Source organism: Sorghum bicolor, chromosome 2 (assembly GCF_000003195.3).
Source record: "Sorghum bicolor cultivar BTx623 chromosome 2, Sorghum_bicolor_NCBIv3, whole genome shotgun sequence".
NCBI lineage: Eukaryota > Viridiplantae > Streptophyta > Magnoliopsida > Poales > Poaceae > Sorghum > Sorghum bicolor.
Genome location: NC_012871.2, coordinates 73,750,116 through 73,881,997, shown reverse-complemented (window position 1 = coordinate 73,881,997; position 131,882 = coordinate 73,750,116). Strand labels below are relative to the sequence as shown.

At 42.1% G+C, this 131,882-nt stretch overlaps 12 protein-coding genes and 1 pseudogene across 26 annotated transcripts; 5 read left to right on the top strand and 8 right to left on the bottom strand.

Moving 5' to 3' along the window:
* LOC110432498 lies at positions 2,008-4,325 on the bottom strand. The gene is made up of 5 exons (XM_021453024.1): positions 3,855-4,325; positions 3,268-3,659; positions 2,773-3,182; positions 2,405-2,482; positions 2,008-2,320 (listed from the first exon to the last, which is right to left on the bottom strand). Exons 2-5 carry the CDS (start codon positions 3,319-3,321, stop codon positions 2,296-2,298), a joined length of 567 nt encoding a protein of 188 aa, XP_021308699.1. The 5' UTR covers positions 3,322-3,659; positions 3,855-4,325; the 3' UTR covers positions 2,008-2,295.
* LOC8079349 lies at positions 20,788-23,300 on the bottom strand. Of its 2 annotated transcripts, none has more exons than XM_002461012.2 (4): positions 23,184-23,300; positions 23,050-23,095; positions 22,558-22,881; positions 20,788-22,437 (listed from the first exon to the last, which is right to left on the bottom strand). In XM_002461012.2, exons 2-4 carry the CDS (start codon positions 23,077-23,079, stop codon positions 21,193-21,195), a joined length of 1,599 nt encoding a protein of 532 aa, XP_002461057.2. In that variant the 5' UTR covers positions 23,080-23,095; positions 23,184-23,300; the 3' UTR covers positions 20,788-21,192. The 2 variants fall into 2 exon arrangements, with proteins under 2 accessions (XP_002461057.2, XP_021308466.1); XM_021452791.1 differs by having other exon boundaries at positions 23,050-23,103; positions 23,184-23,289.
* On the bottom strand, positions 24,533-27,851 carry LOC8079348 (uncharacterized J domain-containing protein C4H3.01). 2 transcript variants are annotated; one of them, XM_021452794.1, is made up of 6 exons: positions 27,506-27,850; positions 27,092-27,166; positions 26,258-26,397; positions 25,591-25,728; positions 25,184-25,401; positions 24,533-24,788 (listed from the first exon to the last, which is right to left on the bottom strand). In XM_021452794.1, exons 1-6 carry the CDS (start codon positions 27,747-27,749, stop codon positions 24,785-24,787), a joined length of 819 nt encoding a protein of 272 aa, XP_021308469.1. In that variant the 5' UTR covers positions 27,750-27,850; the 3' UTR covers positions 24,533-24,784. The 2 variants fall into 2 exon arrangements, with proteins under 2 accessions (XP_021308469.1, XP_021308468.1); XM_021452793.1 differs by lacking the exon at positions 24,533-24,788 and adding an exon at positions 24,815-25,098 and having other exon boundaries at positions 27,506-27,851.
* LOC8063498 lies at positions 27,997-32,312 on the bottom strand. Of its 2 annotated transcripts, none has more exons than XM_002461010.2 (12): positions 32,031-32,310; positions 31,833-31,920; positions 31,477-31,576; positions 31,243-31,316; positions 31,092-31,160; positions 30,887-30,964; positions 30,161-30,285; positions 29,678-29,750; positions 29,281-29,339; positions 28,814-29,191; positions 28,613-28,715; positions 27,997-28,539 (listed from the first exon to the last, which is right to left on the bottom strand). In XM_002461010.2, exons 1-12 carry the CDS (start codon positions 32,114-32,116, stop codon positions 28,336-28,338), a joined length of 1,437 nt encoding a protein of 478 aa, XP_002461055.1. In that variant the 5' UTR covers positions 32,117-32,310; the 3' UTR covers positions 27,997-28,335. The 2 variants fall into 2 exon arrangements, with proteins under 2 accessions (XP_002461055.1, XP_021308467.1); XM_021452792.1 differs by having other exon boundaries at positions 28,037-28,534; positions 32,031-32,312.
* LOC8079347 (heavy metal-associated isoprenylated plant protein 23) lies at positions 35,602-37,570 on the top strand. Its single transcript, XM_002463170.2, has 2 exons — positions 35,602-36,282; positions 36,958-37,570. The coding sequence occupies exons 1-2, from the start codon at positions 36,108-36,110 to the stop codon at positions 37,287-37,289; spliced, it is 507 nt and encodes a 168-aa protein (XP_002463215.1). The 5' UTR covers positions 35,602-36,107; the 3' UTR covers positions 37,290-37,570.
* On the bottom strand, positions 38,514-44,257 carry LOC8079345 (annotated as a pseudogene).
* Positions 48,693-50,963, top strand: LOC8079343 (non-specific lipid transfer protein-like 1). The gene is made up of 3 exons (XM_002463169.2): positions 48,693-49,132; positions 49,318-49,344; positions 50,679-50,963. Exons 1-3 carry the CDS (start codon positions 48,796-48,798, stop codon positions 50,816-50,818), a joined length of 504 nt encoding a protein of 167 aa, XP_002463214.1. The 5' UTR covers positions 48,693-48,795; the 3' UTR covers positions 50,819-50,963.
* Positions 54,774-56,471, top strand: LOC110432261. Its single transcript, XM_021452310.1, has 3 exons — positions 54,774-55,646; positions 55,971-56,052; positions 56,183-56,471. Exons 1-3 carry the CDS (start codon positions 55,123-55,125, stop codon positions 56,231-56,233), a joined length of 657 nt encoding a protein of 218 aa, XP_021307985.1. The 5' UTR covers positions 54,774-55,122; the 3' UTR covers positions 56,234-56,471.
* On the bottom strand, positions 56,726-59,374 carry LOC8079342 (uncharacterized protein At5g43822). Of its 3 annotated transcripts, none has more exons than XR_002449679.1 (7): positions 59,045-59,368; positions 58,550-58,668; positions 58,263-58,439; positions 57,867-57,914; positions 57,655-57,719; positions 57,436-57,540; positions 56,726-57,277 (listed from the first exon to the last, which is right to left on the bottom strand). XR_002449679.1 is itself a non-coding variant. In XM_002461005.2 (6 exons), the coding sequence occupies exons 1-6, from the start codon at positions 59,174-59,176 to the stop codon at positions 57,497-57,499; spliced, it is 585 nt and encodes a 194-aa protein (XP_002461050.2). In that variant the 5' UTR covers positions 59,177-59,367; the 3' UTR covers positions 56,726-57,496. The 3 variants fall into 3 exon arrangements, 1 of the variants encoding a protein (XP_002461050.2); XR_002449680.1 differs by lacking the exon at positions 56,726-57,277 and adding an exon at positions 57,992-58,056 and having other exon boundaries at positions 57,522-57,540; positions 59,045-59,374; XM_002461005.2 differs by having other exon boundaries at positions 56,726-57,540; positions 59,045-59,367.
* On the bottom strand, positions 64,921-65,970 carry LOC8063496. The gene has a single exon (XM_002461004.1). It carries the CDS (start codon positions 65,968-65,970, stop codon positions 64,921-64,923), a length of 1,050 nt encoding a protein of 349 aa, XP_002461049.1.
* On the top strand, positions 68,491-73,852 carry LOC8063495 (uncharacterized WD repeat-containing protein C2A9.03). Of its 9 annotated transcripts, XM_021454104.1 has the most exons (11): positions 68,546-68,798; positions 68,911-69,011; positions 69,663-69,830; positions 70,368-70,454; positions 71,108-71,201; positions 72,239-72,373; positions 72,449-72,553; positions 72,629-72,720; positions 72,812-72,917; positions 73,004-73,090; positions 73,205-73,852. In XM_021454104.1, the coding sequence occupies exons 5-11, from the start codon at positions 71,187-71,189 to the stop codon at positions 73,616-73,618; spliced, it is 954 nt and encodes a 317-aa protein (XP_021309779.1). In that variant the 5' UTR covers positions 68,546-68,798; positions 68,911-69,011; positions 69,663-69,830; positions 70,368-70,454; positions 71,108-71,186; the 3' UTR covers positions 73,619-73,852. The 9 variants fall into 9 exon arrangements, with proteins under 9 accessions (XP_021309778.1, XP_021309779.1, XP_021309783.1 ...); XM_021454103.1 differs by lacking the exon at positions 71,108-71,201 and having other exon boundaries at positions 68,491-68,798; XM_021454109.1 differs by lacking the exons at positions 68,546-68,798; positions 68,911-69,011 and adding an exon at positions 70,914-70,958 and having other exon boundaries at positions 69,814-69,830.
* On the top strand, positions 79,405-83,375 carry LOC8079341 (probable trehalose-phosphate phosphatase 3). Of its 2 annotated transcripts, none has more exons than XM_002463167.2 (11): positions 79,405-79,769; positions 79,876-80,016; positions 80,164-80,235; positions 80,645-80,737; positions 80,809-80,862; positions 81,064-81,165; positions 81,429-81,506; positions 81,930-81,999; positions 82,137-82,207; positions 82,492-82,584; positions 82,965-83,375. In XM_002463167.2, exons 1-11 carry the CDS (start codon positions 79,527-79,529, stop codon positions 83,040-83,042), a joined length of 1,095 nt encoding a protein of 364 aa, XP_002463212.2. In that variant the 5' UTR covers positions 79,405-79,526; the 3' UTR covers positions 83,043-83,375. The 2 variants fall into 2 exon arrangements, with proteins under 2 accessions (XP_002463212.2, XP_021310154.1); XM_021454479.1 differs by having other exon boundaries at positions 79,425-79,769; positions 81,064-81,111.
* On the bottom strand, positions 91,716-95,369 carry LOC8063494 (probable trehalose-phosphate phosphatase 3). The gene is made up of 10 exons (XM_002461003.2): positions 94,999-95,369; positions 94,717-94,857; positions 94,471-94,542; positions 94,053-94,151; positions 93,827-93,880; positions 93,535-93,636; positions 93,301-93,448; positions 93,113-93,186; positions 92,704-92,796; positions 91,716-92,361 (listed from the first exon to the last, which is right to left on the bottom strand). The coding sequence occupies exons 1-10, from the start codon at positions 95,230-95,232 to the stop codon at positions 92,314-92,316; spliced, it is 1,065 nt and encodes a 354-aa protein (XP_002461048.1). The 5' UTR covers positions 95,233-95,369; the 3' UTR covers positions 91,716-92,313.

Genomic DNA, 131,882 nt, shown 5'->3' with positions numbered 1-131,882 from the left:
ATGACATGCCCATCAGGCGAGGTGACGTGCCCACGGCAGCAGCAGGTGACAGGCCGGTGCCTTTCAAACAGCGACGTGCATTCAGGTGGCGCGCGCGAAGGCAGCGGGCGGCGCGCGAACCCGCGATGCCAAGTGTGTACGCACGCGTATATCTAGGCCTTGTTTACTTCCAAAAAAATTTATAAAATTTTTCAGATTTCCCGTCACATCGAATCTTTAGACGCATGCATGGTGTATTAAATATAAACGAAAATAAAAACTAATTGCATAGTTTGGTCGGAATTGATGAGATGAATCTTTTGAGTCCAATTAATCTATGATTCGACAATATTTGTCACAAACAAACGAAAGTGCTACGGTACCTGTTTTGCAAAACTTTTTAGAACTAAACAAGGCCTTAGGCGTTGCTAAAGAAAATATGCCAACTTTCTACTTTTGTCAAGTTAGGATGTCAAATTATTGGAAGATGTTTTTTCATGTTTTGCTAAAAATTTATAGTTGCCAAGTTGAGATAGCAAACTCTTGGAGATACTCTTAGAGTTCTTTTTGGCTTGTATTGGCATTGGAGTCTTACATCTCAGTGTGTTCAATTTTTTTTTTTTTGTGGTCTTAAGAGATATCTTAATCGAGGAGAAGTCTTTATATATTACATGTAAGACCACGGATGTGAATATAACATGACATCTATATTGAATGATTATTATAGAGAAAGAGCTCTTTAAAAACTCACTCTCTTATAGTGTGATAATGACTAGCAAATGTGCTCGTGTGTTACAACACAATAAACTAAGCTATTAAATATATATATGAAAATGAAAACGTAAATGCTATATTTGTTTGTTTTTATATTTTTATGAAATTTATAAAAGTCACAATTTTATTTTACGATTACAATGACACCTATAATTTAAGTTAATGTTGGCAATAGTAGAAAAATCTCTTATGTTTATATCAAATTAAATACAACTTTGATAGATTCTTTATCACATGCAAAACACACAAAAATTACTCGTCAATGTATTATAGCTGGTTTGTAGTCCCCAAACACAAGGGTCATGTAGTTCAACGAAACTAACTCTGTACTCACGAAGACATTTAAAATACTTCCTCCATCGTGAAATATATAAGGTGTCATTTAAAATATGTTTAAAATTAGAATATCTCCAACAGTTGGGAAAACGCATTACCAATCTTGATGTTTTGGCTACAGGTACTCTCCCCAACAGCTTCCTATCTCAACTCCCATGCCTTTCGAATTGGGAAAAATCAATCCTTTTTGAGAAATATATGTAAGCATATCAATCGACCAATCTAAAAGCAGAAGGGTACAAGGAAGCATAAGAATTAAGGACAAGAGAGAAAAAAATATAAAAGTCGTTATGTTGATTTGAAAATAGTTTAAGATTTCTGGTGTAAAATAGTCTTTTATCTTTTCAAAACGAGATTTAAAAATGGTTGGAGGAACCGAACAAATATGCTTCCACTTTTTTTAGCTATTTAAAAAACTGAGGTAACCTACGTGAATGAACTCCCATAAAGTACCAAGCTCGTATACAAGCAGATTAGAATTAGGATATCTTATAACTTTTCCTTAGAAGGTTATCACAATATGCATATATCTCGTTAAAAACTCCATCAGAAAACCCATTAAAAAACATATTGTTCTTGGGGAAAAGGTGCACCATTTTCGTCAATTGCATTGCATACCTTTATTAAAAATCTTGTGAGAAATCTTTATGCAAAAACTCACATAGAAAAGTATGTTATCTAATCTTCTTGATCATGTATTGTTCAGGATATTATATTCATGATCTAAGCACGGTTCAAACGTAGAGTGTTCATTGGCTTTAAAGCACTCAAAAGTATCTTGAGTAGATAGACAAGTTCTAAAAGAAACTAATCTAAACTTCCAATGGCTAACAAAATTAGAAATTTTACGCGGCGCGGCTCATTAGATAGACGACGAGTCGACGACTACTCTTGCAAAATTCCAAGTGCCTCGATCAATCGATTTGTCAACACGTACTATACTATAGCTATATGGGGATCATCCACCACCACCTTCTCAGCTTCACAACGACTCAAAAGTCGAGTGTCCAATGGATTTAAAACACTCGATCTCTGAGTAAACAAATTCTAAAAGAAACTATTTTCAGCTGCCAATTTCTAACAAAAGAAGAAATTTAACACATGGTCGACTAGCTATATACACGATGACTACGACTCTTGCAAAGTTCCAAGTGGATCAATGGATTTGTCAACACTACACCATAGCTCTAGGGGGATAACCAACCACTACCATCTCAGCGTTAGATGGGCCCTGAAATAATGTAACATAAGTTAGACCGATTGAATCACGGATCAAATCAACTAAATGTAAGCAGCATAAAGTGAAATGGTTTACACTGAGAGCACAGTGACGACAAGGATGACAATAGAGGTGATTGCTGCAAAGTACCACTCCAAGTCATGAGCACCATACCTACAAAGAGTTAAAAGACACACCAAACAATTTTGCAATAAATAAAGAGTAAAATAATAACAAGCAGAAGAAACTTAAAATAATAATTCCTTTTTTAAAAATCTACAAAAGTTTAACATAAGTTGCAAAAGAAAGAAAAAGTAGAACTTTGCAACAAACCTATATATGACTGGCTATTTTGACCATGGTTCTCTCTGTTTTTTAAGACACGTAATAATAAACATAATTGTATTTCTACGATAGGCCTTAACATTTGTAAATTCGTCTACAATCTGTTAGTTTGCTCGTACCTGGCCATGCTAGTGTACGTCAACAAGAAACATGTGGTAGTGAACCAGAAAGCTATCATGGCAACGACAGCCCAAACACGTCCATTCCGATGAGTCTTCAGGAAGAAAACACCGTGAGGGCCTAGCACGAGGTAGCAGGCGAGAAAGAGATGGACGAAGGCAATGGAGGTGAAGGCAAATCCTGTGCGAACCAGAGCACCCGCACCTGCCGTCTCCCAGAGGTCGGCGGCGCCGTGGAGCTTCCCTGCGTCGGAGTCGGACGACAGAGGTGCGCCCGCGACGGCGCCGGGGACGGTAGGTGTAGGGATGATGAGAGCAAACGTGGCCAGTCGTGCGACGAAGACGAAGCCGAGCAAAGTTGGGTAAATCAGCATCATGAGGATCAATAGCGGACTAATAGTCTCCTTTAACTGAAAAAAAGGCAAAAAAGAAATTACAGCCGACGGATTTAATTTTTATTATGAAGATGTAATCTGTTAGTTTTGTTGTATGTACCTTGGTATTGGAAGGTACTCGATTCGTGCGGCTGTCTTCTCCGGCAAACTCCATGTTGAGGCGAGAGAGGGGAAGAGTAAAAGATCGGAGACGCTGCAGGCGAACGGAGGAAGGGAGGCCGGCTCGCTGTCTGGCCGCGTCGTCGGCAAGGCGCGGTTTGTAAAGGCGGTGAAAGGAAGAGTTGGTGGTATTTAGAGAGGGAGAAGAGGTTGGATCTCAACGGACAACCGCGCGCTGTAAACGTCTCGGACTCTATTACGGTGGGTTTTTTTTTTTTAATATCCCTCTTCCGTAACACAAGGGTATGCCTCTTCAGAGTTGTTCTGTAGAATTCCATAGATATCTTCTTTTCCTTGGCAAATATATAGCTTCCTTTCTTCCTCAGGATCAACCTGGATCCAGTATTTTAAAAGTCAGATTCATTCAGAGAAAAGTAGAAAGCATGAGGATATAACTGATATAGCAAGATGGTTGGACGACATTGAGGATCAGCGTAATGGTCTTTTGTTTAGGAAAGTGTCAGGATCTCTGCATGCCTTTCAGATACAAGAAACGGAACAGACGAACAGTGTAATTTTTGGCATCACCTTTGACTTGAGCGTGAGGGACGCCGTGAGGGTGCAACCATATATACTGTTCGCGGACTGGAAAAGGAAAATAGAAACACGAAGATTAGAGACCACATGCAAAATTAATTAATAAACAAGAATGAACAGACTAAGACGAAACGACAGAAAAGAAATCAAAAGTTGGCAGATTAGACACCATAAGAAGAAATAAAACAGAAAGAAGACACCAAGAAACGATGGTGCAACCTGGGCAACATGTTAAAGGCATAAACTAGACCAACTGTAAGCAGTTGGAGGGAGTAAATTGAATCAAGTATTAGTTTAGGGGGCCGGTTATGTGAACATAGGCTAAACTTGGCAGGAGCAACTTGAACTTTTTCTATTCAATTAATACGGTAATATCTAAAACCTCTTGATGAATGTGTTGGGTTTCTCACATGAAGTCCTTTATTTTCTAACTTACTCATGGATCCAATTTATTACTTCGATCTCTTGAGAAAAACATAGAAAATATTTGGTAAACTTTTATTTTTTTTAATAAGCTCTTTTACCAAACCAATGAAGAAGAATTTTCCTTTTCGCTAAAAAAATAGAATAGAGAGTTATTTTACAAAACTCCTGCAAATGCTCTTATATATATATAAGTAAATAAGGTAAAAAAATCATAATTGGACTCCAAAACCGGAGTCAAAATACAGAGTCCCAAAGCATAAATAAAGACCTAAAATGAATGGATATGAGAGCGCAATCACCGACGGTCATATCAAGTGTATTTGCAGCAGACCAAGGGTATGTCCCCGAACATGTTACTGACGTCCACATCAGCTTGTGGCTGCTCTATGTCGTTCTGGTACGGCGCGTACGCCATCGGGCACCTGTTCTTCATGTCCACCGTCATGGTCCAATGCATCGTATCAGTAAAGGACTCTCGCACCACAAAGTGAAGGACATCAGCCTCCTGCATATCCACGATAGGAAACCTTGGCACACAGCAGCGTGGCAGCGGTGACCGTCGATACTTCCAGGGAATTTTCTTTAGCAATTAAATTCAAATTTTAGGGTAATGAACAAATTTATCGGGTGCATTGGTCAATCAACGAGTTTGTAGAGCTGCTGCCTACCAAGCAAATATGGACTGTGATACACAGCACAATTAAATGTGAAAATATCCTAGCATTCCCCAAGAAATCAAATATTTCCTAGCACAATACAAAAGGCTGGTAGCCCTTTGTCCAGGAAACTAAAAGTATATGATTAGCACTCTAGCATGCATGTGTTGATGTGAAAATGCTGACAATGTTTGATTAGCACACAGCGTTATTTCACTAGGGCTAGTTTAGTTCGTGAATTTTTTGAATTTAACTACCGTAACATTTTATAACTAGGTTTAAAGATTTGTCTCACAAATTATAGATATCTATATTTAATGCTCAATACGTGCATCAAAAATTCAATGTGATAAGAAATTTAAAAATTTTAGAAATTAAACAAAACCTTAGTGTATATATAGAGATGCGAACTGGGCGACTACAGGAAGCAAATGGATCCTTTAGCTTCACAATCACAGAGAGTTGACCACTAATATCACCGTTTTGATTGGAAACTAAATTGTGTGAGTTCTTTTTAGCGAAGTGATATGGCTAAGTCATGGCATAACCCTAACCGCTTGAGAGAGAGGCAGAGGGAGTAGCGGCGAGGCATGAGAGAAGTACCCATGAAGGAGAAGCGGGAGAGATAGAAATTTTGTTTTTTTCTAATCCGTATTTAAATTTGCTATCTTTTAGGCCAAAACTATTCTTCATCCTTCCTTTCTAGTAGCTATGATGCTCTATATCTCAACTATCGTCATGAGTTTTCAGGCACGTAGCAACAGGTTCAATCTGCTCATCCCTACACCCGCTGTGCCTGATACCCCTCCTGATCAAATGGCACTGATTGGGCCAAATGTGATGTGTCTCCATGCATACATCCTGGAGCATCTTCGCATCAGGTCCTCCTATTGCAATGAAGATGGTTGCGTCTCTTGCTTGGCTGCACACCATATCTTTTTGGGACGCGACAACCACTTATTTCATTGCATACATGTCAGAGATTGTATTGTTTGAGATTGTGTTCACTTCTATTTGCTTCGTTCTTTTTTTAGTATCGACGCTAGCGTTAGCACTAGGAGGAGAAGAAGCAAATAGAAGTGAATACAATCTCAAACAGTACAATCTCTGACATGTATGCAATGAAATAAGTGGTGGTCGCGCCCAAAAAAGACATGGTGGTTAGCAAAGTAAGAGACGTAACCATCTTTATTACACCAGGAAGACCCATGATGCAAAGATGCACCAGGATGTATGCATAAAGGCACATCACAGTGACAAATAAGAAGATAGTAAGAGATAAGGAACTGTTATTAAAGGTCCGTCACTGGTTGTTTGGCTGAGTCAGTGTCATCTGATCAGAAGGATAACAGGCACAACGAGTGTACGGATGAGCAGATCGAAACTGTTGCTACATGCGTGAAGGCTCAAGGCGATAGTTGAAGAATAGAGCATCATAATTACTAGAAAAGAAGGAAGAAGAACAGTTTTGACCTAAAAGATATCACACAAAGTTTCTATCTCGTCATCTTGGTCAGGGTGTAGCCATACGCCTCGCGGACTGAGAAAAAAGAAAAACAGAGAAGTATATTAGACACCACACCATAGGGAGAGCAAACAAACAAAGAAGCAGATTAGACACTACACCACAGGGGGAAACCAACAAGGAGCACCAAGAAACAGCAGAATAACCATAGATAAGGGGGCCAAGACAAAACCTACCGCGCTGTTCGGCTGCAACCTCGGCAGCCTGGGCAGCCTGTGCAGCCAGGGAAGTGGCGATCTGCTGAAGTGTATCGGCGACCACCTGATCCATTGTTTACGGTAGAGAAGAGGCAGGGGAAGGGGCTAGGGTAGTAGTAGGCAAGGGGGAGGAGGGTACTAGTTATCGAGGAGGAGCTGGGGTTTATATAGAGGAGGAGCACGGCGTATTCGGTGCACAAGAATGCGGACAAGTTTGAATTTTTTTAATGTTTCGTACTTCACGTTTCCTTTCATGTCTCATCAGGCTTGGTGGACCGGGTCCACTCGATCGGCTGTCACGGGCCGAACAGCATACAGCGGCGGGGTTCTCAGCGAGGACTGTCAGGGCGCCAGTCCTCTATGGCCCGCCACCACCTACGCCGATGCCGATGGCCATGAAGGAGCCGTTGGAGCTGGAACTCCTGCGGCCCGTGATTCACAGCAAACTATGGTTGGCCCATGCTTCTGGGTGGCAATTTTTTTTGTCAGAGGATCAATCATAGAAGCGGAATGCCAACAGGTCCTCTTTTTCGGGTCAGGAAACGGGGCCGGGCCGCTCTGACCAAATCCACTCCACTGTTACGCTGCAGCCTGGGAAGCGGCGATCTCCTGCAGTCTAGCGGCGATCTGATGGATTTTTTTATTTCATTTTACAACATATCACATTAATTATTGGTGACTCGGTCGCGCATGTGTGTTACGGTAGAGAGGAGGGCGGATAACAGAAGGATACACAGGCCTTGTTTAGTTGACATAAAACCAAAAACTTTTCGAGATTTTCTATTTTATTAAATTTTATGGCACATATATAAAGCACTAAGGCCGTGTTTAGTTTCTAAAAAAATTCAAAATTCATCGTCACATCAAATCTTGCGGCATATGCATGAAGCATTAAATATAGATAAAAAAGATAGCTAATTGCACACTTTACCTATAATTTACAAGACGAATCTTTTGATCCTAGTTAGTGTATAATTAAATAATAATTGCCAAATAAAGCCGAAAGTGCTACACTAGCGAAAACCAAAATTATTCGCGAATAAAAACTAATTACACAGTTTATTTGTAAATCACAAGATGCTCCATGCATGTGCCGCAAGATTTGATGTGCCGAAAAATCTAAAACTTTTTGGAACTAAACAAGGCCATATATAAAGAATAATAACTTTTATGATACCAAGTATTGTTAAGTTCTTCATTAATTATATTTTTATAGTATATCTATTTGATGTCATAAATCTTTGTATTTTTTCTATAATTTTGATCAAATTTGAGATATTTAAATTCTTTAAAATTCTTGGAATAACTTATTTAGGACGGAGGGAGTATCAAACATAGGTCTCAAAATAAATTTATTAGAAAAAAGTAGTCCACAATCTTGAAAAGTGTTTTGGTTTTGGAGTAACCTAAACGAGGCCTTTGTTGAGGAAAAAAGAACGAATCTATAGCCTCGTTGTTTCTCTCCCTGCTTTGCTCTACAGTAACTCCTGTACCGAAAAGAATCTTTCAAACTTTGGCCTTATTTAGTTCGCGAAATTTTTTGAATTATAGGTAAGTTGTGCAATTAATTATTATTTTTCTTTATATTTAATGCTTCATGTATGTGCCGTAAAATTTGATGTGATAGAGAATCTTAAATTTTTTTGAAAACTAAAGGCCTTTATAGAAAAGAAGAAGTACAGCAACTCCTGTCCCGAAAAAAATCTTTTAGACTTTATCGGAAAGAAGAAGAAGAAAAAAAAACTTTTAAACATCTTTTTCTAAATTTTTTCAAAATTTCTCATCACATCAAATTATACGATACATATATAGAATATTAAATATAAATTAAAAATAGCTAATTACACATTTTTCTGTAATTTACAAGACGAATCTTTTAAACCTAATTAATCTATAGTTGAATAACAATTGCTAAGTAAAAACGAAATTCTACAGTAAACAAGACCTTAGAGTTAAACCAGATTTGTCGTCTGAGGCCTTAAAAATCCAGACCAATGAGACAAGTTTAAGCCTTCAAAATGTCTTTTTCTGCAGCAGCACTGGCCAGACAAGGAAGCCTGGAAGCCATGCCAGGACGGTTAGCAGCACGTACAGTACTACGGGCAACACAAACCGGCTGCTGGGATGGGCATAGGCGCACATCCCTCTGTTACATTTCCATGGTTGATCGGCAGTTAGGATTTGTTTTAGTTGGTGAAAATAAAAAATCTTGAGGTGTCAGAAAGATATTGAAAGAAGTTTTTTATATTAATAAAAGACAAATTAATTACACTTCTCTGAAAACTACGACACGAACTTATTAAATCTAATTAATCCACTATTAGTACCTATAGATTACTGTAGCAATTATGGTTAATTATGAACTAATTAAGCTTAAAAGATTTGTCTCGTGATTTACAACCAAATTGTGCAATTAGTTTTTTTTTCTATATTCAATGCTTAGGCTTTGTTTAGGCCTTGTTTAGATGCACCCAAAAACCCAAAACTTTACAAGATTTCCTATCACATCGAATCTTGCGGCACATGCATGGAGTATTAAATATAGATAAAAATAAAAAGTAATTACACAGTTTGTTTGTAAATCGCGAGACGAATCTTTTAAGCCTAGTTACTCCATGATTGGACAATGTTTGTCAAATAAAAACGAAAGTGCTACAGTGTCAAAATCCAAAATATTTTTGCATCTAAACAAACTCTAGTTCGCAAAAAAATTTAAAGATTCCACATCACATCGAATCTTTAGTCGTATGCATGGAGCATTAAATATAGATAAAAATAAAAACTAATTACACAGTTTATCTGTAATTTGTGAGATGAATCTTTTAAGCCTAGTTACTCCATGATTGGACAATGTTTATCAAATAAAAACGAAAGTGATACAGTAGCCAAAAACTGAAATTTTTGCGAACTAAACAAGGCCTTAATGTATGTGTCCAAAGATTAGATGGAATGTGTGGAAACATTTTGGGTGTGGAACTAAACAGGGCCTAAGAGTATCTCTAACCGTCCCTCAATACAACTTTTTAATAAGATAATATTAGAGTAGCCCAATATCACTTTCTAGATTTATTAGGGGAGATGTTGCAACACTACCCTAAGGGCGTGTTTGGCTAAAGGTGTTAAAGTTTAACAAGTACTGTAGCATTTTTGTTCTTTTAGCAATTAATGTCTAATCATAGACTAATTATGCTCAAAAGATTTGTCTCGTAAATTATTATCTGGCTATGTTTTTAGTTTCATAAATACTCTATATTTAATACTTCATACATGTGTCTAAAACCAGACGTGACCTAATATATCTCCCCCAATATCCATAATAAAAGGTGGATCCCATACGAGTGTAAGAGAAGATATGACTAAAAAGTGGTAGTTTGGATGGTTACCATGGTATTAGAGACGTTGTATCTCTCTCTTTCTTTGAAGGAGGATGAGAGAAATATTGGTGGCCACCAAGAGAGATATATAGGTATTGGAGACTGTTAGGGAAGAAAAAGTAGCACATCTCCTCTAATATGGTAGTTTTATTTTTTTAGTTCACCTCAAAACCTATTTTTTTAAGATTCTCCGTTACATCGAATATTATGACATATTCATGGAACATTAAATATAGATTAAAAATAACTAATTACCCAGTTTACCTGTAGTTTGCGAGACGAATCTTTTAAACCTAGTTAGTTAATGATTGGATAATAATTGTTAAATAAAAACGAAAGTGCTATAATATTTAAAAACTTTTCATCTCCTCAACTACAAGGCCTAGATAGAGTACTCCTACTCCATAGTAGATGCATATTACAGTACGTTAGTATGCTATGGCACAAGGGTGTCAAAGAAAAAATGAGATGAGAGGGAGAGGGTGACCGGCAGTACTACGGTAGACTAATTTTTCTTTAGCGAAGGCATACCTAAATTAATTCCACATTCAAAAGAACGAGTTTTCTTTATGTATTTGATTTGCTTATTAAACATATGAATTCAGTGCCTTGTCCTTTCTTAGCAGAAGGCCAATGACAAATAATTAATGACAAATAATTATTTCTCAAGAAGTGTTCTTGTTTTATGATAGGAGGTGAGAACTTGCAAACAAACAACATTGGTAGTAGCAGGTTGCCAGGTGATGGGGCAGTAACATTTTTGTTTGTTTGTGGTAATTATTGTCTAACTATGGACTAATTAGGCTCAAAAGATTCGTCTCGTCAATTCCGACCAAACTGTGTAATTAGTTTTAATTTTTATCTATATTTAATACCCTATGCATACGTTTAAAGATTCGATGAGACAAGAAATCTTGAAAAAAAATTTGGGTTTTTGAGTGGAAGTAAACAAGGCCTAAAGTAAATTTTAGTTATTTCCTGTTTGGTTTGAGTGACTAAATGAGACCTCTTTTAGGCCTTGTTTAGTTCTAAAATTTTTTAGGTTTGACTATTTTAGCATTTTTGTTTGTATTTGGTAATTATAGTCCAACTATAGAATAACTAGGTTTAAAAAGTTCGTCTCGTAAATTACAGATAAAATATGTAATTAGTTATGTTCAGAAACTCGATGTGATGAAGAATCTCGAAATTTTTTTAAACTAAACAAGGCCTTGGTTAGGATGTTTGGCTAAGGCCTCGTTTGGATGTATGCATATAGTATTCAATATAGATAAAATGTAAAATTAATTGCACATATTAATTTGATTTTGCGAGACAAATTTTTTAAACCTAATTAATCTATAATAAGATATTAATTGCTATAGTAACACATTTACTAATGATAGATTAATTAGACTTAATAAATTTATTTGGTGGTTTTCTGACGATTATGTAATTTATTTTTCTATTAATATTCAAATATCCCATGCAACACCCTTATATAGAGTATTCATTTTCTGTCTAGCCATTTAGAACCTTTCAACGAGGAAAGGTGCCAATAAAAACACATTATATTGTATTGGAGCAGACTCGGTCGAGACACTTATACAGACTTGGTCGAGGTAGGCCCAAGTGATACGGGTGGTAGAACAAAAAAATATCGTGACAAAAATTTTGACCCTTTAATAGATTGCAAATGTGCTTATGCGTTTGCAACAAAACATACACCTTGTTATGTGGTCACATGAACATCTTGCAGATTGAAGATTTATACAATGATCGCATTATCGGTTCTAATACATATTAGAATCATTTATATGATAAGATAATATTATTTACAATATCAATTTAGTATCATTACATTTTTCATTAATTATATTTTTATAATAATACCTATTTGATGTTATAAATCTTTACAATTCTCTTTATACTTTTGGTTAAAGTTGGGATGATTTGACTCTTAAACATTCTTGGAATGATTTATAATTTGGGATGGAGGAAATATAGTGATATAGGGATCATCCGCCACCACCTTCTCAGCCTCACAACGACTAAAAAGTTGAGTGTCTAGTGGCTTTAAAATACTCGATCTCTGAGTAAACAAATTCTAAAAGAAACTATTTCAACTGACAATGTCTAATAAAAGAAGAAATTTAACATGGTCAACTAGATACATGATGACTACTCTTGCAAAGTTCCAAGTGGATCAATGGATTTGTCAACACTACACCGGTACCATAGCTCTAGGGGATAACCAATCGCTACCCTTCTCAGCCTAAGATGGGCCCTGAAATAATGTAACATAACTTAGACCAAATCTTAGATCAAATCAATGTAAACAACATAAGTGAAATGATTTACACGTACAGAGAAGTGGCGCAGTGACAAGAAGGATGGCAGTAGAGATGAATGCTGCAGAGTACCACTCCAAGTCGTGAGCACCATACCTACAAAGAGTTAAAAGTCATGATCACCATACCTACAAAGAGTTAAAAGACACACACCAAACAATTTTGCAATAAATAAAGAGGAAAATGATAACAAGTAGAAGAAACTAAAAGCAATTCCTGTTTTTAAAAAATCTACAGCATTTTAATATATGTTGCAAAAGAAAAAAAAAATAGAACTTTACAAGTATTTTAAAGCATGTATATATTGCAACAAACCTATATATGATTGGCTATTTTGATCATGACGTTCTCTCAATTTTAAAACATATAATAATAAACATAATTATATTTCTGCAATAGGCCGTAACATAATTCGTATACAATCTGTTAAATAATCGATGATTTTAAATTTTACTTTATTTTATTCAGTACCTTGCCATGCTAGTGTACGTCAACAAGAAACATGTGGTGGTGAACCAGAAAGCCAGCCCAAACAAGTCCATTCCGATGAGAGTCTTCATGAAGAAAACACCATGAGGGCCTAGCGCGAGGTAGCAGGCGAGGAAGAGATGGACGAAGGCAATGGAGGTGAAGGCAAATACTGTGCGAACCAGAGCACCCGCACCCGCCGTCTCCCAGAGCTCGGCGGCGCCATGGAGCTGCCCTGCGTCGGAGTCGGACGACAGAGGTGCGCCCCGCGACGGCGCCGGGGACGGTAGGTGTAGGGATGACTCTCCCTGCAGACTTTTTGTTCTTCTGTCCTCTGGAGCACGCAATTTTTTCACTGTATGGCAAATTTCTATTTTCATCTCGAGTAGCAGCTGGTGTGGGACAGTCGAGTTTACAGAAGGCAAAATCCGATTCGCGCTCAGCTCGCTCGGCTGAACGCGTGCACGGCGTGCCCGCCTCGTCCGCTCACCACGGACCACATCCTGCGCTCGCTGTGGTGCTGTGCTGTGCGCTGCTTAGATGTAGGACCAAACATGCATCTCCATGTTGTACTTGTGTATAAACTAGTAAATATGTCCGTGCATTGCAACAGGAGAAAAACATCAAATGGCCATAGAAAGTGATGACATAATATTATATATTTTATAAAATTTAAGTTTATATTTTATTTTATTGATAACCACGACATCTATGGTATTATATAGTTAATATTTACAATAATATGTAGCTTGGAGACATATTCATCTCCTACAACTAAAAAGACTAAAAGATAGACAAACTTTTGTTGCGACATTCTCCCCTCTCGCTTTCGTCCTGCCTCCTGCGAAGGTCGTCCCGCCCGGCTCTCCGCTCAGGCCACGCGGCACCAAGCCAGGTCGCGCGGAGCCACGCTCGCCAACCCGCCCCGCTCCCCGTGCTCGCACCCCCGACCCAGGCCGCGCGGCACCAACCCTCGCCAGGTCGCGCGGAGCCGGCGCCTTCTCCAGAGCCGCACCCGCTGCCACCTGCGGGCGCACCCGCCGCGCTCCACGTCCGGCTTCCTGGGCAGCGCAGGCCGCCCCGGCCACGCTCCACACGCGCAGGACTTCGTCGCGCTTTCACCCTCACGCGACCTTCGCCGCAGCGGCAGCGGCGCCGGCTCCTAGCTACCCGATCTGTCACCGCCGTGTTTCCACTCGATGCGGTCAAGTGCAGTATTGGCTGTGCGCGCACACTGCCCAGGGTGCTCGCTGCGCGTGAACACCGACGAGGGTGGTGCAGCAGCGCCCTCACCTTCTCCGTGGCGCATGCTACGGCACCGGCGTTGGGGCCATGAAGAGCGGCGGCTGCTTGCTGTGTGTGCGTCGGGTGAGAATGAGGCTAGGGTTTGGGGATACGACCACAACGTTGTTTTTGTTCGTCCGGAGAAGAAGGCAGACCATAGGATCGGATCGGACGGCCACAAATTTCTGGTGGCTTCAGCTGGGCCAGCGGGGGAGGAGTGAACGGCCTACGACCTGGTTATGGCCCAGATGGCCTGCGTGACTAAGATTTGTACTCCCGCCGGCCAAAACTAGATGAGTCAAATATTTTTTTCTTTTGTGGTGCAAATACCAATCAATTTACGTTTTTAATTATTGCATTGTTTAAGACTAAGAATAAGCAAATAATAAAGCTAAGTCTAGATTAATTAAAAAATTATGTATGTGCATACGTAGCTTTTTATTTCATAAGAACATCAATAACAAGTTTTATTTTCACCATAAATTTCTATTTTAGGTCGCCATGGATAGTCCAGATGCGAAGGTTACAGAAAATATTGTACAATCCAAAGAATCCAGTAAGTCTACAGATGATTCTGAACGGTTGCAAGAAAGCATGGGTATAGAAGTTTCGCACAAAGTTCTACCAGATGACCAGGGATTAAGCATTGATACGGCACATGAAGAAAAAAACCCTATCCACTTCTCTTATAGATTCAATGGGAGAAAATGAATTTTTGAAAATCAAAATATTACAAAATAAACCCAAAGAGTCTATGTCCTCACCTATTGGACCACAAGGTATTGATATTATCTCTTTGATCGATTAACTTAGAGAAAGTAACTATTGTATACTTTTATTATATATAAGTATGTTGTCTTTTTCAGATTATGTTTGTACTGAAACCGAAAGACAAATAATTGAATCTGTTAGAAAAATTCCACTAAATCCTGGGAAGGAGGAGCTTGTGCTTATAGATTATATTCCGGTGTCGCGAAATCACATGGAATGTCTTTTTCAGCCACATGAATACTTGTCCGACGAGGTTTCTTTTTAAAGTCATAATTCCAAATCAAACATTGGCAACTTCAATGTCCTTTCTCTTAAATGCCTCAATGTATGCAGGTCATAGATGCTTATGTTAATTTGATGAAGGCCCAGGATGGTTTGAAAAAGAGACAAGGAGGTACGGTCTATCTTGAAACTGCATGTTTAACTGCATGTATGAAATGTGTGACAGGATGGTACGGAGATGCGGCGAAATTTATTTGTGGATTTACTAGCACACGAAAGAAATGGATATCGGAGATATCTTCCTGTCGATATTAAACATTATCTTAGCCGTATCACGGAAAGATCTATAAAATAGAGTTTGTGAGCCTATAACGTCGTGCTCTTCGTAATTATGTTTGATTTCACTATAAAGTTTCTTTAAGACAAATGTAACTTTATAGTTGGTATTTAAGTTTTATTATAATATTATTATCTTATTGTGCGATCCGTGAATTTTAAATAAAAAATGTTAGTTATCCCGTAGCAACGCACGGGCACGCTACCTAGTTTAATAATAAAAATAAAAATTAGTCAAACTTTATTTTACTCTAATATTACCTCTTAATATACCTTAGTATTATATTAAAACATGAGAAGTTTGTTGCTAACTTTATTTTTTTTTATTTATAGGTTCCTATGAAATATGATATATCAGTTAAATATATGTAGATTATGAATATATAGGCTTATGAAGTGTTTATATGACATAACAACACATCGTGCAAAGGTAGTGGAAGCATCTTTTTTTTTATTTTTTACATACTTAAATTGATTGTAAACTATTTAGCAAGCATAAATCTAGGTAAATTAGTAAATCAGTGAGATATGCAGGAATGGTGCTAAAACTTTTACCACAAATCAAGCATCACATTAAATAGGCTACCATAAAATTTCTATAATAATTGGAGCAAGATAACTACAATTTCAATTTTACACTAAAAAACATAGACAAGCATCTTCAGTAAAAAAATATACTAAAATTTATGATATTTTTTGTTTACTGCACGAATCTACATATGTGGAGCTGAACAAAATTTGTTTTGTAATTTTTAGATTTTTTCTATGAATTACTATATATTTATCAATTTTCAGCCAATTTAAAGAATAAAAGAAAAGTAAATAGGATAAACACTTTGCATCTAGGTCTCTGTATTTTTATTATTCTCAACATATTTTGATATGTATTGTTAATAATTAGAAGATTTTGCATTAGAAACCCTAAAAAACTTTATATTCCTTTTTTTCCTCTTACCTACGCTGACAGGCCAATTCGGAGCCGAGGCTGACCAGATTCCGGAACCTGGCGGACAGAAACAAGGTGGCAGACTAAAATTTCCACTCTTTATAAATAGTTATAGATATATCATATATCAATACGAAACAGGAGCGGATTTGGGCCTAGGGCTAGTAGGGCCATGGCCCTAGGCGTGGCCCAAAATCTCCTCTATAGTATATGCAGTTTTCTGGCCTGGCTCAAGATGTTGGGCTAAATCTTGTATACTTTGGCCTGACAAAGAGATAAGAAAGAGGCTCAGTCGCTGATGGAGGCCCAGTGGAGATAGCAGGAGAGGACCTTGACAGTTGGACCTACTGAGAACCTGCTGCGTTGTTACTTTATTTGTTGCGTTGTTACTTTATTTGTTGTTGTCTTGCAGATTACAATAGAAGAGGAGATTGGTAATTTTCGTATTCTCAAATCTAAGTTCTATTTTCGACAATAAACTTTTACCAATCTAGGAATTCCATGAATGAATAATTGATTATTATGTTAATTTTTGTAGCCTATATAGTTTGAAAGTATAGAGTTGTCAAATTTTTTAATCAGATATTTCTTTAACTACTTTTATATTTCCATCAATTATGTTGTGGATTTAAGTATCATCTAAACTTATGCATTTACTTGTAAAAAAACTTATGCATTTATGAGTTAGTTTTGTTGTTCACTTGTCTAAAAAGCCGTGGCTAAAAATACTGTTCGTTGATTTGTTGTGAGAGAAAAATATTATTTAATGACAGACAGATTCAACAGATAAGCTCAAGCGAGCAAGACCATCGGATGGTATTTTGACCTGATGCGTGAAGCATATACACTTTGATAGTGGCCCTAGGCATCAAAGTTGACGAGCTCCGCCACTGATACGAAGCGTAGTTGTGGATCAGTCATTGATTATTGTTTCATACTTCACATATACTAGGAGTGTATCAGCGTATATAATAAGTAGAGACGACACGATCGACGATGCCGCATGTCGCACATACATGCATATGGCCACTAGTATAACCTTAAGAAAAACAATGATAGATTTGAGAGGTACGTACCCTCATCTCAACGAGCTAGTAATAATAAGTAAACTCCTCCTAGCAATAGCAAACATAGGGCACGAACGTTGGGGGGCCGTCGGCGTAGGCATCCGGCCGATCTATCCGAACGACTCGTATCCACGCAGGATCCATACGACCCAGCCCCTTCCCGTTCCCGTTCCAGATGAGGTGGCCGTTCATCCAGAGGGTGCCATCCACTGCCACCGCCGGCCCGTACACCAACGAGTCTTTGCACGGCCAGAACTCCGTCGTGCCCGGTGCACCCGCGTAAGGACAATGCAGCACAGGTTGCCCCGGATAGTTCTGGAACCAGTGCAACGCCCGCAGCGGCCGCGGCGCTCGCAGCGCTGCACTCGCTGGAATCGGCGGGTTCAACAAGACCTGCGCACGGATCGATCGGATTGTTTATTTATTAGCGCCGAATTGCACGCAAAAGCTAGTTACCGGATCTGCTAATTAATTTCGAGATATACTACGATCGAGAGAGATTTCGCTTATAAGTCATGAATGACTGACAGATTGATAAATAAGATGAAGCGATACTGACCTTTATCATATCCAGTGGCATGCAACGGAGCGGGAGGGCCTTGTCGAGCGGCGGGACCGCGCTGTACAACCCCGTCGACGTCTCCGCCTGCCGACGGAGCGCGACCGCGACGCTTGATTCGTCCTTGAAGACGACCACCGCGTAGAACAAGGGCGCACAAACGGCGACGGCCTCTATGGCGCCGAACGGCGCCAGATCGGCGAGCACGTTGTCCGCCTCAAAGGCGCCGAACGTCGCCGGATCGGAGTGCAACTCGCCCGGCTTCCGGAAGCACCCCAGGGCATAACCCAGCACACAGCGGCGGTGGAGGTCGGACTGCCCGGAGAGCTGGCTAGCCACGGGGGCAAGGAGGCTACGCACTATGGTCGCCGTCTCAACGACATCGCCGTAAAGTAGGCGAAGGTTGCCAAGAGTGACCATTTTCTTTTCTTTTTCTTGTGTGTGGTTGGGTGGGGGATCAGATGTACTCCGGCGGCGGCGGCGCAGAGTCACGAGCTCCGGCGTGGATGTTCTATACTTTTGTTTGGCAACAACCGTCATGCATGCCTGTTTATAGGCTCAAGGGTTCCTGACTCTGTGGGCTCGGGCTGGGCCTCCGAGGAACCGTGAATTCGTTTTTTTAGCTTGTGAATTCGGGTTTTGAACGGGTTAGTTTGTTCTGTGTAGTGTATAAAACCAGTAAATAATGAATCAAAAAAATAAATAAAAATAAAACCAGTAAATAAATTACTAAATTGGACCGCCCTACGCTAGCGCACGCACGCTAAATAATATTCGATAGAAAAAGTCTACTTTTTCTCCCTTAATTTTTATAAAAATCCGTTTTTTTCACTTATCTATCCCTACTACTAAATTGTGAAAATTTCAGTTTGCTAAAATTTCTTCTGCCTCGCTGCCGACTCGGCCCGTCTGCCCTTCCGTCCGTTCGCATGATGGAATCTGTGGCTTCCGATAGGAGAGATGAAAAAAGAATAGGGTCCCAATATAAAATCTTCTTTATATATTACAGCACATTGAGATTAAAAAAATTATAGGGGCCTAAATACAAAATATTTATCCTATTAATTTACTTTTCTTTTATTATTTCAATCGGCTGAAAATTGATAAATATATAGTTATTCGTAGAAAAATTTAAAAATTACAAAACAAAATTTGTTCAGCTCCATATATGTAGATCCATACAGTAAACAAAAAATATCATAATTTTTATTTTATTTTTTTTTGCTGGAGATGCTTGCCTATGCTTTTTAGTGTAAAATTGATCGGCTGAAATTGATAAATGCGTAGTAATTCATAGAAAAATTTAAAAATTACAAAACAAATTTTGTTCAGCTCCACATATGTAGATCAATGCAGTAAATAAAAAATATAAAAAATTTTAATATATATATTTTTTAAGATGCTTGCCTATGTTTTTTAGTGTAAAATTGAAATTATAGTTATCTTGCTCCAATTATTTTGAAAATTTTATGGTAGTCTATTTAATGTGATGCTTGATTTGTGGTAAAAGTTTTAGCGTCATTTCTGCATATCTCACTAATTTACTAATTTACCTAAATTTATGCTTGAGGATGCTTACACTACCTTTGCACGATGTGTTGTTACGTCATATGAACACTTCATAAGCGCATGTATTCATAATCTACATACATTTAACTGATATATCATATTTCATAGAAATCTAATCTAAATAAAAAAAGTTAGCAACAAACTTCTCATATTTTAATATAATACTAAGCTATATTAAGAGATAATATTAGACTAAGATAAGGTTTGACTAATTTCTATTATTATTATTAAATAAATATGTCTTCAAGCTACATATTATTATAGATAATATTAGAGTAAGATAAGGTTTGACTAATTTCTATTTTTATATTAAATAAATATGTCTTCAAGCTACATATTATTGTAAATATTAACTATCTAATACCATAGATGTCATGGTTATTAATAAAATAGTAGACTTTAAATTTTATAAAAAGAATAAATATAAATAGATATGTAACATTATGTCATCACTTTCTATGGCCATTTAATATTTTTCTCCCGTTGCAACGCACGGGCATATTTGCTAGTAACTCTAAAATCGGACAAATTACATCCTTCAACTTTTTAATCCATGTATTTTATTTTTATCTCCCTAGAGGTTTGAAGGTGGTTTTGCCATAGTGATAGTGGTTTTATCTTTTTCTATTTTTATTTATTTCGGCAAAATTTTTGAAAAATTATAGTAAATCATAAAAAAAATTATAAATGAAAATCTATTTTTCTGTGATTTACTATGATTTTTGAAAGATTCAGCCAACTAAATAAAAAAAAAGATAAAGATAAAACCTTCATAGCAAAAACTTTGTACTAAAGCATACCATATTATAAGTTCACTCTATAGATCTACTCATGTGAAGTCCAACAAAATTAGATTTTTTATTTTATGATTTTTCTGTGATTTACTACGATTTTTAAGTATTGAGCCGAAATAATTAAAAAATAAAAAATAAAACCACCATTTATTGTAGCAAAACCGCCTCTATAACCGCTTCAGGGAGATAAAATGTACATTTTTAAAGTTAAGAGAGGTGGTTTGTCCGGTTTTGGATTTGAAGGAAAAAAACGGACTTTCCTCAATGTTGAGGAGGAAAAGTAGAATTTTTCATATTCAATATGCTTCTGTGTCCGGGCGTGTTCGCGCCGATCGGCCCAACTCGCCTCCTCGCTCACTCCCGCACCGCATCCACAGCGAGCGGCCATGGCACTCAAGTGTATTGCTCAGAGGTTTTCAGTTTTGTAAATGTACAGCATATACACTCAACTGACTATCTATCATGGAGAGCCACTCGACAATGGTTACGCAGCACGCTAACAGCCACGAACGACAGGCATGAGACAGAATGAAAAAGATGGGTTCCAATTCCACGTAGCTAAACTTTTTCCAAAAAATTCCACGTAGCAATCAGCAGTGGCCACAAGTGCAAGAAAGAATCAACCAGTCACAGTCAGTGATGCAGCATCAGACGAATCTCCAACCAACCAGTTCGTCCTAAACATAGTCTGAAGGAAAGAATACCTGCCCTACGCATCAAACGGATCACAAGCTAAGGAAGGCTGAATGATCACCAGTTTTTTTGACGGAACTGGAGGGATTTGCATCCCTACAGGAATGAATGATCACCAGTAAGCCGGTAGCCTGCTCTGTAAGGAGAGCAGATCCTGCAACACCGTGTTCGCAATGGAACTGGCAACGCCAGCATCTGGTGCTGCAGGTCGGCAGTCGCCAAAACCCCGGCGCCTCCGGGTCTCTGCTGGCTCCCGTAGCAGTCTGGTTGCCCCAGTCCAAGACGTGAAGATGATCAGGGCGATCCTCCTGGGTCTCAGATATACTAACTCGTCCAGTGAACCGTACCTGCTCAGCGCGGTCCTCAGATCCCATTCCTTCATGTAGATGCAAGTCCCTGTAAGCAACACTGCTCTGTCTGGGAAGTAGCTGCGCCGAAGTGCATGAGGCTGTGACAGGGCAGCGAGTCTCATCAGCCCGAGAGTCAGCTCCATGAAGTTGTGATCCGGGCACTCCGTCAATGCCACTCTGAACCCAAGCCTCATGATCTCAAATGCTTTGGGGTTCACCCACTGTCTCAGTCCAATGCTCAATCTGCTCAAATCAAACTGCTGCACTGGAGCCAACTGCTGCTGCTGCTGCTGCTGCATGGGCGTCGCCTGCAGGAGTTGAAGCTCCACCGGACTCTTGAATACTGCCAACCATTCTTCCTGGGGCACCTGTAGTAGCAACTCCGAGTCAGACTGCCTCTGGAGCACCACGAACACAGCCCCAAGAGCTCTATGCACTATGACTGCCTCCAATCCATGACGTAGCTCTGCTTGGAGTATGATGAACCTCGCGATATTTTCAGCGTCACAAGTCGTCGTGTTGATCTCCGTCAGTAGAATCACCCGTCCCAGGTAATCAGCGGCCGTGACGAAGGGTGGCAGCAGGCGCCGCACCAGTGAAGCCTCCTCGGCAGCTGCGCCGGCAGGGAGTGGAAATAGAGATGAGTCGTACATCCCCAGCTGCCTCTGGCGCAAATGTGGTTCCCTTCTGCCGATTCTCTCTGTACCCTGGGCGTCGTAGTAGACCAGGACGGCAACATCGTGATCCGGCCCAAGGATCACCGCGTTGACTGGTCCATTGGCAAGAAGAACCCTGGCACCAATATTGCATAGGTTGTACACTGCATGCTCGCTGGAGCAGTCTGGGCCTCTGAGGAACACACAGCTCAAGTGGAACGTCATGGCTGCATCCGCGAGAAGGTATTCTGGGGGTACAAGTGACCGGAAGAGCTCGGCTGTAGCCTGCCGTCTGACCCTGTCGTCAAGGGCCTCCAAGATCTGGAAGCGTGTGTAACTACTGTCGCTCGCCTGCACAACACAATGCATGCAGTAACCAGGATCAGGATCCATCGGTTGGTAACAATAACAAGCACGGCCCCCAGTATGCATTGTACAGTGATGAGAGGAATTTCAAGTTCTAGTTCTAACCTTGATACAGTCACAAAATACTCCTGGGCGTGGCCCTGCTGCCATGGCAACCTCCGTGTCATGAGCATGTGTCAGCACCAGCAGTCCAACAGAGTCGCCAAACTCAGCATCACGAACAACAACAGCTCCCTCAACCTGAAGGCCCAATGCCTCGTCAAGCAGATCACAAGGAGTAGCCCTCAGCGACACTCCCTCAATGAGAAGGGATCTGTGCAAGAAATTGGGGTCCTGGGTCGCCGCCGGAAAGACAGTATCCAGTACAGCAATGAGGCTTCTCAGGTGGCGGTAAGAACGCCTGTGGTTCCTCATGTCCAAAAAAGGGGCCTGCAGCAAATAGGTTTGCGTTGCAATCAGTGGAGCAAAAGACAAGACAGAGCCTAGAGAGCCAACAATGAAAGGCAAGACCAGGGAGATACAGCATAATAGTGAGATAATAAATAAAGAAATATGTGAGGCAAGCTCTAATATAGAAATAAAGCTTCTTTTAATTACCATGGGTAGGATGTCACAAATTAAACTCATGTTTCGAGCTGCAATACTGCAAAACTGAGACTGTATTTAGTATTATGTAACCGAACTGATTGACATAACAAATGATCAAAGTATCAAACCATAAACCATGATACCTGACAATGTGCTGAGTGCTGACAAATCATTATTGAGCAGAGATTTCGAATTCGATGGATACCAAAAAAAAAACCCAATTATAACTGTACCTCTGTTAGGATTGCAATGTAAGCAGCAAGTAACCTGAACAAATGTATTGATAATAAGGTGACAAAAGGGTAAGATGTGAGTATGTGACATGCTGACAAAAACAGTGAGATGTGAATATGTGACATGCTGACAAGAACAGTGAGGTTCTTCAGCTTGCAGTCTCTACAGCTAATACGTGAGGCAAAGATGTGAATATGTGACATGCTAATACGCTCCGCACAGCCAGCTGCATCAAGAAGGTGAATGAAACAGGGGATTTAGTTGGTCGGAGAACGAAAGCAGGTGAATGAAGCAGGGGATTTTGTTGGTCGGAGAAAGAAGCGATGTCCAGAGCAGGTGAACAAAGCAGCGAATGTATCAGACATGTACGCGTCGTCGGGGTCATCGACGGCTCGACGCAGCGTGGCGGCTACCTTGCTTGCGTGGGCGACATGGAGTCATGGACCCGACCCAGCCACTGATGTGCCCGGCGCCAGTGCCCATCTGCAGGTGCTTCTTGCGCACAGCAACATCCGGCGCGGCCCGCGGGTGCTGGAACAGCGGCATCGAGTTGGACGGCACAGCCTTGGGCAGAAGACAAGCAGCAACTACTAGCGACTCTGGCCAGCGACATCGTATTCGAGTATCGCGGTGGCGGTGGCACGCGGGGCGTGAGTCCGCATCAGCTTCGCGGCAATATGCGGGCCGTTGTGATAGCCGCAAGAATGCCGCGGCTGATGCGGACCGAAACGAAGAGAACAAGAAAAGAAACGAAGAGATTCAAGAACCAGAGGCGGAGCAGCGGAGGGAGGACGTACCGGGGTGGCTATCATGGCTCCATGGAAGGGTTCTGCCGCGGCGGCGGAGCAGCCGGCAACGGACTCGAAAACAAGAAGCCCAGCACGGTGGCCAATGTCATCACGAACAATCTCTGCCCGGAGCAAAATCCCAAAACTGGAGTACTCCGCGATCAGGTCATGTGAACTGCAATCGTCGGGAAGGGCTTCGACCACAAGGAGCTTCCGCAGGATCGTGATGTCGCCGGCAAGGTCCGGGAAGTCCGCGGACAGCACCTCCGCCAACTTCACCGATGTCAGCATCCTGACGAGCTTTGAACTCGTACGGGTAGAGAAAAGAAGGGGGAAATTGTACTGGTGTCAACTACTTGAGGATTGGGGGGATTGGCGGATTCTGGCGAGTTCTTGCAGTTACTTGACGCTTTTGATCGGAGCTGATGGCCGTTGGCCGGTTGAAGGAAGGAGGGGGAGGCGCGAGGAAGAAGAAGGAAGCTGAGTCTCTCTTTATAAATAAATAAAAAGGAAACACGGTGCGTTGCAGCCCGCGGCGGCAGCTGAAGCAAACGGCCCATTTTGATTATTCCTTGGTGATGTCTCCGCGGGCGGGCGGGAGACCACGAAATGGAACGGCCCATTTAGACTTGCAGGCAGGTGATCTCTTCGTGCTGCGTCACGATGCCCCTCAACGTCACCATACCGCCCAGCGGCCCAGGCAATCAAGGCTGAGTCCTCGCCTACCTGCATATAGAATATACGAGCATACGTCACAAATCTGTACAATTCATTTACATTCATAAACCATGTATCACTTTATCACTGTTACGTTCAAAAACAATGAAAAATACATATCTCAAGCGTATCTCTTGCTTGCAAGAAATTTTTCATTGAATCATATTACAACCCTACTACTACAGCCCTTACGCATCCATCATTTGCCTTTTCTTTCTGCTCTCCGGTAAAATGCTAAACTCTGCCCCGAGAGATTATACTTGGATCCTCGGCGCATATCTCCAGGCACCAGGGTTCCCGACGAGTTCAACTATTTCGCCTTGCAGACCCATTGTCACTGAATCTTCAGCTACTGTTGGAATGGAGGAAGAGAATAAACTAGGGGTAAGTATCAAAAGCGTTACCCCAAAAAAGTCTTGTTTTCATCTTCATCTGTATCCAGCTCAAGCCCTTCCGCCGCTAGAAGTCTACTGATCTCATTATCCCTCTCCTCCTCTGCCTTCTTGCGCATAATATCCCTCTTCCGTAACACAAGGGTATGTCTCTTCAGAGTTGTGCTGTAGAATTCCATAGATGCCTTCTTTTCCTTGGCAAATAGCTTCCTTTCTTCCTCAGGATCAACCTGGATCCAGTATTTTGGAAGTCAGATTCAGAGAAAAGTACAGAGCATGAGGTTATAACTGATATAGCAAGATGCTGGACAGCATTGAGGATCAGTGTAATGCTCTTTTGTTTCTGAAAGGAAAGTGTCAGGATCTCTGCCTTTCATTAGAGAAAGAAGAAACGGAACAATGTAATGTTTTGGCATCACCTTTGAGCGTGAGAGACGCCGTGCCCGTAGTGTCATTTCGCGTTGCTGCTGCTCAGCCCAAGCAGCCACAGCCATGTCACCACGTTGGTCAAAAGCTTTCCGCTTCTTCATTACCCACTCCATCCATGCTTGAGAAGCCTAGTTCAAAGAAAATAAGATTTTCAGAACAGCAACAATACAGCTTTTTAGCAGACATTGCTCTGGAAGTCACCACTATAGTCTCAACTAAAATTACCATAACACTCTAACAATTTGAATGTTGCCTCACATTCTAGTAGCTGCAGTTGCAGATAATAAAGTCGAGTGCTCAACAATTTCAAGACATACGAATGGTTGGACCCATATGTAATTGTTATTACCAGTTCTTAGTTGCTGATATATACCATCACTCCTAGTTCAGTTTTGCAGCAAGATAAACAAAGCAAGACACACAACTGCTTTGTAAGTTAGTAGCTCACATGGATGGAATGATGCTTCCCTTTTCTTGGTTTCAGAATCATAAAGCTAAATCAGGATTGAAAAACTAATATTGTGACTAAAATGGGTAATCCCCGAGTAAAAAAGGTGGCAACAGACAACAGTAATTAACAAACAAATACAAAGATGGAGTGGAGCAGCATCCTGCACATAATGAAATGATAACCTAAGTGGCCAAGAAAATTCAGACCTTCATCGGATTCACATGATGATCTCTATCATATGCCCTTCTCCTTTCATTATCAATCAACAGCTCATACGCTGCTTGGATCTTGATGAAACGAGCTTCAGCAGTTTCCCCTTCCTCAAGGGTTCCCTTACCATCATAAACTGTGAGATAACAGATAACACATAATCAGATGGAATAAAAGGAGAATGACAGCTGCACCTGTATAACTACGGCACCAATTTCTTCCTTAATTCATTTTTATCTATCAGTAAACTACAGGCAGCCACAGGCTTTACTTGCTCGATTCGTTTTGGTTAGTTTTGACTTTAGTTATTAGTGCATACTCCCCAGCCAAGAAGACTTAAAATGATACATAAAGATAATTACCTAAATTCAATAATTTTGAATGGAGGAATCTGCAAATTATTTCACCATAAAGTTAGAACTCTAATACCCTAGCAGCACAGCTCCAGATACAGAAACATCAACTGCAACGACACATATCTATAGACGGAGAAATATATTGATTTGTGGACCTGCCATTCTAAATGCATTTGATGTTTATCACTGAATCCATAGGAGGATGAGTAACATGAAAATGAGGATCAAATAGTCACCGCACACTAGTTTGTACCATTGACACTGATGCGCTGTCTTTAAATTGTGTTGTGGGCTTGCGGTAAATGAAAAACTCAGTGATAAGATAGACATGAAGCAACTAAGAAGTTATTAATCATGTTCACAGGAGCGTGCGAATTGTATGTCTGGAAACACAAGTAAAATCAGATAGTGCCTCGAACACAGTAGGGAGAATTGCTGAATATTAGGAAAATTCAGAAAGGTGAATAAACCAACCATCAGGGTGATAGAACTTGGCCAATCTTCTGTAGGCAGTCTTTATGGTCTCCTCGTCTGCATCCCTACCCAGCTCTTTGAAGCGCATGGGATACAAAGAACACACATTAGCTTCACCTTCAATTCCCAGTCCGGAACACACAGTACATCTGAAACTACAAAGTAGGGGCGCAAGATATTTACTATTACTAAGGTAGCCCAATTTAGAACTGAATCTTTTTTTTTTTTGGACGCTGAATCATAGAAGCAAGGCAACGGCAAATGATCAAAATCAGACAAAGCCACAACGGATCAAAGACTTTGATAAGTAAACTGATCAGCACCATACAAGTACGTTGATCATCAGTATTGACACCACAGATGCTTCCGAACCCCGTAGTTTCGCTCTCGCACACACAGAGAGCAGGATCGTACCAAGCGTCTCGTACGGCGACTTCTCCGAATCCCAACTCGCCGCGCGCGTGGACGCTCTCCTTCGAACCCCGCCGGCCGCCCTAGCGACCTCGTCGAGCACGAACGCGGGCGGACCGGAATTCGACGGTACCCGGAAGCTCCCGCCGAGCGCCGGTGCGAACCCCAGCCGCCCGGCGCCTCGTCTCACGGCGGCGGACGAGTAGTAGATATGGAGGAGAGAGGAGATGGCTCGAAGGCTGCTCATCGCCGGCAACGCGGGAAAGCTTTAGGGTTAGTGCGTGGTGGAGCCGTGGAGGAAGAGGCGGAGAGCGGAGGTTCGCTGGTTTGTGGTGGAATGGAAGGAACGCCTCCTGATGGTGACACGTCGTTTGCACGTCGGCTGCACACGTGGACCGCTTCTCTTCTCAAATAAGGCCCTCTTTTTCTGGCCGTCACAAAGGTGTTAATGAACCCACCTCTTTTCTGGTAAGTGCTGGTTGCTTTCTTGAATGTAAAAGAATTCCTTCTCAGTTGTATTGTACTCATAGGAAGGAATGTAAAAGTGTTCCACGGGTATTTTACATTCCGTTCTAAACGGTACAGAAGTTATATTTACAAATTTACAGCGCTGCACTACATGTACTGATGTACATATGGCAGCAAATCAACCCTACACTACAATTCCCCTCTCTGCATTCTTGCAGTGTAGATGACTCACAGGTCACAGCCAGGGTGAGGTTAACTCTGTACTGCTACTGTACATGAACCAGAACCAGAACCTGAACCTGATGATCAGGTACATATCTAAAGCTCTTGCAGTGTTCTAATGGTTGAGGACATGTAAATAGAGGTCATTTCTTTTTGGTGCCAGCATACATGGCTCTTTCCCACTGCGCGACGTCTTCAACCTGCGAGGGTGGTGGTGGTAGGACCTCACGCTCTACCAGGTCCCAGCCGTCGAGTATGCTATCTGGCACGCCACCATGCTTCACCAGCTTACCGGTGTACAAGAAGCTCTCGTTTGAGTTCTGGAGGAGGTTGTCCAGAGTGCTGGGCTGACAAGAACAGAGATTCCGTCAAAATGGAAATTGAAGTTTACATGCAATGTAAGAGCAAATAGGAATTTACCATGATGGCTGTGTGCATGCTGTCCATAAAACTGCTGTCCGATGATATGGCCGAACTTGCCTTCCAAACCGATCTGTTTAGCTGCTGCACTTGCTTTTCTGACCTGGAAGCAGCAGACAGGATCAGTTTTTCAAAACCCCTTTTGACAACCAAGAATATTGGATCACAGATATGCATGTTATACTATGAAACAGCAGGTACCTTGAGGCAATGTTCGATTCAAAAGCAGTTCGAAGGGCCTTTGATGACGATAACATATGGAGCAACTTTGCAAACGCCTCAAAAGTAGAAAGATTGGATGGCACATCCAAGCCCAGTGAGTTATAATAGTAGGTAGTAATGGCTGTAACACTTGTCTTTAATAGTGATATTCCTCTCTGCAAATATTGATGCCTCTCCATGGAGTGGGAAGATGCACCAGAAAAGCTAAAGCTATTGCTTCTATTGGAATCAAAAGAAGGTTTCTTGACAGAATCCACAGAGTCAACTCCAAAGTTACTCGAACCACTTTCTGTCAGTGAAGTTTCTTCACCACCTGTGCAAACATTTTTTCTAGGTATAAAAAGAGGGTAAACCTTGCTGAAAAAGAAGAAAAATAGAGTCATGTCAGTGTCTTATATGTCCATCTTCATATGATAGGGAGCTCTTGTTTTTCTTATATACAGTACCTCTGGGACTGTCGTGCGCTCCAGTAGGAACTCCGCTGCCATATATTTGAGCATGAACCCTAATCCATTTAAAATAAGTTAGCCAATGAATCAACCAGACAGCCAATTGAAAGTTCATGCTGCTACTCATGCGCATCACAAATCCAAACAAGTATAACTTGCAGAATACACTTGCACATCATTTGTGTATAAAGCATGTGGACGTGCCACAGACAGATCCCCATTAAACGAAGTGCTTAATGAGTCAAACAGATACCCTTGATCAATCAAAAGAACTAAATTCACAAGACAGACTATTATAATTTCAGGACTAACCAATCAAAGCTGAAAATTTGGCACTGCATTTATACATCTTATTACTCCAATGCATGATTCAAACAGTAAATTCTTATCTTACCTTAAAGCCTGATACATGAAGAGAAGGCGCGGATAGGATACGCACTGCAATATTGATGAAATGTAGCATGTACCTGTAACAAGAAGAAACTTAAGTTTCACCAATTCAGAACCAAATTGACAGAGTACTATTGCAATCTGTGCTAGAGAACAATTTACACAACCCAAGAACATAATATTTAAACTTCTCAGGTGGTTGTAGATAACAAGGAATGCTACTTGTCTTCATATAACATTTCTGTACGGTCTAGTCAGTGATTATTAATGTTTAGAAGCAAGCAACTCTATGAAATATTTTATTTTTTTTATAAATAATTTGACAGTGTGATTAGATTGATGTTCAGAAGATAGATAAGTCATAGACCATAGAGAAATGTTAAAAATATTGTAATTAAGACTACAATTCCAATTAAGCAAATAACTGAATGAGGGAACGGAACCATTCTTAGAACAATAATTCGTAATAGTTAGAGGAAAATATAACCCCAAAGATGCCGACAGTTCTTCTGATGGAATAGAATGTGGATCGAGACCACGAGGAAGACGAACCCCACATATCGAATCATATGGACCACTGTACTCGTTTTTCTTTTCTCCCTCTTTAATAACCTACATATTAAAAAGTGCATCATATAAATCCTTATGTTAGCATGAATGAACACTTGATGATCCATATAATATTATTACAGAATATCATAAATAATTAAAGACACACCGTCATTTTAGGTACTCCCACTGTTTGTATTTAGCAGGTGTATTAATATTAAGATTTGAGAAAGTCTTTAGACGGATACTTTGACCACTAAGCACTAAAATATCTTCAGTTGCCACAAAATCAATGTCATACTAACAGTGCGAAATACAAATCTATTCTATAACTTTTATACATTAAGAGCCCATATTTTTTTTCCTTTTGTGAACAAGCAGGAAACCTGCATATCATTTCATTTAAGAATAGGGGTGTTTGTATATATGCCCTAAGGCCTAATTTCATCAAAAATTATAAAGTTTGACCTTTTAAAATCCTGTTACACCTGCTAAAAACGACGAGAGGGGGTAGTGATATAACACAATTAACTTATGATGTTAACATGGAAAAATGTTGAGCAAACTATCCTAAACAACATTCTCCAAATATGATCAAAATCAAATCTTGATAGGTGTTTGCCAACCAAGGATCACAAGAGTATATATGCATATAGGAACTTACTCGTCGCATTGGAAACAATCTGCAAAGTTGCTTTACAGATTTTGATTGCATTTTCATACAATCTGAGGTGGTTGCCATCTGCCAACAAAGAACAAATATTTTCAATTGCAAAAGGATACGCACACAACTGATGGATGATTCAGGTTACACTACTATGTGTACTAAACAAGTAAGGAAGAGGGAGGGGGGGGGTATTAAGACTTACGAGATTCATCTGTGCAATTTTCATGGCATTGGTGTGCATGGCCACTGCATCAGCTCGCCTCTTTTTCAGCTGACAACAACAAACATGGCATATGCAGGGTTAGGAAGATATCCATTGACTTTGCTCTAGATGAACACTGAGATATGCATACCATGACAAAAGCCAAATTCAATGACGCAGTTTTTGCCTTGAGATCACTCGATGCCTGCTCAACCTTGGTCTTGTCTGCAAAAACAGCAATAAGCCGATATCAGCATCACTAACCCCACCAGCAACAGCTAACAAAATTTATCAGTGTCGAAGACGTTGACCTATGGCATCACCATGACACTAACCCACCAGCAACCACACACAAAATCTATCAGTGTGAAACTGAGTGACTTACCTATGGCAGTTTTTCTCTTCAATTCAGTGAGCCGATCCCTCAACTCCTTAATATCCTGTGCTTTGCTGGCTCTCCAGATCCTCTGCTCATCTGTTTTGTTCTGTCAGGAAAATACACGAGGGGGACAACTATATCATTTCAGCACGAATTCCCAACGACAAACATAAATGGCAATTCAAGGTATAGTAATAGTTATCCCCACCACCATCATGCCTGGTTCTGGTATATTCATCTTGTATTTGCCCCCATGCTAACCCCGTAATTATAACTAATTCCTAAATAATATAGGCTCAGTTGGCTGTCGAATTGGAATTGATAGAGGTGTGTCAGAGGGGGAGGGGGCGACGAAAACCAACCTTGGCTTCGAGGCGTGTGGCGATTCGGGCCTGGAGGGAGTCGCGGAGACTCCTCATCATGCGCAGCCTCGTGTGGTACTCGAGCAGCCTGCGGAAGACCCAACCCAAATCCAAACCGGCAGGCGCATGAGAAATTTCACCGGGAAGATTAAAACTTTAGCCGAATTTCGGGACGCGAGGGGTGGATGCTGCTCCTACCTCGCGTTGACGCACACGGCGCAACAGGACGGCAGGTTGGATCCCTCGCAGAGCGCGCAACTGCTGCTGCCCCGCCGGGACGCCATCCTCTCCCGCGCCGATTCGGCGGGAAGGGAGGGGCTGGGGATATCTGATTCCCGGACTCGAAGAGGCCAGATCACCGGCGAAGGCAGCGAGCGAGCCGCGGTGGATTGCAGTCGCCGTGCCGCGAGCGAGGGGGGCGTGTTTGCTGTGCTAGTCGTTTGCGTGCGACTGCGAGAGATAACAGCGTGGGGAAGAAAACTCGAGGGCAGAGGCACAGAGGAACCGACGACTCGTCGCCTCGTTACACGATTCGGATCGGGCCGAGGCAATAAACGAATACTTGGGCCGTGTACGAGCTCTTTTCAGAGCCCATAACAAGTCCGAACAGAATAATTAGGAGGTGTTTAGTTTTCCATCCATCCAACAAAAATTAGATTTTGATTCATATGATACCTGATGAATAACAATAATGTATATATATATAGGATAATTCCTTTTTACTTCCAGTAGTAGTTACTTCTATGTGTATATCTCTAGATTTAGGGCGTAATGGCCCGATGAAGTGTATATAGACAAAGTATATAATCATATTAAATCATCTAAGGTAGTATATATGTTAAGTATGCATGCATACATAGAGTATGTGGTTATACTTATTATATATATACTACAGTAGTGGTATTTTAGTAATATATTAAAAATATAAATTTCTTTGAAATTTTTTCGCAAGGTAAGATCTAGAGTATCTTAATATAAGTATGTGAATATACTCAAACCGATAAACAAGTATGAATACATACGTAATGTGGTTTATTGAAGATGGGAGTAATTACTCCCGGGAGTACGGAAAATGCAAGTGCGCACGCACGTGCGATCTGTGTATATATATTTGTGATCTGAGATCAAAGATCTGTGGGCTTAATAAGCTTAGACACGTCTATGGTAAGCAAACTAATACAGACTCGACTAGATTAAAGGGGTCTTTAATAAGCTTCTCATTACAAACACGTTACAACCACGTATGTGGTTGTATAATTCCTATAGACGCATGTCTTGTACGTACGTCGCTACTAAGATCATTAACGCATACGTATTTACGGAGGTCATCTGTAACAGTATCCTAAAGAACAGACGTGCGTAGACTGCGCGCATCTATAATATTGTTCTTCACATAGACGCTTTTACCATTCTCAACTGTAGTAGCATCATGACTACAGACGATTGTAAACATCACGCGTCTGTAATATAGTTCTTTTCACACAGATGTGTGTGCCATCAGTGTCTGTGGTAATATCGTAACTATAAACATTTATGTACAGCACGCGTCTGTAATATCACCCTTCGCACAGACGTTTGTACTGCTAGTGTTTGTAGTTAGATACTTAGCACAGACGTTTATAGACAGCACACATTTGTAATAGTGTTGTTCACATAGACGGTTGCTGAACACACAGCGTCTATAGTAAGAATCTAAGTATAGACGGTTATTGTTGAGCACAGGCATCTGTAATATCGTTGTTCACACATATGTTTGCACACTGCACGGGGCTATAGTAGTGTCATGCCTACAAACACGTGTCCGTTTTAATCACAGTCGCATGTAGTTACACACGTTTTTAATTATATTTATTACTACAGATGCTTGTTTTGCCTGTTTGTAATAAGTCTTATTACAAACGGCGTATTACCAACGCGCACTGACGTGTCTGTGATGTAGCTGAACGCTCGTTTATGAAGTGCTTTTTTGACATAGTGCCCCTGGAGCATAATGCGTGGCTACCGTGCGTGACAGCACAAGCACAAGAGTGGCGCTTAGTCGAGGCAAAAAAGAGAGAGAGTGGGTATAGATATAGGGTCAAGCTACCATCCATTGTTGGTTCGTCCCAAGAGCGTGATATGATGTTTTCAGTAGCGAAGTTAGAGCAAATTAGAGGAGGGTGCATTTAGCTTGTGGGTATATAGACATCTTGGTGCATATATGGTAAAAATTTGGACTTAATCACTATTTTTATAATTTTTGGGAGGTGCATTTGCACCCCCTAATTACACTATAGCTTTACCCCTTGATGTTCCGTTTTTCTGGGACCATTGCTAGCTGTTCAACTAAAAACCATAAAAAAGTATTATTCGTTGATTTATTGTAAAAGAAAATATTGCTAAATGATAAGTGATTTAGATGATACACTCAAGCGAATAGAATAGGGCGGCATGCATCTCTTCTCTTCGTGGGGCACGATGACCTTACTACCTTGTATTACCATATCATGCATGCATGTTTGGTTGGTGTTGTGTCGATTCTGAAATCTACACCCCCTCTATCTGGCTATGATGTACTCCACTTCAGTGTCCATGCCACTCACTTGCCGCAGAAGACCACAGAGTTCATCACAATGCAACGCGCGTTATTAGTCAGTATCCAGAGCAGACAACGTCAATTTCGACAGCCCCACAGACCACGGTTTGTTGCGTTTGATGATTGCATGCTCTCCCTCCACAGTCCACACCATGCACACCTGAATCTGAGCGGTGCTACAATGCAATCGCTCTCGATCGCGACAGCAGAGACCCCCCCCCCCCCCCCCCCCCCTATGGCTAAACCGGCGGCGGCGGCGTTTAAGTGGCAACCGAAAGCCACGCCGGAAAAGACTCTAGTGGGCAGGCCACGCGAGGAATTGCATTTCCTGCTCGCAGCGGCCACCTTTGGACGTTCCAGTTCCGCGACGGGATCGGTGTGCAGCGACGCCGACGCGATGCCGCCGGCGTTTGGGCCACTTGCGCTCGGCTGTTTCGAGCTGTCGCTGTCGTCCAAGATGAAATAGGAGGCTCCTGTGTGGTTGTGGAACCGGAACGAAACAAATACGCACTCCTGGCAAACGAACACGTCCTGCACTCTCTTGATCAATGTTTTAAATAGCGGGCTAAGACGTTTAGCGGTTCATGTCTAAAACAACTAATAGCGGAGCTAAATCGGACTATAGCGGAATATAGCAGCTAAATTGTACATGAACACAAATAGCGGCACTCTGCCTCAAAAGGCTATAGCGGGATATTTAAAAATCTCTTCTCTTACAACAAATATCTAGTCCACAGACTGTACAAGGTACAGCGTACAGTGTCACACCCCTTTTTGGGGTTTGTCTTGTTGCCCCCGTTTTTCCTCGCGAGACCTTTCTGCTCCTGCAATGCACAGCTGCAGCTGTGTTTCTGGTGTTTTAGCTTTCTGCAGCTCACAGCTTTGGCCCCGGCCATCTGGGCCTTGTTTAGTTCCGAAAAATGAAAAGATTTCGGTACTGTAGTACTTTCATTTGTTTGTAACAAATATTATCCAATCATAGACTAACTAGGATCAAAAGATTCGTCTCGTAATTTACAACTAAACTGTGTAATTAGTTTTTGTTTTTGTCTATATTTAATGTTTCATGCATGTGACACAAGATTCGATGTGATGGGGAATCTTGAAAACTTTTTGATTTTCAGGTGAACTAAACAAGGCCCTGCTTGCTTTTCCTAAAGCCCCATCCATGGACAGCAGGGCGCATGCACATTGCACACAGCTATAGTTGTAGTTGTAGGGTTGGCAACACAGGCACAGGGTCACTCACAAGGATACTTTCATGCAGGCCATGGACACTGTTTAGCTTTCCAAAGGCTCTCTCCGCTCTCCCTTTCAACGATACACCTCTCGCATCATTGATCTCATCTTTGTCCTCATCACATCAACACAAAACTGCTGTTAGGGAAAACAGAGAGGCTCCATGCCCAAAACTGTCCTCCTGTCACTGCCCTGCCCATGAGGGCTTTGTTCGTTTTGAAAGAACAAATGCCCAAGGCTTTGTTGCTAGTTAGCTCGACTGCTTGAGGCCGCAGAGCCTATATAAATGGCCAGCTACTAGATTGGCCTTTCTTCCTCAAGCAGCCTCTCGGTGCTCTGCGTAGTTCTTTTCGAAAAATTGCTGTGCATATCTGTTGAGAGCTTCTTGCCGGTGCTGGTGTGGTGGTGTTAATTGGGTTCCTTGTAGTGCGACTCGTCCATCGTCCTTGCCACCAGCTGCCATGGGGGGCACCTTGGAGTACCTGTCAGGGCTGCTGGGAGTGGGAGGGAGTGGAAGCCATGACCACGAGAACAAGAAGAAGAAGAGGAAGCAGCTGCAGACGGTGGAGCTCAAGGTCAGGATGGACTGTGAAGGGTGCGAGCTCAAGGTCAGGAGCACCCTCTCCTCCATGAAAGGTTCTCTCTCTGTTTCTCTCTCTCTATTGATGGATTTGATACATTTTGTCGCATAGGGTCTATTGATAATTTGATATCCTGTCTGCTTGCTTTAGTAGTTTAGTTTCATTCTCGTGTGACTGTGACGTTAGTCCACTGGATTTTTTTTTTCGTATGGTAGGAGTGAGACCTCGCTCGCAGGCTCTGCATCCGTAAACCTGAAGTAGTTTTTCATCCAAGAGCTGCGTCAATTTCTAAGCCGAAAATAGCGTACTTAAAATTCAGCTAGCAGGGGGTTTCGCCTGCAAACTGCAGCTTTGTCGGTTATTTTTGTTGAGTAAGTAAAAAGGAATTTAATCACAATAGTTAGGAGCCGAAACACACAGCCCCTGGGCTGCAACTTCGTCACCTCACCGGATTTTTACAGTAGAAGAAATACAAGCAGAACATTACCGTCCCTTTTGAACAGAGCAGAGAACTTTGCAACAAAAGCAGTGACTTCGGCGTTCTGAAACTGAAACACTGTAGCCTCGCTCAAACACATCCAGATAACACATGAATGTATAATAGAAGGAAGAAACGCCAATCGACATTGACGTTTGATGATGATTGATGAGTTGAGCACCCATCAATGGCATCAATCCATTGCGCATCGTTTATACAGTACTAGCTGCTAACTGTGTGACTGTCTTTCAGGGGTCGAGTCGGTGGAGATAAACAGGAAGCAGCAGAAGGTGACGGTGGTCGGGTACGTGGAGGCGACCAAGGTGCTGAAGAAGGCGCAGTCCACGGGGAAGAAGGCGGAGCTGTGGCCGTACGTGCCCTACAACCTGGTGGCGCAGCCCTACGTGGCCGGCACCTACGACAAGCGCGCCCCGCCCGGGTACGTCCGGAGCGTGGAGCCTGCTGCAGGCTACGTGGTGGCCGCCAGTAGCCAACTGCAGGCCGCCGCCGGCGGCAGGCCGCCGGGTGACCACCTCACCGACATGTTCAACGACGAGAACCCCAACTCCTGCTCGGTCATGTGAGGATCCGGAGAGAAACCGAGAGAAAAAGTGAGTGGATATTCGTTCGGGGTTTGCATTCTCCCCCTGTGAGTCGGACGATGGTTGTTGGTGTGATTGACATTTGGAAGTTCTTCCTGCTCAGTGTTAGACGTCTCTGCACCCATCGCTGATGTTGTTGCTTGTACTGTATCTCCCTGCCCTGTGCCCTGCTTTGTAGTTCATCCAGTGATATGTACTGCCCGGTAGGAGAATTTGGCGCTGAAACCCGTGGGAATTGTACTGGCCGGTTCTTATGTGATGTACAACTAGTGTCACTGACGTGTGGAGGTCGCCAACGCCACCTCAAGCTCGATGGGAGATTTTAGGCCCTAAAAACTAATATTTTTTTAAGATTTTTTACCACATCAAATCTTGCGGTACATGTATAGAGTATTAAATATAGATAAAAATAAAAAATAATTGCACAATTTACCTTTAAATTACGAGACAAATCTTTTAAGCCTAGTTACTCTATAATTGGACAATATTTGTCAAATAAAAACGAAAATACTACAGTATTAAAATTCAAAAACTTTTTAGATCTTAACGCCTTGTTCCACGTCGGGGAGCCCAAGGCGTACTTTCTCCGTTCAAAAAGCCTTGGAAATTCTTGTTTCTTTAGTTTTTTTTTAAAAGAAATATTTCTTGATCATTTTTTAATGTCACCTGTGCCCCCACCTAAATGTATATTAATATAGTCCCAAATCGGCTTGTTATATATTAATAGAATGTTGAGAAGGAACAATGTAGCACAATGGCACAAATGCATAGTATAATCTACGCACGATTACACATACAGATCAGGACAGGAAGCGCTAACATCCGTGCAATGCACACAGGCATCATTGAAAATAGAGAGGAGTATGTAACAGACAAGATAAAAGTATAAAGCAATCAGATGAAATACAAACCTTTATCATTTTTTTATCTGAACATTAGATAAACCTTACTGACTTGTCTTTTCAGTATTTTTTTTTTTCTGAATTACCAAGGACTTGGCCAACCGGGATTCAGCGAGCTAAATTAAGACCGACACGCATCATGCTAAAAGGATACAGCAGCCGCCGTCGGATTCAGACGTCCAGGTTAAGTAATCGTCAAGTGCACCGGTCAGTGTATCCAGAATTCTGGGATCTCAAGGCGAGATCGTCACTGAATGCCATGCTATAAATGGAGTTGCCGCTTGGTGGGAGCACTGCTGAAACATCACCTTCCTTGTCTGCACAGTTCGTCAGAAGGCATTTGTTTATCAAGTGATGGGTGCAAAGCAAACATGACTAGTAGTAGAATGGCATATGTCGTGTGCACAAAGCAATAGTCTGCAGTCCTTCAATCATCGAGAGTGAAATGAATTAGCACTAGTGAGCAGAAGGATAAGTACACGTACCTGGTTGAGCGCGTGGGCCGTCTAACTGGACCACTGTCTTCTGAGTCCTCTACAACGGGATCTCTGGTTTTCTTTGCCCTTGACCGTGACACGCCTGCATAATAAGATGAAAGATGAGTTCCTTAAGAAACTTGATGTGTTCGTGTTATGGATAACTGGATATCAAAGCTAGAATCATGAGCCACCTTTTGCGAACAGGTTGTGCTGATTGAATCTCTCCAGCGCCGTCTGATTCTGTAACTTGGGGTGATGTATGAAAATTCTCCGTACTAGTATGGTCACTACATTCTGGTGTGTTCTCCTTATGTTCGGTGCTGCTATCCACCGAAGGATCAACTACCTCGCTAGTTTCTTCTGCCACAGGCACATAAATAGACAGGCCAGACCATCTGTGCAAGAGAAACAGTGGTACTACCATCTACCTTCAAAGCGTGAAGCCATGCAGGTGTTGTTGTTCCCAGGCAGGAAGCAGCGGGCACTTGGTGCCGTTTGCGCCGCCTAAGTATCTACTATCCACTTCTAGTCGCAAAATTCTTATACCATGTAATCGATAGACACTAGATCCAGTAGTTAGTTAGGTTTCCTTCTGCGACGTTGATCAAGGCTACTCGCCTTGATCTTTGTCCTCGTGATCAGTTGTGTACATCTTATTTCTCTTCCTCTTAATGAAAAATGGGTGTACACCCGGTCGCGAAAAAAAAGAAGTGCACAGAACATAAACAGCTATATAGCATCACATAGTCGAGTTTAGCAGTTATATAGCATAGAGGATAAAGAGCATCAGGAGGAAATGAAAACTCTTCTACTTACCTTCAGCAGAAGTCCCACTGTTCTGACTTCTGACTTCCTTCCTTAGTAGCCAGAAATTCATCAGGTGAGCCAATTCTGTGTCTGTGTGCCTCAGCATTTTTGGTTGTTTCCTCCTGTTCTTTCTTTTCCTGATGAACCTTGCTAAATTTCTCCTCAAATTCCTCAATGCAAACTTTTAGCTCAGATTTTGCAAACTTCTTGCACTGATTGGTGGAATCACCATAGATAAGTGAAAAAAAAGGATTGTTCATAAAATTAGTTAAAACAAAACTGAAGCCTACACAAACATCAAGGCTATGCTACCAACCTTTGATATTACACTTCTGAAGTGGTTCATCACAGAATCTTCAGACAATGCATGCTCAAACATCTTTTTTTTTTTTAGGAAACAGGAGGGGTAGCCCCCTACTGGTTAATATATATTAATTAATAGAAGAAAAAGATGTGTCCAAGCAATAGAATTCAAGAAACGAAAAAGGACAGAAAAAAATTAAGAAGACCACAATTGGTGCTCTAGCCATTCTTCTATAAGAGGGAAATATTTTTTCTTCGCTCTATGGATATCCAGAGAGAACTCTTTTTTTGAAAAATGCCCTGCAATTTGATATAGATGGCTGAATTCCTTGGAATATATGGTCATTCCTTGAGATCCAAATGCTCCAGCTCATTAGTATGATGATTTCCATGTAGAAGTTGACTCCCAACTGGTGCTTGAAGTGTTCCAGAGTAATAAAGAGTTCAACATCGGTGTCAATGCTAAGATTAAGATTGAACCAGCAAGCTTGCGCGAAGTCACACTTGAAGAAAGGCAATAAGAGATATACTCCCACTGTCTGACATCTGAAACACATGCAAAGAAAGAGTCACACATGCAAAGAAAGAGTCAGGTGTCTGAGAAATGTTAAAATGCATGTCTTACAGCATAATTGTCTCGAGAAAACGAAAGAGTTAAATCAATGAAACAAAGAAATGAGGATATTAAAAAAACAAAGAAATGAGTGTTATAGAAAGCTAAAATGTAGACATCAATCACGGTTGCAAGAGTGTCGAAAAAGAGTTACATGTGCAATGTTCTCTCCTTTCTATTTTATATAATGCAGTAATGTTTCTCTCCTATGCTGTTGCAAATTCTTACTCTTACAACCTTTTTGTTCACAATAAATTGCCACTTCCTCAACACTGAGGCAGGCTCTTACCCTAAGTACCTTATTAACATTAAGTACAAGCACCCACTTAGCTAGGTATCAAACCACCTTTATGCAAATCATCACTTCCTTAGTATGCATGCTGGTCAAATGTGACAAGTACTAGCAAACAGATGGGGTACTATTTCCTATATTGAAGGCATAAGCATAGTACCATTTACTCCAGCAAACCTATTGCATACCTTATCCACAAGAGCTTCCATTTGTTTGTCCTGGGATCACAATTGCAACAGTATATAGTTACTAACAAGTAATGTGGAGTATGCTCACAGCATGCAAACGAGTGACGCATTAAACATTATACCTTCTTAATTGAATTAATTAAGAACTTCATAATATTGCAAAAGATTTCTTCTTTCAGGTGTTGATTGCACAGTCTACCCAAGATATCCGGAAGAAGATTATAAATTGGGCTGCTTCCTTCAGAGGCCACCAATAAAAAAGAAGTAAATTTGTTAGATAGAAGTGAAACTCTAGTATTCAAGTTAGTCAACCAAAGTTTCCGACACATGTTTCCATACCTTTTTTTGACAACTCATGAAAGAAGAGTTTGGCCAGGCTTAATATCCTCTCATCTTCATCTCCTATTCATACAGCCATTTCATTTATATACCCTTTACAAAAGATTTTCAAAGTGACTGAAAAGTACCATAATGGTGGAAAGGAGAGGAGCAGAGAGAGAGAGAGAGAGCTTCATCATATCATTCAATATACGATGAGAAATGACCAGCACAGCATTCTTCCTCACCGACACTGAAGGATCACGTAACCGGGCATATATATACTCTGTCCAAGGTTCTAAGAGGTTTGGGAAGCGAACTGCTAAATCACCAAGCGCTATAGTGCAATTGGATCGGACAATTTCAGCAACAGTAGTGGGAGGACGCTGTAACGAAAATCCCAAAGGAACAAAGAAGGCGCTTCAACGGCTTGGTCATCTATACTTGCTGGAATCTTTGGAAGGAGAGAAATCGTAGAATTTTCAACAATGCATATGAGACGGCGCTGCAGGTTGCTTCAAAGATTAAAGAGGACATAGCGCAAAGAGAAAGGGCTATTCAGAGAGCAGGCTAGCTTTTTTCTGGTTTTTGTTTCTTCTTCTCTGAGTGCTCTGCTTTTAGGCAGCTGTTTACTCAAGCTGTACATAAAACTTCCTCTTTTCTAACTTAATAGAGAGGCAGAGCTCCTGCCATTCCTTTCAAAAAAAAAACAGTAAACAAGATTTGAAGATTCGCTTCGCTGAAAGTTGAGTATTTAATGTGAGGGAGTGCTTTCATGAAATGCTCATCCGTCCACAATGATGAACAACTAGAGTCATGCGAAAGAAAAATACTTACCAGAACTCTGCATCAATGATCATTAGTCTGCAAAGAGCAAGCACAGAAGCTTGTAGGTCTGGGAACTAGATTCAAAAGAGAAGAAATTAGTAACTGTAGATGGTAACAAGAAAAAATGTTTAAATGAAATACAGGAAGCCCAGTAGACTATAAACCTTTTGCAGCAATGCAAGATTCCTGCAGAGTTTTGAGAGAAGTAACCCACAATGTCCTATGAGATTCTTTTCAGAAGAACAGCAAACATTTTCTTTTCTGCTCTTTCAGCAAGGGACTCGATTGCAATATCTATGGTTGCACAAAGTCCCAGTTTGGCATTTATGCCTTGTGCCTGTTACACAATAAAGCACAACCTGAACTTAACTGAAACAATGACAAGTGAAAAGTGACAAGTTCAGAAAGGACAGAGATTTAGCAGTCAAGCCAGAATTACCTCCGAACTTTTAGACACGTCAGACTGGAGATCCTCAGTGGTGGACTGAGATTTTTCATTCTTCCATATCTGTTTATGAATTTCCTAACAGAATTCTTAATGTACACCAAATGATTGTAGCCTTTGATGCTCCCAGACCTACAAGAGCAGCGAGGTCACCAATGCTACAATCAATGGCAAGGTCTAACAAACGTTTGGCCGTTTCTGTTGGGCTTTTCCTTGTGTCAATATATAAATTAATGAATGCACTCTCCACTGCTTCATATATTGACTTATCCTCAGAAAATACCTGAAAAATGCAAAGGATCAAGGAATATTAAAAAATACTAAAAGACACGTTTTCTACAAAATAACACTTGATTACCATTTCTGTTCTTTTATTTTCTATTCCTTATTAGCCATTCCACAAGATGACGAGCAGTCAGTTAATTCCAAATGTCATTGCACGGACAAAAGTAAAGGTCAGATGCAGTGAGTCGCTGATTACAACCTTAAAGAAATTTCCAACAAAATGGAATTTCAGTTTGTAATTTTGTATACATGTTACCAAATCCAAACTTGTAAGGAACAGTATAGTCGGCATAATAATCAATAAAAGATTTATGCACAAAGCACTTACTTTGTTGATGGAGCACTGGGTACTCAACCGTCCGAAAGCCAAGATGATTAACAAGATGGACTAATAACTGAGAATTAAAAGGTGCCAATAAAATTGATAGACTTGAAACAAATCAAACATACAGAAACAGAACAGCTTTTGGCAAAAACAGGTTCTGGTGTATTTAAAGACTATAGAGAGATTAGGAATCTCGAAGAGTGAGCAACAATTGTGATTCACTAGCACAGAAGACATCCATCAATTATTACCATACGATAGCAAAACTAGCATTAGCATAGCACGCAAGGTGCAGTAGCAAATAACAAGGTTCAAACGGATTACACCGAATTTATACATAACAACGAGTAGACACTTAGGGTAGATGGTTCACACAAAGGGACACGACAGAGCTCCGCCTAGACTTAGAGTAGGCTGCATCTTGCGATTAGCGCGCACAGGCAAAGCTGTTTGATTCCCGACTTCAGTAGTACTCCACCTCGTCCACCATATCGTCTCCTTCGTCGTTGGTGCCCCCCTCCTCCGATTCGTCCACTGCGTAGCCAAATTTTTCTTGCTGGTTGATGAGGCCAAAAAGGTAGGCAAACCTTGCGTTCCTGATAAGGATATCTTGGCGGTAGGTGTGCTGGTAACTCTTGGGTTCCTTGGCCAGCTGGTCTTCAGTGAGGTTCCTGGTCGGGCAGGGATGTGTGACCATTGCCTTGACAAAGTCGATCTGCGCCGTTGTCATCTTCACCAACCTCTTGACCACTACCTTCTCCTTCGTCTTCTTCCCGGACGGCTTGGCCTCCATCACCGTGGGAACCGTGGGAGGGAACAGTCCCGCCACGGCCGCTGCGTACTCCTTCTTGAGCTTCAGGATCTTTCCCTCCTCCGACTTGACTTTCATCAGGATCTTACGATCCTCTTCCGACTCCAGCTTCAGGATCCTACCGTGTTCCAACGACGCCACCTTAGCCTCAGACATAGTGCTGCGGGTACGGCGACGGGTCCCTTCCACTGACGAAGCCTTCTTAGCCTCCGCCGCCGCCGCCTCCGACTTCATGCGTCGGGTACGGGGGCGAAGGGACCCCTCCTCCGAGGAAGCCTTCTTAGCCTCCGCCGCCTCCGACTTCATGCTGCGGGTACGGGAGCGACGGGACCCCTCCTCCGACGATCGCCCCATTGCACGCGATCGAACTCTAACCGGCTGTTTGCTTTGAACACGGAAGATGAGAACGAGGAGAAGGGAACGCAAAACGGACCCCGCAGATATATGTGCCCCGCAGCCGGGCAATAATCCTGGGCGATGCGAATAGGCCAGGACTAACCGCAAGCCGTGTTGGGTTGTTCTTCTTTTTTCTGTGTGAAAAGGTTGGGTTGGGTTGGGCCTTTTTAGTTTGGAGTGGGTTTTTTTTTGTCCCTTCTTTTAATATCTCTTTGGCATTAATTTTTTTTCGAAAAACAATAACAAAGATAGATTGGAGTACCATAAAATATTTAGAGTATATGAAAATATCTCTAGATGTTTCATAAAAATATATTTAACTTAAAGAAAACAGAAAGTTTTCAGCTTTCCGAAGATTGTAGAGCTCATTCCCTTGCCATAGTTGATGGAATTCAAGGAGGTTCCCCCGAGAAGGTCACACACACAGGCAAAGAGGTCGTCTTCACCTGCACGGTCACTTGCATGGGCTCCCTAGACCTGCGAGATTCATAGCTACAAGACTAGGTGGCCATGTCACATATGATGCGCCGACATGGCCACCTTGCATGAGCGCGCTTTGCAGGCTCGTCGAAATTGCAACCATGTTGCGCTCTTGGACTTCTGAATCGCATGTGGAACAAGCCATGTTGGTGTCTGTTTTAGAGCAACCTAGGTTGGACAAAGATCACTTCGATGCAGAGGAGGATGTTATGGATCACATGTTGTCCGTTCAGGCAATGTCTAACAAAAACCCAATCATTTTGGTCCAACACTAATTAGACTCAAAAGATTCGTCTTGAAAAGTACTTGCAATCTATATAATTAATTATTTTTATTTATATTCAATGCTCTATGCATGTGTCCAATCATTCGATGGGTACGATGTATAGTTTTGGAATGGGAAGTAAACAAGCCATAAAGCACCATCATATTGATGGCAGCGATGGAAAAAATCCAGACAATCCAACATGCGATGTTGTCCATTGCCTCTCTTGGGCTACCTATGGATACGACTTTATTTATGAATATTCTCAAAGAAACCTCGCTCATAAATAAAGTCTTATTTACCGTCTTGTTGTCTGTGCCATTTAGTACAAAGATTCAAGCTATTTTTTGTAGGATAGAATATACCTTCATAGGCATATAAACTTGAATAGTTGACTTACAATGTGATATATGATATTTTTGTAATCAAAATTTGGAATTTATTCTCATGCATTGAGTTCCATAGTACATTTGTCATTTTTCTCGGCCATATATTGACTCTAAAGAGATATCAAGAAATATATTTTCTAAGTCTTTAAACTTTAATGATAAAAATGTATCCTATATAGATTTAATAATAATCATAACAAATAATTCTACCATTTGAGGTAATTTTAGGATATTTCTTCTTTTAAGGCATGCATATTAACATGAACTGCATCATGTGCATATTAGTTTACTACATGCAAAAACAAGTAGCAACTAGCAAGGTGCAAAAATAGGGGTAGGTTATTCGAAGAGTTTTTTTTAAATCCTAGCATTTTTAGGATATAATTTTGGTATATACAAATATTCATAACTAATACCATCATTCGGCCCAAAAGTTCATGAAAAGAATAATTATAAGCCTTTCGAGGGTGATAAGTCTAAGATATATAGAATCAGAGAGCTCATACACCTTATACCATGTTGAGTATAATCATTCAACATTTTACACTTACTATTACATTATATAATTCATTATGCGTTACAAATAAATGCGTTCAAGATAGAACAAAAAAAATCCACACACGGCATATACACATCCATAAAAAATTCGTAGCTTCCCAAAACATTCATTTGCTTAGGACAATGATGGTTCAGTTTTAATAATTCCTTCGACCCTTATTGCAGATAATTCAAGTCGTTGTATATCTGAATTTCTAATGGACGTTACATTGTTCCCCATAGTTCAGATATATTTTGCAAAATACATTTTCTATCTAGACCTTTTTCTAAATTCCAAGTTGTTTGTGTACCCCTAAAACATGAAACAAGAAGCACATATTATACAAGAGTGCTTGAATATTCATACATATTTAGTATTGTAATTAAAAGGAAATAATAATACATGCATCTAAACTATTCAATGTGAAGTACAATAATGTTGCTTAGTTTCATTTTCTCTTTGTCGTCTTCTTTTTCTTGAGCTCTTCTTTTCTCTTCTTCTTCTCTTTCTCATCCTTTTCACGCCTCTTTTGGGCTTCCTCCTCGCGCTTCTTCTTTTCCTTCTCCTTGAGCTTCCTTTTCTCAGCTTGCAGCCTCTTCATCACTTCTTCTTTTCTCATCTTCTCCCGCTCCTTCCTCACCTCCTCTTCCAACCTCTGCTTCTTCTCCTTCGTCTTCTCTGCTGCCTTAGCATCTCTCGTAGCCCTCTCATGTTGAGCGACTCTCGCCCTCCTTCCCTCCTCCATCTCATAGGCAGCCATATTCCTTTGAATACGGAAATAAAACGTCTTCCCTTCTACATCTTTCTTCCTCTTGAGCTCCTCCTCCCGACAACGCTCCCCAAGCTGCCGTTGCCGTGTAACCATAAAACACATCATGTTGTAGGAACCCTTCCCTTGAAATTTGCTACAACAAACTAACGATGAAGCTCTCGTATATATGCTTATCAAACATCTAGGAACGCACGCGCTTAGGTGTTGTTTAAATACCCGGTGTTTGGAGTTCAGAGCCATTGTGATTGTCGCGTTACTTGGTGGTTTTCACCTGTACGGCTGTACCATAGTGCATGGCAGATAGCTGATTAGCCGGCCGGCTGTTGACTAGGTAGCACGGACAATATAATCTACTCATTGTCTCATCGTATGATTATTGAACAATGACACACGCTTAACTAATTGATTTATCTTTGTAATTTCAGTATCATGCAGTTGATGAAGGAATAAACAAGCTTAGGGAAGTTGTCAGTAGTCATCATTATATACATCGATATATATATACCAAAATAATGTACGTTTTTTTCATATATCCAAGCATGATGTTGTTTTTTTCCTCCAAAATGATCTGAACCATCGATCTCACTGACAAGCCTCTCTGCCTTGGTCATGCATTCTGCATTTCACCAGTATTACAAAAATTGCTTGTATATATATACACACACCAAACAAAAGGTTAATATAGTACTTCTTATTTCTTTAATTTTTTCTTCATTTTACTTTTATTGTGTACCTTTTTCTGATTATTCTTTCTATGTTTTGTTTTACTTCCAGCTGCTGGCACCGCTTGTTTTTAATTTGTACATACAAAACAAAATGAATGGCAGACGTGTCTCCAGTGTATCCATTGTTGCTCGCTACATATATATTTCTTTTTTATTTAATTAAGCGTTTAATTGTGATATATATTGATCTCCGGTCCGTTGGCCAGCTGAGACACAACTGTTACCCAGCTCAAGCAAAGCTTCTCGATCGTATAAAATACACGGGTTGCATTGCATAGTTGACCGCTGCGCTGGACAAGACTAATTTTATGAATGGTCTTGGCAAGCTGGAGAGCTCTGACTGACACCCTCGCTCCTACTGTACAGGATGCATGATAAGGAACCGAAATACCAAATGGCAGCAACAGCAAGCAGTATGAACTAGGCCAGGAATGAACTGCGCAATAGTAATAATCAAAAGTGACTAATAATTATCGTCGCGCCCTCGAGCCAGGTACTCAAGCATGAGAATGCATGTGCAGCAGCGACCTCTTTTTTTTTTTTTTTTCTTTTGGCGATAATGTGCAGCAGCGACCTCGCGCAGCCAGGGAAGGTGGAAACTGACGACGGACACGGATCGATCACATGCCTGGCTGCACATCATGCATGCCGTTGCACGCGCGCGATCCACACCAGTTCGGAGCCGCGTGGTCGTGGCAGTTGCAAATGCCTAGCGAAAAATGGCGCTGCGGGCCGTTCCGCATGCGTACGTGATGCAACAACCACACAACACAGGCAGCAGCATACACGGTGCCGTTGCATGGTCACCATGCCGATCGAGGCGGCGGGGCGTACCGCGTACGCGTGGCTCCTCCTCCCCTTCGTCGGCGCCGCGTCGGCCAAGAGGAGGAGTGGTGCGGTGCCGTCGCGCGGATGCGGATCCATCTCCAGCGGATCCGGCGGCACAAGACGAAGACGTGGTCGCGGATTTCTCTCTCGTCTCTTCAGACTTAAGTTACCTGTTCGATCGAGCCCGGAAAAACACGAAACGACGCGCCGTTTCGCGGGTGGCGCCGCACCCGCACGCACAACTGCCCGCGGATACCGATCGATGGCGCGTCTAGGCAGGCAGACGCAGACGCGATCCATCGCAACCGCACAACACCCTAGAAGATCTCGTCGTCCGCGCTGGGCCACGGGACGACGACGACTTCGCCGCCTTTAAAAACACACGCGCCGCCACCGCCCACGCCCTCCCACCCCGCGCGCGCCAAGTGAGACACATCTCCACGCACGTGCCGCCGTTGCCTCCAAGTCCAAGCCCCTCCGTCCGTCCAACCAACCAACCATGTCGCGCCTCAGCCTCGCCGTCGCGGTGGCCGTCCTCGCGCTAGCGTCCGGCGCGGCGTCGCAGGCGCCGGGGCCGTCGTCGCCGCCGGTCGACTGCTCGTCGGCGGTGACCGGGCTCATCGGCTGCCTGCCGTACGTGCAGCAGGGGAGCACGCAGGGCAAGCCCACCAGTGGGTGCTGCACCGGCGTCAAGGCCGCCCTCAAGAGCCCCGCCACCGTCGCCTGCCTCTGCGCCGCCTTCGGCCAGAACTACGGCATTCAGGTCAACCTCACCCGCGCCGCCGGGCTTCCCGCGGCCTGCGGCGAAGATCCCGCCGCCTTGAGCAAATGCAACAGTCAGTACTGCCTCCCTGATCTCTCTATGCTTCACTGCTTCTCGTTCGTTTCTTTCTACTGTTGATTTGTCATGATTACTATAATCTATATACGACTTTTTTTTGTTGTTGTTGTTGTCGGTTCCCACTCCTATACAATACAGTAGAAGCCTCTTGGTTTAATTTATTATTTTCTTTTCTTGCAGTCAAAGTGCCCGGCGCCCCTGCTTCAGGTAACACAAGATGATCCTCTGTTCTTTTCTGTTTACAAATTTGCAACGACGATGCATCCATGCGAAATTAGTTTCATCAATTTTATAGAAAAGAATTTAAACATTAGTGAAGGCAATATATTTTATGGTGTACCTAATAATGATTTCTTATAATCATATAAATACCAATGATTTGAATTTTAACTTATGACAACTTTAGAAGTTGACTTATTTGGGGACGGTTGAAGTATTAGTTAGCCAATAAAAATTAGGGGCAGATTTAAACATGGTCGGTTTGCTACTACCTTTTAACCTATGATGAGGCATGAGCAAAGCCATGTTTGGATATATATTGCTACTAGATGTAGAAACGAAACATTCCTAAACCCGGATCCAAACAAACCTATACTAGGTGTGCTAGCTACTTAGAGATAATTAGCAGCAAGATAGATGTTGCCATCAAGTGCTAAGATTTAGCATTAAATGCTAATTTTAGTCGTAGTATCAAACAGGCCTAGCAAGTTGAAGGGTGGGCCTGTTAGCCTTCTAATCTTAGCAGGCTAATTCCTAGAACTTGCTCGCAACCCCCATCTTTGCTAATTCGTAGCATTAGTCACTTGCTAACTTTTTACAAGCTAAACTAAAACAGGATAGTTGAGTTTGACATAAAAATGATGATGGATGGTACAGTTTTTATCTGGATGTAGGACCGGGATGCTATACATTTTGTCACAATGAGATATGCAAGCTAAAGTTTTAATTATTATCATTAAGACAAGTAACAAGTGATCTGAATTACTAACAGAAGACGAAACCAAAATTCCATTAGTGCAATACTATACCAAGAGTTAGTTACTACTAAATTTCAATAGTGGGTAAGTCGGTGGAGTATTAGTTTTGTTAACAGTTTTTTTTTTTTGAGATTGGGGAACATAGCTTGTATTTCATTAAGTAGAGTGAATTACATGACAGCTACGAAAGAACCTCCGTAGCACATGTTGCAAATCACAGAGGTAATGGTGAGTGATCTTGAGTAAACGTTTTATTACATTCGCAACTAACTGATGCAAAATGCCAATTAATTGCAGCTATAAATTAGTAGGTGATTGATAGAATTACAGCTATAAATTAGTTGGTGATTGATAGAAGTGTCACACAGAATAGTTGATTTGCGTATGGATAAGTTGATCTACTTTGCCAAATTTCAGTCCATTCGATATCAGTACATTATTTGAGTCTAAAACACGCAAAACCATATCTGTTGATTCACTGAAAGCCCCATCTTCAGTTTTATATGCATCTGAAAACCCTTCAATTCGTTATCTCATTCGGCTATGCCGTTTACATGTTTGCAGCGCCTACAGCTTCTGGAGCCGCTCCGGTTCCAGCAGGCCCAAGCTCAGGCTTGCCAAAGTCAGCAGCGGTGATGCGATCGCCGGTCTCAGCGTTCGCCGCCGTGGCCGCCGCTACTCTGCTCTCGCACTGCCTCCTCTGAAGATGACGGGTGCTTCTTCGGTGATTGGTTTTAGTTCATGAGTTGTGTTGTCAAACTATGATATGTATCCGCACCGCACCATAATTCATTGAGTTTAACTGTTTGATTGGGATAAACTTTTGGTGCTTGTGCCTGGTGCTCTTCATTTTTCCATGCCAGCCAATCGGCCATGTTTATCGTGCAGCACTGAGACATTTTACAGATTGTGTTGTCGTGCAGCACCAACCGCCGTCCTCTCTTCTTGTTTTTTTTGACAAGAGTCCTCCCTTCTTGTTGACCGCCGGCCTCACTAGCATAGCAAGGTCTATACCGAGAGTAAGTTTAAAATCTTAGATTATCAGGCTATAGAAGAATCTTAGGGGCTATCGTAGAATATAGTTAATTGTGTTTATTACGTATCTCAAAAATCAGAGAACACCATGGTCAAAATAGTCATTGGTTTGTTGCAATATACACAGGCTCTGAAATACCTGTAAAGTTTTTTTTTGCAACCTATGTTAAAATGTTGTATTTTTTTTAAAAAAAGAACCTACTTCTTATTAGCTGAATCTGTCAGCTATTTAGCAGTGTTTTTCTCTCACAACAAATTAGCCAAGAGTATTTTCTATCATGGCTTATCAACGAAACAAATAAGGTAGTCAAGTCCAACATTTTGTGCGGAACTCTTGGAATCAGTCCACACATTGGCTAGCCACAATTCTTTCAGCAAATTTCAAGAACCTAAGACATGCTCTCAAGAATTGGAGCAAGGGTCTCTCTAATCTCATGTTGCAATCCTATACCTAGACTCTTTGGAAGAGGGATGAAGCTAGAAAAAAGAATTAGAGGAGGCTGAACAAAAGTGCTACATTGACTTAGACTCTTTGGAAGAGGGATGAAGCTAGAAAAAAGAATTAGAGGAGGCTGAACAAAAGTGCTACATTGACTTAGCTTTACTATAACCCTTCAAAATAGAAAAAAAATAATAACTTGAATTAGTTTTATATTGAAAACATCATACAAGATCAATCTAAGATCTGGCTTGCCTCGAGCTTCAAATATACCTAGACTCTTTGGAAGAGGGATGAAGCTAGAAAAAAGAATTAGAGGAGGCTGAACAAAAGTGCTACATCGACTTAGCTTTACTATAACCCTTCAAAATAGAAAAAATAATAATAACTTGAAGTAGTTTTATATTGAAAACATCAGACAAGATCAATCTAAGATCTGGCTTGCCTGGAGCTTCAAATACATACAACATTGTCATCAGTCTAAGCATAAGGCAGTCATACTTAAACTTGACTTTGAGAAGGTATTTGATATAGTAGACATGACACCATTAGAGCAACTCCAAAAGTTAGGCTAAAATTACTAGTCAAATTTCCTTTGTTTAGCTACTTTGTAAAGTAGAAAATTTTTTAAAAAAGAAAAAGTCCACAACAGTCTAGCTATTTTACAAAATCAGATCAGATAGCTAGTGTTAGTGGTTGGCTATATATGGCCACTAAAAATCAAAAAAGATAGCTAACTTTCTATTTTACAAAACCAGATAGCATATATGTTGGAGCCTACTTTTTACTATGTAAATTCTAAAATAGCCTTTACAATAAGAATAGTCAAGCTCTTGGAGTTGCTCTTAGGTCACGCAACACATGTGCTTCCCGAGCAGATGGGTGCAGTGGATTTCACATGACCCACTACACCTGCCATGATTTATAGGGGTGGCTCCCTAAGCGCCTCTACAAATCACCGATCGCTTTCTAAGTAGTGGCTGAAAAATGAGCTACCCCTACAAATATGTTTTCCAAAATTCTCAAATCTAGCAAAAAAAGTAACATTTTTTTTTAAAAAAAAAATCGTCCGAGGCCCCATCTAGCAAGCCTTTCTCAAATCTAGCACAAAAACAATTTTTTAAAAATCCTCAAAGGACCCATCCGGCAACCACAAGCTTCACACAAAAAACACATACTTTACAAGTACAATAATCGAACCCACTACCTTACCTTAGCCTCACAAAATTTACCCTCTAACCACCACACCCAACAATCACTTGTTTAATATACTAGATAATCTTTCTCCTTGTATTATACGGACCCAAATTTGAAATGAGTATTTGGGGGTCTAAATAAATTCAATAAAAAAGTTGTCAACTCTAAAGTTTTATAGATTTTCGAGATCTACAACTTTGATTTTGGTTATTTCTCCATCTAAAGTGATTTCAAATATATGAATTTAAATGTACCAACTTTAGACGTAATTATCCTTAGCTAGATGATTACAAAGTTGTATAACTTTTTTGAGATCTACACCTTTTGATTTTTGTGTTTCTCCATTCGAGGTCATTTGAAAATTTTACATTTCAGATTTGACAAATTCAAACGTAATTTTTCATGCATAGATGATTTTTTTTAAATAAAAAGGTTGTTAATTGGTTATTTCTTCATTCGAAATCGTTTAAAAAAATCAAATTTTAATATGTCTTTTTTGTGGGAATTGCTCTGGTACTCCTCTTTTAATTTCTGGCACAAATCTTAAAGCATCTGACTATTTAATTAATTATTTTTTGTAATTGTTTGTCGTCTGGGTTTCGAGTTGGCTCAGCCCTTTCCATGTCTAGCCCAAACCCGTCCCCATGATCCATCCGATCCACATTTGCTGCGCTGCTTGCCCCGTCCGCTTCATTCACGACCTTCTCTTGATCTGAGCCTCTTCCTTCGTCTTGCCCATATCCAGTGCCGTGTGAGGAGTTCCATGGAGCGTCAACTGGTGGCACTCGATCACCTTCACCGTGACGCTACTGTTGACCCCGAGCCCAAAGTAGTGCCGGGTTCAACGTCCGAGGCAGTACTACAAAGAAGGTCAACTCCAACATTACCATCCCGACACCAAAAAAAAAGAAACTTTCTTTGTTAGACTTACAGGTTGGAACTCCGGTGCAGGAAGATTTCATTTACCTTAGGGGAGGGGAGCTACCAAGCATGGAGGTACCAAGCATGGAGGTCGGCGAGGGGAGCTCTACTACTCCCATTGAGGTGGAATCTTTATACTATAACTAATCATGGATAGGTAGTGATTACCAGCCACATAACCTAGGCATTGTAGTGGCTTATAAAAATTTTGCACTTCCATTGGATCTGTTCTGTTGTATCTTCTCTTTGTTCAGTGCCGAGAGTGAGGAGACTTCAGCACTGATCAATCTCAGATGGCCTGGCTAGCAACATACACACCACTTAATTCTAGTGAACATAGGCGGTGAAGATCAGAGTCAACATTTGCGTACTAGTTTAGTTTCACTGTCAGTGATGGCCTGAGCCTGGTTGATCAAAATGATTAGATATGTCATAGTACAATTGTTTTTGTATGTGATCCAGCTATTGCTGCCACCAAAGGTGCACCTAAGTAGAATAGCAGTGGTCCTAAGAAACATCGTGGCCTCAGTGAGCAGTCTTTGAGTACCACTGCTCTTATCTCGGCGGAGCTCCTCACGCGGGCATTCCTCGCCGTCCTTGGTCAGCTCCATGGCTCCGACATCGCTGTCACCGTTGAGTGGCCGCCGCCGCTCTCAGCTCTATGCTGCGTTGAAGCTCATGCGACGCCGGAGACGAACGCGGAGGAGGGAGAAGGAAGGGGATGGATCATGGGGGCAGGTTTGGGCTGAACACAGGCTAGGCTGGGTCAACTTGAAACTCAGACGAGAAATAATTATAAAATTAATTAATTAATTAAAATGATAGACTGCTTTAAGATTTGTGGTATAAATTAAAAGAGGAGTAACGAAGCAGTTCCCAAATTCTAAATCGTTTTAGATTTTCTAGACATGAGTTATATATAAATACTACATGGTAAAAACTATGAACATAGAAGAAACAAAAATGACATAATTTAGAACTGAGCGAGTACATTATAATCTGCAAATGCCTTTCTAAACCCTTGTAAAAAAATGTCTTTATAATAATAGTCTTGATGAAGTTATCGCTTAGACCTCGTTCGGTTTTAAGGGAATGAGATTCCCAGCCACAGACTTCGTTAGCCATCTTCGTCTCTTCGATCATGAACACCACCGAAAGCCGCGCGGCCCCAACACGAGGTAGAGACCTGAAACCCATCGTAATAGAGCCCGATACGTTTTACAGTCCCCGGCTGTCGGTTGCGATCCAACCTCTTCGCTCTTTGCCCTTTAAATATATACTTCAACTCTTTCCTCTATCTAGCACTCCAGCCTGCCGCCTTTACCAACCGCGCCTTGCCGACGAGACACCGACCTCCCTTCCTCCGTTCGCCTGCACCTCTGATCTTTGTACGTTCTTTCCCTCGCACGCCTCAACATGGAGCACGCCGAAGAAGAAAGGCGAACGAATCTACCTTCAAATACCAAGGTACGTACAACAAAACTAACAGATTATTACCAACTTCATCATAAAATAAATCCGTTGACTGTAATTTCTTCTGCTTTTATTTCACAGGTAAAGGAGACCTTCAGTCCAATGTTGGTCCTCATGATGCTGATGTACCCAACTTTGCTCGGCTTCGTCCTCCTCGCACGACTGGCCACGTTTGCTCTCATCATCCCAACACCCACCGTCCCAGGTGGCACCGCCGACGCTGGGAAGCTCCACGGCACCAACGACCTCTGGGAGACGGCGGGTGCGGGTGCTATAGTTCGCACAGGATTTGCCTTCATCTCCATTGCCCTCCTCCATCTCTTTCTCATCTGCTATATCGTCCGAGGGCCTTCCGGGGCTTCCTTCATGGAGACTCATCGGAATGGAGGCTCTTGGGCTTTCACTGCCTCGATAGCTTTCTGGCTCGTCACCACAAGTTTCTTATTGACTTACACTAGCATGGCAAGGTATGCACCGAGTAAATTACAGAGAGTAAATTTTAAAATCTTTGATTATCTTAACAGATTGTAGAAGAATTTACAAATGTTAGAGCCTATCACATAGAAATATAATTATGTTTATTATTACGTGTCCCAAAAATCAGAGAACGCCATTTTCAGTCATAGATTTGTTGCAATGCGTATACAAGATCTAAAATACTTGTGAAGTTCTTTTTTTTTCTTATGCAACCTATGTTCCTTTTAGTTTCTTCTGCTTGTTATTAACTTTTCTCTTTATTTATTGTATATAAAATTGTTTGGTGTGTCTCTTTTAACTCTTCATTATAACAGGTATGGTGCTCATGGCATAGAGTGGGGCTTTGCAGTATTGATCTCTATTTGCATCCTTCTCGTCTCTGTGCCACCTCTCTGTGTATGTAAACCATATCACTTATGTTGTCTACCTTTAGTTGATTTGATATGTGATCACTTATGTTGTCTACCTTCAGGGCTTCAGTTGATTTGATATGTGATCCGGTCTAACTTATATTACATTATTTCAGGCCCCAATTGAGAAGGTAGTGGTTGGTTATCCCCCTAGAGCTATGGTGTAGTGTTGACAAATCCGTTGATCCACTTGGAACTTTGCAAGAGTAGTCATCGTGTATCTACTTGGCCTAGTTAAATTTCTTCTTTTGTTAGCCATTGGTAGTTGAAAATTAGTTTCTTTTAGAATTTGTCTACTCAGAGGTCGAGTTTGTGACTTTTGAATAGTTGGTCAGTTGGATCAAGCTCCATCTGTTTTTTCTACCTCTGATCTATTTCTTCATCCTCTGTTGTGTTTTCCCTCTACTTCTCATTCATGATGCGTGACATCCTCATCCCACTCATCAACCTCATATATCTCTGGTGGCTCCTCGCTATTCGATCTGCCACCGCTATCCACCCCAATGCTAACCCAGTTGTGGGGGGGTTGCTACTGTGACGTTTTTACCCTAGACAGTCCCGCTAGAACAATCTCTAGGTTGCCGTAGACATGTCTTGACGCACGGTCTGCGGTGTCCCAAGGATGGCCTGCTAGAACCAACCTTGACATAGTATGAAAGTGTCACGTAACCCTTCACCTTAGCCTCACTTAACAGGCCAAGGTTTACTTTAATCCAGAAAAATCATAGCAAATTTGTGATGACAAATATGTGCATTTGTAAAGTATTACTGCTATCAACAGCAGCAAAAACATACATGACAAACAAACTGACCATAGCAAATATTCTAATGAGTTTAACACTTTCAATAAGAGATGTATACCCAATGGAGGGGACCCATATGCTCAAGACACCGGTGCCTTCATGCACACTAGTTGAATAGTGCGTTGCTCGAAGTCGTGAACCGCCGGGAAGAACCGCAGTTGATGCATGTCGATGTTTGTAGTGTCCCTCGAACGTCCACCAGCAAGTAGTCGATGGAGAGACGTCACAGGTTCAGGAACACCAAGAAAAAGACGTAGATCGGCAGCAAGCAACCGTGTTAGACTATAGCTGGGGTCGAGATTTCTTCATTTCGAGACTTGAGCAAAACTCAGATTGGAGAAGAATATAGTCCCGGGGTTCTCTTTATTGGAACTTTCTTTGCCTTTTTTTTGTGAGGTGGTCCCATAACTTTTCACATGTAGGCATGGGAAAATCGAGGTTTAGGACTAGGCGTATTTCATAGTACAAAGCATGAGCTAGGGTAGAAAAACACTGTCTTGAAAATCGTCCACAATGCCTCAACAATTGGGTTAATCAAACATAAAATTTCCAGACTAAGTCATCACCTGAGCAGGCAGCTTGGTCAGAACATAGGGGGCAAGGCTTCAACAATCAAATATGAGCTGGTCAACAAATTTCATCCGCAAATATAATGTCGAATATGGATTGGACTGCAAAAATAAGGAAAGCAGAGTGTAACAGTCAATTATGTAATTAGACTGATGAAAAAAAATGGCATAATTGAAACGATAACCAGAGAAGGTTTTTTTCCCTTCATTCTGCACCTTCATCTCTTGGGATGTTTGGTTGGTCTAATAAGAGCTGACGCAGTACAGCAATGTCACTAGAACTGCAAATGAAAATATCATCATCTAGTTAATTAATTAACAATAAAGCATCGCTATCATCTACAAGAAAATCGACAGAGAATGAATTCCAGCGAGGACAAATCCATGAGTGATTAGCAAAAGCTGAAAGGCAAAGCCATAGAACTTACCTGCTCTTCCATGTCAGCAAGGAGAAAACTGATGACTTTAGTGTAAACCTGTCAAATGGCAACCAGGATAAGTTCACAGCAAAATAAAAAGGGGACATATTTTACTGCAGGAGAAATAAGATTACATGCACTTCAGCACATGTGCTGTGACTCCTGTGAGAGTAGTGCCAGGACATGGTTTCTGTGATGCCTTAAAATATCAACACAATGGAAGAATATAAATAATGTCTGAATAGGATTAGCTTGGATTGGATCGCTAGTCAGGTCCAGCAAAATGATTATTCAGAAACATAACTCAACATGCACGCAGCATATAGTAATATAAAAGACCAAATGCAAGCATTAAATGATTAACTTGGGCAATTGGAAGGGGCCTAAGCATAATTCCGTTCTTACTCAGCATGGTGCATCTCGCATAACGTTTGAAATCCATCCAAGCAATCTGCAATCGATGGCAAAATTCCCACTTGTAACTGCATCTGTTTTGCTGTGAGTGCTGATCCACCTCTCACCATCTGCTTGGTATCACGCAGAGCCTTATTTAAAGCTTTCACAACGCCATTGAACTTCTCCCTGAATAATTGGCACCATTCTTGTCAGACCAACTTGAATTAGAATTTTCCCTTTGTTTGTTCAGACAAAAATTGAAGGAAACTACAAATGTAAAAGCCAAAGTAGCTTACAGTGTGTCCCTAATTTTAACGAAAATGAACTCCAGAACCTCCATCTGGTTCCCAATGAGGTCCTCTCTGATGTTGGGCACACCATGCAAGGGGCCGTAGTTCTTGTCCTCTCCAAGGGCCTTTATGAAATGACACAAACAATCAAATTTTGGTTCCTCTACATAGTTGATGAGAAGCAAAAATGACAACAGTACAACACAACTGCATGCCACTACAAATTATACATTTACGGATTTACCACAGGATTCTCAAAGATAGAAGCAAGGAGCAACTTGCTGTCTTGTACGAATAGCAAAACTGCACGTCACCAATAGCTAACGAAATCACTAGGGGTTCAAGGAAGCCCTAAAATTTGTTGTTGCAATCTCAGAGAAATGCTCGGAACAATCACGAAAGAACAGTTTCAAACTGCATTATTATGGTTGTGAAACCTTGGGCTGCCAAACTGACTGTCCAAGTGTTGGGACTACGCGAGATGAAGAACCAAAAAGGTACCTGAAGGCGAGAGATGACAGCGGCAGCGTTGGAGAATTGGGAGAGGAGACGAGTGTTGAGGTCATCCCACTGGTCCATCTCTTCACGCGCCTTCCTCACCCGCTGCTGCACCTTCCGCACCAGCGCCTCCATCCACCGGCGGAGCCAAGGCCCGGCCACCCTGGGCAGCTGGCCGGGCTCCCACGGTACAGCAGAGGCGGGAGGGGAGAGGGAGGTGCGTACGCAGGGTCGCCGGCCGGTGCGCGGAGGACGGAGGCGAGGGCGCGAGGCGACTGGCGAGAGCCGGGAGGGAGAGCCGCCGCCGCCGCCGCCGCCGAGCCTGGGACTGCCCCTCCGTCGCTGGACTCCGCCGGGGGGGGGGGGGGGGGGGGCGCTCCGATCCCTGGGACCGGGCCTGAGCGCGAGTGGGGGAAGGAGCTGAAGATCTGCCGCTGAGGGACCGAGCTGAGCGGCGCTGCGAGGAAGATGGAGCGTCGGCGGCTCGCCGCTGCGCTGCAAGGAGCCGGCGGTGCGTGGGTTCGACGGGCCACTAAATAAAAGCCCATACAATTTTTTTCTTTTTTCTTTTTCATTTTTTTTAGTAACTTCTAATTTTTTTTCTATACCATCTTTTAACAAATTACCACATATATAATTAATATCTATATATTTAGAATAATATATGTTAAAGATAATACTAGTGTCTTCAAAAGCCCAATCACATAATATTGTGACATAATAATTTCTTTAAAAACATTTTTTTAAATACAAACCCTATTAGGGGAAATTATGAAATTTTTCCCTCCTACATTTCCTATAAAAAGGAAAGAGTGGAGATAGACAAGGACTTATGTATTGATTTGTTCTTTCTCAATTGTTCTCTACTCTCTTCTCTATTTATTTGGTTTAAGATCAAAATTATAATGTCTACTACATCACAATACTTAAGGATTAGAAATGCTTAAGCATGCTTAAACTTAGTCAGCAAGTCACTACTCGCTTAGCACTTAACTTCTCTTATAATCTTGTATTATGTTTATCTTATTAGTATTAGTATGTCATTACGCTCAGACTTCATAAAACTTTTGGCTCTGCCACTACCTCCATCTAGTTGTTCGCTCGCTCGTCCAGCTTCCACTATCTCCCCCAACGGCTTATTGAAATGGCTATAGATGGCTAGAGCTCAGTTCCTCTAATTCAGTTCCCTTGATTCCAAACTAACTCGTGGCAGAGTCCTTTCTCAGAGAATCGAAGTATAAACCAACGTCCAGTCCCAGCACGGCGTTGAGTACGGAGTAATGGCGTTGTGGACCGTGAGGAGTGAGGCGAGCACCCACAGGTCCAGGCGCGTGAGGAGTGAGGCGAGCACCCACAGGTCCAAACTAACTGCGGCGTTGCGGGGTACAACTGTATAAGGCAACCGGAGTCAAAGGTGGAGACGGCGGCGACACGGAAGGAGGATACGCAGAGGGAAACGGTGATATGCCCCGATGTCGCTTTGTGGTTGCGGAGGGATGTGGGCCCCGAGTACGGCTATAGACTTTTACGATGAAGCTGTAGCGGCATTTTGGGCTGTAACAGGGGCGGCCCAATGGTTTGTCCTCAAAATGACATGGGCTAATGTTACTTTAGAGCCGAAAAAATCTACTTTTTCTCCACCAACTTTCACAAAAATCTACTTTTTCTCCATCAACTCCAAAACCGGATAAATCATCTTCCTCAACTTTTTAAACCGTGCATTTTATCTCCCTAGAGAGGTTTCGAAGACGATTTTCCTGTGGTTTTGCTACAGTGCCGGTGGTTTTATCTTTTTTCCCTTTTAATTATTTTGTTTGAGTATATGAAAAATAATAGTAAATCATAGAAAAATCATAAAATGGATAATCTAATTTTTTTGGACTCCACATAAGTAGATCTACACATTAAACATATAATATAGTATGCTTTAGTATAAAGTTTTTGCTATAAAGGTTTTGTCCTTTTTTATTTATTTGGCTGAATCTTTGAAAAATCATATTAAATCGTAGAAAAATCATAAAATATAAAATTTAATTTTGTTGGACTCCACATGAGTATATATACACAATGAACAAACAATGGTTATGCTTTAGTCTGACAAAATATTTATAGAAGCTAAAACTATGAATTATTTCAATTAATTACATAAAAAAGAAATCTAAAGCCACAACAAAAAATATATGCTAAATCATATTATATTATATTATATATTTACTGTGTAGATATGCTCATGTGGAGTCTAAAAAATTTGGATTTTCTATTTTATGATTTTTCTGTAATTTACTATGATTTTTTCAAATATGTAGCCGAATTAATAAAAAAGATAAAGATAAAATATTTATAGCAAAAACTTTGTACTAAAGCATACCATATTGTATGTTTATTGTGTAGATCTACTTATATGGAGTCCAACAAAGTTAGCTTTTGTATTTTATGATTTTTCTGTGATTTACTATGATTTTTCAAAGATTCATCCGAAATAATTAAAAAAAGAAAAATACAAAATCACCATCACTGTAGCAAAACCATCATTCACTGTAGCAAAACCGCATTTGAAACCGCTCCAGGGAGGTAAAATGCATAGTTTGAAAAGTTGAGGGAGGTAATTTATCTGGTTTTGGAGTTAAGGGAGGAAAAGCGGAATTTCGTGAAAGTTGGAGGAGAAAAAACATACATTTTCCTTTTAGAGCATTCAAGTTCAAAATATAAGGATTAGAAGGAGCCCAAAAATAACTTGTAGGTAGATGAAAGCTTACTAGAAGCTAGAAGAAGGACCTCACGACACGAGGTCCCCTTATCGGCAACTACAACTGTGAGTCAAGAGTACATTTGCGACAATTCAGCTGTTACAGGGACAACATATCAAGCAGCTACTCCGCGTCCCAAATGCTCGCCTGCATATCCTGTTTTCCTCACTCGCTGCCGTCTGCCCATTGTCTGCCCATTCCACTCGGTGACTGAGAATCTTAAAAACTTCACAAAATTTTTAAGAAACTAGTCCTAGCTCATTCCAACAGGACCTATAGCTCCAGTGTGTTGTGCACTCTTATCTTTTAATTATGTAGCAGTACTTTCTTTGTATTATTTCTTCTCCTGATATGATAAGATAGAGCTCCTGCGATTTTTTTTTTAAAAAAACTCCATTTTTGCGGGCCAATTTTGGGTTCTTGTAGGTGCATAGCAGGCCCAATAGCCACCATTTTTGTGGGCCAGACTAGATTGTCTTGGCCCAGTCGTATATCAAGAGTATTATGTTCTCTTAAGGCTGCAGCTATCCCTCAAAATCATGGAAAAAAATAGCCCGCTATTTTTGCCGCTATAGCCCAAAATAGTTTGAAAAAAATTCTGCCGCTATTTGCGTTCATGCACAATTTTACCGCTATTTTGCCGCTAAAGTACGCTATTTACGGTTTATAAAACGCTAAACACCTTGGCCTTAGCTCGCTATTTAAAACATGGCTCAAAATGACACTCCATTGCAGTTGTAATAATCTCAAAAATATATATATATATATATAAGTTAATTAAAATGCCTACGATTGTTTATATACGTACTACCATTTCGATGAGGATTTATCCATCAAACTTGTCACAACAAAAGACGCCGAAAGACAAAACTGGGAAAGAGACAGTACTCTGAATCAAACATAAGGTTTGCCACTTGTCAGACCGTCCTGCATTGAAATTTTATAGCCACCCAGTGCTGATACATTAGGCTTATAACAAGCACAATGAAACATAGTCTTTCCAATTATTATCGATTGGTTGGCAAATCATGCACTAGGAAACACTGATGGATGAAGAACATAATACTCAGAGGCATTTTTTTAGGCTATTCCAAAATTAGTACCAGAACAAGAACAACATGCAGTATTGTTTGACTGAACTGAATGTAGTTAAGGGAGCACTGCTTTTGTCAAAAAAAAAAGGGAGCACTGCAGTCGAACTATAGGAATATAGTAAAGCTCACTTCATCTTCATGAAAAAGGATGTAAATACAGAGATATAAAGTTTAATGATGCTACCACCATTTCCATAAATTGAGCATATGTGACACACATTTAACTTTGTGCAAGGAAATAGGAGGGCTAGCCATATATTGTAATGATGCTACCAACATTTGCATAACGGTAATGCTCGTATTCGGTCGTCCATCCGTTTGGACGGACCCACCCAAGTTACGCTGCTCAGACCTACCCGTACCGGCACTCCACGTCCTGACCGCATTAAGGCCTATGGCCTCTTGTCCACACATCCCTAATCGCAGCTTGCTATCTCCATTCATGAGAAAAAAATCACCGCTGCGACTGCCATGGTATTCTCCTCTAATCTCCTCTCCCCCCATGGATTCAGCAACATCCCTCCTCCATGTGCGTCTTCCCTCAAGTCGAACGGCCTCCATGGCATCCCCTCCTCCCATTCCATGGCATCTGCGACCCTTCCCTGCATCAGACTAGATTTGGCCGGCGAGCTCGAGCACGTCGGTGATCCTCCCCTGCCTCGACAGGTCCCTGCATCAGACTAGATCTAGCCAGCGAGCTCGAGCACGTCGGTGATCCTCCCCTGCCCCGACAGGCGGCGCCCTCCTCAGATTCGGCAACGTCTCCTCTCCCATGACCGACAACAGGCACCGTGGGGGCATGCGGGCGTGTATCATCCAACACGGCATGTGCCCCCCATCCACCTAGCGTCGTCGGTAGGAAGGGGAGGCCCGCACCACCGTAGTTCCCTACCAGGTAGGTCATGGCCACATGATGATACTGTGTTTCAAGTGTTTCTGGATGTTTTTCAAGCATGTTGCAATAGCATGTTTCAAGTATTTCAGAGGCTTCATCTGGATGTTGCAAAAGTAGATCGAGATGTTGCATATGCAATAGTTATACACATATGTTGCAGTGTCTATCTCCAATGTTTCATTATTTTATGTACATGTATCTTGCAATGCATATCTCAAGTGTTTCATCTATCTTCTTTTTGCATGTTGTAATTGTTGCGTTTGGATGTTTTAAAAGTGGACCGGGATGTTGCACATGTTAATGGTGTTTCAATTATATGTCATATAAATGTTTCATCTATTTTAGATATATGTTGCAAAGAATTTATTTGGATGTTTGTACTGGGACCCACTTGCTTTGCAACAACTAGCCCACGTGCATGTGCGTGGAGCGGAGAAGTGTGAGCGACAAACACAGGAAACGAGCACGGGCATAGATCAAGGCATGTGCGGGAAATGGAGTAACGTGGACCCCCCCCCACATGAAGCAAGTAGATAGGTGGGCGGACGTGCGGGGCGGGCCTAACTGACGTGAGGGTTTCGCGGACGTAGATCGAGGCATGCGCGGGAAACGAAGTGACGTAGGCCCCCCACATATGAAGGGGCAGGCCTAACTGACGCGAGGGTTTCATGGGCGTAGATCGAGGCATGCGCGGGAAACGGAGTGACGTAGGCCCCCCCACATATGATGATATGAAGCAGGCAGACGGGTGGGCGAGTGCGCGGGACAAGGCTAACTAACATGAGTGTCCGGAGTGTCCGGACGCTAGTGTTCGGATCGGACGTCCGGGCACTAACTTTTCTTCCTACATCCTACAAGTAGATAACAGTGATTGCCTAAACACCTTCGATATAGTAATTCATGAGATTGATCAGAAATGGCAGGCAATTCAAGAGTTCCACCATCGTCGATTCTGTTCTTCCTCTTCATAGGAGGAAATGAAAAAAAAAAAAAGTTATGGAGAGTCATCTGAACCTATCGATCCAAGACGATGTGACTTGTGAGCACGAGACAACCACTAGAAGATCACCAGAAAAGATGCTGTAGAACGGAACCGATTGATCGACAAATACAGTGAGGTTTTGGGCAGCAATGGCTTTCGAATCAATCCTCGCCCTCCTCGTCGTCCTCCTCGACATCGAAGACCCAGGGGGACTCCTTGCGGATCTCTTCCTCCTCCTCAGCAGTGAAGTCGTTGGCGATTCTGAACATCGTGCGCAACTGGGCCGGGGTCTTCTTCACGATCATGTCGGCGACCTTCTGGCAGCTGGCGTCGAGGAGCCCCTTGATGTCGAGGAAGTTGGCGGCAGTGATGAGATCGAAGAGGGCGTCCTGGGTGAGGTCTTCAACAAGCTTGCGGTCCCACTCATCCAGCGCCTTCTTGGACGCCGCGGTGTTGCCGCCGCTGCTGCTGCTGCCGCCGCCTTCGTCCGCGGCGCCGTGGTTGGACCCGGGCTCGGCGGCCGCGTGCTTATCGCAGTACTTGATCACCGTGGCGAGGGCCCTATCGTCGACGTTGGGCAGCGGGATGTTGCCGCCAGCGCAGCCGTTGTCGATCATGTCGGCGAGGACCACCGACAGCCGCGCCGCCGCCTCCGACACCCTGAACGGCTGCCCCTCCGAGCTCACCAGGGTGATCATCTTCCCGGCGGCGGCGGCACTGAAGAAAAAGACCGTCTTTTCGCCGCCCCCCTCCGTCGCCGCTGCCGCATCCTCCTCCTTCTTCTCCTTCTCGGCCGCCACACCTCGGTCCTTTCTCGTGCTTCGCCACCTCCGCCGCTCCCTTCTCGGCTGCGGCCCCTCCTCGCCACCCGCGGCCGTCGCCGCGACCTTCCATTTCCACCCCACCTCCCAATCCGCCGTCGGTTCCTTCTCAACCGCGGCGGTTTCTCTCTTCTTTCCCTTCCCCTCCTCCGTCGCTCCCTCCTGCTCCTCATCCGCGGCCGCCGAATCCTCCTCTCCCTTCTCCACCGCCGTTGCCGTCTTCCCCTCCGCCGTGGCTCCCTTCTCCTCATCTACGGCCTTCACTCCCGCCTGTCCCTTCTCCACCGCCCTTGCTCCCTTCTCCTCATCTGCAGCCTCCACTCCCATCTGTCCCTTCTCCGCCGCCGTCGCTCCCTTTTCCGCTGCCTCCACACCCTTCTCCGCCGCCATCGCACGAAACCCTCGCTTGGATAGCCGCTAGGCGCACGCACTATCGGTGGCGTCCTCGGAGTAGGAATGGTCCGGTGAAGACTGAAGACGTGGTCCGCGGTGTCCACTGTGGTTTTCAGTCCGTTTATTGGGTCCTGCTGGTGGGCTGGGTTTGTTCTCGTTCCGACTAATGGGCCGAATGGAAGCCCCTAGCCGTAGGCTTGAGTCCAGTTGGACTTTGCTAAAAAAACAAAAAGTTGGACTCTTTGACGTTCCTCAAAAAGAAGGGGACTTCTTTGAGTTGAGAGCACAGGACCGTTTTGATTTTGAGACCGCTCAAGTCATGCAGTCCATACCTACATTTTGAGCACCCTAAAAAAAGAGCTGTATTTTAAGATTCGAGGTTACTGAAAGATATACTACTTTTTGGAGGATTATGAATGTTTTTTCAATTGCAAAATACTATACATACATCATCATTAATCCAAAGCGACAGGGAAAGGTCACGACTCACGAAGAGGTCATTTTCGCACGTTTCTTTGCTCTGTTGATGATGATGATAATGATATTACAGGTGGGGCGTCAATTCCATTAGCATCATATGGCCATCCAACCACACCAAATGATAAGCAGACACGACTAGGGATGAAAACGGATCGGATCGGTGCGGGTAATGCCTTTCCCATATCCTAATCCGCTTTTCTTTGTCGGATTCGGTGCGGAGCGGATAATACACGGATGTGGATGTGGATACGGTTTTTTTCGGTAGTCGAAACTGGTATGGATATGGAGCGGAAACGGATCGGAGACGGATTTTAATAGTCGAGTAACATATGCATACATAGAGATTTATATGTTTGTCAAGAATTTATTTAGTACAGAACAAGAATAGGCAATAGATAATAATCTTGCATTGCATTCCATGTTGCTGCTCTCACACTAATAATTAACACTTAACATGATATCTTCACTAAAAATAATAAGTTATTAGTCAATAAATAATAGCATCTAACAAATTTCTTAATTAAAAATTAGAACATTAAACAACCACATCATAAAATAAAAGTCCTCAGCTAACAAACTTTTTAAAATCCTAAATTATTTAGTCTTGGAAGAGAAGCCTTCGGATATCCTATTTTAAACATTTTAAACATCGGATAATCCGGATAATCCATATCCACCGGATTTTACCTATTCCATATCCTACTCCGTATCCACAGACAAACGGATTCGGATTATCCGTATCCGCACGGATGTTAAAAGTTCTTCTCCATATCCTTAAAATTCAGATTCGGATCGGTTCGGAGAATTATCCACACCACCTTCGCCCCTGGACACGACAGGATCAATTTGACACTCGGTTCGATCAAAGACGCCGCTCCGCGCGTCGGCGCTCGCCACGTAAACGCCCGTCACCGTCGCGCTTTGGCGCTGTCCGCAAAACGGGAAATATAAAGAAGGGGGGAAATTTTTTTTTTCAGAAAGCGACCGTGTCGCCGTGACGTTGCCGCGCTCAGGCGTGACGAGACGCCGTTCCAACGGAGGAATGGAATGGGCGCGGGGGGGGGGGGGGGGGGGGGGGGGGGGGGGGCGGCGAGCAAAGCGTCCGCCGGTACGTGTCCCCACGGCCCCGGCGGTACCACGCGTGGCGTTCGTGGCTGGCCGTCCTGCCAGGCTGGGCGCGCCGCGGCCTCACACGTTGCCAGGGTTGAAGGCTTCGTGTCCAAGGCAGCCACACAATGTGGGATTCTCAATGTGCGGACACGAGCAGTTTTACTTCTTGTCCTGTGCTCGTAGCACACACGCAGTTTGAGGCTTTGAGCGCCCGTGGTAAAGACTAGAGGCACCGGACACATTGTGCAATTAATTTTTATTTTCGTTTATATTTAATGTTTTATATATGTGTTCAAAGATTTGATATGATAAAAAAACTTTTTAATATTTTTGAATTTTTTAAACTAAGGTCTTGTTTAGTTTACCTCAAAAACCAAAAACTTTTTAAGATTTTCTGTCACATCGAATCTTACGGCATATGCATAGAGCACTAAATATAGATGAAAATAAAAATCAATTTCACAGTTTACCTATAAATCGCGAGATGGAACTTTTAAGCCTAATTACTTTATAATTGGACAATGTTTGTCAAATAAAAACAAAATTGCTACGGTTTCGAAAACCAAAAGAACTAAACAAGGCCTAAACACTATTACACTAATAACCAACCAAACATCTGAAAACATGTCAAAAAAAAAACAAACAAACACGTGAATCCTGGTCACTACGCTTGTCAGTCTGTCACCGGATGAACAATCAACGAGCAAGCACAAGCAGGATGTGGATCGAGCCGGACCCCGTGCCCTGCAACAGTGCAACGAACAAAACGTCTTCGCCGTCTTGACTCTTGCGGCTGACGTGCGCGACTTGGCGAGGGCGAGTGGCGCACGCCCTCCGGCTCCGGGCCCGGGCCTCCGCCGTGGGCCGGACCGCGCCACGACCACGCGAGCGAGGAGCGACATAACGGGAACGCGAGCAGAGAGAGCGCCTCCCTCCCTCCTCCGTCCCGTCGCAGCTCCAACGTAACGCCTCACCCCTCGCTATAAACGCCGTGATCGTGCACACCCTTCTCTTCTCCCCCCGCGACGGCCTCCAGAGTCCAGACCCAGGCTTGCGCTGCTCCTGCCGTCTCCTCCTTCCCAGACGAGGCCGCTCGCCCCGCCGCGCCGCCACTTATTCGATTCGATTCGATCCGGAGGTCTGTTTTACCTCGCGCGTCCAACCGGAAAGGCTCCGAGGATCTGATCTCGCGCGCGATCCCGGCTTCCCAGAATCGTTCGAGGCGTCTCACTCAGGTACCGCTGCCGGCTGCTCCTCCCCGTCCCTTTACTTACGACAGACGCGCATAGTTCGCTCCACAAATTCACCCAGTTTTTGTTGTGTTCGTCTTGGTTTCCGTGCTCGTAGGAACGATGGAAATGTACTTGGTCGAGGACCTGGATTTGCTTGACGACGACGACGAGTTCGGCGGGTTTGGAGTCACCGTCGGCAGCGGTACCCCCAGGCCGGTAAGGATTTCCGACCGCCAGCTGCCCAGCTCCAGTAGTGTTTCTCACCAGCATAGTTTTTTTTTTTTAAAAAAAAAACCTCGTCTTGCGATGGGTGAACGCGAACCGATCACATGGAGTACTACTCCGTATGTTGGAGGATATTATTATTATTATTAGACGTAAAATGACACTGATAGTTTCTGGCCCATCTGCCAGTGGCAGAGTCACTGCGGAGAAGACTCAGGTGTATACCGTAGTACTAGTATAGAGACATCACTCCAAGTAAGCGATTAGTGCCAACTTTTGGAAGGATGTTCAAAGCGCAATTAGCTCTTGCCACTTGCCGATTGTTAATGGTTAGTGGCTGGTGCTACAGGTAAGCTAATGGACATAAGTCACATCGCTTATAACCCCACCAAATTGCCACTTCAGATGGACAAAAGTGTCAACGGCAGCAATGCAATCCCATTCGGAACACTGTAATGCACCACTTCCTTGAAAGAGTTATGCCCTCTCGGATTGTTACGATGTTTGATAGACCTTAGTTTGTGCACTATTTTCTGTCATTGTTATATGATTTCAGATTTGGCTGCCCCCTCCCCCAAACAAACAAACACACAAAAAAGGCCCTCATAGTTTATGAACATGTTTTTAATTATTGTTTTGTAGGATAAGCAAACGTATGATACTTCTGCTGTGGAGTACAGAAATGGGAAAGACATGCAAGGGATACCGTGGGAGAGGCTGAACTATGGTAGAAATGACTACCGTAGGATGAGGTTGAAGGAGTACAAGAACTATGAGAGCCTCTCCAGATCACATGAGTTGTTGGATTCGGTGAGATTACAATGTTGAATGTTCTGTACAGTTACCGTAATCTACTACCAGTTATTGGTGAAAATGTACATACTGGATTCTGGCAATAGATTGTCAATATGACAGATACTTTAGTCCTACACGCGCTAAAGTTTATGATAATCTCTTCCTGTAATTTGTTGTGCTATACAGCACTTTATGGATTGCTTGAACTACTAGATTACCAGACCATATGGAGGTGGAGCATCATTATTATGCAACCTTTTCACTTGCACACCTCAGTTCAAACTATCAGAGTAATGTGTTGAGAGGGGTACAGCCTGTCAGTTCTGGTGTCTTTTTTTATGTAGTTTGTTCTGGTACCTTGTTATCTTATCTCATATATTCAATTGTTCAGATCACGCTGTCACACTCCAAAACTTTGCAGTTTGAAGTAGAACAAGAATGGAGACTAGAAATTTAGTAACTTGTTGTTGATTCATTTTTCATGGTGAAAATGAATGCACTATTTGTCACACAGGAGTGACCTGTTTGCTTTTTTTTTCGCTTCTTTTGTAGGAGTGCAAACAAGTGGACAGAGGAAGCACATTCTATGATTTCCGCTTCAACACAAGACTTGTCAAGTCAACAATAGTTCACTTTCAGGTATATATTCTTTCCAATTAAATTGGTTCCCAGCATTTGTAATAGAATCATGGTAACGGCAAGTGGCCCTGCGGGCTGTTCTGTCCACTCATACGTTTTCAAATTTACGATTGACCGATTGTTACTCGTATGCCAGCAGAATGCTTAACAGTTTATTAAAAATCTGTGCATCTGCATCAAACTTCGAGAGGAATGTGTTATTATCATTCAAGTCCTGCTGCTCACAAGTTGTTGTTTTACCCTTATTTTTTCATAATGCATTGCATTTTGGTGTACCAAGTATTACACTGCAACTGCAACAAAGTGTGTGTGTGTGTGTGTGTGTGTGTGTGTGTGGTGGTGGTGGTGGTTCGGGGACAGAGTAAGGAGGATAAACACGAGGATACAGAAACAATGACCGAATTCCTGGAATGTTCATGCTAAAAGTTGGTGCATTCATACCCTTACTCTGTTTTGTAGATACTACAAGATTTTTAAAGCTTTGACTGGTTTCCAATTCAGTAGGTGAAGTTTCTAATTTTTAATTATGCTTTTCCTTCAGTGTAACTGTAATATCATATCGATGACTGCAGGTTGTCTGATAAGTTTAGTTAGATATGCTAGCTGGAGCTGTAGTATATTTCTACAATTAACACTCCTGTGATATAGGACAGCATGGCAACACTATCCTTCCACCAGGTTCCATAAGCAGATGGATGAGCATCCACAACGGTCGGCGCTGTTATTACGTCTATGGAGTATGGTATGGTAGGTTGTTTATGTCAAGCGAGCCTCAGCTGGATAACTCATGCTCGCATTTTCCTTTGGCTGGTTGGACTTTTGACAGCAACTAACAAAATTTTATGCAGGATGTCTCTTTTGTCATCAACGATTGACAGATTGAAGTGTTTGTGTATTCTGTTGTAGTGTTACCTGAGTGAAATGCTTGTGCATATTTTGTATCTTAATTTCATATTGTGCATACTTCTGACAGTTACCCGTGCAATTTAATAACGTTTTTTGGTTGCTTATTATGAGTTCTGAATTTTTTTCTCCACTGACGGTGTCTATTCATTTTCTTTTAAGCGACTATATATTGCATGCCCTTAATGCTTTCATATTGGTAAAATAATGTGTTCATATAAACTGTTGTTTTGGATATGTTTAGTTGGAAGGGGAAGTTACAAGTGCTTCATATATTGTTTAATTATACTGTAACAGCGCACCATTTTTCTTTCTGATGTACCTAGCCGTTGTCAAATGCTGCTACTGGCTAGTGGCTACTGCTAACCATATAACTAAACATCTAGACTAGAGCTGATCAAATGAGAATAATTTGCAGGAGGTTTAGGTAAGTGTATGGGTGGTTATGTAGTGGCCCTTTGGCTTGATGGAATTTTGAGCTTCCATCAAAGCAGACTCCCTCAGGCAGTTGGAAAGGCAGAACATTGACTGCAATGTTCTGATTTGTTGCTTGTTCCTTGCCATGGATAATACCTAACTGTGCTGTTTGTTTTCTTTGGTTATTGTGTTGTTTTTCATCCTTTTCTTTCAGGGTGCCTTTGTCAAGCGATTTCACAAATCTTGTTAAACCCCTAGTTTGACAATAGGTGGCCTGTTTTTACTAGAGTACTACAGGTAGCCTATCGATTACTGCCAAAACCTGATTGTCAGCATTTTGTCCCTAGGAGAAAAAAACTGCCCATTACGTGTGTTTTTTCTAAGCATCATTTATCGCTTATCAGATATATTATTACCTTTCTGCACTCCAAGGTGTTAATGGTATGCTGCATACATATCTGCAGCTGAGGGACCTCATTTGGGCCACATCCAAGCATGATGTCTACACGACACAGAATTATTCAGTTATGCACTGGTCTTCTCTTCTTCAAAGAGGGAAAGAAGTGCTCAATGTGGCAAATCGAGTACTTCCAAAGAAGGTCTGTATGTATTTCGTATGATCTTTTGTGTTATCTTTTGTAAATCCAACTTTTGATCTAGTCCTCATTTCACAGATGGTTCGTGGGGCTCAGCCACTGTTCAGAATGCAGATGAGCACAATGGCCATAAAAGATAATCTTTTGGTAGCTGGTGGTTTCCGTGGCGAACTGATTTGCAAGGTATCACGACTTCCAAGGTGTGCACATCTTTCTGTCATTGTTTGTATGCTAGCTCATGGATTTGTATCTGAACAGTATGTTGATCAACCTGGAGTGGCTTTCTGTACAAATCTTGCTGAGGATAAGGATAGCATCACAAATGCTGTAGATGTGTACGAGTCTCCAAAGTAAGTACAGTTGCTTGTATTCTGTGTTTTGTATTCAATTTTGAATTTGTAAGCACTACAGAGTTAACTATGGTTTCATTGTGTGATGCAGTGGCTCTACACGAGTGATGGCCACCAACAATGACTGTGCTGTCAGAGTTTTTGATACCGAAAGGTTCAAGCTACTTAGCCACTTGAAATTCCCATGGTCGGTCAATGTGAGTTGATATTCATGTCACCCTCTGGCAGTTTGTAGCTCAAATCTTGTTCCGTCATGATGGTTGTAGTTCTGGGTCCATTGCAGGATACTTCTGCGAGTCCTGATGGCAAACTAGTTGCTGTTCTTGGCGATAGCTCTGAGTGTTTGGTAGCTGATGCTCAGTCTGGCAAGGTGCGTGTCTCGTGATATGATCACGATGATGATAGTTTTAGAATTCTGATTAAAATGCATTGGTACATCAGAATCAGACAATCATTTTGTCTCACGCGGTTGCTACGTCTGCAGGAAATCGCAAGCCTCAATGGGCACCTAGACTACTCGTTCTCATCCGCCTGGCACCCTGACGGCCGCGTCCTTGCCACCGGGAACCAGGACACCACCTGCAGACTGTGGGACGTGCGCAACCTCTCGCGGTCTTTCACGGTGCTCAAGGGGAGAATCGGCGCGGTGAGGGGCCTCAAGTTCTCGTCGGACGGCCGGTTCCTGGCGATGTCGGAGGCGGCGGACTTCGTCCACGTGTACGACTCGCAGGCTGATTACTCGAAAGAGCAGGAGATCGACATCTTTGGAGAGATCGCAGGCATGTCATTCAGCCCGGACGCGGAGGCCCTGTTTGTCGGGGTCGCTGACCGGACGTATGGCAGCCTGATCGAGTTCACCAGGAGGCATCGGTACGACTACTTCGACTCCTATCTATGAAGCTGCAAGAAGCGTCTGTGGTGTCAGTGTGTACATATAGTGGCGTGTCGCGTGTTTGTACATGAACATACGGGGATTTGCAACTGGGAGCTGGCACCGCGAAATGTGCCTGAGCTAGATGGTCTGTATGCTCGCTAAGTTTGCCAAAGGCAGATTATATAAATTATGATCGCTATTTTGGACGCCTAATGGTGAACGCTAATACGCTATGCAATATGTTTTCCCGTCTCGCTACCTTGGTTGTCGCGGTTTGGTAGAGAATCAGAACATGACTGCCAAACGACCATCGATCCTGGCATCCAGCGGACGCCGCCGAGGCAGAAAATGTGGCCTCAAGATGACGGCCACACGCATGGCCAGGCAGCGCGACGAGGGGAATATGGAATGGGGCGGACGCCGTGGCACCTGGTCGATCCACCGGTGGGAGCGTCACTCTGAGGTTGCGGCCGATGGCACGGTCATTGCTGTCTGGTGGGCCGAAACGCGGGGGAACTGTGCGCGGCACAATTCCATCCTAGGCGAGTTCGTTGGGCCGAACTGTGCGCGCGATTGTGACGGGCCTCCGTACCGGACGTTTTGGGCTGTACCTCGCCTGCGCCGTGTCAGCTTGCAGTGTTCATGCTTGTTCAATACCTGAATACTTTGTTCCTCGGCAATATCAGAGGGCTCCACTTGACTTCGATAGTTCCATTGGAAGCAGAAAGCTCATGTTCCCCAAACGATGCACCACCAAGTTGTGGTAGAACCAGAGAAAAATGTTCGTCTCGTCACCCAAGTTGAGCAGCTAGTTTTTAGACAAAGAAAATATTTTTTACTCCAGACTCTGATTCATTGAGTTTTTACACGTAGCTTCAACCTCTGGTTCTTACTTTTTAGATAAGAAACACTCTCTAAAAGCGAAACCAAATTAAGAGGTGACTATTTAAGCGCTAAGTGTATTGAAAGATCTCCGTGTGGCCGCGGTCTCCAGAGTTTGACAAGCCCAACGTGACATTTTTCACTGGCAACTAATAAAGCGCGGATCCTTTTGATCTCATATGTATATAAGTATAGCTTTTGGCGCTTCTTGCGGCAAAATTTTTTTGCAAATTGGATATTCTGTTGTTACTGATCTTCTCCTGCAACGAATAGGTGCCGTTTGCCACTTCTTAACTAGCAAATGGGAAACACTAGCTAGAGCAGCAAGTGAAACGGAACCAAGGGCGTCTCAATGGTTAACTATTTGGCTAGCTAGATTTGACGTGGTAAGAAAAAAAAGTATAAAAGAGTAGTCACTATGACGAATAAGTAGCTGATCTATTTTAATTTGAAAGCCACCAGAACGACTTAGAACATGGCCAAAAGCTAATCTGGGCTCTTTTTCAAAAGGGAGAATTGGTTGTGGGACATGCAAAATGGTGGTCATTTGCCAGCGGACACTAGGAAAAATTAGATTGCTCAAAGACACTCCGTTTCTTGTCAAATTTGCTGACGGACACTACGTCTAATCAAACTTTATTACAAAATAGATATAAAATCATATAGGTGCTAGAAAATTATACTATAAATTTTTTTACACTCTACATGATGAGAACTATAGTGTAAAAATATTGTTTAGTATTTTTTTTTTACAATCTACGTGATGAGGACAATATTTTTAATTTTTGGTGGGAACTAAACAAGGCCACAGTATAGGTCCATAAATGAGGCAGTTAAAAGTCGTTGCGAGCCGAGCGGACAACGACGGCGCGACTCGGGAGGTGGCTCTCCGGCCCGGCCCCCCCCCCCCCCCCCCCCCCCCCCCCCCCCACGACCCTGTCTGTGGGCGGGCAGAGAGCGGCCGGCGGCAGCAACACGGGCTGGCTTGGCTCGTCTCCCGCCTCGGTGGCCCCGCCGCCAGTCAGGTGGAGTAGTGGTACAGCGAAACCCCCGCGCCGCGCCAACCCGTCCACACTCCACAGTGCTGAGTGCTCGCTTTCCGGCCGGCGAAGCAACCAACCAACGGCCGCGCGAGGGGCCCCGCCCGCGTGGTTTCGCCGTTCGGGACGTGCGCGCGTCGTCGCTCTTGCTCCGCTGCACTGGATGCCCGCCCCGGACCCCGCCGCATGCATTTGTATGGGTTTTGCGTGCGAGGCCCAGCGCGCGCAGGCGGTTCGGCGGTTTCCGGTGGCAGCAGCATAGCTAGCTAGCATGGGCACACATAGCGCGCACGGCGCACCGACCCGGCCGGCCTCGGTCGCTGCCTGTCGCAGCATGGCGCTGCGGCGGCATGCGTACTATGTGGAGTACGTTGGACACCGTGAGCGAGGCCGCCAGTCAGGTTTTTTAGTGCGTTTGTCCTCTGCTGTCTGATGATTTGTTGTCTCTCACGCGTTGCCGGGCACGTTGTTGTTCCTGTGTCGTCTGTCATCGATCTGCCATAAACTTTGGTATTTTTTTTTAATATAAATTAGTCAAATTTAATTCAAAATTATTTGACTTCTAGAAAATTAAGAAATACAACCTTTTTAGGACAATCTATATTTATATATATTACCTATATATAATTTCCTCTATCCTCGGTCCGTCATATATGCTTCACTCGCACTTCTCTTCTACCACTCGCTTCGACGCTTCTTGCTTTCGTAATTATCCCTCACCGTTACATCTCTTCTTTTCACCTCTTGTTTGGTAGTTCCTCACTCAATTTGAAGTTTGCAATTGGCACCACACCAATGATATTGTCACCTAGCTGGTTGAATGAACCTTAGCCCATGCACATTGTGACTTAGCGCGTGTGCATGATAGCTAGCCTTTTACCTTTCTTAACCTCATAACCGTTGTAGACAATAGTCACCTATTCAAATTGAATGTTCTCTAGTCAATTTTCAATACAAGATTAATCCTTTTTATACATCCTAGAACTTAATTAAAATAAGGTTAGGCTAAACCAAATTAAATTCAATACGAGATAGTTAGTGGCTATACAGAGTACACGTCATATTATGACGTATGAATATGCATGTTTGCTCTATAGGACTGTCACGGGATTAATTTACAATGGTCCCGGCCGTGTCCTAGATGCCAAGATCTGTATGTTATGTGGTATAACCGGTGTATATACCTATGTTTACACGTCGTGTTAGCTACATGTGTACACGTCATATATAAATACATATTTATATATTTTTATGTCACCGTCTTAAGTCTCAGTTATCTCTAACCACACCATCCATACAAAAACACAATGATCTATAAAAAGTCTGAATAACTGTATATAGCTAAAATATAGAAGTGGAAACTAAGGATAGTTGTACTATCGGATATGTGAATAGCTAGAATGGCTAAAGATACTGCATGAAGTAGTACAAGCAAAAATTTCCTTTCCGTTATAACATTAACAACATCAAACAAAGGTCCATAGGCCGGTTTGCTGCAACGTGGTGTGCGCAAACTGGGCAACACACTTTAGATGGATTAACCGTTAGGCTGGGCTGGGGAGGTATCCTTCTTCGTATGCTTTCAATAATTAATGAGTGCAAAGAGAATACCATGTTTCAGTTATTAAATAGCTATTTGTTTTTCTATTTAGTTCAAGCAGCACGTAAATAGTGATTGAATTCAGGCACAAGTTTGATATGTCTATCATGACTAGATCAAAACAAATGAAGGCTTCCCCATGTGATGTTGAAGGTTTCCCTATGTACTAATTTACAAGCCTTAAGTCCTTGAAGTATTAGCCACTACAATCAAGTGGCTTGCACCAACTTTAATAAAAATTTTCAATGGATTTTTTCAAAGAGCCCATCTCTTACATCCATAGATAGCTCAAAGCCTCAAATTACCACCAACAACCCTATAAGTTTGATATTTAAAATTTTCAACAGATAAGGCATCTTATGCAATTTGAGTGAAGATGCATACTTCTATATAATGAGTTGGGTTCTAATAATTACCTCCAAATTGTTCCTTGGCTGGTCAGTGCAGGTGCATACTGTGGATTTGAATTCATTCCATTTAAAGGTGTTCGGTGTTCCCTTACATATTGGATCATTACAAGACTATTGTATTAGCAGAAATGCACCTGGATGCATATATGATGTGGATTTATGTTTGTTGTTCTGAAATGATCGTCTACCAGATTAAAAAGAATCAAATTCCAAGTTCCCTTCAATCCACCTGCATTGAAAACATTTTCACTATCCCAATATGCAGGCTTCTCATTGGAACCATTTCTCTTACTGTATGGCCATTTTTTTCATCTTGTAACAAAGTACCATTTCTTTAGAATTAAGTATGATAATTCTTGGAAGTAAATATGTCCAGAAAGATAGTCCCTCTAATATCATCTTTTAAATAAACATGGACTGGCATACTCCGTCATGCCTTTGCCATACCTGGTTTTCTAGTAGATACTATGCCGCCATCTTCCCACAAGGGTACTCTAGCACGCTTAGCATACCTTACATGTAACATATCGATACATATGGTGGATACGTATAGGGAACACTTCTTGTCGTTATGTGGCAACTTCAACAATTCTACAGTCATTCATACATCAGAAATTACTGGCCTTCCATCACCACAATTTGGTTGGCCTAGGTAACTTATTAAGATCATTTTTATTCTCTCTTTAAAATCACCAATGGTCATATACATATAGCTTGTTTACTCATGAAACTATAGCATAAAGCAATATATATATCTACTGCTCATTCAAGAATATATGTGGTTCTATGAAGATGGACCAATGAAACGTGCACTCAAGCTATCTTATCTTCGGTGAGAAGGTCGAATTTCTATATTAACAAATAATTTTGCTACCTGATATGATATCTCTAATAATATTTTTACTTAAATCTCCATCGCTAAGTTTTTATAATTATATTTATCTAAACTGAAAGATTTTCCGTGTTAATGGTAACTGACTAAGGAGATTACTTACAAGGAACCTTGACACGTCTCATGGCTGTCATAAATCAAAGATACTACTCCACCATCAGTTCACAAAGGTACTCTAGCACGCTTAGTCCACCTTACGTGCAACATATCGATACATATGGTGGATGCATAGGGGACACCGTTTTTTGTTACACGACAACTTCAATAATTGCACAATTATTCATGCACTACAAGTTACTAACCTTCCTTCACCACAATATGGTATTCTCTATCTAAAATGACCAATGATCAAATACATATAGCTTGTTATACTCATGAAACTATAATATCTACTGCCCATTCAAGAATATACGTGGATATATGAAGATGGACCAACGAAACGTGCACTCAAGCTTTATCTTCAGTGAGAAGGTGGAACTTCTATCTTAACAACCAATTTTGCTCCCTAATACGACATCTCTAGTAATATTTTTATACCTAAATCTCCACCGCTAAGTTTTTATAATTATATTTATCTAAACCGAATGCTTTTCCATGATTAATGGTAACCGACTAAGAAGTTTACATACAAGGAACCGTGACAGTTGTCATGGTTGTCGTAATCGTAGATACTACGCCACTATCTGCCCACAAAGGTTCTCTAGCACGCTCACACACCTTACGTGCAACATGCCGGTAATACGGTAGATACGTAGGGGACACCGTTTGTCGTTACACAGCAACTTCCACAGTTGTACAGTCATTCATGCATAAAAAACTACTAAAAACAATATGAAAGGTTAATCTATCTCTATTTTGTATTAAATTTCTCTAACCAATCTAGCAGCCAAAAGAACAATAAATGCTATTCTCATGAGAAAAAATCTTGTAGGTGGGGCCACCCTCTCCTACCATATATACCTCTGTTCACGCCGTCCCCAAAACCACACTATCAATCCATCCATCCTACGCTCGTGACAACCATCACAATCACAAAGAGCACCTTCTCCCTCTGCAGCCAACACCTCCTATTCCGGTGCAGCACTAGCTACCGTCCTGCAGACGAGCCATGACGAAGCACGCCGCCTACCCCAGCGAGGACGTGGTCGCCGTTGTGGCGGCGCCAGTGCCGGTGAGCCGGCATTTCACATCGTTCCCGCCGCTAAAGGATGCCCCTCTCGACTGCAAGAAGCATGTTGTCGTGGACCTCTCCGCTTCTAGGGATGCCATCATGGGCGGCTCCTGGTTCGAGTCCATGAAGGCTTCATCGCCGCGGCACGCCGATGACGCCGAGCACCACGGCGATTGGATGGTACGTACCCTCGGCCACACGTCGTCGTCTTCTTCTTCTTCTTTTTTTCTTCGCGCGTGCGGTGAGATGGATCAATCCGTGCCTCACTTGCCGGCTGCATCTGTAGGAGAAGCACCCATCAGCATTGGCGCAGTTTGAGGCGCTGCTGGCCGCCGCCAAGGGGAAGCAGATCGTGTTGTTCCTAGACTACGATGGCACCCTGTCACCAATCGTCGAGGACCCCGACCGCGCCGTCATGTCAGAAGAGGTCGGTCAGCAATCTTCGCCTACGTTTTTCTTTTGTCTGTCCGATGCAAAAGATTCCTTTTTTAAAAGTTTCTCTTCTAGCAGATGAGAGAATAATCCAATCACCCGATCTGTAATTTTCATTCCTTTCCTTTTTCACCTGGCTCAGATGAGAGAAGCCGTGCGGCGTGTCGCGGAGCACTTCCCCACCGCAATTGTGAGCGGAAGATGCAGGGACAAGGTACTACATTTCGATTCTGCAAATTACTATGGAGTATGTTTGGGAAAAAAAAAGTTTTGTTGTCTTGTGAGGTGGCCTTGGCCTTGGCCAGCGAGATTTCATTTCACCCACGCGTCCGTCGTGAGGCTGTGACCGTGAACCGGGGCCCGTGCGACGTGCGTGCATGCTTTCCATCCATCGGTGGTCGGACGGAGAAGCCGCCGGCGGCCCGCCGGAACAGCCAGCAGGCGTGCGGAGAACGAGGAGGCTCAAGCGCGCGCGTTTGTTTTGTTTCTCCCCTGGGTCTCCTTCCATGCACCTTTTTCCTGCCGTTTTCGTTTCCTACCGTTTTTCTAGCAGTAGAGTACTGGAGGAGTGATGTGTTTGTTGTATTTATGGCGGGGCATCATGGCTTTGGTGCAATTTATAGGTGTTCAACTTCGTGAAGCTGACGGAGCTGTACTACGCCGGAAGCCATGGCATGGACATCCAGGGTCCCGCCAATCACCACCTCCAGGCAAATGTTAGTTGTAGCCTTCTCTTTCGTTGTATGTCTTTGACCTTGACTGACTCCGGTATATACATGCCATACAGGCTGAAGTTGTCCATTACCAAGCTGGAACTGAGTTTCTGCCCGTCATCGAAGAGGTAATTAAGTAATAAAGCCAAAAGCGTGCGCGACGACTGCTCCGTAGTCGTCTTCCGCTATTGCTTACTGTTGCTTGCACGCACGCTCTTCTCTCGCTCTCGCTCGATCGTCGTCGTCTTCGCACAGGCAGCTAGTAGTGGCATATGCAGACAAAGAACCCTGATGTCACACACACGCGTACGCGTTTGTCCATTACGCAGGTGTTTGGCACGCTGACGGCGAAGATGGAGGCGATCGCCGGCGCCAAGGTGGAGAACAACAAGTACTGCCTGTCCGTCCACTTCCGCTGCGTCAGGGAGGAGGTATATATATATATATATATATATATATATATATATATATATATATATATATATATATATATATATAGCACGTGACACCACCTCGGTCACCACCGGTACACTTTACAGGAGGAGTTTGGCCGCCTGCGAATCTATCAGCCGTCGCATTTATTCTGTGTGCCACCCTCTGTTGATAAAACAAATACTATTTCACTCTTAATTGCAGTGGTTTATTTTTGGGAATAATTACTAGGGCTGATTGCTTATATTCGCCTCCTCGGCAGGAATGGAATGCCGTGAACGAGGAGGTCAGGTCGGTGCTCAAGGACTACCCCAACCTCAAGCTCACTCACGGCAGAAAGGTGATCCAGAGCATCATATTCATATCATATCACATACGGATTATCGGGACGAATATGATTGAGTAATTAGTAGTAGTATATATATATATATAGAGAGAGAGTTTATTGTAGGAGTATATACTAGTATTTGGTAGGAATGAAAATTCCTCATCAGCATTCAGCAATCAGCATATGTATTTAATTAATTCATTTATGTTTTGGATGGAAAAAGGTTTGCATGCATATAGTAAAATTAGGTTTGCCTATTATTAGCAGCGGGCTATATACTATAGCTAGACAAGTAGCTGGTCGGTGGTGGTGGTGGTGGTGGCGACCTTGTCCTGTTCTGTTCTCGTGGTAGCTAATTCTCTAGAATCTAGAGTACAACGACGTGCATGCATTGCGCATGCTCGCTCACACACTGATGCTTTCTCATGCATGCAGGTCCTGGAGATTCGCCCGTCCATAAAGTGGGACAAGGGCAAGGCCCTTGAGTTCTTGCTCAAGTCTCTTGGTCAGTTGCCTGCAAATTAAAACAAACTGTGCACATATATGTCGATACGATTATTCCATCGTATACGTATAGCAGTCTATACTGTGACACGGGTGCAAACTAATAACGATTTCTAACATTATTTAATTTATTTGCAGGCTATGCTGGGCGCAACGACGTCTTCCCGATTTACATCGGAGATGATCGCACTGACGAGGACGCTTTCAAGGTATGCACATACTACTACACTCTCCCATATATAGGAGTACACTACTCCATGACGTGAACATGCATGATTTCTTTAATTTACGCCTTATTGTGAGAAAGAATAATGATTAAGTTGCATTGATGATGAAAAATAAAGAAAAGCTACTAGCTAGGTAACTTTGTGTTACAAATGAAAGACGACAAAAGCTTCTGATGCCTAGTTCTAATTCTAGTACGAGCACTATATATATACGTGTGTGGTAGTGACGCTTTGAGCTCTCTTGTCGTCGACATGCATATATATAGATGCTTCGCAACATGGGACAGGGCATCGGAATCCTGGTGTCGAGGCTCCCTAAGGAGACGGCGGCATCCTACTCGCTGAGTGACCCTACCGAGGTAAGAATCTCGCTTTCACGCCCGATCGATCCAAAAGTGATCGTGCAACGCATAAATCCTAGAGTATCCAGAACCTCATGCAGGCACTTGTGACGGTGACTGCCAGCTAGTTCGTTCTGTTCAATCATCAACTTGCTCAAGATTAAAAGTTAGGCCATATAGTCACTTTTGGGAAAAAGAGAGAGCACCAGTGAATATATCCCATTTAGATCTTTGTCATTATTCATCATGCTATGGGTTACTGCTGGAAAATTGTTAGTAATTGATGGGTTTGATTAACTGGAAAACTCTGGTCCTGTATTACTCGTGAGAAGAAGCTGGTTGAGTTTCGATTAACTGATGATCGTTTATGTATGTGCTTTATTGTGATGTGTGTGTAGGTCAAGGAGTTCCTCTGCAAGCTGGAGAAGTCGGCCAAGGAGGACGCGCCAGACCTAGCTAGTAGTGGATGTACGTAGCTAGCAAAGAGGATGTGGATGGCGAGCAACACCAACAAGAGGCGCTAAATACACACACCTGCATGCTGGCCTTTTTGTTGTTTTCCTTTTGCTCCTCTCTATGCTATGCATATATAGTACTAGTCTCTACTTAGAACCTGCTGCTGCTGCTGCACGCATGGTCGCTTATTACTACATGGCCATGCAGTGCGTGCGATGGAGAAACAACCTATAGGTGCTCGATCGATTGGCCTTGTGCCCTTGTGTCCTGAAAGGCGGGGGTATCGATCTGTCTGTTACTGCATCCTCCCGGCCGGCAAGGTCTTGTAATTAGCCGCTGGTACTGGAGAAATGGGAAATAGAGCAAATAACCTAGCTTGTTTTCCTCTATACATGTCATGCGTGCATTGTCGTCGTCGTCGTCGTCGTCATTGTCGTGCATGCGTACTACTGTACGTATTTGCATTGATAGATATATAGATACCACACCATGTATATTTCGTACGCCATTAGGTCCTTGTGTGCGTGGTCTCTGCAATGCAATGATCGGTGTGGTGTAGGTGGGCACGCATCATGCAGATGCCGCAGCACGTACACCGATCGATGGATCGATCGCAATTACTTTGGTTGGTGGAGACCGGAGCCGGGCGCGGCCGGCGTGGAAGGAACCGAAAGAACACGATGCACAGTGCGTGCAGTGCAGTTTGGACCAGCCAGCGCCTAGCGGCTGGTAGTTAACTGTTGTAAATGCAACATGCACCTGTCAGCAGACGCATGATACAGAGTCAGCAGGCCGGCCGGTGGTCGATCGATCGGTCGCCCGGCCGGCATGACCGAGCTTGCTGAATCTTCAGATAGATAGACAGCAGATTGCATTCAATGAAAGTTTGCAATGGCCGGCTATCTATCTATCTATCTCATATACCGGCCAGATCCTCGCTCGCAAACAGCAACTATGCATATACTAAAGAATCTGAAGCCAGCGGAAGGAGATCAAGATCGATCACAGATTCACAGCTACCAGTCCGCCCTCCACTGCTGCTCTGAACAAATTGAAATGGCGATGCATGCATGGGAGGATGATCACCATGAATGGCAAGGAGCCAAAAAGATGCGGGATCTGCTGGGAGCATGCATGCGGTAGGGGTACAAGTACTTGGCTAGCCGTGCCACCTTTTCGCAGGCAGGGTCGATCGGGTACGGTGGGTGAAAACGGCAAGGATCCATGCACATGCATGGCCCCCCTGCAGCTGGGCCGGCCGCCCAGGGCAGACGGCAACGATGGCGCAGTGCAGGCCGAGACGCGCATGATTGAATGCGAGGCGATGGGAGTGGCACAGGAGCTGAGGTCGCGCGCCGACCCGACGAAACGTACGTACCGGTGCTGCCGCGCGCTGCGCCGGGCGAGCGAGCGCTCCTCGACGGCCCATGCAGCGCAGTCTCAGGCTGCATGCGCGCGCGCGGAGGCCAGGCCCTGGCCTCAGGCCACATGCCGACCAGGCGCTGCCGCCGGGCGCCGGCCCTCGCTCCATCGATCGGGCCTCCCACTCCCTCCCACCCTCCCTGCTGCTTGTTTGAGAGCCGCTAGCTGCGTGCAGCGATTCAACCGCCGGAGCTGGAACCCTACTGGCTACTGCAGACTGCACTGCATGCAGTGTAGGCCGCCCGGCCGATCGATGAGGGTGACCACAACAGGGCCTGCATATGCATGCATGCATGCAGAATACGACTGTTGCTACACGTGCAACTGCGTGCAAATGGAATTACTACTTGGTAGTATCATCTAGCTGTTGATACAAGAACGTTTCTGAATTTATTTGAGATTAATGAAATATGGGTGAATGGCCCGATCGCGAAAAAAAGAATTTATTTGAGAGGCTTTGTTTAGTTTCCTCCAAAATCCAAAAACTTTTCAAAATTCTCCATCACATCAAATCTTTAGACGTATCCATAAAACATTAAATATAGATTAAAAATTAACTAATTACATAGTTTATTTGTAATTTGTGAGACAAATCTTTTAAGCATAATTAGTCTATGATTAGATAATAATTATCAAATACAAACAAAGTTCTACAGTAACTAAACTTAAAAATTTTCACCAACTAAACAAGGTCTGATTGTTTAACGATTCCTGCTGCTCAAGACCTCGTAACTCTTTTTTTCGAATGTCCTCATAAGTCTGATTAACAACATATCAATATACAAATTAATTAATTGACTATGGAAAATAGATAATAGTAGTAGTACTTTAATTTTCATGATATATATAGTAAGTACATCATAAATTTTAATCTTTAATTTATTCTATATATCTTTTTTTTTTGAAAAAGAGACGGTAAAAGCTTTGCCGTAATTTTTTATTAGACGAGAGAAATAAAAAACAAAATAACAAAAGCACCATTTATAACACTTCTTATTTTTTTTGCAATTACACAATATGTAGAATCCCACTGTTTAGGCGCGATGTAGAAACTCCGCCAGTTGACACAAAAGAGAAAAAAAATATTATTTCAATGAAATCGAAGACCAAGAACATCAATGTTCTAGAGAAACAACATGTACGTATTATGAAACCAAGGGAGTAACTCACATGGATCACTTTCAAAAAAAAACTCACAAAGATGTATTCTCTGAATTGTTAACAAGAAGAATTGAAGATCTAATGCACTACTCCCTCCGTCTCAGAAGACCCTGGTTGTTGACTTCCAGACATCTTTTTTGACCATCCGTTTTATTGCAACTTTTTTATAAATATCATCTATTTTGATATGACTTATTTGATCATTAGAGGTACTTTAATAATAATTATCTATTTTAGAATTTGCATAAAAAAATTTCAATAAGATAAGAGGTCAAAACATAATTAGTCAAAGTAAAAAATATCGGTCTTTTTGAACGACGATGTTCCTAGAGTTGTCTAGAAACTTGTTGCATTATATATCTTTCTGCCCTCAACATATACATGCGTGGCGTGCCCGACGATGACGGTGATGGTGTGTGTGGGAGGATGGGCAACCACTGGCACCCGTGCCTCTGGACCAGGAGCATCGGCGCAACAACTAATTTAACATCACACGATGTACTTTTAAGGCAGCCCTAGATCGATCGGGAATATTTGTAGTGTACTCGTAGATGCCTTAGCCCGGAAGCTCATCAGTGCTCAAGTCACAACAGCGCGCAACGAGACAAAGTGACACCAGCTCGATCAATTAGTGTAAACGTAGGACCACAATCAAGCGATCCATCGAGTATCCCATCGGCCACTTAGAAACCGGACCAAACTTGAAAAAGCCAACTAAAGCCACACACACATCTACGTAGCAAGCAACAGATCTCGATCCGTATACCGTTTTTAAAAATTTCATATGCACACAGCAGCCCTAAGATTCTGGGTCATATACATGATCATATATACTCCATATACATGTGGAGTAGTAGTAGTCGTCGTTTAATTACATATGCATGGCGGGGACCTTACTAATGCTGATGGCCGGCTTTGCTCTTTTTACCGGTGCATGCGTGGAAAGATATGCAGGTGGTGTGTGTTTGAAAGAGTGCAATGTGCAAGTGCAAGCCCATGATCGAAGTGGTGTAGTAGCTTGCTTTGTGCCCAAAAGAAACCGGCACCGGCACAAGCCACACCAGCCGTCGGCGTTGGAATAATTGGGCGGGGGCGTTGGAAAAGCACGGCCGCTTTTGCAGGTTTTCATATAGTATTACAAATCATTGGTGTGTGATCTAGCTAGCAAGCAAGGGGCCGGGGGTGCACAGCTAGCACTACACGCCCCCTTGTGAATAACCAAAAGATCGCTTTTTTATTTTTGTATATATGCTTATACTGAGATGCATGCATGCGACTGATGAACCCTAATTTTTAAGCCTGTCACACTTGGAGGCTACAAGGAGAGAGATCACATGCGCGCCAGTCAGAACCGCGGAAGAAGATCGCCACCATCATAGTAGTATCCTTCAAGTGCGTGCCGCTGGGTGCTTTAATTTGCTCGCCGAACCCCTTGATCCTGCAGGTAAAGCATGCAACTGCATGCCAAATTAAAAGAGCAATTAGGCCGGCCGGCCAATGCAGTGGCAGCAGTAGTATAGTGGCTGTGCAGAGCAATGCAACGCCGTCCGGCACACCAGCGGGGCACATGACTTGATCTCTCTCATTCTCAAAGGCAGCTAGCTAGCTAGCGTGGCTTCTTTAGCTCCTAGAGCTCGCCGTATTATTCAGTGCTGTGGTCCTTCCGTTTGCACCAATAGTCCAATACTACGTCGTCACCACCCTGGATCGAGTGTTATGCTATATATTTGGAGGTGTGATCCGCGCGCGCAACTTGTTAATGTTAAAGATACGGGGATCGTATCTGCACTCCCAGATTTGATCCTATTTTGTTTGACCATCCAGTTTTTATAAGTATATTTTCTATCCTATTCTAGGCATTTGACACCAATTCTCACACTCTGTATGTGGTAGTCTTTCGTAGTGTAGTGTAGGTATAGATGCTGTGAATAATTTGCTTACCTGTAGGCAGCATGTGGCAGTTTTTGGGTCTCTGCCAGGCTATGTATGCTGCTACATGCAATTAAATGCTGTGTGTCGTGCTACCTCACATTCATACATGCACTACTTTTGCTTCAGAAACTTTTGATCGAATAATGAACTGAAAGCCATGTTCGATCGACGTGATATATTCAAAGTCAAGGAGGATATACAATATACTACTGTGCACCACACAATGTGCCACAGTCCACGACAAAGGGCGGAAACAGTGATGGTGAGGCACGCCATATTCTTCTTTCATTCATTCATGCATGGAGACTACTGATGACAGTGGCCGGTTAGCAAGCTTGCCAGCATGCGCCCTCGTCGGTGGGCATCGCGTCGTCGTCGTCCCGACTGTGGCTGGCGGCCGGGCGCTCACCTTCGGCCGGCATGCATGGCGCTGTGCGTTTCTCGTTGCTCCCTGATGCGCATGCAGAGACGGAGGTCCTATCAATGCACAAAGCCTGCTTAATCATGCATGCATGCGATCGATCATGGGCCCATGGCCTGCTGTCCCCACAAATTGCTGTTCTTTTGCTTCTGACAAAACAATGGCTAGTGACGACCAGCGGCTGCTGAAAGCGTGTAGTATATCACTATCACATCATGCTACAGTAAAATTTCTGCATACATATAACACGCGCGCCCTGAATAATGACCATACAGTAATTGTGTCCCCCGCCCCTTCAGTTATTAGCATGGGGTAGTTGTGTTCACAGTTGCTGCGCATCATAATTTATTTAAACAGAAGCCAAAACTGTAGTAATGGGACTAGATTGAAAGTGTTGGGACATGTTCGTGAAGGGCAATCCTTGCAACCAAGATTCAAGTTGTATTGTGCCTCTTCTAGTATTAGCATCTACTAGATCATGTAGTACCAGCCATAACCAAGTAGATAAGAGGCTAACTGTTGGAACATGTCATATTCACATGGGCCAAGACCTCTTGAAGAGGCCCAACTCAAGCTATTGGAGTGGCATGTAAAATCCACCCCCACAGAGGGTCGCTTGTAAATTTCCGTTTGCCTATATAATGTCATGATCATGAGGGCAAGGGGGGCTCTCTTCACTCTCCCACTATTTTCTCGCAAAACCGTAGCTGCCGCCTCACTCTCCCTCCTCATCTGTTGGAGCCTTCGACGACGCACCTTCTCCGTAGAATCTCCACGCTAGACCATTGTTATGCAACCTTCTTTGTGCAGCCTCCGTCATGGAGCCTCCTCCATCAAGCACTTATATAGAGAACAGTCATCAAACCTCCATCTGAGCCTTTTGTTCCACGCATTCTTCCTGGACCGTCGTTGAGAAGCCTTCTTCGGCTGGACCTTCATCTCGGACCTTTGTCGAGAAGCCTTCTCCAGCCACGCCTTCGTTCTTCGTCGAGAAGCCTTCTCTGGTCGAACCTTCGTCTCAGACCTTCATTGAGAAGTTTCCTCCGACCAGACCTTCGTCACCGGCCTACTTCAGCCAGGCCTTCATCGCTAGCCTTCTCCGCTCTGGCCTTCGTCCCCAGCCTCCTCCAGCTCGGCCTTCGTCGCCGACCTTCGCCGGCCTTCCCCGACCGAGCCATCGTCGCTAACCTCCTCCCATCAGCCTTCTCCTATCGGCCTTCTCCCGAAGACCTTCTTCCACCGACCTTTACCAAGGGACCTTCTTCAGCTAGCAATCCCCAAGGAGCCTCCATCTCTCAACCCTGTTCACGCTTGTCCCAACAGAAAGTCGGACAAGGGGCCTAATGGAGAACAGCGCAAAACCACCATGGGCACAAATTGATGCCAACCAATACATTAATTAATCCTAGAAATCTATTTCCCAACCCGTAACCTATTTCTCCATATGTATTTGATATTATTTCCTATACTCGAGCCCACTCACAATCCATACGCCACCAAGCTGACTCAGCCAAGAAGGGAGAAGCAGTGGCAGAAATTGTCCAAAGGGTGGGTCAAGGTGAATACAGATGTTGCGTTTGATGAGGCCACCTCTACGGGCAACCCAATTTTTTTACCTTTTAGCCTTTGTTTTGAAAAAAATTCACATTTAGCCCCCTCTAAAACTTAAACTCATGTTTGGACCCAGTGGGTCGGCGCCAGGACTCGTGGCTCCGAGGTTACACATCTCAGCGCCACAGATCTTGGCTCTGAGGTGGTTACTCGCGTACAGAGTGGCAGCATATGTGGCGATGACGTGGCTGGTACCTCGGAGCCACAGATCTTGGCGCCAAGCTCGGAGGCAAGCTGTGGCTCCGAGCTCTGATTTAAGAATCACCCCTCAGCTTCCCTGCCTGACCGTGATCTTATTGTTATACCTCCTTCTCAGGTTCTTGCTCTCCTCTACCCGTCCAATCTCTACTAATCCATAAATTTAGGCTTAAAAACTTGGATTTGATCCGCAGATCTTTGCCAGCAAGGTAATCTCAGTTCCCTCCTTATTTTTTACGTATTGATTTGGTATATATTACATGTATTTTACAACCCTAAATATATTTAGCCTTGACAGTGGTTATTTACTTTTATATTATGTTACTAGCTTTCCTACGCTTTAGCATTCTACCGTTACATAATACAAAAATAAATAACCACTGTCAAGACTAAATATATTTAGGGTTGCAAAATACAAGTAATATATATCAAATCAATACGTAAAAAATAAGGAGGGAACTAAGATTACCTTGCTAGCAAAGATCTACAGATCAAATCTAAGTTTTTAACGCTAAATTTATGGAATTAGTAGAGATTGGACGGGTAGAGGAGAGCAAGAACCCAAGAAGGAGGTATAACAATAAGACCACGGTCGGACAGAGAATAAGAGCATCTCCAAGACCTTGGCTAAAATTAGTAGCCAAATTTTAATGTTTAGCCATTTTGTAAAATAGAAAATTTTTTAAAAAAGAAGAGGTCCACAACAGCCTTGCTATCAGATAGCTAGTGTCAGTGGTTGGCTATATATGGCTAACGAAAATCAAGGAATAGCAAACTTTCTATTTTACAAAACCAAATAGCACATCTGTTGGAGCCTATTTTTCTGCTATACAAGTTCTAAAAGGCCTTCATAATAAGAATAGCAAAGCTCTTGGAGTTGCTCTAAGGCGTGATTCTTAAATTAGAGCTCGGAGCCACAGATCTTAGCTCCGAGCTCGGCGCCAAGATCTGTGGCTCCGAGCTCGGAGCCAAGATCTGTGGCTTCGAGGTACCAGCCACATCATCGCCACGTATGCTGCCACTTCTACGTGAGTAACCACCTCGGAGCCAAGATCTGTGGCGCCGAGATGTGTAACCTCGGAGCCACGAGTCCTGGCGCCGACCCACTGGATCTAAACATGAGTTTAAGTTCCAGAGGGGGCTAAATGTAAATTTTTTAAAAAAAAAAGGTTAAGAAGTAAAAAATTAGGTACGGGCAACAGCGGGCCGGGTTGTCATTAGTGAGTGCAATGGAGTGGTGCTTGCTGGCGCAACACGTTGGTTCGATCATACGCCAACACCTTTACTGCTAAGGCTATGGCGGCTAAAGAAGGACTCCTGCTAGCACTAGAAAACAGCTATGACAAGGTAATCCTGGAGGTCGATAGCAACACTTTGAAGTTCATTGTTGATAGTCGCGTGAGAATGAGATCTTTAATTGGAGGAATTTGTTTTGATATTACAGAGCTAGGCAGGAGCTTTTATAAGTTTAAAATTATATGGGTGTGTAGAGAGGCTAACTCCGTGACCCACCGTTGTGCGAGTATGGTGTCGGCACAGAGCGCGCCCAGGTTAGACTATATCTCGGAGTGGCTATTGGATATAGCTGCTATTGATTAATAAAGCTCTGTATTGCTCAAGGAAAAATTGCACGGTGGACTTTATAACTTGAAGTCGACCTGTACTTGGCACATAACATTGCACATTATATTCCTTTTATGTAAAGTGTTAACCATTAGGAGCATATATATATTTTAGTGATGGTGTATAAGAATCGATCAAATGTAACAGGCCTTGCCTCCTCATACATACACCTTAGTTGTGGCAGTCTTTTTCATTCTCTCCGGGCATGAGGACACCATATTAGGGGCAGTTTGGCTTGATAGAGTGGATGTGAATAGAGAAAGAGATATAAATTCTTATTCACCACACTTTTAGCTGTTGTAACTGTTTGCCAGTACTAAAATAACAGAGAGTAAAGAATTAAGCATATAATTAACAAAAGTGGTAATAACAGAGTAAACTAAAAGTGGGCAAAGCCGTGAAGGGCCTCTTGGAACAGAGCTAACCCATAGGCACAAAGCATGCATGCGAGTTCTGTTCTCGTTTTAGTTCTACTAATAAAGAAAAAAAAATAGAAGGTGTACTGGACTACTAGGGCCCACACACCCACCATGAGGCCCAGCCTACCTATATATATAGGTAGAAGGCTAAAAGGCACCATGCAGCCGACTTGACGATCTCCCCGTCGGCGCCGGCGTCCTCCATTCCTGCGAGGCTGCGTCTCGGCGCCGGCGGCGGAGGCCCGGAGCAGCTCTGGTTCTGCCGTTCTTGGGCTTAGTTTTTACGGTTTAGCAACCCTCTCTTTTCTCTCAAAAGAAAAAAAAAAACTCCTTCATACTTGCAATAGTTAAATCCGGATGTTTCTGAATCCAGTCAAGCTAGTCTGGTCAGTTACTATTTTCACCGCGACCATGGACCAAATTAGCTTCGCTTCTCGACCATGGATGGACCTCTCGACCTCGCGATTGCTTCTAGCTTTTCATCACCTGCTGACTGGACCATGACTAGTCCCGCTGCTTGGACCTCACCAACTTGCGCAGGAACTCCTTCACCTGCAGCGCCAAACAAACAAACAGACAAACAGTAGACGGGATCAGCCCACGTCGGTGACACTTCAGTTACATGTCATGAAAAGCACAACTACAACATAGAAAAGAGGGGGTCCAAGTCGAGCTTTTCTCGAAAGCAACAGCGAGCACTTGTGCATTGGGGGCCATGCGTGCATGGTCTGTGCCTAACTCTTTTTTTTGCTACAAATGAAGCACCAACCGTGACTGTTCGATGCAGGATTTCTGTTGGTTATCACTCACATTTTCCAGAGCATAAAAGTTCTGAGCTGAGATAGGTAGCCCGTGCACTGTTACTAGTAGCAGTGGGTAGAGTTGTGTTACTACCTCAGAAGGTTCACGCAAGGAGTAGGATGCCGCGGTCTCCTTTGGAATCTTGCTCACAAGGATTCCGATCCCTTGCCCCATGCTGCGCAGCACCTGTTGAGTTTGACGACAGTGGCAAAAGCGTCATTATATTTGCCTTCCCCAATAGCGTCAGATCGAAGCCACATATGAAAATGTTTTAGCTTAATGTTGTTGTTGAGAGACATATCATCATTTCGTTAATTTTACAAGCTTCAAATAGAACACTTCAGAATAGGAAATATTTGTCATCAATTCCTTTTCATCTAAACATATGAACTGTTTCTTTTTTAAAGAAAAACATATGAATTGTTTGTCAGAGTTATATCTCGGATACCATATCATCAATGAATATACAGAACGCCACTTATTTGTCTCTGAGGAATTTTACCTTGAACGCGTCCTCGTCGGTGCGATCATCTCCGATATATATCGGGAAGACATTGTCGTTACTGTCAGCAAAACCTTCAGGAAACCATGACAGGTAACTTATTAGCACCTCATCAGCAGTGAGCAATTTCATGGCAGTCTCCAGAATCCAAATCCAAAGGCACGATCGATTTGATGAATAGCACTCACCGAGAGACTCAAGCAAGAACTGTAGGGCGTTGCCCTTGTCCCACTCGATGGACGGCCGGATCTCCAAGACCTTCCTGCCCTTGGTGAGCCGGAGGTCCGGGTACTCCTTGAGCACCGACCGGACCTGCTCCTCCAGAGCGCGCCATTTCTGCCCAGTTACATATGTCAGTCATGCAACTGAAAAATGGCTGATGATTGCCCATGGCAACCGTCTATTCTCACAGAGGCCCTCACCTCCTCCTGGACGCAGCGGAAGTGGACGGAGAGGCAGAACTTGTTGTTCTCCACCGTGGCGCCGGGGATCGGCGCCGTCCTCGCCGTCAGCGTGCGATACACCTGCAGGAAATTGCAAGGGAAAAACAATCAAGTCATGCTGCCGAACTAGACGAGGCCTGTTGCTTGTAGCACGACACTGATGACGGTGCGATGCGGTGATGCAGGAAAACGCGCGTGTCGGGAGAAACTCCACCACAGCTTTCAGGAAAGAAATTCAGCAGCTCCACACGACAATTCAGTTGTAAATTACCTCGTCAATGACCGGGAGGAACGCGCTCGCTGGTTGGCACAGAACAGCCTCGGCCTGCGTTCCCAAGTCAACAAAAACAACTAAGTTTATGCAACACAAAGAAGCCATTTTTCCTGTTAGAAACGACTGTCGTTTTCCTGTAAGGTGTTGGTACAGTATCTCGAGTTTGTGCAGGGTGAAGAGACAAGGATGTGTAATGGCCTGGTGGATGGTGGGGGTAGCTGACCTTTGCCTTGGTGTGCTTGGACTGTGCCGTGGGCCCCTTGATGTCCATGCCGTGGCTCCCTGCGTAGTATAGTTCCGCCAGCTTCACGAAGTTGAACACCTAGATATCGCACCAGGACAGAACAGACCCATGAGCACAGCACTGAATAACTGAAAGCCACAACGGAAAAGCATAATGGGCATGCAGTCGGGCACTGCCGCACTGCACGGAAAAAAAAAGGGTTCCTGCTCCTGCTCGGCACATCTGCCTGCCTGTGCCGGCCGCCTGTGCAAGTACAGGAGCACACTCATGATCACGACCCTGAGAGCAGTTCACAAAGCTTGCGACGCCCCAGCAAAAATCAAAATCACAGTTCACAAAACTAAAGAGAGATAGACAGAGAATCAGAAGATGATCGATTGGGCAAATTGGAATGTACCTTGTCTCTGCACCTCCCGCTCACGATCGCCGTCGGGAAGTGCTCGGCCACGCCTCTCACCGCGTCTCGCATCTGCGGCGGCGCCACAGAAAAAGTAAGCGTCAGGTAACCAGCTAGGCCCGTGCGTGCGTGCGTGCGTTCGCCGGAGCAGAGCACGCCCTGCTGCTCCGGTGGCGCCAGTCCGCCTTCACGCACTGAAAAGTGAAAACTAACAGAAAATGATAGAATAGATGTTGCCTGGCCGACCTCCTCGGACATGACGGCGCTGTCGGGGTCCTTGACGATCGGCGTCAGCGTGCCGTCGTAGTCCAGGAACATGACGATCTGCTTGCCCTTGGCGGTGGCCAGCACCGACTCGAACTCGGCCAACGCCGACGGGTGCTTCTCCTGCGTACGGGCAGGGTGGGTAACTCGCGGTCAGGTCAGGTCAGGTCAGGTCGGGCGGCGGCGAGCACCGGCACAAACACAACGTAGGCATAGAAAGCGAGGCATATGATTATCGAATGGCGCACAGATACGGGCACGTACCATCCAGTCGTCGAAGTCGGCGTGGCGCGGCACGAGTTCCGGCCAGGACCCCGCGGCTACGCCCGCGGCGCCTGGGTCCGTGGCCTGCCGCGCCGCCGCAGCGGCCAGCCTGCATCCGCCGCGCGCCCTTGTCGGCGGCGGGTACGACGTGAACCGTCGGCCGGGCTGCGGCGACGTGACGCCGGCGGCGGCGGTGATCGCGTCGTCCGCGGCGAAGGCGGTGTGCTTCGTCATTGCGCGCGTGCGGTCGAGAAATTACCGAGCAGTCAGGACAAGGCCGGACAAGGAAAGAAGCAGCAAAAGACGCGCGCTGGAGGCGGATCGGGGAAGGAACGGCACGGACGGATGGATCGGAGAAACAGAAGAGGTTGGCTGGCTGTCTGGCTTGGGGTTTCGGGCTGTGTGGAGGGGTGCTATATATAGATGTGGCCGGCCGGGTGTTTGTGGTGTTTTGGTAGGCGCTCGTGCATCGTGAGCTGATGATATTCATGTCACCCTCTGGCAGTTTGTAACTCAAATCTTGTTCCGTCATGATGGTTGTAGTTCTGGGTCCATTGCAGGATACATGAGAAAGCCCTGATGGCAAAACTTATTGCTATAATCTTTCATGTTGTTTTTTCTCTGTACAGGTTTTGTTTCTCTTTTTACTCCGTCTAATAAAATCTATGGTAAATCTTTTGTCGTCCTTTCTAAACAAACTTAATGCCTTTGGTACATGAGAATCAGACAATCTTTTTGTCTCACACGGTTGCTCCATTTGCAGGAACAAACATCAGGGGGCACCTAGGCTACTCGTTCTCATCCACCTCCGCTTGTTCCCTGAGCTTATCAGCTAAATTTTCTAGTTATTCAATAATATTTTTCTCTCATAATAAATCAGTTAACGATATTTTTTATCGACTGTGGCGTGCTCAACGTCTCTCGCGGTCTTTCCCGGTGCTCAAGGGGAGAATCAGCGCGGGGAGGGGCCTCAAGTTCTCGTCGGACGCTCGGTTCCTGGCGATGTCGGAGGCGGCGATCTTCGTGCACGTGTACGACTCGTAGGCCGATTACTCCAAAAAGCTTGTGCATTGACCCATCGATCCTGCAGACACCGAGACAGAAAAGTGGCCTCAGCCCTCAAAGATGACGAGCACGACGCCAGTAGTTGGTGAACATTCATCTAGAAAGAAATAAGCGAACGAATTTCAGACATTGTCTAAATAGGAAACCACTCATTTGTCTTTCTCTTTTTTGACACCGCATGTTTCTTTCTCTTTTCTTTTCATTTCTTCTTTATTTTGCACAATGCATGTTCCATTCTCTTTTTCTTTTGATACATTCTATTCATTTCACTTCACTTCTCTTTCTCTTGCTTAGTCGCACATACTACAAGTTTACAACATTTTTTTCTTATTTTTAGAACCTTGCACACACATAATTTAGAAAATTGAATTAGATAAACTTGGCCTAATAATTTAACAGTATTAACTTAGCAGTGTTCTCACATTCTCTTTTAGATTCATCTTTTTTTTCTCTTTTCAGAAAATTAATCATGCTTCTAGATGGTTTATAAAGATTGGAGGATGAAATAAAAGTAACTTTTACAACTTATATTCTACACAGTAAATTCGATAATATGATGGTGCAATCTTGCAAAACTAAGATAAATAATAGCTTTTATAACTTCTATAGCAATAATCTCAGCATCTCCATAACTATGACATATTATTCAATTAGAAGATCTATAAAATATTTATATTGTAATATTTAAAATAACAAATACAAAACATAAATTAGATACATTAATGTTAATAGTAAAGTTAGACATATAAGTTATAATTTTAAAATTAATAAGTTATACAACTTGATGAATGGTTTAGATGTAAAGCTAAACTTATAAGTTATATTTAAATCGTAAATATATAATTAATATCACTACAAATTAATAGAAATACACTAGAAGTTATTTTTATAAGTTATAACATATAAATTATATGTTATACTATAATACACATAAATTACTAATAAAATAAAATCTTTGAAACATATGAAAGTGGAGTCTAGTTCTGTTAGTCTCGTTGCGCAGAACACAGTGGTGCATACAAAAATAAAAATAGATACGCCATTTAGAATTATAATATTTTTAAAATAAATATTTTACTTTTTTAAACCTGAGGAAGGTGTGCAGAAATGAAAAGCACGAGTTGTTAGAACGTTCGTTTGAAACAAATATGCTGAATGACCGTAGAAGTGGATCTGGGTGATGCGGACACACATGTGAGGTGTTGAGGCCGATGGCACGACCAATGCTATCTGGTGAGCCCAAGCGTAGAGGGTTATGTGTCAACATAGAAAATTATCGGGCCACGCGGCACAAGCACAATTATGTCCTCAGCAAGTTCGTTAGGCCGAACTATGTGCACGATAAAACTTGTTCTGACAGGCCTTCGTAAGAGCGTCCACAATAAAGCAATGATTATTTTATATATTTTTATTTCTCTACATACTATTAGACTCACATATTTCTCTCACGTATTCTTAGACTACGTGAAATAGATCAGTTATTTGTTCATCGCTAGTGACTACTCTCTTCTAGTTTTTACTATCCACATTATAAAAACTGGGGAAAATAAGTTTCAGATCAACTTTCCTCATTCATTGGTGGCAAAAAGAAGAAGGAAGCCATTAGAAAAAAGAAGTTGCTTAACTCTACCTGCATGAATGTTGGTCATCATTCGTTGGACATCTATTCTTATAGCTTTTGCCGAATGTCTGCCTATGCGGTTATCATACTGCAAAGCGTCGTATAGGTTTGGTTCTAATATATGTATATATTCAAAGCATGGGTAGAATTTACATAAAAATTAAGTTTTGAATATTTATATAATCCGGAGTGCTTATAATACATTGATACCCAACTATTATCTAATAAAAAAACAGTTCCCCAAACCATGCACCGCCAAGTTGTGGCAGAAACAGAGAAACAAAAAATGTTCTTTTCGTCACACAAGTTGAGCAGGTAGTTCTTGGAAAACAAAACGGATTTTTATTTCAGACTCTGCATTGAGTATATTTATAGCTTCAACCTCTAAAAGCGAAACCAAAATATTAAGGGGTAACTATTATTTGAGCGCGCGGGTCTCTGGAGTTCGACACAAGCCCACTTCAAAATTGACCTATCATATCACATTCCAAAAGCATGTCAGTAGGTTGCACTGAAAATATTTTGCAAATAAGAATGTGATGTTTTTCTTCGGCAACTAAAATAAAGCGCAAATCCTTTTGATCTTCATATATATAGCCTTTGGCGCGTTATTGGCCAGTCACCAACCTCAAACAACTTCGCACAACAAATTAAAGCTGGATATATATATTCTGTTAGTTGTTACTCTTCGATCTCCCTGCACAGCACTAAACTGAAAAGGACCAAATAAAGGGTCCAATGCGAGCACGCAGGCATCTCACTCGACGACGAAAGGCGTAGCGCCTTTCTCGGGATCATCGGCGGGCGCTTGCTCAGCGGTCGTAGTTACCCGTCACCTAATTGGCCGGCGGCCGGCCAGCCGTCGGAGCCCAAAACAAGGGGCGCCGAAGAGCAGGGAGAAAGAAAAAGCAGCGCCACTTGCTACCGCCTGCCTGCCTGCCGGCCGGCCGTGGCTATGGCTATACACAGAATACTCCAACAGCCAATGGTGGCGGCGTCGCCCCCTGGCCGTGTCCGTCTTCTTTTTGGTTTCCCATGCAGGTCGCCGGTGCTTTACAACACATCCAACACGTGCAAATTTAAATTGCGCCATTGGGTAACATTGCACTGTCCATAAGAGGCGCAGACAGCTGCGAGCAGCATGAAAAAGAGATACTGTAGATCCATAGATCGCGGCGCAGACTCGCAGTTGGATCGTCGTTTCAGATCAAGTCATTCACGCGCATCACATCATGCGTACTTATAAGCATGCTCTCCGATCCCTTGCTTGCTCGCTCGCTAGTTCATGCTCGTACTCACACACACACACACACACACACACACACACACACACACACACACACACACACACACACACACGTACAGCTTTATTTTGCGAAGAGCGAGCACGCACGTCGTCGTCAGATCAGGGCCGGTCAAAGAATCGCCGAATGAACGAAGCTATATATATAGGTAGCCACCAGTTAGGTTTTCTGTCAGTACGTACGCGCTGCACTATACTAATGTTCGAGCGTGCAACTTTTGAACTCGGCGTGCCTGTCGCTGAGTGAGGTTTCCAAGATTCCGAGCCCAAGGGTTTAAGCAACTCCAGCGTGCTGCATGCACGCTTGATTGATTTTCTAGCTACACTGCATGCATTGCTAGTCATCACTATCAGAGCAGCGGTACACACGCGATCACAGCAGCGGCATTGTTTTTTTAGGAATAAAGTGCTCGATCTCTGCCGGCCTAGCTAAACACGTTGTTAATAATCGTCTGGCTTCCCGGGCTTCGAGGCTCGTGCAAACCAGAAGTTGCAAGCGTGCGTGCGTGCAACGATTCAAAAGAGCCTAACAACGAGCGACGGTACGATTTGGCTCGCTCTGCTTTTTGTAGATGCTAACTTGAGATGGTTCCACAGCGAGTTTAGGTGAGATATGGTTGTGGTTGCTAGTCAAACATGAAGGTGTGTGCATGTGATCAAGATCTCGAGTGTAGTGCTAGCACTAGCTATAGTAGCTAGTAGCTAACTAGAGTTCCAAAAGAGAGAGGTCTCTTTTTGACAAGTAGTTTGGGTTCATTTTGGTTGAGTGAACGAGAGGATACTAGAGATCGATGCTGCTGAAAAGAAAATCATGGTGGCATGCACTCGGGGTCCGGCTGGGTAAGGAGATGCCATACATGCAGTATGCATGCATCTAATAACCGTGTGAAGATTCTTCCAAGGAGAAAATCTTGTCGTCGGTGCTTGCTTTGGTGAGTTACTACAGATAGGAGGTGCCAGCCAGTATGTAGTGATTTCAAGGAGGTGCTAGACTAGCACCTCTTTCTCTTTCTCTCTCTCTCTCTCTCTCTCTCTCTCTCTCTCTCTCTCTCTCTCATCCACTAGCTTCACAATAGAGCTAGCCTTAATCAGTGATCAACTTATTTGCTGGAGCAATGTTTGCGATATCCAATCTGCAATAGAAAACATGGCACTATGGCAGTCGGAGTGTGACGTTGGAGAATGAGAGCGGATGAGAGAGAAGATAATTTGTTTTCTATTGTTTGCACCATGTGCAAAAATATACGGCTAGTGCAAGGTGGTGCTAGGGCTAGCACCTCTTCAATTTATTTTTGAATCTGAATTCACAGGAGAGCTGTGATCTATTGTATTAAAAAGAAGAAATTCCAGATGGACAAAATACAAAGAAAAGACACTGCCGCCGCCTTACACAAAAACAAGAAGTATGTGGGTTCAAAAATGATGTACAAGTCTAGCTAAGTGTTTTGTACCTGCCGAGATTCACAATTATTGCGCCTCACCCTCGATTTTCTACAAGAGAGATGATTTGGAGTTCTAGTATGCTTGAAGATCCTTGTATTTCTTTCATTCCAAGCCTCCCAAACATGCCAAAAATGTGAGAGATCTTAAGCCTTGTTTTGGCTCGCAAATTCACCTCGTCAGTGTATTGCACCTTCTTTGTTTTCTTTTCTCTCCCTTGTACTGGTTGAGAATACACTATGGAGCTGCCTTGTGTCCTAGCTAGTAAAATCCAAAATGAACTAGTGAGTACAATTGAGTCCCTGCCCCATCATTGGTCGTCCATCAAGGCATCAACAGGTAACATTAGCAGTAAAACATCAACAGGTCTTTTCATAGCTAAGCGGCAAAAGCACTATTTCAGACCCAATTTGGTACCCAATAGAGGGTACATAACATAACAACTGAGTTGACAAGCCATTTGTTAGGCTGTACCTAGTGCTGGATGGATCCCATACCGGCCTCTGTTGTTCTTGACGTTTGATGCTGGAATATAATATACTCTTCCTTAAAGATGCTATGCGCAACCTGGCGGTTCCAAGAGATAAAACAATAATGCACTTTGCTTTATAGTAATGTACACTGCAGTGGCGGATCCAGAAACGGACTGAGAGGGGGGCTAAATGACATAGGCTAAAAATTTTTTTTTGCTCGTTAGACCTAGTACACTAATAGATATAGCTAAAATTGATAATTTTTAAAGTGTTCAAAGTAAAAAATACACAATAAGCATAGAAAAATATCAAATACAAAAAGTTTTTTATCTTCAGGAATTCACTAAACGAATTTTTAGAACTAAAAATGTATTTTTGTTGAAAAATATGAATTTTTAGAACTAAAAATGTAGCCCCCCCCCCCCCCCCCCCCCCCCCCCCCCGCCAACTACACTCCCACTTGTTAGAAATCTAACAGAAGCACAGGCCTCAGGCCACGAATTTCTGCAAGAAACAGGTACGCCCTTTTATCGGGCAGAAGGACAAATAGATGCATGCGTACTGATTCTTAACCAAAGGACAAGGCTTTTGTACTCCGTGTCTCGCATTGAGGACTGTACAAGCATGAACCCTCAATATGGTCTGCTCGTTTCATCCTAAAAAAAAGTACAGGTATTCTAGACAGCAGGTTCACTAGCTGCAAAGGATACTGATAGAAAAAGTTCAATCAAGCTATTGGTGGTAGATTAAATTGGATAAACCGTTCAACTATGAAAAATATTCCCACGGCAAACAAATTATAATGACACTGCAAGGCACTTTAATTTAAGTTAATCATATATTAGTACCCATCGAAATAATTTTTGTAAGTTATTATTTTAATAAATTTATATTTTTTACATTATATCATATATCAATACTATTTAATCTACACTATGTTTTTTATAAAATAATGCTACTACATACATTTTTTTTGATATAGCAAATTCAACATTTTAAATACCGCAAGTGCAAGCTGAAATGATTGATTATGCCATTGTGGTAATGAAGGGTGTAGACTAGGACATATAATTTCTCATTGCCAAAGAAAAATGGAAAATGAATAATAGATATAGTAAGCACTAGAGTTTCAACTTAACACATGTATAAAAAATTGCAAGAGATAATAAAATAAAAGGTTGAAAGGTAATATATATAGATTGATGATGTCCCATAAATAAAATGGATGAAAAAAGTGGTAATATAACAGTTCCATGGAATTTATATCATGTCTAAAATAAGTGAAATCTGAAAATTCTAACTAAAGATCATTAGTGGAGCATCCACGTCCCGCGAGAGATGCTATAGCCTCCTATAGAAACATATCCTATAAATTTTCACAAAAATCAGATAGATCAGGTCAGTAGACTCTAATCATAATTGATAATATTAGTAAATAGACATATTCTACTATGTAAATAATTACCCACCTCTAACATTATGACAAATAAATAAAGTAACCCACCATGAATATGTACCACCCGTAATATAAGGTAACCTAAATTTTCATCTAGTTATCCACCTATCGTTATATAGATAATCTATGTTAACCCCTTATTATATTTGCATCTAAATTACCAATTATGTCATCACTAAAAGGATTAAAATATATATCCTCTTAAGTCCACATCTAAGTTACAAACATATGCTATGATGAAAAATGTTTAAATAGCCATAATTACACACACACACACACACACACACACACACACACACACACACACACACACACACACATATATATATATATATATATATATATATATATATATATATATATATATATATATATATATATATATATATATATATATATATATATATATATATATATATATATATATATATATATATATATATATATATATATATATATATATATATATATATATATATATATATATATATATATATATATATATATATATATATATATATATATATATATATATATATATATATATATATATATATATATATATATATATATATATATATATATATATATATATATATATATATATATATATATATATATATATATATATATATATATATATATATATTCTACACCCTAGGTGTAGAATACTATTCTACACCAAACTGTTATACTGAGCAGAATTCAGTATCGTTCAGTATCTGCGTTTCAGTATTGTTCAGTATTTCGTGGTCCTGAGTGTAGTATTAGATGATACTGAACGCGTTTCAGTATTGCTCAGTATTTTTTCTACTCAGATTTGGCTTGCGGTGTAGAATAATATTCTACACCTAGGGTGTAGAATAGTGCTGCCGTATATATACGCGTTTCTTTTACACGCGCGTGTAGTTACTCTCATCTATGTATCTCTAGATTTAAGGTGTATATGACCGGACGAAATATATATAGACAAAGTATATGATCATACTAGACCATATAGAGTGATATGCATGTTAAGTATGCATACATACATAGAGTATATGGTTATACTTATTTTATATAATATAGTAGTGGCATTTTAGTAATATATTTAAAATATAATTTTTTTTGAAAATTTTTCGCGTGGTAAGATCTAGAGTATCTTAATATGAGTATATAAACATACTCAAACTGATAAACAAGTATGAATACTTACACAATGCAGTTTATTGAAGATGAGAGTAACTACTCGTACGTGTACAAAGGAATTTCCATATATATATATATATATATATATATATATATATATATATATATATATATATATATATATATATATATATGTGTGTGTGTGTGTGTGTGTGTGTGTGTGTGTGTGTGTGTGTGTGTGTGTGTGTGTGTGTTTGTTTCTAAGTTACCCACTTCTATTAATATTAATATATTAAAATTATGTATGTATGACATATAATTTAAATAATTTTTATTTTAGATGGGCTTACACGTTTTAACTAAAATGGTTGATATATTTATAGTGGTAATATAATTGAAAGAACCTTTTTATAATAAAGCAATATCACTCTGCATACACTTTTCTATAAGAAATTTAAAAATCTTGAGAGTGGGGGAGGTTAATGTGCACTATATATATGTGGCTATACCTTCATAGTCTTTGGGATTCATTTGGAGTAAGTAGTGAAATAAGGATTAGATATAATAATACTCTTAAGGTTATCACACTACTCCATCCTAGTTCTCACTTAAAAACTGTACCACCGATCCTAAGCAACATGGTGAGATTTATGTTAGCATTTATGCTATCATAGTATGTAAGAATGCAGTCTATGACCTAAAAACTTATTCTTAATAAAAATAAAATGACAGTTAATAAAGAGACAATAACACAAAATAAAATTACATCAACTGGTGGAGTACCTCAAAATAAAATTAAGAGGTAGCATAATACTATATATATGTATACTTTACTTGCTTAATTAAGATGTACTCCCTTCGTCCTGTAATATAGTGCATTGTAGCATTCATAATTTGTCCTCAAATATAATGCATTCTCATTTTTGTATTAAATACTTTCTATATAATATCAATCAAACATCATTAATCATGTTAATTATAGCGTCTGATTAGGAAATAAAATTAGAGTACATATATCTTTTTTGTTCTCTCTTGATTTGTCTTATAAAATTTTTAGAATGCACTATAGTACATGAAAGAGAGAGTATAGTGCGTGCATAACAGCAAACACAAGTCCGATAGTGGCTCTCTTACCAATAATCTGTGCGCATCTTGTACCAATATAATATTTGAAGTGTTGTGCTTGCTTTTATACTATCATCCCTTTTCAAAACCGTACCATATCTCGCTTAATAATGGATATTACTTTGCACAGCTATACAGCTCCCCTTTTAGGCCTTGTTTAGTTCACCCAAAAACCAAAATTTTTTTCAAGATTTCTCATCATATCGAATCTTGCGGTACATGCATAGAGTATTAAATATAGATAAAAACAAAAAACTAATTGCACAGTTTAATTATCGCAAGACGAATCTTTTAAATCTAGTTATTAATTCTATGATTGGACAATGTTTATCAAATAAAAACGAAAATACTACAATGTCAAAATACAAAAACTTTTTGGATCTAAACAAAGCCTTAAGCAAGAAACAGATAGGGATATGGAAAGATCAGATGTGGAGTACTTTTTAGTAGTATTTAATTGCTATATGAATAAATCAATCTCCAGATGCAGTGATGAGTAAGAAAGAATTGCAACACTGTTAGGATTATGTTGGCCCCTTGAGATGATAATTTAATTAGTTAGCACTCATAGGTGACGATATTTGCAACAAATGTGCATGGGCTGAAGATAGATCGATATGCTTAAAAACTAATAATACTATAATATATAGTCACAACTGGTGCTATTCCTTTACTGATTATATTAGCCAGAAGATAAGTTGATAATATACCATAGCATAGCTTGTGGTTTGAATAGTAAGGGGTTTGTGCATTCCAAATTGAACTTCACCACATAAAAATTAATCTATTTTCACAAAAAAAATCTGGACTACACTCTGATATGTAAAGTCTTGTTTGCATCCACGGGATTAACAGCTAGTCCTATTAGATTCAATTTATGGACTAACAGACTAACAACCTAGTCCGTGACTTGTGAACTAATATTTAGTTTAACTATATTCTGAACCTTGTGGACTACTAAAAATTAATTAACTAGTTGTTAATTAGTCTTATGGATCTAAATAAGATCTGAGTTTCTTATTTCAGAATGAGAAATAATGTACCGTTACTTTTCAAAATTATTATCTTTTATATACAGGCACCGTTAATACATAATTAAACCTTCAATCCCACAAATTCATTAGAAGTTACAGAGCCACTCTAGTATGTAGTTGGACCAGACTTTAGCAAAAATGAAAAGTCGAACGCCTCTATCAAATCAATCCAACCGAGATTCAAAAGATGATTCATTCCTTTCCATATCATCCAATCATAAAATCTAGTCATCTCCCATTATTTTTGGTATGTACCTTCATAGAAGCTAGCTTCTTTAGTCTTTACGATTTCCTTTTGCCGCAGCGACTTATAAAAAAAGTGGGTGTTAAAAGGCCCACCCGTGCACTATCGCAGTATCAAATCCTGAACACGTACTCGATCAACATGTGTAATCCAAGTGTAGCAAGCAATGGCATGCAAAACTTTTCAAAAATCATTATCTAAAAAAATGTGTCCAAAAGTAAAAGCCTTTTTAAGAGGCGTTCTACGTGGTTCGTTGTTAATTAAGAGGTAGATGAATAAAATAGAAGAGGGGATTGATTTGACCTAACTCTCTCTAACCTTTGGCGCTTGGTATGAGCCAACGGTGTAGGTTGTTAGGAAAGGCTTCTTAACAAAATGCTACCCTATAAATTTAAGACATGTTTATACGTGAAGTTTGAAAAGTTGTGAAATCTTAAACTCCATGCCAAATAGCCTAATCTATTGATTAGATTCTAATTCCTCTCAAATAATGCAATGCTCCCTCCATCCCAAATTATAAGACATTCCAAAAATTTTGGACAGTTAAAGAATCTCAAATTTGACCAAAGTTATATGATAAGATAATAACATTTATTATACCAACTAAGTATCATTATATTCTTTATTAATTATATTTTTGTAATATATTTATTTAATGTCATAAATCTTTAAAATTTTCTCCATAATTGTGGTCAAATTTGAGATGTTTGAGTCTCCAAAATTCTTGGAAAGTCTTATAATTTAGAATAAATGAAGTAAGCTAGTACTAAAGCGATGCTCCATGCATTTCCCATTCAGCCCTTGTTTTAGTTGGGTATGTGAATAGTTTTTGGATACTTTAGTAATTTCGTTTGTATTTGACAATTATTGTTCAATTATAGACTAACTGGACTCAAAAGATTTGTCTCACGATTACAGGTAAACTGTGCAATTAGTTATTTTTTTTATCTATTTTTAATGCTCCATGCATGTACCGCAAGATTCGATGTGACAGATAATCTTGAAAAGTTTGGCTTTTGGAGAGAACTAGGGCCTTGTTTAGTTCCTTTTTTTTTAGAAAATGAACACTGTAGCACTTTCGTTTGTATTTGATAAATATTGTCCAATCTAACTAGCCTCAAAAAATTTGTCTCGCAAATTACAGGCAAATTGTGTAATTGGTTTTTTTATCTATATTTAATGTTTCGTGCATGTGCCACAAGATTCGATGTGACCGAGAATATGAAAAAAAATTATAGTTTTTTTTGGAACTAAGGTCTTGTTTTGGGGAAATTTTTTTAACTTTAGTTATTTTAGCACTTTTATTTGTATTTGATAATTATTATTCAATTATAAACTAACTAAGATTAAAAGGTTCATCTCGCAAATTATAGATAAATTGTATAACTAGTTATTTTTTAATATATATTTAATATTATATATATACGTTAAAAGATTCAATGTAACGTGAAATTAAAAAAAAATAGAAAATAAACAAGCCTTAAACAAGGCCTAGGCCTGTCCGAATCTCTTCTTAAATGTGGCAGTTAAAGTCGTTGCGAGCGCAGCGGACGACGGCGGCGCGACTCGCGAGGTCGCTCGACGGCCCGGGCCCCTCACGACCCTGTCTGTGGGCGGGCTCGTCGTCTCGTCCGGTGGTTCCCAGACACGGGTGGAGCAGTGGTACAGACAACAAAAGCGTCCGGCGAAGCAACCAACCAACGGCCGCGCGAGGGGCCCCGCCCGCGCCACCGGCCCACCGCCCACCGCCCAGGGAAAAAGGGAACCCCGCCGGTCGCGCCGGCAAAGGCAACGACGGCCCCAGCACAGCAGCATGGGCGCCTACACCTTCCCCTCTCTTCGCGCCCGTCCCTACCGGCGCCGCGACGCGCACGCGTACGTTTCCACGTGCCCCCGCGAGCCGGCCGTGCGATTTGCTCTGCCCCCCGACCCCCGTACGTTTTCCGCGGCGGGTTTGGCCGCTTCGGGCTTTCCGTGTTGTTGGATCCAACGTCCGCCTGCGCACGCGTACGCTTTCACGTGTCCCCCCTGGCCGTGCGGTTTTTTTTGGCTCGATCCCGAGGTGGTTCGCCGTTCGCGACGTGCGCGCGTCGTCGCTCTTGCTCCGCCGGACAGGATCGGCACCACCAGCCCCGCAGGCAGGCGGCAGCGCGGCACTCGGCAGCCCGCCCGCGCGCATGTGTATGGTTTTGCGCGCGACGCCCCTGCGCGGTTTGGCTGTTTCCGAGACGTGCGCAAGCGCGGCCGGCGGCAGCGGCTATAGCTAGCTAGCATGGGCACACACGCAGCGGCAGCGCGCACGGCGCACCGACCCCGCTGGCTGGCCGGCCGGCCTCCGTCGCTGCCTGCCTGCCTGTCTGCATGTTGCAGCATGGCGCTGCGGCGGCATGCGTCCTAGTACTATTGTTGAGTTCGCAAAAGTTTTTTTTTAAGATTATGTAGCAATTTCATTTTTATTTGGCAAACATTATCTAATCATAGAGTAACTAAGTTTAAAAGATTCATCTCGCGATTTATAGTCAAACTGTGCAATTAGTTTTTGTTTTTATTTATATTTAATGTTCGATACATGTGCCGCAAGATTTGATGTGACGAAAAATCTTAAAAATTTTTGGATAGTTTTTGGAAACTATGTTGTTCATGTGTCGTCTGTCATCGATCTGCCATAAACTTCGGTGTGTGTTTATAGATTTGGTTAAATTTATTTTAAAAGTGTTTGACTTCTAGAAAATTCAGAAATGCAACCATTTTAGGACAGGGACAGTATCATAGAAATATATACCTATATATATATATATATATATATATATATATATATATATATATATATATATATATATATATATATATATATATATATATACTCTTATAATATTAAAGTACCTTGAACCTCGATCCATCATATATGCTTCCCTCGCGTCTCGTCTTCTACCACTCGCTTCGACGCTTCTTGCTTTCATAATTATTTCTCACTATTACCTCTCTTCTGTCACCTCTTGTTTTGTAGTTCCTCACTCAATTTAAATTGTAGACAATAGTTGCCTATTTAAATTGAGTGTTCTCTAGTCAATTTTCAATACAAGGTTAATCCTTTATATATACTATGTGGATCCTAGAATTTAACTAAAAGAATATTAGGCTAAATCTAATAATTAAATTCAACACGAGACAGTTAGTCCCATACTCCCATATGGCTATATATACAGTAAGTTGTACGAGTATATGTCCTATTACGATGTATGAGCATGCATGTTTGCTCTATAGAACTGCCATATGATTAATTTACAATAGTCCCGGCCGTCCTAGATGCCAAGATCTGTATATGTCCTGTGCTATATAACTGGTCTATATACCTATATATGTGTACACGTCGTGTCAGCTACTCTACGTACGTGTGTATAGAAAGTGACCACGCATGTCGACGGTGGAGGCGAGGCGACATTCGGCGGTACTGTATTGGGCTTTTGCTCTTGATCGATCCGGCACTGGGAATTCCTTCCAGGCTAGCTTGCTACTACTGTAGGGCTTTCTGGCTAGCAAAAGATCTCTGCCGCTAGTGGTGTCTGGATTTCGCTCCATACCGTGTATATGCTTTGCTGATTCCAAGCCGACATACCACGCTCCACTAGCTAGTGATACAAAAGCGCACACACTACTGCTAGGTAAATATATTAGATGGTGGTAGAGAAACCACATTCTATTGGAAATGTGAAAACCATTTTTTTTTCTAAAGAGTATTTTCGTGTTTTTAATAATTGAATTTTGTACATCCATAATACATACAAAAATGTTCTCATATACAAAAAATTGTGACGCAAACTCACTTTTAAAAGATTCCTACTAAAATAGCAATACACAAAAAAATCTTGAAGATTTTGTTTTCTCATATGTACATACAGCTAAAATTTGTTATTTTCATACGAATTTTTCAAGTTTGACTCTGCATCCGAACTTTTGCACATGAGTACATATTTGTAGTACATATTATAGATGGATATATTGATTTCTTTAACAAAAATGAACAACTAAAATACGTTTTTTAATTTGTTTCCATGTTTTCACATAATATATGGTTTTCACCATATATTGTGCCATATTAATATATATACATGATGGTCTGGATCGAACAACTTATACTGTACACTGACACAATGTGGTTGTTCAAGGGCTTTAAGGTAATCTAATTGAAGTGTAAAAGGTGCCAGTGTGCCACAGCATACTTGTGTTGAGGTGGAGGTGGGGTAGGAGGGGAGAAAAAAGAAGTGAGTTGTAATGTTACAGTCAACTGATACACATGCTTTTAAGAAATTTTGTGAGAAAATGAGGTGACCAAATATTACTGATATACTATATATGTATTAACAACAAAATAATATATGTGTACTAGACTAATTAAGCTATTTGATGGACGATACAACATACTAGGCCTTGTTTAGTTCCCAAAAAATTTTGCAGAATTTTTCAGATTCCCTGTCACATCGAATCTTTAGACGCATGCATGGAATATTAAATATAGACGAAAATAAAAACTAATTGCATAGTTTGGTCGGAATTGATGGGACGGATCTTTTGGGCCTAGTTAATCCATGATTGGATAATATTTTTCACAAACAAACGAAAGTGCTACAGTACCTGTCACTTTCGTTTGTATTTGATAAATATTATCCAATTATGTACTAACTAGACTCAAAAGATTTGTCTCGTCAATTTCGACCAAACTGTATAATTAGTTTTTATTTTCGTCTATATTTAATATTTCATGCATGCGTCTAAAGATTTGATGTGACAGGAAATCTAAAAAATTTTGCAAAATTTTTTGGCAAGTAAACAAGGCCAAGGCCTAAGACTTGCTCGCAGAGATATCTAGAGTTGTTTAGCAAGGAGTAAGAAGCAAGAAACTCCCTCGCATGCATCCAAACTGCACGGAATGTTTCCCCATGGACCCATGCAGGGACATGAGAATATTCTCTAGCTCATGTCTCGAGTGCATCAGGCATCAGGCATCAGCTCTCAAGTCAAGCTGCTGGTATTGGCAGCTGCAAGCGCCTGCAACTTGCAAAAAGGCATTCCCTTCTCCTTTTCAGGATCCCTAAACAATGGACCCCTGTCGACCATCCAACAAGTGGGCCGGCCAGTCAACTCAGTTCACCGAGAGGTCGTCGTCGATCGTCTCGTACGTCGTGGCTCTTGGCAATAAGAGCAACTATTATATTATAGTAGACTGTAAGCCAGCTAAATGCTGAGATGGAGCAGAGAGAAGAGAAGAGAGTAAAAGCGGGTTGTAAGTTTACAGCCGGCTCAGACACAAAAATCAAAAAAGTCTGTGAGACAGACAAGTGGGCCATGTATTAATAGTGATGAGCTAACCATTATATGAGTTGGCTGCAAGAAGGCTGTAAAGAAGTCTTATAGCCAGCAGCTGGCTGTATTATAATACTTGCTCTTATATATACTCCTAGACAAGAATACTAGGCCTTGTTTAGATGTGAAAAGATTTTGAATTTCGCTACTGTAGCACTTTCGTTTGTTTGTGGCAAATATTGTCTAATCATAGACTACCTAGGATCAAAAGATTCGTCTCATGATTTACAGGTAAACTGTGCAATTACTTTTTATTTCCGTCTATATTTAATACTTTATGCATGTGCCGAAAGATTTAATGTGACGGAGAATTTTGAAAACTTTTTGATTTTTGGGTGAACTAAACGAGGCCCTAGTCGAGAAACCAGTGTGCATGCATGTTTGTGACTACATTTTCAACGGGGCCGTGCAGAATGCTTCATTGCTTCTATATAGTTATATATATATATTTATTGAAAGATCTCTAGATGTTAGTTTAGAGCTTAGACCATGGATTGTTGCATGTGTTGAGTTTGTGAGTGGGGGGAGACATGGCGCTGATGCTAATTAAAGCTATAGCTGTAACTTTGATGCAGTCTGTGAGGTTCTGGAAGATTATTTTGACAATGTGGCAAGAGTTCAGATACGTGCACTTCAACCCACACACCTTGGTCAGGCGCTAGTTAGGTTCCGAAGAGTCTATGACAGAGATTCTCTGATTGCAAATAGCCCACATCAGTTTGATAATGTTAACATTTCCTTTGTGCGTCACAATCAAGGTCGTAACTGGAGACGGGTTACTTTCAATAGAGAGGTCTGGTTAATGTTGTTGGGCTTTCCTTTTGATTATATTGAGGAAGAATATATTGATAATGCTCTAGCCCCCTTTGGAAAGATGATCACCTGGGATCACAACCCTGAGTTTAAAACTAGACTGATGGTGAGGGCACGTGTGGTTGACCTCGAATCAATCCCCCACTTCATTGTTTTATCTGAAACTGAAGGGATGGATAGTGATTCATGGACTATTCAATGTGAATTGGTGCAACAGGAGTTACTTGGAGCAGGACCCCCAATTGAGGATCAGATACCAGTGCAAGCTCAGAATTTTGATCAAATGCCTTTTGCTTTCTTTGGTCTGGGACAACAGGGACCGGGCCCGGTGAATCAACCCCACATTCAAAATCCTCTCGTCCAACAAGTTGCACTTGAACAACAAAATGCACAAGGGGCTAACTGGGACTTCTGGCCAGAAATGCTCCCGGCGCTGGGACACCAAGTTGTGCAAGATTTCCCCATCAACCAACAGGTTGGGCCAAACAATCAACCAATCTTGCAAGATCTTAACGAAGAACCCATCCTTGAAGACCCAGCTGAAGTCCTAATCCATCCTCCACCAGCATTGAATCAAGGACAGCAGGATCTTGACTGGGAACACATGAATGATGAAGTAGAAATGCAGATTGCTCAACCTGAACCACCTGTGCAGCATATAGATATCGAGCAGCAACCAGTGCAAGTACCTGAGATCCCTGCAAACCAACAGAACTTTTTACATCATGAAATCCCTGAAGACATGTTGATGAATGATTTGGAATTGGCCGATCTCAATCAGGCCATGGAGGAGCAACATGACGAGAATCCGATAGACCACCTCGGCAACAATTTACAAGTGGGCCTCATAAGAATCATTGATGGGCCCCCATCATCCATCATTCCTAAGCTGTACAATAGCAGACCCTCCCTGTTTCCCTAGGACATTGAGAGCCCCAAGAACCAAAGTTCACTAACAGTTGACATCCATATGGATTGGGCTGCTTTTTTTGTCTCGCTTCTGCAAAGCCCAACTCATTTTTCATGGGCCAAAGAATTTGTCATGGCAGGGATCCCAAATTTTCTGCAGAGTTCAGGGCACATTTCTATCGTTCCTGTACCTAACAATGCCCCCCCACTTGCTGAATCTGGATGTGCAAGACTGGCAGTTTGGTCACCCATAACAACTGAGGAGGAGGATGACCTAGTCACTGAAATAGTTGATCAAGAGGAGGCAAAATCTGAACTGGCTGAAATGGTTGTGGATGTCACCAACATAGATAAGGATGTCACTGCTGAACCTGGAAAAATGACCCCCGCTCAGAAAGAAAGGGTCAAACTTAAGAAACCTTGTCTAGTTGAAACTGAACTCAGGAGGAGCAACAGATTGAAGGTGAGAAACAAAGGCTTCAAGACCAATAGTTGTAGCAAAGTTAATTGTCTCGGCTGCTCCAATAAGCCCCCTCCAATCATCTCAGCTCCTGTCATCAGAAACCTAGGGACAGAATTTTGTCAAATTGATCCTTCACTCCTGACTGATGAAAACCTGTCCAAGAAGAAAGCTATTGGATCCATTGGCCCAAAGAAGAAAGATGCCAAAGAAAAAGCAAGCAAGAAGAAGGATGATGATAACAAGAAGAATTAAGCTGACGACAGTTACCATCAAGGTCGATACTGAAGTCGAACTTTGGGAGGCTGCAGTTCTGTATCTTTGCTTTAGTTCTGATTTTACCTTTTTCCCCTTTTGGGATCCCTTTTTCTTTCCCTTCTCGTTTTTAGCATCGGGCTGGTTGCTTCGGTCACGTTGGACTTTTATTTTGTTGGATGTTTTGCTCCCTTTCCTTCTCTTGTACTCTTTATTCCCTGTCAGTGAAGCTTGTAACTTCACCCTCTCAGTCTTGTTAATTTTTCATGGTTTCTAATGAATAGAAATAGATCCTGGAAAATTTTGTGTTGGAATGTTAGAGGCTTAAACTCTGAAGAAAAGTGGAATTCTATCAGTGATAAAGTTTTGGAAAGCAAATGCAATATACTTTGTCTGCAAGAAACCAAAAGACAAGATTTTAACCATGCATACATCAGAAACTTCTGTAATAGCAGCTTTGATGAATTTCACTTTATTCCCTCACATGGAGCCTCCGGGGGAATTTTGGTGGCATGGCACGTTGCTGCTTTCAGTGGTGAGGTGATTTTTCAAAATGACTATGCCATATCAATCAGCTTCTCTTCCCAACAGAATGAAGATAACTGGGTTCTGACTACAATCTATGCACCATGCACCTATGAGGGTAAAAGACAGTTCCTTAACTGGTTCCATGCAATCCAAATGCCAGAAGAAATAAATTGGCTGATTGTGGGTGATTTTAATCTCATTAGAAGGCCAGAAGATAGAAGTAGGGAAGGTGGTGATGTTCAAGAAATGCTCCTTTTCAATGAAGCCATTAGCAGTTTAGGCTTAGTGGAAATCCCTTTACATGGCAGAAAATACACATGGACCAATAAACAAGCAGAACCGTTACTTGAGAGGCTAGACTGGTTCTTTTCTTCTGCTAGCTGGACTTTAAAATATCCTAATACTGTATCAAAAACTCTTGTTATGGAAACCTCAGATCATTGGCCTTGTGTCATAGAAATTAACACACTCATCCCAAGGGCTAATATCTTCAGATTTGAGAATTGTTGGCTGCTACATGATGAATTTCCAGCGTTAATTCAGCAAGCATGGTCATCTCCTTCTTCCCTCGCTGACCCAGCAATGAGATTAACAGCAAAGTTCAAGAATCTAAGAAGAGTTTTAAAGACTTGGAAGACTAGCATCTCAGCTCTAAATCTGTTAATCCAGAGAGTAAAATCTTTGATCTACTTCTTGGAAAATATAGAGCTACTTAGAGATCTAAGCATTCAAGAATGGAACTTCAGGAACATCCTTTGTGACAAATTGATACAACTTCTTAAAGTGCAGAAAGCCTACTGGAAGCAAAGAGGGAAAATAAGATGGGTAAAAGAAGGAGATGCAGGCACAAAATTCTTCCATGCCCATGCTACAGTAAGAAATAGGAAAAATTCAATCTCATCTCTTATTAATGAGCAAGGTATAGTGGTCTCTGATCACAATCAAAAGGCTGAACTAATCTGGAGCTCTTTCAAACAAAGACTAGGAATCATGAATTTTGAAGGAATGCTGTTCAACCTGCCTGAAGTTTTAGCTGCTAGCACTGAGCTGGAAAGCATTGAGAGTGATTTCACTAAAGAAGAAATTGATGCAGTAATAGCCCAGCTTCCTAGAAACAAATCCCCAGGCCCAGATGGCTTCAACAATGAATTCATTAAGAGTTGCTGGGGAATCATTGCAAATGACTTTTATGATCTCATCAAGAAATTTCAGCAAGGGGGGCTTTGTCTACAAAGTATAAATGTATCCTACATCACCCTGATCCCTAAAATTGAAGGAGCTATTAGGGTCAATGAATTCAGGCCAATCTCTCTCCTCAACACCTCCATGAAGATCATCACCAAACTTCTTGCCACTAGATTGCAAAGAGTGTTGCCTAAGCTCATCCACAAAAATCAATATGGTTTTATCCAAAAAAGAACCATCCAAGATTGTCTAGCATGGGCACTAGAATATCTACATATTTGTCACAAGTCCAAGAAGGAACTGATCATACTCAAATTAGACGTTGAGAAGGCTTTTGATATGGTGGAGCATGAAGCAATTCTACAAATTTTGTTGAGAAAGGGCTTTGGAAACAGGTGGATGGAATGGATCAGATCCATCTTGCAGTCTGGTACCTCAAATGTTCTTTTGAATGGAGTGCCAGGCAAAACTGTGCACTGTAGAAGGGGTGTAAGACAAGGTGATCCCCTCTCGCCCCTTCTATTTGTCTTAGTGGCAGACTTGCTCCAGTCCATACTCAACCAAGCCAAAGACAGAGATATAATCAGATTACCTATTCAGTTCAATCACACATCTGACTTCCCAATAATCCAATATGCAGACGACACTTTAATCATCATGCAGGCTTCAGCATTACAACTTCTTGCTCTCAAAAGTATTCTTCAAGCATTTGGGGCCTCAACTGAGCTGAGAGTTAACTACAACAAATCAATGATGATCCCCATTAACATTACTGAGGATAAACTAGACCATTTAGCTAGAACATTCAGTTGCCAAAAAGGTAGTCTTCCCTTCACTTATTTGGGGCTTCCACTTGGTTTACATAAGCCAAGAATTGTAGATTTTTCCCCACTGGTCAGCAAATGCGAAAGAAGATTAGTGATGGCCTCATCGTTCTTAAACCAAGCTGGCAGACTGCAGCTGACAAATGCTGTTCTAACTTCCCTCCCAACCTTCACCCTTTGCACATTCAAGATCCAAGATACAGTTATTGAACAAATTGACAAATACAGAAGGCACTGTTTATGGAGAGGCTCTGACCTGCACTCTAAGAAGCCTGCAAGTGTAGCTTGGCCTATGGTATGCACACCCAAGACAGAGGGAGGTCTAGGTGTGATTGACCTCAAAACACACAATGAGGCCCTCCTTATGAAACACCTCCATAAATTCTTCAACAGAGAAGATATACCCTGGGTTGGACTTGTTTGGGAATCCTATTATCAAAATGGGACCTTACCAGGAGACAATAGGAAAGGATCTTTTTGGTGGCGAGATATAACTAAGTTTGTTGTCAAATACAAAGAACTAGCAAAGGTGAATCTCCAAGATGGAAGAACATGCCATTTATGGTCAGATAACTGGCACAACTCAACACCTGAGAACAACTTTCCTGAGCTGCACTCTTTTGCTAAGAACAAGAAAATCACAATCAGAGAAGTCAAAAGGATAGCTGACCTCCAGGACCATTTTCATCTCCCACTTTCAGAAGAGGCCTTTGATCAATTTCTGCAACTAAAAATCATGTTGGATAGCCACCAAACCACTGAAGCCAAGGACACCTGGACTTTCATTTGGGGTTCAGAGGTATTTTCTTCATCCAAAATCTATAAACAGATCAGAGGACTCAGCAACTCCCATGCAGCATTCAACTGGCTATGGAAGAGCGCCTGCCAAAACAAACATCGTGTTTTCTTCTGGTTAGTGTTAAATTTCAGACTCAATACAAGGGGGGTCTTAAGAAGAAGAAATATGAATCTAGAGTGCTATGAGTGTGTTCTCTGCAACCAGCAGACTGAAGAATCAATTGAACATCTCTTCATTGGTTGCCCATTTGCTGTACAAGCCTGGCATTCCATCAACCTAGATGTTAATTCTGATTTACTTCCACTTCAGAACCTAGAACTCCTTAGGATCCAAATCAATGAGAGCTTTTTTATGGAGGTCATTATACTGCTCTGTTGGGCGATCTGGATGTGCAGGAACAACTTCATCTTCAGACAAATACCCCCCTCAACCCAGAACTGCAAATTTATCTTCAAGACTGAATTCAACTTGCTTCTATGCAGAGCAAGAAGAAAGTATTTCCCCAAGATCCAAGAATGGCTAGACAACCTACTTTAGCCTGGCGTTTCCTTGTCTGGGAACTGTATCTTTTCTTCTTTCCTTTCTTAGTTCCCTAGTTCTTTTCTAGCAGTATTATTGTTTATTGTTTTGTTTTGTTCTGTTTTGTTTTTTCTTTCTTTGTACTTGTTTCACTATTTTTAATATATTCTCAGTAGGGGCTCCTTGCCCCTCCTGTTCTTTCAAAAAAAAAAAAAAAGCTATAGCTGTGTTCATGCATGTTTCCTTTCATCAATGAGCCATATAGGCCGTGCAGACTGTGACAAACGCCGGCCGGTGCCCTGTCTGGCTGTCTCCCCCACCATGCCGATAAGCCTTTCAGATAGCGCACGTTGTAGTAAAATCATCGAAGGGAGCGGGAACGGCAGCTATGCGCGCGCGCGTCCCTCTCTAGTGGTCGATCATCGCAGATGCTAAGTACGCTTCAACTTTGCTTGGACGATGGTGCTTTTTTTTTCCCTGAAAATATCATTGCAGGCTACTACTAGCTGCAGCTAGCAGGTTCGTCGTCTGTGTCTCGCTTTCCAAGTACTCCTATGCTACGTCTTGAAATGAAATAATATAATGAGATGGGAGTACATATTATTACCGTACCGCTACCACGTTTTGTTTGCATCTCTCGTACGTGTCTCGGCCGTAGCAACCATGACACTTATCATGGCAGTTATATATAAAAAACCATAGGTGTACACTACATATATACATGTCGCCATTCACTGACAAAGTTACTCTAGCACTCTTTAGTATATATGCCTTGCGTGCAACCTGTCTGTACACACAACGTGCACATGGGATGCATCATTTGCTGTTATTAAGTTTGACTCTAATACTTGTACAATCATTCATACACCCTAATCTATCAAAAAGCAAAGCAAAACAAAAGGGTAAGATATATCTACTACAAAGAATTTGATATCTTTGATGGTTTTATTGTTACCTAGCTTACATCACAATAATTTAGTTGGCATGGGTAATTTATAAAAGAGCATTCTCTCTCTCTCTAAAATAACAAATGATCATATACATATAGCTTGTTTTACTCATAAAACTATAGCAGAAAATAATATAGCTACTACCCATTCAAGGATATGTGTGGTACTTTGAAGGTGGACCAATGCAATGAAATGGTGCACAGTAGCTATGCCATCTTCAGTGAGAAGGTCGCTCTTCTATATTAACAAAATTTTGCTATATAATATGATATCTCAAATAATATTTTTATACTTAAATCTCCACCCCTAAGTTTTTTGTAATTACCTTAATCTAAAATCGGAAGTTTTTCCGTGATTAATGATAACCGACTAAGAAGGTTACTTGCAAGGAACCATGACACTTGTCATGATAGTTATAAATATAAATACTACGCCATTGTCTGCCCACAAAGGTACTCTAACACGCTTAGCACACCTTACATGCAACATGTCAGTACATATGGTGGATATGTAGAGGACACTGCTTGTCATTACACAGCAACTTCAACAACTGTACAATCATTTATGGTAAGAAATTACTGGCCTTCACCATATTTTGGTTGTCCTATAAGTTATTAAGAGCATATGGTATTCACTCTCTAAAATTACCAATGATCACATACATATAGCTTATTTTACTCATGAAACTATAGCATAAAGCAACATATTTACTGCTCATTCAAGAATATATGTGGTTCTATGAAGATGCACCAATGAAACATGCACTCAACCTATGTTGTCTTCGGTGAGAAGGCAGAATTTCTATATTAACAACTAAATTTGCTACCTGATATGATATCTCTAATAATAATTTTTAACTTAAATCTCCACTGCTAAGTTTTTATAATTATATTTATCTAAACTGAAAGATTTTCCGTGGTTAACGGTAACCGACTAAGAAAATTACTTACAAGGAATCATGACATGTCTTATGATTATCGTGAATCATAGATACTATACCCTGTCCACAAAGGTACTCTAGCATGCTTAACACATCTTACGTGCAACATGTCGATACACATGCATGGTGGGTACATAGGGGACACCACTTTTTGTTACACGGCAACTTCAACAATTGTACAATTATTTATGCACCTGAAATTACTGGCCTTCTTTCACCACAATTTGGTTGCCCTAATAAGTAACTTATTAAGAGCATATAGTATTCTCTATCTAAAATAACCAATGACCACATACATATAGCTTTGTTATACTCAAGAAACTATAATATCTACTGCTCATTCAAGAATATACGTGGATCTATGAAGATGGACCAACGAAACGTGCACTCAAGCTTTATCTTCATTGAGAAGGTGGAACTTCTATTTTAACAACCAATTTTGCTATCTAATATGAGATCTCTAGTAATATTTTTATACCTAAATCTCCACCGCTAAGTTTTTTATAATTATATTTATCTAAACTGAAAGCTTTTCTGTGATTAATGGTAACCGACTAAAAATATTACATACAAGGAACCATGACAGTTGTCATGGTGTCGTAATCGTAGATACTACGCCACTATCTGCCCACAAAGATTCTCTAGCACGCTCACACACCTTCCTTGCACATGCCGGTAATATGGTTGGAATACGTAGGGGACACCGTTTATCGTTACACAACAACTTCCACAGTTGTGCAGTCATTCATGCATCAAAAACTACTAAAAAACAAAATGAAAGGTTAATCTATCTCCATCTTGTAGATTTCTCTAACCAATCCAGCAGCTAAAAGAACAATAAATGCTATTTCCATGAGAAAAAATCCTATAGGTGGGGCCATCCTCCCCTACCTATATATACCACTGTTCACGCCGTCCTTAGGACCACACCACTAATTCATCCATCCTACGCTCGTGACAACCATCGCAATCATAGAGAGCACCTCCTCCCTCTGCAGCCAACACCTCCTGTTCCGACGCAGCACTAGCTGTCGTCCTACGGCTGACCTGACAAGTCATGACGAAGCACGCCGCCTACCCCAGCGAGGATGTGGTCGCCGCCATGGCGGCGTCGACGCCACCAGGCCAGCATTTCACATCAATCCCGCCGCTGAAGGGCGCCCCTCTCGACTGCAAGAAGCACGCCGACATGGACCTTCTCCGCCTCCGGGGCTGCCGTCGTGAGCGGCACCTGGTTCGAGTCCATAAAGGCTTCGTCGCCGCAGCATGCGGTTGACGGTGAGCACCACATTGACTGGATAGTACGTACTCTCGGTCGCGCGCATTCTTCTTTTACTTGTTCTTCATGTGTGCAGCGAGTTGTTCGTTTGAGCTTATAAGCCGAATCAGCCGGTCATTCAAGCAGTGTTTTTTCTTTTCTCACAACAACTGCCACGGGTAATAGCCGAACGAACAAGGATGGATCGATCCACGCCTCACTTTCGGTCGGCTGCATCTGCAGGAAAAACACCCATCGGCATTGGCGCATTGGCGCAGTTCGAGGTGTTGTTGGCCGCCGCCAAGGGGAAGCAAATCGTGATGTTCCTGGACTATGACGGCACCCTATCACCGATCGTCGAGGACCCCGACTGTGCCGTCATGTCGGAGGAGGTCGGTCAGCAATCTTCGCCCCCTTTTTCTTTTTCTGCTCGATGCAAAAGATTTCTTTTTTAAAGGCCATGCTCTGTTCTGTTTTAACCACGGTGCAAGAAGAATAATCTAATCACCCACTCTGAGATTTTCTTTTTTTTCACCTGGCTCAGATGAGAGAAGTCGTGCGGCGTGTCGCGGAGCACTTCCCCACCACGATTGTGAGCGGAAGATGCAGGGACAAGGTACTACATTTCGATTCCGATTCCAGGAACGAACTCATCTCCTTTCCCTTCTTTTCTGCTGCACTTGCGGCACATATATAAAGCATTAAATATAGATGAAAACAAAAACTAATTATACAGTTTATCTGTAAATCGCGAGACGAATCTTTTAATCCTAGTTAGTTTATAATTAGATAATATTTGTCAAATAAAAACGAAATTGCTACAGTAGCGAAATTCGAAATAAACAAGGCCTATATATTTTGGGGGAAAAAAAAGAGTTTTGTTGTCTTGTGAGGTGGCCTTGGCCTTGGCGCCTTGCAGTTGCACGCTGTAGTGTACTACTGCTTGCCGCTCCTGCACACGAACTGGAAAAAGATATCATTTCACCTCACGCGTCCGTCCGTCCTGCCTCCTGAGGCTGTGACCGTGAACGTGGACGCGCGCGCCGGCCGGGGCCGGGGCCCGTGTGATCGGACGGAGAAGTCGCCGCCGGCTCGCCGGGGCAGCAGCTGGCGCGCGGAGAACGAGGATCGTCCAGCGCGTTTGTTTTGTTTCTCGTTCCATGCACCTTTTCCAGCGCGTTTGTTGACGTGCTTGTTGTATTTAAAGAGATTTACTTGTATGTCTCTCAAAAAAGCCTCTTTTTTATATGGTTTTTTTTAAACTTCCTTCTATGGTCCTTAAACAAACTCTTATTTCTTCTATGGCCTCCCGTCCGTTTTCAGCAGTTAACGGTATTAAGTGGAGGATAAAAAGACCATAATGCCCCTGGTGTAAAAAAAATTCACAAAGTTTGGTTTGTTTCTTGTATATTTTGAGTAATAGTAAACAAATAAATTGACAATTTAGACATTATAACAGTACATATTTAGATCATAATAAATATTTAGACAACATCACAGTACAGAACGGTATGTGCTCAAAAATTTTGTAGCCACCTCCATTTACGATAATTTTATAACTTATTTTGTAGCTACCTACTGAATATACTCTCCCTATATATACTCTGTAGCTAGCTATAAAATATGGTATTCTGTAGCCACCTCCATTTACGATAATTTTATATACTAATTTGCGATAATATGTATACATATTTACGATAGTTGGGTTATTATAACACATGAGGATATTTACCGTAATGTTATAGTAAATCACTTAGTAAGAAGTTACTATAATCTTGTAAATTAATATAGTAATAATCGTAACTCAAAGTGGCTATATATATATATATAGTACACTACTCTATGTTGTAAATTATAACATGATTTCTTTTACGCCTTATTGTAAGAAATTAAAGAATGATTAAGTTGCATTGATGATGAAAAATAAAGAAAAGCTACAAGCTAGTACGTAGGTAACTTTGTGTTACATATATATGAAAGACAGATCGAAGCTTCTGATGCTTAGTTCTATTTCTAGTACGACCACTATATACATGTGTGGTGGTGACGCTTTGAGCTCTCTAATCGTCGACATGCAAATATTGGTGCTTCGCAACATGGGACAGGGCATCGGAATCCCGGTGTGTCCAGACTCCCTAAGGAGACGGCGCCACGGCGGCATCCTACTCGCTGAGTGAGCCTGCCGAGGTAAGAATATCGCTTTCACGCCCGATCCTCCCGCGAAAGCGATCGAGCAACGCATAAATCCTAGAGGATCTCGGAACCTTATGCTGGCACTTGTGACGGTGACTGCCAACTAGTTCTTCGTTCTAGCTCTTCAATTAATCATCAACTTGCTCAAACTTAAAAGTTAGGCCATATGGTCGTAGTCACTTTCGGGAAAAAGAGAGAGCGCCAATGAATATATCCCATCTAGCTAGATCTTTTTGATTACTCATCATATATGGGTTAATTATGTAACACCCAAAAATGTGAATTTCAATTAATAGGAATTAATTTGATTTATTTAAGAGTTTGTGTGAGCATTTGAATCTAGCAAAATAAATAATTTTGTGCAAATTAAAATTTATCATAAGTTTAGTAACATGTTTTTGCATTCATTCTGGTCATTATTTTATTTTTATACTGAGTGTTTTATTTTAAATTTAGTTGAATTCAAATTCCCTTTTGGAAAGTAGTGTTGAAAATTCAGTTTTCTTAGAAAAAAAAAACAAGGGAAAATGCACTGTTGCCTCTTTTGGCTTGTTGCATGGCCGTGTAGTGCAGGCGTGACCACCTCCGTGCGGCTGGCTTAACCTGAGCCAAATTCTGATCCGAGTCGAACCCTGCACAGAGCTCTGTTTTTTTTAGGGTTTTGGCGATCGTGCTTGCCAAGCATCCTATAAATCTCGTGAGGCCTTATTTTCCAATCTTCGTGCCGCAGTCCAAGCCCTAGCCGCACTCTCATATTGGTTTGCACCTCGTCGAGAAGCCAAGCTCATCGCCGTATAGACGCCGCGTCCATCTTCTGTTTCCCCGAGACGATCCAAGCAGGTCTTAGTCAACTCCGATCCATGTGGTGGTTGATCTCCATGCACCGTTTACCCTCTTGTTTCTTTTCTCTTTTGCTTACGATTCATCATGGAACTCTCACAGCACGTCGAACATCCGCCAAAATCGAGCAGTCCATCATCTCTATCTCGCTTCAGTCGGTGGATTCGTTCTAGGTGAGCAGGGTGTTGCCGCTCTCTTTTTTTTTATGCCCTCGGCTCACCGTGGCCGGTTGGCCCTCGTCCAGGAGCACCGGCAAGATCATATCTGATGATGGCCACCATCGTGTGCTCTGCGTGTTTTGCTAGCTTGATGATGCTAGGGTGATGTCGTGATGACATCACACAAATTTATGACCGTTTTTCTTTAAAAAAACAAATCTAGAAATACAAACGAAATACATTATATTGTTTTAGTCATATAATCTTCATTTTAACTCCGTTTTTGTCCATTCAAATTTCGTTAGATTCGTATTTCCGAGCTCTACATGTTAGAATTATTTATTCTCTGTTTTGAAACTTTTTAATTTCCTGGTATTATTTAATTAATTATTTCTCTATAGGAAATCTTAGAAAATTCATATCTTTCACGTTTTAATTCCGATTTTCGTGAACTCTACGATTGTGTGATCGTAGCGCTGCGTAGAATATTTTGATAAACTTTTATATTTGTTTTACCACTGTTTGGTGTATTGTTCTAATTATATCTTGTTTGCTTCGTGTATGATTATCTACATTGGATTGCGTGTTGTTGAATGATGTTTGGGAATAGACGGTGAGCTGTACGTTGGTGATCAAGACCAAGTTTTTGAGGACCAGCAAGCTCAGGAGAGCTTTAGTCAAGGCAAGTATAACTTGGGATCATCCTTGTTACCTATTCACTTATAAATACATATATATCATATGCATGCTATCACCTTGTCGACCTTAGCAAAATCATAGATGATTGTTACCTGTATTCCTTGCCTACCTACTTGATGTGCATTTGTTGTAGATGTGCTAGTGCTTGATATAATCCATGATCTTGTAAGATGATTAATAGCTATGCAATGAACATAAAAGAATGACACATATAACTGTATGAGATCTTGTCTGTAAGTGATCACCGGGACAACAGTGCAACCATGAGGGCTATAATGGCTCTGGCTTTAGCTCAGTATGAAGCACTTTTCTAGCTTGTTAGAGGTTACCCGAAAGGGCGGAGGGGCTGAACCGTTTTGGGTATAGTGTGGCCTCTGTCTGTATGAGTATAGGCTGCGAGTCATTGTGCCATCGGAAGGGGGGCTCTATATCTGCGCGCAAAGGAAACCTTGCGGCCCTAACTTGTTAGACGAACTTTTGAAAGGCTTCATAGTGATCCCTGCCGACCTCCCTAGGAAAGGGGTTAAGAGATTAGCTACCTCGGGCGAAAGGGTAAATCATGACTCATGGGTAAAGATGTACAACCTCTGCAGAGTGTAAAACTGGTATACTAGCCGTGCTCACGGTTATGAGCGGCCTTGGGGGTTCTTGCTGCGACGACGATGAGCTTATTAAGTTGTTATGTTCATTTGATTATCGTTTATGCTATGAGTTAATTATGCTTACACATGATCATGGGATTAATGGATTATTTATGCTACCTTGACATTTGTTATTTAATTATGAATATGCTATCCACCATTAAAAGCTAAATGCAGTCAAACCAGTGTCAGCTATTTGAGCCTCATGAACCCCTGGTTATACTTGTTGAGTACGATATGTGCTCACTCTTGCAATTTCCCAACACCTCAGGGTATGATAATGAAGATGACTGGAATGAGGATTATCGGTATGAGTACTAGGTTTGGAGTCAACCAGTCAACAGTGTCCCTGTGTGGAGCTTCCGTCGAGAGCGTTGTTTACTTTATGCTATCATTTTTGTATGAGACTATGTGATTCAATATATATTCCGCTATGTAATAAACACTGCAATGGTACATTTGAGATTTGTCTACTTATGTGTGCGACTGTTTCTGGGGCACATATGAGTCTTTTATGCATCCTATTTTGTTCTTAAAATATGGGTGTGACAAATTGGTATCAAAGCTTTGTTGACTGTCGGACGCAAGCCTAGTTAGAAATTGGCCGTCATAAGGTTTTGAAATTGCTATAAAATCCTTGTTCTATAAACCTTGATATTTCCTTCTACACTATATCCTATTCATCTTCACCTTGTTGCTTATCTTAAGGACTTGTTCTCATCCCCACTCCTTGCTTTGAATATGCTTTTAGAACCTTCTCTTACCACCTGCTTACATAGTTGAAAGAGAATTTTAGGAATCTTTGCCCTTAATAGGAAGAGAACGATAGTACCGCAAGTTGAGTTAATGCTTGAAATGTGAACCTTTGATGCTTGGTTTGGTTTGTTATTATGCTTATGCTTGATTTGGATCTTTGTAATGAGTGCAATGATCTTGTGGATTTCCTCTACAATTTCATTTAGTTTATAGGCTTAAGGCATAAGGATTAATGAACTAAATAGTTGGGGTTGGTTAAAATTCTGTTTCTGTCCTTTGCTGTTTTATGGAGCAGTCTGCAATGAATCTAGTACATCTCAAAATCTGTTCATGCAATGTCCATCAAATTTTTCTGGGAACAAATAGACTTCCATATCTTTCCAATGCCGCAAGAATGACCATATAATCTATTATGAGCTGAGAGTTATGACTGTTTCAAGTTGAGGTTTCTGCGCAGTCTGGAATTCTGGAACAGTTTCGGTTGTACCCAGTTTTTGGTTAACCTCACGTTGGAATCTGGTAATATGATCTAAATGAAAGTTGTAGACAATTTCTTTATCTTTCCAACGGTGTACAGCATGTATCCTTTTGAATTCTGAAACTCGAGATATTACTGATTTTCTGATCTGCTGATGTTGGATGTTACCCAGAAAATTTCAGATTCGGTTAACTCTTGTAATTGTCATGTTGGACATTACTAAGATGTGTTTATATACCTTGGAATGCAGATGGCAGCAAGGGGAAGAGGCAGAGGTAGAGGCCGTGGCAATGGTGACAATGCCCCAATTACTGTGGAGGAACTTATGCAAACTCAGAATCAGATGATGCACGTCTTCATGCAACACCTACAACAACAACCTCCACCAACACCACCACCTGTTCATGTGAGGGACAAGCGTGGAGAGTTTATGAAGGGAAGACCCCCAGTCTTTACACACTCAGCTGATCCCATGGAGGCAGATGATTGGTTACGTGCTGTGGAGAGGCAACTGAACATAGCACAGTGCAATGATTTGGAGAAGGTGTTGTATGCTTCTGGACAGCTTCAGGGGGCAGCTCAGACATGGTGGGAGTCATATCAGGCTGCTCGCCCCAACAATGCTCCTCCTGTCACATGGATGGAATTCTGTAGAGACTTCAGAGCTCGACATATAAATGAAGGAGTGATGGAGCTCAAACAAGAAGAATTCAGATCACTCCGGATGGGCTCCATGACTGTGGCAGAATATCATGACACATTTGAACAGTTGGCTCGCTATGCTCCGAATGATGTCAGGGAAGATGCTGATAAGCAGCGTCTATTCATGAAGGGCTTGTACTATGAACTCAGGTTGCAGTTGGCAGGAAACACTTATCCTACCTTTCAAGCCCTTGTGAATCGTGCTATCGTGCTTGATAATATGCGGAAGAGTCAGGATAAGAAGAGAAGGATGCTGGCACAAGGATCTAGGGGCAACAACCGTCAGCGTTTCAGTTCTCATCAAGGCCATCAGCAGAGGTTCCAGGGAGTAGTCAGTGGAACCATAACCAGCAACCCCAGCGTTTCCAGAATCAGTCGCAGAGTGGGAACCAACGTCCTTCATTCCAGCAACGTAACCCTCGACAGCAGCAGTTTAGTCAGCAAACACCTCGCACCGGGAATTCAGGTGCTACCCCCATGAAAAGAAGTGCTTCCAACACTCCTACGAGGTGTTTCCAGTGCGGGAAGGAAGGGCATATGTCATACGATTGTCCTGAGAAGTTTAACAAGCAGAACAACAACCAAAAGTCTACTGCTTATGCAGCAACAGTGAACAATGTTGCCACGGAGACAGTTCAGGAGGGACCAGAGATTATGATGGGTACGTTCAGCATCAACTCTATCCCTGCTACAGTTTTATTTGATTCTGGAGCTTCACATACTTTTATATCACAAGCATTTGTTAGAGTTCATAGCCTTCCACTAGTTGCAATGAAAACACCTATGCTAGTTAATTCACCGGGTGGGACTATACCAGTTTCTTTACGTTGCCCCTCAGCAAGTCTTTCTTTAAGGGGGGTAGATTTTCCTATCAGTCCCATGGTTATGAGAAACTCAGGCATAGATGTTATCTTGGGTTTGGATTGGATGAAGCAACATGCGACAAATATTAATTGCAAAGAGAGAGTAGTGGCTCTGACAACACCAAAGGGAGAAAGAATCAGTGTTGATGTAACAATGCAAGCACCACTCACAGCTAAAGTGAACCAACTGACTGATGATGTTGATCCTCCGAATCTGGTAGTGGATGAGTTTCCGGATGTCTTTCTAGATGAATTGCCAGGTATGCCACCTGACCGAGACATTGAATTTATTATTGAATTACTACCTGGTACTGCACCCATAGCTAAAAGACCATATAGAATGGGGGTTAAAGAACTAGAAGAACTTAAGAAACAAATTAAGGAATTGCAAGATAAAGGGTTCATTCGTCCTAGTTCATCACCATGGGGTGCACCAGTTATCTTTGTTGATAAGAAGGATGGTAGTCAGAGGATGTGTGTTGATTATCGGTCACTTAATGAGGTCACTATCAAGAATAAATATCCATTGCCTAGGATTGATGACTTATTTGATCAGCTAAGAGGTGCTTGTGTGTTCTCTAAGATTGATTTGCGTTCTGGTTATCATCAATTGAAGATTCGGAATTCAGATATACCAAAGACAGCTTTCACAACAAGGTATGGGTTATATGAGTATACAGTTATGTCTTTTGGTTTGACCAATGCACCAGCTTACTTTATGTACATGATGAATAAAGTATTTATGGAGTATCTTGATAAGTTTGTGGTGGTCTTTATTGATGATATTCTGGTATTCTCTAAAACCAAGGAAGAACATGCTGAACATCTGAGATTGGTCTTACAGAAACTTAGAGAACATAAGTTGTATGCTAAGCGTAGTAAATGTGAGTTTTGGTTGGAGGAAGTTTCTTTTCTTGGTCATGTTGTCTCTAATGGTGGTATTGCGGTGGATCCTAGTAAGGTGAAAGATGTGTTGAACTGGAAACCACCTACAGATGTAAGTGAAATTCGCAGTTTTCTTGGTTTAGCTGGTTACTATCGTAGATTCATTGAAGGGTTCTCAAAACTTGCAAAGCCTATGACTGCTCTGTTGGAGAAGAATGCTAAGTTTGTATGGTCTGATAAGTGTCAAGCTAGTTTTGAGGAGTTCAAGAAGAGATTGACTACTGCACCTGTGTTGGTTTTGCCAGATCTGAGTAAGAGTTTCTCTATCTATTGTGATGCTTCTCGTCTGGGTTTGGGTTGTGTTCTTATGCAAGAAGGTAGAGTTGTTGCTTATGCATCTAGGCAGTTGAGGAAACATGAACTGAATTATCCTACTCATGATCTAGAGTTAGCAGCTGTGGTTCATGCATTGAAAATTTGGAGACACTATTTGATTGGGCATAAGAGTGACATATACACTGATCATAAGAGTTTGAAGTACATCTTCACCCAGACAGATCTGAATTTGAGGCAACGAAGATGGTTGGAACTGATAAAGGATTATGATTTGGAAGTGCATTATCATCCTGGGAAGGCGAACGTCGTAGCTGATGCACTTAGCAGAAAGAAATATGCTAATGAGCTTCGGGCGACACCTGAATCTGAGGAGTTGTGTGCTGAATTTGCATATTTGAACTTGGGAATTGTAGTAAATGCTATGGAAATTGAGATCACTCCTACCCTAGAGGAAGAGATATTGAAAGGACAGTTGGAAGATGAGAAACTAAAAGAGATAGCACAGAATGTGGTACTAGGCAAAGCACCATGATTCAGAATAGATGAGAATGGTGTATTGTGGTTTGGAAAAAGGATATGTGTTCCAGAAGTGAAGGCTATACGAGATATGATTCTGAGAGAGGCTCATGAGTCAGCATATTCCATTCATCCTGGTAGCACTAAGATGTATCTAGATCTGAAACAGAAGTACTGGTGGTATGGTTTGAAGAGGGATGTAGCTGAGTATGTTGCTTTGTGTGATACTTGTCAGCGAGTGAAAGCTGAACATCAGAGGCCAGCTGGGCTGTTGCAACCAATGAAGATTCCAGAATGGAAGTGGGAAGAAGTGGGTATGGATTTTATAGTGGGGTTACCACGTACACAAAGAGGGTATGACTCAATATGGGTGATAGTAGATCGTTTAACCAAGGTTGCTCATTTCATACCTGTCAAAACTTCATATAGTGGAGACCGACTGGCAGAGTTATACATGGAAAGAATTGTTTGTTTGCATGGAGTACCTAAGAAGATTGTGTCAGATAGGGGTACTCAATTCACGTCTCACTTTTGGAAAGCAGTGCATGACTCATTGGGAACCAAGTTGAATTTCAGTACAGCATATCATCCACAGACAGATGGACAGACTGAGAGGATCAATCAGATATTAGAGGATATGTTGAGAGCTTGTGCTTTGCAGTATGGGACTAGTTGGGATAAGAGTTTGCCATATGCAGAATTCTCCTACAACAACAGCTATCAACAGAGTCTTAAGATGGCACCGTTCGAGGCACTGTATGGTCGTAAGTGCAGGACACCTTTGTTTTGGAATCAGACAGGGGAAACACAGGTGTTTGGTACAGATGTGCTTAGACATGCAGAACAACAAGTGCGGACTATTCGGGATAACTTGAGAATTGCTCAATCTCGTCAGAAAAGCTATGCAGATACGCGTAGGAGAGAGTTGGCTTTTGAAGTGGGTGATTATGTCTATCTGAAAGTGTCACCTATGCGGAGTGTGAAGAGGTTTAATATGAAGGGAAAGCTAGCTCCAAGGTATGTTGGTTCGTTTAAGGTTTTGGAAAGGCGTGGAGAGGTAGCATATCAGTTAGAATTGCCTGAAAGCTTATCTGGTGTGCATGATGTGTTCCATGTGTCACAACTTAAGAAGTGTTTGCGTGTACCTGAGGAACAAATACCATTAGAAGAGCTTTCTGTTAAAGGTGATCTCACTTATGAAGAGTATCCGGTCAGAATTTTGGAGACAGCTGAGAGAGTCACCAGAAGTCGGGTCATTAGAATGTGCAAAGTGCAGTGGAATCGGTATTCGGAAGCAGAGGCAACTTGGGAAAGAGAGGATGATCTGAGGAAATCATACTCATATCTGTTCGAGTAAGCACCGCTCTATCTCGAGGACGAGATTCTTTTAAGGGGGGTAGAGTTTGTAACACCCAAAAATGTGAATTTCAATTAATAGGAATTAATTTGATTTATTTAAGAGTTTGTGTGAGCATTTGAATCTAGCAAAATAAATAATTTTGTGCAAATTAAAATTTATTATAAGTTTAGTAACATGTTTTTGCATTCATTCTGGTCATTATTTTATTTTTATACTGAGTGTTTTATTTTAAATTTAGTTGAATTCAAATTCCCTTTTGGAAAGTAGTGTTGAAAATTCAGTTTTCTTAGAAAAAAAAAACAAGGGAAAATGCACTGTTGCCTCGTTTGGCTTGTTGCATGGCCGTGTAGTGCAGGTGTGACCACCTCCGTGCGGCTGGCTTAACCTGAGCCAAATTCTGATCCGAGTCGAACCCTGCACAGAGCTCTGTTTTTTTTAGGGTTTTGGCGATCGTGCTTGCCAAGCATCCTATAAATCTCGTGAGGCCTTATTTTCCAATCTTCGTGCCGCAGTCCAAGCCCTAGCCGCACTCTCATATTGGTTTGCGCCTCGTCGAGAAGCCAAGCTCATCGCCGTATAGACGCCGCGTCCATCTTCTGTTTCCCCGAGACGATCCAAGCAGGTCTTAGTCAACTCCGATCCATGTGGTGGTTGATCTCCATGCACCGTTTACCCTCTTGTTTCTTTTCTCTTTTGCTTACGATTCATCATGGAACTCTCACAGCACGTCGAACATCCGCCAAAATCGAGCAGTCCATCATCTCTAT

Bases quoted from the DNA above. Each gene is read 5' to 3' on its own strand.
- LOC110432498 (XM_021453024.1), bottom strand. From the start codon at position 3,321: ATGGAGTTTGCCGGAGAAGACAGCCGCACGAATCGAGTACCTTCCAAT. The intron at 2,483-2,772 runs GTACGAGCAAAC...AACTCTTTGTAG, and splicing joins ACGTACACTAGCATGGCCAG to GTATGGTGCTCATGACTTGG. The intron at 2,321-2,404 runs GTAAACCATTTC...ACATTATTTCAG, and splicing joins GTCGTCACTGTGCTCTCAGT to GGCCCATCTAACGCTGAGAT.
- LOC8079349 (XM_021452791.1), bottom strand. From the start codon at position 23,213: ATGATTTGTCAGCACTCAGCACATTGTCAG. The intron at 23,104-23,183 runs GTATCATGGTTT...ATACAGTCTCAG, and splicing joins AGCACTCAGCACATTGTCAG to TTTTGCAGTATTGCAGCTCG. The intron at 22,882-23,049 runs GTAATTAAAAGA...TATTTGCTGCAG, and splicing joins TTTGTGACATCCTACCCATG to GCCCCTTTTTTGGACATGAG.
- LOC8079348 (XM_021452793.1), bottom strand. From the start codon at position 27,749: ATGAGCAGCCTTCGAGCCATCTCCTCTCTCCTCCATATCTACTACTCG. The intron at 26,398-27,091 runs GTTGGTTTATTC...GTTATCTCACAG, and splicing joins CAAGTTCTATCACCCTGATG to TTTATGATGGTAAGGGAACC. The intron at 25,729-26,257 runs GTCTGAATTTTC...TCTTTGAACTAG, and splicing joins ATCATGTGAATCCGATGAAG to GCTTCTCAAGCATGGATGGA.
- LOC8063498 (XM_002461010.2), bottom strand. From the start codon at position 32,116: ATGGCGTCCCGGCGGGGCAGCAGCAGTTGCGCGCTCTGCGAGGGATCC. The intron at 30,965-31,091 runs GTAAGTCTTAAT...CTTTGTTGGCAG, and splicing joins AAATTGCACAGATGAATCTC to ATGGCAACCACCTCAGATTG. The intron at 28,540-28,612 runs GTAAATTCCTAT...TGTTCTTGTCAG, and splicing joins GCATGCACACAGCCATCATG to CCCAGCACTCTGGACAACCT.
- LOC8079347 (XM_002463170.2), top strand. From the start codon at position 36,108: ATGGGGGGCACCTTGGAGTACCTGTCAGGGCTGCTGGGAGTGGGAGGG. The intron at 36,283-36,957 runs GTTCTCTCTCTG...ACTGTCTTTCAG, and splicing joins CACCCTCTCCTCCATGAAAG to GGGTCGAGTCGGTGGAGATA.
- LOC8079343 (XM_002463169.2), top strand. From the start codon at position 48,796: ATGTCGCGCCTCAGCCTCGCCGTCGCGGTGGCCGTCCTCGCGCTAGCG. The intron at 49,133-49,317 runs GTCAGTACTGCC...CTTTTCTTGCAG, and splicing joins CGCCTTGAGCAAATGCAACA to TCAAAGTGCCCGGCGCCCCT. The intron at 49,345-50,678 runs GTAACACAAGAT...ACATGTTTGCAG, and splicing joins GCCCGGCGCCCCTGCTTCAG to CGCCTACAGCTTCTGGAGCC.
- LOC110432261 (XM_021452310.1), top strand. From the start codon at position 55,123: ATGGAGCACGCCGAAGAAGAAAGGCGAACGAATCTACCTTCAAATACC. The intron at 55,647-55,970 runs GTATGCACCGAG...TCATTATAACAG, and splicing joins ACTTACACTAGCATGGCAAG to GTATGGTGCTCATGGCATAG. The intron at 56,053-56,182 runs GTATGTAAACCA...ACATTATTTCAG, and splicing joins TCTCTGTGCCACCTCTCTGT to GCCCCAATTGAGAAGGTAGT.
- LOC8079342 (XM_002461005.2), bottom strand. From the start codon at position 59,176: ATGGAGGCGCTGGTGCGGAAGGTGCAGCAGCGGGTGAGGAAGGCGCGT. The intron at 57,915-58,262 runs GTAAGAACGGAA...GCCATTTGACAG, and splicing joins TGCGAGATGCACCATGCTGA to GTTTACACTAAAGTCATCAG. The intron at 57,720-57,866 runs GTAAGTTCTATG...TTTCATTTGCAG, and splicing joins TTGCTGACATGGAAGAGCAG to TTCTAGTGACATTGCTGTAC.
- LOC8063496 (XM_002461004.1), bottom strand. From the start codon at position 65,970: ATGGCGGCGGAGAAGGGTGTGGAGGCAGCGGAAAAGGGAGCGACGGCG.
- LOC8063495 (XM_021454103.1), top strand. From the start codon at position 68,916: ATGGAAATGTACTTGGTCGAGGACCTGGATTTGCTTGACGACGACGAC. The intron at 69,831-70,367 runs GTGAGATTACAA...CTTCTTTTGTAG, and splicing joins CACATGAGTTGTTGGATTCG to GAGTGCAAACAAGTGGACAG. The intron at 72,721-72,811 runs GTAAGTACAGTT...TGTGTGATGCAG, and splicing joins GATGTGTACGAGTCTCCAAA to TGGCTCTACACGAGTGATGG.
- LOC8079341 (XM_002463167.2), top strand. From the start codon at position 79,527: ATGACGAAGCACGCCGCCTACCCCAGCGAGGACGTGGTCGCCGTTGTG. The intron at 82,000-82,136 runs GTCAGTTGCCTG...ATTTATTTGCAG, and splicing joins GTTCTTGCTCAAGTCTCTTG to GCTATGCTGGGCGCAACGAC. The intron at 82,208-82,491 runs GTATGCACATAC...GCATATATATAG, and splicing joins CTGACGAGGACGCTTTCAAG to ATGCTTCGCAACATGGGACA.
- LOC8063494 (XM_002461003.2), bottom strand. From the start codon at position 95,232: ATGACGAAGCACACCGCCTTCGCCGCGGACGACGCGATCACCGCCGCC. The intron at 94,152-94,470 runs GTACATTCCAAT...TGCGATATCTAG, and splicing joins GCGGGAGGTGCAGAGACAAG to GTGTTCAACTTCGTGAAGCT. The intron at 92,797-93,112 runs GTAAAATTCCTC...CAAACTCAACAG, and splicing joins CCGACGAGGACGCGTTCAAG to GTGCTGCGCAGCATGGGGCA.